Here is a 144,179-nt window from a genome sequence, read left to right as displayed (position 1 = left end):
GTGTAAAACCTGTCTAGATTTTTAACGAAATATTGGAAGGAGGAAATACTTTTGTCCTGGCAAGACCTCAAGGGTGCTTTTCTTAATTTCTCAGTTCATTTTGTTCTCTTATCTAAAGTATGTAAAAGGGATTTTGTATCTCAGTTATGAAAATGTGCATATTTTATGCCACAAAAGAGAACCTTTTTTTCCTTTCCTTTTTTTTTTTACCCCCCTTTTGGTAAATATTCTTTCAGAAGAAACACAATCGATGTAGTCAGAGCTAACAAGCAGATGGATGTATTTGAATGCCATTATCTTATGTACAATGATATTATCTCTTTCATGAAAAATTCAGCAGTTTGGGCTGCTTTAGTCAAGGAGAAGGAGGAAGTAGGGAAGAAAAAATAGTGAGAAAAACATGATCAGACTTGGAATCCCTGAGGGGGTCACATTGCATCATTTAGCAGGAGAATAACCAATGCAGAAGGAGCAAAGTTGGTGGAGTTGCTGTCTGCTCTCCTTATGGCGTTCTTGGCTCCGAGCTCTCTTCAAGCCCTGCAGCTGTAGGTGGGCAGCTCTTGGGCCTGCTAAAGCATCACACCATGACATTTTTATCATCAGTCTAGGAGAAGAAAATAAATTTGCTAACAGAATATAGTTGGCAGGCTAATACTGCCTTGTCACATTCCAGACATCTCCAGGTCTGGCCTGAGCCAGGGGAAACAAGAACGAGGGCCAAGAAGTTCATGATGGACATGTTATATGAAGAACAGAAATGCTTTAAAGGGGGGGAGGGTTTTCTGCAGTAGAAATTGGGTAGACCTGGTGATTTCAGAAATGGGAGTACTACTTGTGCCTATGAAATACTTACCACCTGGAAGGTGCAAGGCTCTATTTCTATAAAATCTAATCTTAATCCTCTCTGAGGCCTTTAACAGTTTATTTTCTTTTATTGGAAAAACCCCCAGGATTAAAACTGGTGCTGTTGAGGTAGAGAGCTGTGCCCTGTTCTCAGGTATCTGCTCCATCCAGTAACATCCAGCAGCTGATCAAAACCACTTGTATGCAAAGATTTAGGTTTTGCTTTCTCTGGGAAAGGCACGTGGAAATTATTCCCACTGGTCTTTGGTTCTTGTGGCATTTTCTGGTGCCCAAACCCTTCCCTGAGTGCCTGCCCCCATGGTGGTTGCACTTCCAGGGAGGGCAGAGAAGGTGTCACTGTCACTGTGTGGTTTGCAGGGGGGAGCTGGCTGCAGAAATTTTTAGGAATTTCACACCAACACATCGATGTGAGATGGAAGAGCCGCTGTTCTTCACAGTCATGCTCCCCTAATCCTACAGGATGAGGTGATGTGGTAAATTAAATCAATTTTTACTTGCCGTCCCAGTACAGTGATGGCCCTGAGTCACAGGATGCATTGTGTCCCACAGGGTCACCCCTCCTCAGGGCATTCATCCCATTCCTCTCAGCCACATGTGTGCCAGTGTGGAATTCAGCTTTGTTTACACTAAAGGAAAGAAAAATTCAGGGAAATGAATAATTGAGAAAATACATTATGCAAACAGTGCAACTTCTTTGGGGTTCTGGATGTGTCACAAAATGTCTTCATGATAAATGTTTATGGAAATTATTTTCATGAGTGACCAGGTAGATTGCCTGAGCTTTCTGCAGCCTAGGTTGTGGGAAGAGATGTGCAAACCCAAACTGGACCTTCAAAAGTCCTTGCCCAATAGATGATGTTTACAGCCAGTCATGCTGCCTTTTTCATGGTGATTTGCCCAGGTTCAGGACATGTAAAATTAAGATTTACTTTACTGTAAGGTCTTGAATGTCATTGAAATGTGCTGATTACTAAATGGCTTCTCTTTGTTTGAATTTTATTTAAAACAGTATGTCAGACTTAAGTATAAAGGTTTTCTTAGGCAACCTTAAAATTATTGTGTCTAATCAGGATTTTTTCTCACCAAAATGCTGAGTTACTCAATTCCTATGTCATGTCCCTTTAGAAAAATAAAAGTGTTAGTTAGGAAAATATTCAGGTCATTCCTATAAAAATAACCTCCATTTTTTTCTTTTTGATGAAATGGGGTTTGTTGAAAGTGCTGGCATTTGGTGGGCTGAAAGAAAAAGTAGGACTGAAAAAATATTTAATCTAAGTTGTAAAGGAGCTTGGAACCACACCACAAGCATCATAATTAACTTTAATAATTATAAATGTAAATGCAGACAAGCCACAAGGTTTTAATGGTGTGCCACATGCTTCTGCTAATTATTTTAGAGTTTGGACACATTCAGTGCCAGCTAATTATAAACCCTGCTATGGAAATCATCTGTTTATATTAGACTTATTGATCTCTAGTGCTTAAGCAATATGAAAAGGGAAATCTACAATGCCGTACCATCTGCTTTGTATTCCTAATTGCTTTTAAAGAATCAAATATATAAATAGTCAGCTTTTTATATTTTGGGCTTCAAAATCATTCAAGGAACATGTTCTGCAAATCTAAGAGAGCAAGGAAAAGATGCAGCCTTAATAATTCCTCTCTTCGCCTCCAACTTTTGCCATCCTTGGCTCTGTGCAGTTCATTGACCTCAACCCGGGAGAACAAAAGCTGCATCTCCCACAAGTCCCACATATTGGTCAAGCCAGCTGAGAAGTTGTGCAGTTTATCATTTACATCTTTTAATTGCACATTTTCTTTTACTCCTTGCCATCAAACACACCTTATGGCCATGAACATTTCTTGTTATTCCACTTAATGGATACACAAGAAGAGGGAAAGGGAAATTAATGTTCAAACTAACGATCACCTCCTCTGGGAAGTATTTGGCTTTATGGCAGATTAAGCCTATTGGGCTGCATGATGGGCATTTGCTTGGGGGGGAGGATGCAGACTTTGATATAGTTTTTTCTCTCTCTTATTTTTTTTAGAAGTAGGACTATTATACATTTCACAGTAATTTCTTTGTAAAATTGCTGATTTTCATGCCATATAAAATAACTGTTTTCAGTGCTTTAGCTGTTTGCAGTGTCACTTTTACTGGGATAGGTTCTTTTGTTAGATATTTACTGTTCTGCAGCCCTTTGTTCTGGTTTAACCCTGCAGGCAGCAAAACATCACAGCCACTCCCTCCTTTCAGCGGGATGGGGGAGAGAATCAGGAAAAAAAAAAGAGTAAAATTTGCAGGTTGAGATAAAGATGGTTTAATAGGACAGAAAAGGAAGGGGGGAAAATATACAAATCAAGTGATACCAAGACTGTTTTGGAGCAGGGGACCCTGACCAGCTTTCCCTCCAGTTGCCCCTGCTATCCCAGGGGATGGAACATCTCCTGGCCAGCTCAGCTGTCCTGGCCATGCTCCCTCACCTGTGCAGCTCCTCACTGCCAGAGCATGGGAACTCATCAGTCCTTGATTTAGGGTGAGCTCTGAACAACTTCTTTAGCAGCAACAAAAACATCCCTGTGTTATCAATGTCACTCTCATCCTAAATCCAAACCACAGCACTGCACCAGCTACTGGGAAGAAAATTCACTCTGTCCCAGACAAACCCTTCCTTTTTCTAAAGCTGGGATTTTTTCAAACTCTTTTCTTTCCCAAAGTTAGAAATTCTGGTGTAACCAAATAGTTTTGTTCATTGTCTCATAGTTCAGCTCTCAGTACTGGGGTGTTGATCCTGGAGGGATCCTGCAGTGGAGGTAAGAAGGAGTGTGAGGATGCAGAAGGGTGGCTGCCGTGGATTGTCACAGCTCTGCAGCTCGTGAAGCCCACGATGACAATTTGCATAGGACAGAAGAGTGCCCTAAGAATGGCCAGCTCTGACAAATTGAGAAACTGGGCCAGATCCCCAGCTCGTGTCAGTTGTAGTCGCTCTGCTGAAATCCGTGGAGCTGTGCCAGGCTGCACCAGCTGGGAGTCTGGCAATCTCCGGGTAAAATTAAACAAGTTAATGCACTTGACTGCTGCAGTTAAGGGGTCCTGAACCTCTGCTGCTTTGCCTCTCGAGGAGCTGCTCAGACAACTCCCTGCCCTCACACCCCACTCACACAGGGTGTAAATGTGTCTGGGGGGCACAGTGGGACAAAGCCTGTCCTTAAAGACACACCTTAAAGAACCATGTTCGTGAGTGAGGATCACTCTTGTTTGAAATTCCATTCTTCTGGTTCCTGTGTTTGTCAAATGGCTCTGCTTAGCCTGGCACTTGGAAAGAAAAGTCTGCCACTTATGGCTTTGTGCTTATCCTTTCCCAGTGCACATGCACACCCTCATTTGAATCTCTCTAAGTGCACATTAGTAATGTGGGATTCTATTATTATCAGAGTTTATTATAATTAGGGCTCCTAGTTTTCTGCAATTCAGCAGGGAAAGAAGCACAGCTTAAATTTTAGTTTTAAAATTCAGGCTTCTTCCCAAAAGTGATACACCAAGCAAAGAAACAACACTGGAATAGGCTTTCTAATGACCTTTCTGGTAAATCTCACATTTATAGTGAGCAACATAATTTGGAAGCTTTTAGAGTGCTCACCATGTTCCTGGTCTAGTTTTCAGATAATGATCACCTTTCCTTTTAATCCACCAGCATAAACAGTGATAGTGAGAACCACTGAGCATGTAACATCATCCATGTGTTCTCCTGGTGCTGGGGGACAAGTACAGAGTGTGGAAGGATGGGTTTTCCTTGGTGACACCCAGTGCAGGACACACTGTGACAATAAGGGACTTGGTTTGGCAGCTTGCAGTGGCCAGAGGCTCTGATGCTGTGTGGAGGGGAAAGTATTGCTGTCATCTCAGAGGCTTTCATCTTGTGATGCTGTTCTGAGTGCATCCAGCATCGCTGCAAGCACAAGTGTCTTCTTTCCTGACATGGACAGAAGAAGGTTTTTTCTGCTCACAGACACCAAATATAATTACAATGACCTACTCTTGTTCAAGATCCCTCTTGGAAATCATCACCTGAGCCAGTGATGGTCTGTCTACACGTAGTGTTTAACTTCTCCAGAATGTAAATGTTATACCTCTTCTGCAGTACTTCCAGAGGGCTTTCCTGGTGCCATTAGCATTTTAACATTTTTATTAACAACTGGATTACTCACTCTGTACCTTTGGATGGCTAGGAAAATGAAAGTGAAATGTCAGATGCAATTAGGAGAGATGGCACCTCCTGTATTCCCTGGACTCCTTTGTTTGTGGCCTTCCCATATGACCCCCCACTGGGAGTAAAACCTGCAGTAGTCCTCAATGAAGTTGTCGTGGATGAAGCTTATGATGTAAGCACATCTCTGTTGTGGTCTAGATGACTTTAAAGATCTTGGAAAACACCTAGTATTTCATCCAAAATGTGAGCAGAAAATAATTAACTCCGTAGTTTTATTGGATAAGGAAAAAACAGTATTATGCTTTCAGTAGCTCCAGGTACTGTGATGATAAATAATTTAGTCAGAACTTGCCAGCAGTGGGGATTATTGCTATTGCAGAGGCAATATTTGATGGACAATGTTGGAGATGGAAGTGGTTGTTTTTTGTAGCTGCTCTTGCCCCGACAAAAGGAGTTTGCTCTCTGGATTGAGGTGGCAGCTTCACACTTGGATGACATGAGTCCTCACCCCTCAGCCAAACTACAGGCATCCAATGTATAGCCTGGAATGTCAGATTAGTGCCTGAAAGCTCTGCCAGAACCCCACAAGTCGGGATGGCTTCAACCACGTTGTAACTACATGGCTTTGCAACCTCCCGGGGTGAGGATACGGAGTTTGGTACAGAGATGGATCCGTCTCCTTGCACCTGAATGTCATATTCTCCTCAGAGCAAATGGATAGGCTTTTGTGTGGAGACTGTCATAAACACAGTAAAAACTCGGGGTTTTGGCAAGCAGAAGCTGTTTAAGAACCAAACGAAACTGCTGTAAAACAATAATTAGAAGGAGTAAACCAGCGCTAACCTGCACGGCGAGGTTCGGCCGGTGCGCTGGGAAATGGCACAGACTTAAAACTCCCCGAAGATAAGGGTTATAATGGGAACTTCAGTGACCCTCCAGTACAGTGGGGCTTCCGTGCTACTATAATTAGGGTTATTGCAATGAAATCAGGCATATAAATGTTAACATTTTGCTCATTAAAACAGTTCTTTTCAGAGAATTAAAGATTCTGCATTTTACATTCATAAAGTGAATAATATAAACTTAACTTGCGGTTGCTTTGATTATGTGTTGGAAAGAGTTAAAATTCTCTATGTAGATCACTGTAGTTTTATTATGTAAGATGACCTTAGGAACTGTCATCCCCCTTGAATTTATACAAAGAATTCAAAGTAAAGGTTTTCTAGGTTACACTTCTTTTTTCAACCCTTTGTCCTGTCAGCTCAGTCCTAGATATCTTCATCTGCCGACATGCCCAGATGTGCAATGAATGTTGATTTGAGCTGGCCCCTCAACCCCTCCCTGCTGGTGTCATTAAAACCAGGGAGGTAGCTGCTCCCCTGGCATCTTTGGCAAGGCTTGGCTTTACACTGCGGACTAAATTATTGATGAAGAGCACTTCTGTCGCAGTGTGTTTTACCCACCTTTAAATGAAACAGTGCGGATAGAGCTGTCATTGCCTCCTCACTCCCTGCAACTTCTACATGACATTTATGATGTGGTTCAGATTGCACTGAAGCAATTAATTTCCAGTAGAGCCTGCACTCAGAATGAAGTTCCCTGACAATTACCAAGGGCTGGATTTTCAGGGAGCACACTACACAGTCATTGATACGGTATACAAAAGAAAACATCACAATACACTGCAAAGGTTTGTTGGTCTTTTTTTTTCCCCCTGAATCTGATGCTTAGTGACTGAACACCCCTTTCACACCACTAACTTTTCTTAACAATGTGGATGAAACCTGGTGTTCAGCCCCATGTTTGGGCCTGATCCTGCTGTGTGTTGAGTGCCTCCAGATCCTGCAGCAATCAGTAGGACCCAAGTTTTGCCATCTGTTAAGAAAAGCCTTACCAAAATGCCTGTCATTTTTGGTGAGAGACAGCCAATATCTTCACATCAGACATCTGTCTGCACCTGGAAGCAAAGCCTGTTTTTAATTCTGCATTCAGCCATTCAAGTGGTGCTGGTGCTAGAGGAGCTGCTCTTTTATATATCTTCTGCTGTCTGAGCACAAGTGGCTTTTTCTGGGAAGATGGTGTGCTCCTTGCCCAAGGGTTTGTGTGGGATAAAGAACAGAATGGGTTTTGTTTATATAGGTTGTTCTCCTCATACCTGAAAGTCTTCCAAAGACATTGACAGTGAGTTTTCCATGTGAACCATCTCCCAGTTTCACCAATGATGAGGATTTTGTTCACCTTTGGGATTTAAAACCTGTTTTATTGAGAAGGGAACGGTGACCTGAGCATGGGACTAGACCTGCTCCTTCTCTTGTCAGGGAGCCACCAACTTCCAGAGTAGCTCGCAGAGCTGGACAGCAGTAGCCATGGGTTTGTATTTTAGTTGAAGCACAGCCAGCTCTGATGACAGCGCTGTCAAACTAACAGGGGGTGAGAATTTGCACTGGCACTTCCGCATCAGGGTGATGGGCACTTTAGGAATGCACAGACAAAAATACAGACAGGATATTGATGGGTAAACTAATGTGTGGACTTGTACTTACAAGCTCAGGCTCAGAGGTGAATATTCTGACAACTGAAACGTTTTGACACAAGTTCTTATTAAGAAAACGTGTGAACCAGTTTGGATGGAATCTGAAGTGTCTTTACCCAGACCAAGAAACAATCTGCTGGAGATTTGGAAAGAGCTGTAGCTGGCCTTTCCTACAGTCCTGGTTTTCCTACAGCACCTCATGGGGTTGCAATAGCAGAAGGAAATTCTATGAAATGTGGCCGAATGTGTTTTGGCCCAGAGGATACTGTGCTGTGAGTACTGAGTTCAGAAGTGCATGGATTTAGGAGCCTCTCTTTAACACAGTGTTTAAAATTCTAACTGTGCTGCAGTTGCCTGGGATTTTTTTCCTAATGCATGATATTTGAATTTCCTTTGAGGAGGAGACACTGTAAATAAATCAAGAGAAGGGTTTTTTTTTCCATGACATAATTCAAAAAACCATCTCGGAAAACACCCAATGCCTCTGCCGCCCCAACCTGATTTAGGGTTCAGAGTGACAGAGCATCTGGAATATTCTGAGGGAAAGGCTACTTCCTTCTCCCAACAGGGAAGCTCTTCCCCTGTAGTTTGGTCTCAGTTTTGTGGTGAGCTAAATGTGTCAGTAAATAGCACTCAAGAGTTTTTGGTGTGGCTGCATTACTGCAAGCTGCCTTCAAAAGTCTCTTTAGTGTCTACCAGGGGCTGAGGAACTACTGTTGAAATTGTTGGATCCAGAATAAGATCCTATAAAAACTGAGTAAGGAATCTGGTGTGCTCTTCATACTTGAGTGAAACCTCACTTTTAATAATTTCACCATCATTTTGTAGGTGAGGTTAAGCACAAAGTCTTGTGGGATGCACTGCAGGATTATGTCAGAGAGTAAGGGATACTTATATAGGAATTTTAGGACAGCAAGCACCCTTTAAGGAGCATTTCAAAACTCCTGTAGATATTTATGATCTCTTTGAGAGAGCCCTGGTCCTGCTACTTGTCCTTTAAAACACTCTGGGGATGAAATGTTTCAAAGAAGCCTTAATTGGTTTAGTCCCTCTGCTTTCCCCCTTGCCCTCCTTGTTTTTTTAATTTACTTTTTTAAAATAAACCAGGAATTTATCATCCTGCCTACTTCTGCAAAGTAGTATTGTAGTGCTGTAAGCCTGATATACATTTTCCATGTAAAAACTCAACCTGTCAGTCAACATTTTAAAAACTCCAGTGCCTCTACTTAGCAATGTAAATAAAACTGCTTTATTTACAGAGGTTTAGGAACTCTGAGGTATAAGGTATAGAAGGAAGGAATCACCAAGTGTGTGAAGAAATACCATAATGGCTCCAGATTTTTTAATGGAACTGGTTAAATTTCCTTTTGAGTGAAAGTTAATATATTTAAATACACATGGGCAAATTCCCTTGTCTCCTGGAGAGGTAGGACATGACTCTGTGCTCTTAGCAGCACTTTTCTGCTGGTGCTGCAAATGTGCTTTGTACCCATGTTAAAGGATGCTGCTCCAAAGCAGAGAATTAGACCTCGGCATGTAAAATAGAAAGATGATGCAAAGCAATTTGAGTAGGAAATCCTGGGACATTAGTGATGCTCCAAGTGCAAATTTTAATATGGATTTAACTGCAGAGCTGCTGCTGAGGCCTCGGTAATGTTATTTTAAGGTTAATTTGGAAGCCTCATTCGAGGTTTTGGCTGCCTAACAGCCACTGTCATTAGTGAGAGTCGCATGGTTGAGTTCCTGCCCTGGAAATCTCCCTCTCTCCAGTTGTTTATGTACATAGAAATAAATGAGCAAACAGACCATTCTTTGAGGAGACAATTTGGTGTATAATAACACATTAATGTTTTAATCCAGTCATCTGTACTCCCACAAGGCAGGCAAAGGAGCCTCAGATCTGAGTTCTGAACCTTTTCTTAATGACAGATTTCTTTGGTCAGAAGCAAGTCAAGCTCTCCCTTTGTCGTCCTGGCTTATTTTTCAGTCTTGCTGTCTTTCCACAAGACAGCAGTGAGAGATTGCTATGAAACTAATTAATGTCTGACAGACAGATCGAACCAAATATCCAAAGGATTCCGACTCTAGTTCGTTCCCCTTTACAAAGCAGAATACCACGAGGCAAGAAACATATAGATGACATTATTATACTAACAAATAGCTCAGGGAATTTTCTTGCTCATTTTATCCAAATTAGACAATTTAAGACAATTATGGTTAAACTCCCCTCCCAGACTGCAGCTCAGTTACCTTGATGTGTTGGTGGCTGTAAAGAGATACATATGAAATATTACCTGAGAGGGAAGCTGTGTGCTTTAGTGGACCTCTATTGTCTCTCAGACTGTGACCACAAGGGAGAAATAAGGGTCATGTGTCATATATGCATAGCCAAAGTACAGAAGATTTATGACTTAGTGAATATGTAGATACGCTGGTGTTCTTGACCAAGCTGTGGAGGCTGTCCTTGAGTGTGTCTGAGGTTTTGCTGTTACAAAAAAAAAATACTTCAAAGCAAGAAAGAGACAAACAATTACACACACGGAGTCTTGGAACACTTGGGCAGTGTTCTCTGCAATCACAAAAATAATGACTGCTCATCCTGGTCTCTTGGGAGGGAAATTTCCATATTTTTGCTTTCGAGGCACTTTCAAAGCCATTTACTGCCATAATTCATACACCGCTGGATTAAGAACCATATGCCTCTTAAAATCAGCAAGAGGCTATGTAGAGGATTTGCTGATTTAAGGAAAAGGCAAAAATAAAAATAAAATAGGCAGATTGAGACCTACTTTTACTTCAAAGGATATAATCACACCAGTTTGGCAGTCCACTCATTAAGAAATAATTCCTGATTAATTGGGTAGAGTGACAACAAAAATACCAAACCGCAGTGTGTTGACCACTGCGTGTGATTTTATCCTAACCCTGGTGTCTGCTGGTCACCAGTCACCTGCCATTGGTGGCATTCCTTCAACCCAAGCTGTATCCAGGGGATTCAGCAGTGCTGGTGGCTCAGGAGGGGAACATTTCATCTGCAAAACAGGAATCAGGGAAGGTCCTGTAGCATTAGTTCTGAGGGATCACAGTTTGCTACATTAGATCACAGCACAATACAAACTCACTGTGCTTCTCAGAACATGAACGGATTTCCCTGCCCTGAAGCAAAATACCTCCAAATTCTACAACCCCTAATCTTTTCTGCAATGGGAGATGGAAAGAAAATCTATTTTCTCTTCATCATCTTGATGGCTTTTTCTATTTACAGCCAACTTGTCCAATGATGACACCATTCCCTGTGGACAGTATGACATTAAAATAAAATCTGCATCAATTCTGAGAGCACAGGTACAGATACAGTGTTTGTGTCTTCTTGGCTAAATTGTAGTTAATAACTTTTCATAAACTTGTTGCTGATTTTTCCACAGCAAGTTTTTTTTTGGGTAGTTTGTTTGCTACACCCCAGCACTCTTAAAGACAGGTTTGCTTCTGCTCAAGGGAAAGGCCTCTTGCATAAAAATAAAATGTAATATTCGACACATTTTTTCCTGGTGAAGATCAGGAGGGCTGCATACAGAGAAATTTAAAGGCACCTTCCTCTTCCTTTTGTGGTGGTATTCCTGTCTCTGCTAGGAAAAAGGGAATTATGAGAACATGATGGGATTCATGCTAATACTGGTTGTGTCACTGCAGTAAGGACCCTCTTCAGTCCACTGTTGGCTCCTGAGACAACACAGTAACTTGTTTAACTGAGTATTTTGTAGAGAGAACCTTGTTTATGTTCCTCTTTAGCTTTAATGCCTGGATAGCAGCTCTTGGGGAACGTCTGCGAGCAGCTGCATTGATTTCCCATTTCTCAGAAGGCCCCACCAGGAGCCTTTTGTCCAGTTTGGGCCAACACAATTTGGGAAAGATTGGAATCAGTAGGACACAGTTTAGAGGAGAGCAGGGAGGATAAATCAGAAGCCCAGAAAATGTCGCCCACAAAGATTAAAGGAAATGGGTTACTGAGCCTGAGGCACTGATGTCTGGGAGCAAGACTGTTCTTTTCAGATAGATAAATCTCCCTGTCTCTGCTGGACAAAGCCATGGACTAAAAGTAGCAAAAGCCAGGCTGGATTTTAAAAAAGCCTTCCTGGTCAGGGAGGTTATAGCAGCACTGGAGGAGGTGGCTGGAGTCTCTTTTACTGTGTCCTGCCTGGAAGCAGGTAGAGGAAGATCTGGTAGCAAGAATGTAATTTGTTTTCAAAGGAAAAAATGGCCTTTAAATCTCAGGGTCTTTTCCCACAATGTGATTCTGGATCTCTCCATGCAGGTCCTGAAACTGCTGTTGTTACAGGATATGATGGCATTCCTGCTAGGAGATCATATAAATGAAGAATTTCCTACTTCCCTTTCATTTCCTGGAAAGATGCTATCCATAGGTGGAAAACCTCACAACAAAATTGGTTTGAGTAAAGACTCTTTGCTTTCTGAGATTTTTGTAGGGGCCAACAGGTTCAAAAGCATCTAGAAAAGAGATTCTTGCTAGTTTTTTCATCATTCATTTCTTTTTTGAGGTCTTAAAAGCTTAAAAGAAACCTGGCCTAAAACTCCTTGCTTCCCATCCCCTTGGCAGAAGTATCATCTGAGGATATTGACTGAACAAACACAAGCCTTGGAATTCACTTTTTGCTCCTTTTTGAAAGAGCAAACAATCACATAAATTTTGCTTTCATTATGACTGTACTCCCACAAGCTAATTACATTTCAGACACAAAGCCTGTCAACTTTCCTGCTCTGTGGTGATAAAGGAACCTGCTGGGTAAAATAGCCACCACTCATGTGTTATTTCAGGAAATATCTAGCCAACTGTGGGAGAGGGGCCTTGTTTTTGTGTTGAAGTAAAGAAACAAAACAGAAAAACTCCAGTAGTTATAGTCGATGTAAGTGGCCATAATGATCAATATGATTGGACAACATAGTTTAAAATTAATCACAGTCTTTGTTTAAGGAACCTGTCTGGTTTTGCCTTGCATGTTCTTTTTCATATTTATTGAGCATACCAACTGAAATTGAGACCCTTTCCTCTGGGATTTAAGGCTGCATGTTTTCCTCTGCAGCCAGGGTGGGCTGGAGCTGTTCCAGAGCTGTGCAAGAGTGCCTGAATTTCCTCCCAGCTGATGTCCTAGGGGTTATCACCCTAACCAGCTTAAACAGCTGTCCAAGGAGAAAAAGAACATTCCATCAGTCCTTCTGCAATTCAGTGCTTATGCAGCCACTCAGTTTTGAGATCTCTTTTAACTAAACCATCTGATTTTTAATTATTTTTTTTTTCCCAGCTAAGCAAATATGAGCACTCCCAGATTTGGATTTGCCAGCTGAAATGTGAAGGTGACATGGAGCAGAGAGGTGATGAACAGCCCAACAAACCAGGGGTGAAGGCAGCATCTTTCCCTGCACAGCCCTTCCCATAACAGGCTTCTGGGAGGAACATAAAGGCACTTCCAGGGGTAGCTTTAGAGGCCCAGCTGACAGGTGCTGGCTTGTTTAGCTGCTGTGCCTTGATTGCTTTTGATTGTGTGCCCATAACCTGAGCAGATTCCAGAAAGGAGGCACATTCTGCTTATGGATACATCAGGGCTTTGGGGTGGAGCTTGGCCTGGCTGCAACACTTGGGGCGAGGAGGGAGCTCCAGGGAGTGTGAGGGAGGTTTTAAGGGGAGCTGGCACTTTCCTGGGCTGTGTGACAGGACAGGACACTCTGTTCTTTTGGTTGCTGTTGGTGTTGAGCTGTAATTTGGAGGAGGTGCCCAGCCCCAAGGCATTGTAGCTGCTGTCTGACTCCACACCTGGCCAGGGGCTGGGGAGCTACAGGGGTTCTCTGAAATGGAGGGACAGGCTGGGAGCTGGGAGCAGATGGGAGGAGAGGGGGATGGATTCTTATTTAGCTGCCCCAGTAGGTGAACAGCAGATGCTTAGGAAGATAACTTTTCCATCACGAAGCTGATGTGTCACTCTTTCTGAACAGCTGTGACCCTACAAGTTACTAAACATCCCATCATTCCTGTTCAGTTTAGCAGCACTAAGGGTGATACAAGATCAGGGAGGTCCCACTCTTCTCTGATCATTTAACTTAAACCCTTGTTGGTAGTTTCAAACCTTCTCCAGATTTTATCATGCTGTTCACAACCTCATGTCCATTAACTTCAGCTTTATGAAGTCCTCAAAGCCTGTGCACAACCAGTGTCCCCATAAGATCTCAGAGTCCCATGGAAATATTGGTTTCCTGCAAGGCTTTTTCCATGGGGAATGGTCATCCTCAAAGGTCTCCATTGCATTGACAGGAGTATCCTCATGAGTACTTGTCAGAAACATCTCCTGGAAGGTCATAGTTCATGGTTTTTAGAACATCTCTGCTTTGCTGATGAACATTCCAGGGCCTTCTTCAGTGGAACAACACTCCTTTATCCTGGGGAGAATCTGTCCCAAAGGACTGAGGAGGTAGGACTGTAAAATCAAGTTTCATTCTGCTTCTAAATAGCACAAATGCTCCCTTTATTCATGAAATTAGTCTAAAAGCTTAGGTCAGTATTCAAGTAGCCTATTAAGAAGAGCTTGGTTTAACAGTTTTTTCATAAAATAGTTGTTCTGATCATACTTGGTATTTTGAGAGACAATGGGGAGGACGCAGTGGCCTAAAAATGCCCTAATAGTGCAAAGTAATTTTTTCCATACATTTTCATGAGTATTTTTGATTATGCATTGCACACATTCTAAATACATAATTACATGCTGTCTTGACCGATTGAGTAAATAATACATTTTAAAAAAAAGTATGAATATTTAACAAATGGAGTGCAATGGCTTCGATATGGGGAACATAACATAGGTTTAAAAAACCTGCCTAATTATGCACTTAACCAAGACATGAGGACAGTTCCTCTAGAGCCACTCTGGCCTGTCAAGTAAATAATATGCGTTTTACAAAACCAACTAATTATGGATTTACCCACGGGACTGTAAAAGATCTGAAGATGCAGGTAAGTAATATGCACTTTATAGCTAACCAGGCATGGGGAATTTAATTTAATTAAAAATCTGGGAGGTAAAAGAAGAAGGTAAATAATGCCAATAATCTCTCCAAGGCCAGGACATTCAACTTAAGTTACCTCCTGTAGCATCTCAATAAAGTCAATGCACCAGTGCAAAATAGCCAAGAGTGGCAATCCTGTGGGTGTAACTCTTTTTGTTGAAGGAGGTCTTATTGCTTTCCTAAAGTTCTCCATAATTCAATGTCTCTTGTGGCATCAGGAATGCCAGCTCAGGGCAGTTCTTTGGCATTACATTGTGGGGTCAGGGGTACAGCAACATCTGCCATTGCTCCCACTTTTCCATTTTTCCCAGAGATTTTTGCATGAGATTGACTGCAGGCCTCACTAGGGAAAAAAAAAATAAAAAGAATGGAAAAGTGGGTTCATATTTGTTTTTATTAATATGCATTTCTCAGGGTGCTGGAGGAAATTTTTTGATCTGTTTAGGGGGATACAAAGATAACTTGTTTTAAGCTGAACCACTAGAAAAGAAACACTAAGTCTTGAACACTGTGTTCTGTGTCTCTTTTGGAAATAGGTTGTAGAGAAAAGAGGGCAAAAGGTGCCATCAGGATTTTTAAAGAGTTTTGAAGGAGAAAAACTTTCTGAGCTTAGTCCTGCCAAGCCCCAAGAACGCTGTGTGCACCTGAGAGTGTCACTAATCCTCTGTACACGACCGCACAAAAACTGGTGCCCAAGGAACACTGACATTTGAGCAGGCTCCCTTACAAGTTATCAAACCAGGTGAAATTGCAGTTAGGAGTGTTAATTAGGCTAAATGAGCAGTGCAAGTGTTTGTATGTGCATACACACACACTTAGAGGTACTAAGCCAGGGATTTCTTCAGTGAAGGCTTTACCGGGCAAGGCTGAAAGGCTGCAGCAGCACATTTCCTTAGGAAACAGTTCCTCAGCAAAAAAAGCACTAAACAGTTAATGGTGGCCCATCCTTACTATTTCTCAAAGAGTACACAAAGCAATTTTTTGCTTGTTTGTTTAGTATTTCTCTTTTTTCCCCTAACATCTGAAAAACAATGTTGGGACAGCTAAAATACCCCGGTCCCCCCTCAGATTGCTGGGTGATACACAAAGACATTGTCTGAGATTCCTCCCCAGTTTTATACACCAAAGTTGTGTTCTGAATATAAATTCCCGCCAGCTATTGAGATCACAAGTATGAAATCTGAAACTGCTGGTTCTATGATGATAAAGGGACATGCTCTTTAAAGGAACCCAGTTTTGCTGCGAGCAATGAACATGGGATGTGGAAAGAGACCTAGATTTGAAGTACAGTTTGAAATGCTGCAGGGATTCCATTACATCCTTCTAACACTCTTCTCCCTTGGTCAGATAGAGGCTTTTTTTCGTTGTTTATGTGTTTATTTTGAGAATGTTAGATTGGAAAACTTCTATTAACCCTTTTCTCCTTGGCTCCCTTTCTTTTCCCACCTTTCCCCACCACACACTCCCCAGCACTTCTGGAATACAGCAGTTCTTTTTGGGATCTGAAGAACTCTATTGTTTAGCCACAAACCCATCTTCTCCAGCTTTTTCTCTTTCCTATAACATACACCATTCTTTTTAAAATGCAAAGTGTATTTGTGGTATTTGATTACCTGCTGAAACCAGATAGAAATTTATTATTAGGAAATCAAGTTTTGTGCTAGAAGAGACTGGAGCACAGTCAAATTAACAACCTGGTTTGTATTTTAACTATGTTATGGTCTCACCATTCTGCTTATGTTTCTTACAAAAAACCCTCAAAAACAAAAAGCCCAAACCCACAATTGCTGTTTCTTTCTTAGAAATAGCTGCTTTTGCTTCAGATACTTGAGAAAGCTGAGGAATGACATCAGCTCATGGCAAGCTGTGAGGGTTTCAGGACCAAACATGGCAAATAAAACTCACCTGGAGCTTTTAAAGAGGGAAAGATCAAGACTGCAGCGAACAATTTCTTGCCACCAATTGCCTTGACCGTTGGGTCAGGATTGGAAAAATAATATGATAATCTTTACATTAACTTCAGTAGTTTCTTTTGTGCCAATTGCTGCTATTGTGGCTGTGCTCAGCTAAGCTGGCATGACGGGAGCTCTGCTACTGGACTGCTTCAGAGAAGACTTGCTTGAGTTCTCAAGCAAGGTGAATAGGACTTGGGGAATCTGACAAAAATGTTTTATCTGAGCTGTTCTCTTAATTAAATTAGTCCCATTCCAATAGCCAGCTGAATAGTGATGTCAAGGAGGAGACAGCCACCTTACGAAACCTCTCCTGTAAAACTTACTGTATTTTTAGATTTCTTGGATTCTTTCAGTGCCATCTGTAGCTCACACATCACATTCTTCACCATGCCATTACCTTCCAGAAGTAGATGAAAAATCAGGAATTATTTTATCTAGGACAGAAAGGGAATGTGCTGAGAAAACTCCTTTGTGAAGGGAGAAATCAAGCCGTGGCACAACACTAGGGAACACAGGACTCATTAATTTAGATATTCTTTTCATATTCACGGTTTAGTAACAGCATGTCAGGATCACAGAGCAACCAGTGCTGATGTTATTACTGCCTTAAAAAAATTCTTGCCTCAGGTCCAGGCAGTTTAAGAAATATTTTTCATTCTTTGCTTCTCTGATGGCCAAATCCTGCTCCCTTTGCCTGTTGAGAAGCTCTTCAAGGACTGGCATCTTTTAAGACCCACAGGATTGTCCCTGAGACCTTAGGATGTGTGTGAGGAGTTTTCATAGGTATGAGCAAAGAAATCGTGGTGTGTTTTTTTCCCCTTAACTTCCTTGCAATAATTCCGAGGCAGCTGGAATAAAACGTGTGTGGAATTGTGCGGCAGAGGCAGAGCAGCGCGGAGCGGGGCTGGCCAGCGGTGCGAGCTCTGTTCCATAGAGTGTGAGTGCCCTCTGCTGCACAGCCCGGCGAGCTCCTGGCTCCTGCAGCTAAACCCGCGTCCCTTCTCATTCATTCAGTGATGGATGCACCAGGGATCTTTGGGGAATGGGCCACGCTCCAAACTCAGAGTCAGCGGTGCCGTCAGTCAGTGGAATTTCCTGCATCGACACCCACTGTAAATATCAGAATACTTAATGAACGTTTACAGTGGTAATTTCCAGAGCTGTTGGAACAAGCTGGGTGAATAAATCCAGGATCTATATGTGAATAAAGTGAAATGCTTTGAAGTACTTAAAAGTAAATTTTAATATATTCCCTTAGTGCTCAGGTCATTTACGGTCATAGTTCCTAACTCATTTATTCAGAACAGAATTTAAAGGAAAAAAAATAAATCTAAGTTCTTCAGGTGAAGTTTCTATAAAATCTAGCAAATCAATTTTAAATAAAGTATTTTAGCTATTAAGTATTCATATTATTTTGTGCTTCTCTATATAACTTATACTGACAGCAGCTTTTATGGAATACTAATATTCTCTCACACACATTGCATATCTAAAGCTACTAATTACAAATCACATTTTACACAGGCTTTGAAAAGGAAGCTCCAGTACTTTGTAGAATATTCTTTTAAATAGCCTAGTACAATATTAAATAATCATTAGACAAAGATTATTATAAAATCAGGCTGCCAAATTACTGACTTTGTGTTTTCTGCAGCTCTAATCTTTTATTTCTTCCTCAAGCAAACCTCCCACTGATTTGAAAAATGCAAGATTTAGGTCTATGGCAGAAAAGTGGAACATCCCTAAGATGTAGCTGGGGATGGTATTTCAGTATTATTTAATAATTGGGTGCAGACTGTATTTTGGGAACCTGCAACTGGGAGATTTTGCCAAGTGGTCCAAGGGCATCAATAGGATGTAAAGTGCCTACACTTGGAATGTCAGCTGGAAACAGCTTTGAAGTGCATTCCAGCTTTACAATAAGCAGCATTTTGGAGTCTACTGGAAAGGACAGTTCTTCACCTCTGGGGCTGTTGCTTCTGTGGGATCCATGGAAAAGTGCAGCCTGTGATCCCCTGCACTGAACAGAGGGTGCTCACACGGTGTCTCACAGTGACATCTTCTGAGTCATTCAAAATGCCTCCACTTTTTTATTGTCCCAAGTTCAGCATTATTCTGGACAGAGCCTTAAGCAATTTGAAACTTCACTATGAAATTAATGCTGTGGGAAATCAGTTTAATTGTAATGTTACCCCACAGAAGTTAGCTTGAACGTGCTGTAGAATGAGTAGTGCAGGTGGCACAATCCATCTGTGCCTCCTGACACCTCAGTCCAAACACGTGTTTGTTTTGCTGCCTCAGATCCGTATTTTCTCGTGCTGCCCACAGTGATGTAAATCTGAACTAATTTAGGAGTGGCCACACAAGAAATGTGTATTGCAAAGCTCTGCAAATCAGCACTGCAGGGCCTTGACAAAGCTGTGGGTGGTAAATTCCCACGCAGATATATCTTCCCTGGATCTTCTCCTGCTCCGTGCCATTGTTCTATTGCTTCCACAAGGATTGAAACTCACCTCAAATCCTGCAGATAAATCAAATTCATAACCTTAAGTGGGTATGCAATTCCATGGAGAACAAGCCTGACAAAGGCAGCGAGGCTATTGTAAATACAGTTGTGAGGCAGCCGCTAGCCCAGGGCTCTCCTTTAATGTTCCTGCCACTGCAGTCTGACTTTGGCACAAATTCAGCCCTGGTACAGGCAGAACTCGAGAGCCACAGGAGATCCTGGGCTGATGAGACTCTCTTAGCAATGTTTGCTGACTTCCTGGGGAACGTCAGCAATTCCTGCCCTCAGAGCCTGCAGACAAAGGTGCCAATTTGTGGCCAAGCTGAAGGCTGGGAAGAGACTTTAATGAATGATGCTCAGTGCAGGTCTGTGCTGAGAACTGGCTGAAAAGAGGAAATGCTGGGATCTTGGGTGTTGGCATTCCCATGAGCTGGTAGGTAATAAAGGCATGGCAGAGAAAGTGTCAACTTTCAATTCTATCCCTGGTGATTTCATAGTGCAAGTGAATCCTGTGTTTGGATAGCAGATCCTTAGAACTGACCTCCTAATCTCATGCCTTACACAGGGAGAATTTTAAGAGCAAAACTTAAAACCAAAAGAGTTTTTTGAGTGTTGGGGTTTAGTCCTTTGCCTGAAATAGATGTCTGGATCCAGGCTGTATTTAATAACACTGGCCTTCTCATAAACACTCTTTGTCTTTTCTGTTTAAAAGCATCTCTACGGGTGGTCATGGGTGATCAGGGCTCCCAGGAGCCACCATTATCCTGTGCCATGAGTCACAGAGTGACCTGGCTGTTGTTTAAATCCTTTCCCCTGCACATCTGCCATCCCTCATCACACCTCATTTTTGCCTGGGAAGGCTGGGTGGGGAGTGGCTCTCAGGAGAGCTCCTGGCAATATGAAATACCAGAGGTATTTTCTGTGCATCTCACGGGGTATCACACAGTTCTATAAACACTTCATGGAGGATCTCTCATGTGATGTGTCTGACATTGATTTACAAGCTGCTCTGGAACTGAGAGAGTAAAGCAAAAAACAGCTTAAGTTGAGCCTCAAAAGGAGAAATAGTTACCAACTTCATTTCCTTTTTGATGCTCACTTATAAAACTAAGGAGGTGGCAGACTGCTGCTGGTGTTTCCCTTAAAGCCAGAGTTTTCTTTTTATTTCCCTTTAGAAAAACAGAGTTTGAGCAGTCAGAATATATGGTCTTGTCACTCTACAAAATTGTAGCTTTATTAACTTTGTGCAAGTTGTTACAAGAAAAACTGAGGCAACTCAGAATTCTGTGCAGATATTTGAATGAAATCTGTAGTTCTGCAGGAGCAGCTACACTGCTCTGAAGAAGTTCATGTGGAACAGGACAAGTGTTTGCTAGAATGCTTTCAAAAAGTAAACATCAAGCCAGAAATGAGGTACAGATTCTGGTTCATGGACTCTGTATCTTTCCTATCTTCCACACAAGCTGTAGTTTCACTTAGTCCATCTGCATTACTCCTTTCTGCATTTCTTCCTGGCCCAGCCCCTGGCAAAGGGCAAATCCAGAAAATTCATTTCCCAGGCTCTTTAGCAGCTGTTTCACTCCAAAATAATTCCAGGTTATATCCAAGTGAGATGGCCCCATCCCAATCCAGTCATTATACCTGCTGCCTTTTCCTGGATGGAATATTTTCTACTCTTTTTGACTCTTTTCCAGGACTAGGAGATTGTTTGATGTGTTTTTCTCCATCCTGAGGTTTCTTCTGAAAACCTCAGCCTGGGTTGCTCAGCAGCTCTTGCCCTTTCCTGTGGATATTGTTGATGGAGAGGATACTTCTGCAGAATTAGAAGCAATCTTGGCCACTGTGGAACCCCAGAAGTCAATAAGGTTTATTTGCTCCAGTAGTCACACAGAATATTTTCAGCTGTTTTAAGCCCCCCCAGTTCTAGGCTAACAATGTAAATTTGTGAGAATAACTGTATATTAATTTCATATGCAGGTCTCTTTATTGAGAGGAAATATCAGAAATTAAACCTTACAAGTATCCAGAAGCAATTATAAAAAGAGTAGATTATAGTGGTAATACTGTAAATGGAAATTCAGTGAAATGTCAAAGTACTTGCCATAAAATGTAGCAATAATATGATACTAAACACAATACAGAGAGCTTTCAAATATTAATACCTTTATTATTTTCTCTATTAATACTCATAAAGTTCAAACAATCATCTCCAAGCTGATCAGGGGAATAATAATATCATTACCATCACCTGCTGGAGGGAGCTATAATGGTGCTGTCATTCTGTCCCACTGGAAGATCACTTAGGAACCAAGTTGGATCCTGACATAAATCCCTGGAGGTGAATGACAGGGCATTACCAGGCTCAGAGGATAATTGTAAACTTGCATGCAAATGGCTCAGATTTGTGAAGATACCAATTGTAACAAAACTGGGAACAAATAGTAAATTAATTTTTCAGCTTGCTTGGCACTGTCTGCTCAGGAAAAAAAGTTCTTTGTATTCCAAGGCTTAGTGAGCTTCACTTGCTATTTATTCCATTATTTCTTTTATAGTGATCTGTACATAATTCAGCTCTCATGGCTGATTTATTTAATGACCTAATCATCAGGCAACTCCTGGAGTTTGAGCAGGATGAATATCCCTTTTCCTGCAGAGATTCCTGCTTTGCAGAGGAGACTTCTGAACTGCTCAGAACAAGAGACCTCTGGCAGAGGCAAATTTGTGATACCTTGAATATCTCCTAACTTCTGTTGCCTCTACTCCATCCTAGTGGGGGAGAAATCAAAATCTGGGTATGTGCACACAGATTTTAGCTCTCATTTTTTACAAGTGATGGAGTACATTTCATTGCATGGTGTTGCTGGTCATGGACTTCACAGGTACATTTTAAAAGTTATTTTTGTGTTAGAAATAACAACAACAAGGGGGGAAAAAGAAATTGCAGAAGAGCAGCCTGAGCATTTAATTATAATGCTGAATATTAATTAATAAAAAACATCAAAAATAAGTTGCTGGCTGCTGTATAATTAGGTATCTACACCCATCAGATCAAAGTATGTAAATGAACTACATTCTAATAAGCCCCACTGTTTAGCTGAAGAATGATAATGAATCTTATTTGCCTGCCTTAACTTAGCCAAAGCCACTAACTATGTGATTTTCTTCTCTTTGTACATTTTTTGGGGTTGGTACAAAAAACGAGCTAATCAATAATGGTGGATAGTCTCCTGAGTGATTCCCACTGATACTAATGGGAGTTAATTGCTTATATTTAGAGGAGCCTGTGCAGTTCTGGCACCCCAGTGAATATAAATTACACAGTGGTGGAGACTGCACAATGGGCTAAATCATTCCCACCCACAGGAGGAGGAAAGTTCCGTGGGGAAAACTGCTTTATTCCTTCCACAGCATCTTGGCTTGCTGCTCACAGGAGGGCTCTGCTGCCCAGGTGACAGTGACCTCCCAGGACATGTCATGAGGCTCCTCACTGGACCTGGGGCCTGTGGGACGTGTCCTTGGTGCCACAGCCCCTGGAGGAGGAGCTACCACAGGAAAGGGAACAGCATCTCTGCTCCCACACTTTCCCTATCCCCGTGTTTCTCTTGCATTTCATCCTCCTCTTCCCAGAGAAAATTCTGCCACACCCTTGGCAGCAGGAAGTCCCCAAATCCCTGGCACAGTGGCATTTGGGGGCTTTCATTCACCCTGTTGTGCTGGCACGGCACTGAGGGGCTTGGAAGGTACAGCTGCAAGAAAATCACCAGCTCAGGGTACCCACAGCTCCTGAGGCTTCATGAGGTGGGGACTGGAGGCCACATGGTCAAGAAAGGCCCAGGAGAACGTTCCAGAGATCAGTCTGGAGCCTCAGAGGTGTCCCAGGTGAAATCAGCCTCTGCCTGTGATGTCCAAGGAGCTGAGTGCCAGTTCCCTCCTGCAGGCACAAGCCTGGCACTAATGAGGGGAAATGGGGTTTTTGATGTGGTTAGGAGTTTGTCAGAGCCTGTTTGGAAGGGCTGTGCAGAGATGCTGGGTTGTTAATTCTCCTTATTAACATTATGTAGAACCAAAATTCTGCCACTTCACTTCTCAGCCACCGAACATCTCATTTAAATTAAATTGGCCTGACATGCCTTTATCCATTTTTAAACAAGAAACAAGAGAAAACAAACAAAAGCTATCACAGTTTAGCTGAGTCCGTGAAAAATACTTTGTTATCTGAGCTACAAAAAAAAAAAAAAAAGCCAGATACTTACTTGAAGATGAAATTTTGCATATTGTTAGTCTATAATTTAGGCACTTCAGGATTTAAAAAATGATCTGGCTGAGTTATTTACAGCAGAAGAGAGGGAGTTGTGTGTGCAGATGAGCTTCTTGTCATCATGTTTTTAAATCTGTAATGGGCATAATGGATTCAGCTCTACAATGGTAATTTGTAAAGCCCCATTGATTTCAATGAAAGTGCAATGAGGGTGGTTAAAGGTATTGGGAGGGCTGGTGCTTCCAAATGAAGGGAGATTAAAAAGGCCAATATTAGCAAAAGGGACAAATAGGAATGAATGGGATTAGACAGAAGGTTTAGGATCCAGAAGTCCAGGCACAAGTTAGCTGGTTACTGCAGTGAAATCTCCCAGTATTTAAAGAGAAGACAAAAGATTTTGTGCTTCCATTTCAGGTATTTGAGCCATAAATAATGTTTTAATTTCTTATACACTTTTAACTGCTGTTCACATCTACCCCCTTTGGAAGTCATTCATTGCTCCTGTTTTTAGTGAGGAGGGAAGGATGAGTGCTGTGAGCCCCAGGCATGTGTGGGTGACACCTGCAGAGACTGGGGACAGCAGCAGTGCCAGAGCAGAGAGGGTGGCACTGACCCATCCTCAGTCGCTCACAGCTTTGCAAACCTCAGCTGCCTGAGCACAAGTTGTCTGCTCCAGCTGCCTCCTGAGGCTCCTGCCTTGGAAAGCTTTGGCAGGAGTGATCCAGCTGATCCTGAGGTGTGGTTAGGAAGAAAGGCAGGGTCGACTCTTGGATAGCTCAGGAACGGAGTGGTGCAGAGCAGTTTGTGCATTGGGGATGCTACCACGGAGTTCTAGATCTGTCTGCCTTGAGAACCAGCCCTGGCTAAAGGAAATCCTTCAAGCTTGGTGTGAGTCAAGAAGAGTAGGTGAAATTAAACGTGTTTTGAAGGACCAGCTTGGTTACTGGGCATAGGGGGTGGTGGCACAGCAGCACATGAGGTGAATTCATGTCCTGCAGTTTGCTCACTCGCTCAAGGCCCGATGCTCCCCTGCTCTGCTGTTCCCCCTCTGGCACACAGAAATAAATCTGCTTTTGAGTGCCCACTGCTTGTGTTTAATATCAAATGTGGCTGACATCTCCCTCCTTCCCTGATCCCATCAGCTGTGAAAGCTTTTCCTGGGCTTTCTCTGCCTTCCTAACAGGTGTGTTTGGATTCTACTGTGAGCATTTCCTTTTGCTCAGCATGAGCTGGACCAAGAGACTCACCAGGTCCTTTTTCTTTTCAGCTTTTCTTTCTAAACACATGAAGCTGCTTCACAAAGCCCTCTCACTGTTGCTTTCTAAATCCTCCCCCGGGGGAATGTCCTGTTCCTGGGAAGGGAGGAGGGTTGCTTTCCTCTGCCATCTTTGTGTCAGTATCTCAAGACTCTTCCAATCAGACTTTTTGACTCTTTTGACTCTCAGGGCTGAGACCCTGAGAGCTGTTACTACTCTGTGTGACTGATTAATAAAGGTGTATGTAAATGTGTATGCAGGAAGGTTTTAAAACCAGTAGTGAGAAATACCACAGGATATCCCATTTTAAAACTTCCTTTCACCACTTCAGTGTTGTATTGATGAGACATTTCATTCTTTAATGATAATAATGATTAAAACATCTTATTTATCTCTACACATCAAAGCAAAGGCCTCATTTTCCAGCACTGGAAAATGAACTTAGTGGGTATAATAGACCTTTGCATGTTAGTGAGAGGATAGAAAGGTATAAGAGGACATTCATTCATTTTTTCTCTCTTTTTCTCTCTTTAAACACATAAACACAGTGAAGCCTCTGGGGTGACACTTCTCTTTCATTGTGGTAAATCTCTTGACTTAAATGGGCACAACGTGTGTGAAGAACGGACATTCAGATCAGAGATAGAGTGTTAGGAAACTGATTTCTCTGTGCTTAAGCCTGGACATAAATGCAGTTTTTCAATCCAAAGTGTATTTTATTGTGAATCATGTTCTTATTCTTGAAAGTAATGTGAGCTCTTTATCTGCCATTGACAGTCCCAGTGTAGGATTTCAGTGGAGAAACATCTCAATTGCATCACTTAGATTGACACAGGTGCCAAATCCATGATCTATTCTCCCACTCACACACCCCTTTCCTTTTTCCTTTGGTTTATCCAGGAAAAACGTGCCAGATCTTTAAGAGGTGATGTGTGAATTGCAGCAGATGGCCTTAATGCCAGAGTACAGGAACTGGTTCTTATTTTTGTATGTCCACTCACTGTCTGTATTTCCAGCTATAGGCTGAGACATAACACTTCCTGGCTGAAAGGAAAAGAAAGAAAAGTTGCATAAGAAATTTAAAGTCAAGGTATTCCCCACAGCTTCCTCTGATTATTACTATAATAATGCCAAAGCCCCAGATATTTTCCTGATCTCTGAAGTGATGCTGAGTACAGCTCAACTGTGTCTCAGGTATAGTTGGGTTTGGGTTTTTTTATTTAGCAAACAGGGTGTTTCCTTTTATTTTAGTTATTTACGTTACAACCCTACAGTTTAGTGTAGAGTTGTAATCAGTATTACAGTGTGTTATGTGGCACTCAGGTATCTCTGTTGTCCTTCAACTTTTCCAAAATCACACCTTTGGGGCCTGATCCAAAGCCTGACAGTTGATTTCAAGCTCTTCACCAGTATCAAATGGCTTTGGATCACAATTTGTGCCTCATTCAAAGCTTCAGCAGCATCAGAGATCTACTCAGTGAAACCAGGAGTGCAAATTATATTGCAGATGGGGTCTGTCCATTTTCATTGAGTGAAAAATTAAACAGTGCAGTTAAAAATCTTAAACCTCCCATGCATCAACTCCACAGCAAGCTGCAGCTGGAGGCTGGGCTCTGATAGCCCCAAAGGGGAGTGCAGTGTGTCCACAGCCAGGCTGGGGCTGTCTGGGTGGTTTATTCCTGTTCAGTTTGTCACAGCATGTGACAAAATGGCCTGGGAAATGTTTCCTTAGTGATTCAAATCTTAGGGTGCTTTAGGCAGCTTGCAGGATGAATTGAAGAAGTGCCACGGCACACGGAAACCTTCAGGGAGCTGGTTAAATCTACTTCACTTGAGTGGCCAGCGTAAGAGTACAAAGAGGTCAATATATCCATAATTATTACTATAATTTTCTGTTTAAAATATGCCAAGTTCTTCAGGAAGAAAAAATTAAAAGAAAGAATTTCTTTTTAAAAAACCTTTTAAATTACAGCTTCAAAGCATTAACTTGTCTAGTAGCTTCCTAATTTCCCCAAGGATTTAAGAAATAGGCATTAGGATTCCTGGAGCAAGACAAAGACTTTTAAAATTCTAGGTTTTTAATATACAAGCATTTTATAGATGTTACTGCAATGGAGCAGCTAATTTTGTGTGACTGTAGCTGGTTACTGGAGCCTGTACAGAAGAGTTGTAGTTATAGGCAGAGTGTGCTGTATTTTTATCTGCAGACAAGCCTTCAGCATTTGGGAGAAACAAACATATTTCCATTTTATGTGTCTCTTTGGCAAAATGTTTTGCTTGTGGAGAAGAATGACTTCTCTTTCTGAATTTGGAAAGTTGTAAATAATGCCCATCTTACGTGTTCAACAAGTTTATTTTCTACTGCAAATGAATGAAGTGTTCTCTGTGGTGATGAAAATGAGGAGAACATTACCAATCCATTATGTAGCACTCCAGAGAATTAACTTTGGCACAGCAAGTAAATAACCCTCCCAACAGCCTTAGGAACTTTCTAGATAAGTATTATCGGTATTAAAAGAATGGGATGCTGAGTTCTAATTTTCTTCCTTATTTAAGCTGGGCAAGTTGGGATATGTATGTGATAACTGTTCATAATGTCACTCCAAGAAATGTATTGTGCCAAATGACACCTGATGAGCCAATTACATCCTGCTGGCCCCTAATTCAAATTAACAGGAAATGTTAAATCACGAGTGGTGCTGTACCTTACCATTGGGGAATATTCAGGAGCGTGCAAGGATCGTGTGCCTGTAGGTAAAGGAAAAGTGTTTGTTGGAAGAACTGTTGTACATTGAAGGGCTGAACTAAAAACCTCTCAGCTTGGAACAGTCAGGGATGAGACAGCAAAGGGGAATATTTAGGAATAATCATCGAAGTATAGAATAAAGATGCTGCCATTGCCAGTAAGTATTCTTGTTCTGTGTTTAGGCAGGAGAATGATAATTAAATACTTCCCATTCCAGCCATTATTCAGGAATTTCTTGGTGGGGAATGGCAGGATATAATGTGTATCCCTTTGTTGTGGATGACCAGGAAGATGTGAGCTCTGAGAAGCCACCACAGCCCAAAGTGCTACTGAAATTCCTGAATGAATATAAAAGAGAATTTCAAGAGAACAAGAGAAGTTCTTTTACCTGTTTTTGGTGCTTGTGTGACTGCTGCTGGCAAACTCTCTGCGTGCAGCTCTCCTCCCATCTCCATAATTCAAGAGGATAATGACAACTGGAGAGTGTTGAGAGGATAATGACAAGAGTGATTAAAGCACTGGAAAGGAGAGAGATGGGGTGGCGAGGAGAAAGAAAGGCGCTCAAGGAGCTTGTCCTTGTGCTTACAGTCTTCCCAGCTCCTCAGAGCACCTTCTCATCCTGGGGTCTGCATTGGAATTACAGGAGCTGTTCCATGGGCTTGGCACAGAGGGGGAGCTCTTCCTGTTCCTGTGCTCTGAAGGTCAGAGACACCCCTGCCTTTGGAGCTCCTCTCCGTGCTGTTGTGAGGAAGTGGAAAATGAGCCCAGTAGGGCTGGAGTTCATGGGGATTTAATCACTCCTGTGTTTTCTCCTCAGGCAGTTCATCTGGGGAGTTGCCTCCACTGAAATAGATACAGAGCTACTGTCCTGACACTCTGGGGCACAGGGGCAGCACCTCAGCCTGGCTGAGGTGTGTTGGACTTGTGTTAATTTGGTTTGGTTCCCAGTGGAAGATTGTCTTGTTTTGAAAGACAGGTGTCTGCTAAGGAAGGCAGGATCCTCCCCTGAAATGGAAAATGTAACCCCCCTACCTCTGAATTATTATGATTTTGAAATTAAGGGGCTCTCAGGTAAAGATTTGGGAGGAGGAATAACAGTTCTTTATTAGGAAAAAAAATTAAATAAACAATGCAGTAATACAAAACAGCACTGACAGAGTCAGAATAGGACCTGACACCCTGTGGGTCAGGGTGGTGGCAGCAGTCCCATTCAATGGTGGCTGCAGCCCTCCTGCAGTGCCAGGTGTGCTTCTGTTGGAGCAGGAGTCCTGGAGAAATCTTCGTCTGAAGATCCAGGGTTGGTGTAGATGGTCCTGATCTTCCTCTGGGAATGCAGTGGACAAGAAAGCTGCTCCTCTGGGAATGCAGTGGTAAAAGGCTGCTGTGGTTTTCCAAACATCAGATTATATCCAGGTAGGAATGTTTGGCTCCTCCTCCTGGGTGGAGCATCTCCCAATGAAATTATATCATTTTATCAGCCATGCAGGGACACTCAGTGGCCCATTAACAGCAGATGTCTCCCTGGAGGGAGGATTGGTTGTGGAAGAGATAAAGAAAACTGCCCAATTAACAGAAGAGAACTGCCCCACCTCTAAAAGATGGGAAATAGAATAAACACCCCCATTTCCAACCTAAGACAAAGATGTTTATTGGGCACTTCCTTTCAAAAGGTTTCCTTCACAGGACATTTTTTCCCAAGGCCAATATATCAGGCCTTTATGTAACTGCTGAATAACTTCCATCCAAATTAGAAAAAAGAAGAAAATAATTATATCCATACTGTTATATAATTTAACTGTTGGCCTTAGTGAAGTATATTGTAATAGAACTTTTCAAGGTAAAATGTGTCCTCTTGAAAAGGTTAAAGGCAAATAATGCTGTGAAATCTCTACAGTTATGTAGAAAATATTTACTTCCTTTTTCAGGTGCAAATTAGAAGTTTATATCTATTATTTTTCTTTGAAAATATGGAAACATTTCAGGAATATTGATATAAGAGTCATTAATAGTCTGAAGTACTTTTTGATACAGTTTATCTTTCCATGATAATGGATTTGAGGTCATTTTATTATCTCCTATTTCAAGAAGTATCCTTGTAACCCATAGATTCCAAAACTGTGTGTAAAGAAATGTAACATTAATTATGTTATGAAAAAGATATTGTATCTTTTTGAGCATTTTAAAGGACTTTTTTATTAAATAAGTTACAAGCTACAAAATACCCCGAAAAAGAAAAGATATTATTGTTGGTTCAGTGGCTGATGACAGCAATTAAGAATCTGGGGAAATAGATTTGCACAAAACTGTGATTTCTTAACTGCTGTTCCAGTAATATGGAATGCTGGATTCTGAGAAAACATGGGAAAAGAATAAGAAATTATCACAAAAATGTAACAAAATATTCTGTTGAAGTCCTGTCTGCCAGGGTGAACAGTCATTACTGTAGGAATGGAGCAGCAATCCCATGGTTAAGTGTTTTCACTTGTCTCTTCTCCTTGGATTCTCCATCCTCAGCTCTAACTGGGCTGATGAACTCCTGCCACAGGAGAAGACACAAACAATTTAAAAAATTCCCTGAAGGATACAGAGTGTAGGAAAAAAAAGTGTCAGAAAAGACTGCAGAAAATTTGCAAGTTCACTTCTTACTCTAAGGAAAACCATCTTATTTGGCTCTCTTAATAAAAACTAGAGCCATATGTCAATTTTGAAACAATTGTTTCCTTTAAAATATGTTAGACAAGCAATTTGCCATTTTAAAATTTATGTAGAAAAAGGGGAGAGTTTCGTTTCCTGGATGAAAGCGCAGCTCAATATTTAATTTCTGGTTTTATTTTGATGCATATTTTAATACTCTGACCATAGATCTGAGAGAAGAAATCCCATTATGTATGCACATAACACAATAAGCCTCGTGCACCCTATGGTATCCATGTGAGCCTGCAAGCCCTGGGATGTTCCATGGTCTCCTACATTCCATTGCAAGCTCCTGAACACTCCTTCCAAGTGCCTTGGAAGTTTCAATGCACAGGTTCAGGCTCACCCTGACAGACATGAGGGTGTCTGGGGTCTGTCACCTCCCTGATGCCAACCTGTTGCACAGCCTAGCCCCTTCCCAGGATTAACCCTTTCCCAGGGTGTCTTCGGTTGGAAATGGGGGTGTGTATTCTCTTCCTATCTAATGGGGCAGTTCTCTTCTGTTCACTGGGCACTTTTCTTTATCTCTTCCACAACCAATCATCCCTCCAGGAGATTTCTTCTGTCATCACCTCCCTGATGCACAGCCTAGCCCCTTCCCAGGATTAACCCTTTCACAGGGTCTTTGGTTGGAAATGGGGGTGTGTATTCTATTCCTATCTAATGGGACAGTTCTCTTCTGTTCATTGGGCACTTTTCTTTATCTCTTCCACAACCTATCATCCTTCCAGGAGATTTCTTCTGTCAGTGTGCCATTAATTATGAATTATCTTCTGTTAATGGGCCATTGACTGTCCCTGCATGGCTGATAAAATTCCATCATTTCACTGGGAGAGGCTTTGCCCAGGGGGAGGAGCCAAGCATTCCTACCTGGATATAATCTGACATTTGGAAAACCACAGCAGCCTTTTCCACTGCATTCCCAGGGGAGAAGCCCTTCTCCACTGGATTCCCAGGGCGGGAGATGCTCCACCCATGGGGAGGAGCCAAGCATTCCTACCTGGGTAGAATCTGACATTGGGAACTTCATAGGCAGCCTTTTCCACTGCATTCCCAGCGGAAGATCAGGCCCACCTACACCACCCCTGGACCATGAGGAAAACTCCACCCTTCTCCAGCATCCCTGCTCCAACAGAACCACCCCTGGCACTGCAGGAGGGCTGCAGCCACCATGGAATGGGTCTGTTGCCACCACCCTGACCCACAGGGTGTCAGGTCCTATTCTGACTCTGTCAGTGGTGTTTTGTATTACTGCATTGGGGTTTTTTTGGTTTTTATTTCCCTAATAAAGAACTGTTATTCCTGCTCCCCTATCTTTACCTGAGAGCCCCTTAATTTCAAAATTATAACAATTCAGAGGTAGGGGGTTTACATTTTCCATTTCAGGGGAGGCTCCTGCCTTCCTTAGCAGACACCTGTCCAAACCAAGACACAGAGCTAGCCCTTTCCCAGGATTAACCCTTTCCCAGGATTAGCCCTTTCCCAGGACCAGCCTAAGTCCTGCAGCATCCGTGTTGTTCCTGTCCCAGTGCCCAGGTGAAATACCACAGCTTGGGCTGTCTGTGGCAGGAAATCTGCAGTGCAGCTCTCTGCTCCTCCTCAGAGGACCACAGGGAAAATCCAAACTGTGGGATTTGCACTCTGCATGAGCTGGGTCTGTGAGACAGCAGCACGAAGGGGTTTTATGGGAGTCCCTCTGTTTCTTCAGGTGGTTTGCAGGGACTGCCCTTGTCTGGAGCAATGTGAAGGAACCAAGGAATAAATTGCTGTCCCGTGAGCAGGAATTCAGGCTGGGGGAAGGTCTCAGGAGTTTGCTGGGAGCCGGGCTGAGCCTTTCCCTTCCCACAGCACAGCCACAAGGCTGGAGGTGCTCGCACCCTTCTGCTGGCCAAGCACCTGAGAGTGGCAGCAGGGGCTGGAAGAGAAATGAGACAGATAAATATGAGTTCGAGGGCTCTGAAGGAATGTGCAGGCATCCCGGCTAGTGCGGTAATCCCGGGCAAGCGTTGCTCTTGGCAAACATTTATTCAATGGCTGTTTAATAGCTCCTGAGTGACAGCGGGTCCGGCTGTAATCCCAGTCACTCCCTCCCCCGCCCGCCCGTCACTCTGCAGAGTTCCCTCTCCTGTGAACTGCGAGGGAGAAAGGATATAACTGTTCTTGCTGGAAATTCCACTTGAACCAGGGTTCAAGGATAAATATTACCTCCCCTCGGATATGTTAACTATTTTTTAATGATGTGATCTGATATTTTAACAGTGTGCACAGTGCAGCAGAGCTTTGGGTTTGTTGTTTAAATATCTTTGATGGTATGTCATAACAAATTAGTTTCTAAATGTTGCCAATTTGGCAGACAAAGCTGATTATTTCCTGCAATCACACTGCATATGTGCACAAGATTATAATTAATGACCAGGGATGCCAAGCACACTTTAATAATGATCCTTCAGCATTTAAGGGACTGTTAGAGTTATTGGCATTTGTGCCTCGTGTTGCAGAGGATGGGGGCAATGAATACTGATAGATCTATCAGTGTCATGGAATCCAATAGTTTCCTGATTTTTCTTATAAATTGGGGGATTCACTGGGAGTTATTGACAAAGCAGCTGCAGTGAATATTAACAGTGTTTGTGCTGCTTTCACTGAAGCACTACGAACTCCTAATTAGATTGGAATTGCTCTTTTGGCAACTTTGCAAGGCGGTTTTCCTTAGCATATTGTCCATTTTGCGTAAGGATTACAAGGAAATCAGGGACAGATCCTTGAAGAACACCTGAATGTCAAGACAGCAGAGGGCTGGATCAGAATAAAAACTAAAGTGGAAAGGCACAGTGGATGCTTAAAATAAAGAAAAGGTAAAGCTTGTATTACAACTCAACAGAAATAGGACATGGAATCAACGTCGGAGCTTTTCTCAGGATGCTGCAGCAAATTACTCCTGTTGAAATTGTTGACAGTAAAATGAAAATCTATGCATTTTTTTCAAATTAAAATTTAAGGACAATCTCTTGGCTATACATATTTTCACCAATATTTATGGAGAAGTTTATGAAACTGACAGTTTTTTATTAAAATGGTATCATTCAAACTTGGTGTGGGGGGAATTAATTTATCATAAATTATTTTACTTCTTGTCAACTTTGCGGGGGTCAGCTTTGGGGGGGGGTCAACTTTCAGCCAGGTCTAATTCTTCACCCTTTCAGTTTTCAATATGATTTGTGGATAGGATTCTGGAATTTTTGATTTTATTTTAAAGGTGAGCTTACTTGAGCAGAGAAACTTTTGAAGAGGACAGACTTCAGCTCATTATTCTTTAGCAAGTTGTCTTATGTGTCAGATTTTACGGAGACAGGCTGGAGGATTGACACGGACACCTTGAATTAAAACCCACTTACGGTAGACATCAATGAGGGAGGCATTTCCCAAGAAAGGGAAAGCTGTGTCGGTGCAGATACATCTCATTAAGTCCAAACCACGAAGTTCCAACCGGCAGAAACTTAAATTTTACTCAGACTCATGTAATTGAACAAAATCTGAGCGCGTGAGAGTTTTTACAGACCAGGCAAGAGCGGGTGAGGGGAGGGAATGTCCTGGCTCAGAGAGAATTACACACCTCAGCTGTTTGCACAAGGCAGTGCTGGCACTGACAGGAGGGGCTGGAATCTCTTTCAATCCCAAGGTCAGGCAGGTGGCTCTGTTGGGGGGACACTTCTGCTGAGCTGATGTTTATTTGGTGTTTCATTGTCTTGACTTACAGGCGATGATTTTTGGTTGAAAAAGTCTCCTCTTGCTGTGGAGGTCCCCAGGGGCTGTTATTGCCAGAAGAGCAAGTCCCCAGAGCTCAGATCTGCCCCGTTCTGCCCCTGTCCTTTCTGCAACCCAGCTTTGCAGGCTGTGGGAGAGGTTCCAGCTCCACAGGGACAGTGGGGACTGGCTGATATGGAAATGTGCTGAGAGCCACCAGTGCCTGGGAACATATGGTTATTATTCACTAATAAAAGGGAATTAAAATTTCTCTGGTGATAAAAGTTGTAGAATGCAGTTATATTATTATGAACAAGTAAGAATATAATTGAGGTTTGGTATAAACAGAGGTGCTGCTATATGAGCTGCTCCTGATATTGATCAATAACCATCTCTCACTGTAATTGTTCCAGTTTGTTTATTGCTCTGCATGGGAGTTATTGATCTTCTCTTTCAAGCTTCTTTGTGTTCTTCCAGTTTCTAATTCATTCTTGCTTTTTTCTCTTAGAGAGTTTAAATAAAAGCTTGAAAAGGATTATCAAACTGAGCCTTGAGAAGAGATTGCTTGAAGCCAGCATTCACACACCCCCCTTCAGAAAGTAAATCAATAATCCTGATGACCACTGCAGCTTATCAGTGAGCTGTGCAGTGAGGAGAGCAAACTGCAGCAATGCCTTGGCTCCTGCTGCCTCTGACCCCTCCTCTCATTGCTCTGTGGGGATGGGGAAGCCATCTCCTTCCACGTACCCATTTTCACTTTGGGTTTTCTCAAATAACACCAACAGCTGAAATTCCTCCCAAAATTTGCCCCAGTGGCTGCTGAAGCATCACAATCACTTTGTGTGCTGCTTGATGGGTGGGAAGACACTCTTCTCCATGGCTTCAGTTTGCAAATGGTCTGGAGGGGGGCTCCAGGGAGGCTGCAGTGTCACAGCTCTGGTGGCATGGCTAGTGCAGCAGATTCACATTGAAAAGCAGCAGACATGGTTGGAGTAATCAGCTGCAGTGCTGCCAGCAGAATATCCAGAAATAACTTGAAATCAGGTGATTTATTCCATTTGTGAAACTCCCTGGGTGTATTTCCTGTTTGTGACAAACCCAGACTGCAGGGGAACCATTACACTCTGTGGTTTCACATCACGAAGCAGTTTAATGTCTGTGCATGAAATGAGTTTTTTCCTGTCCCAGGAGCTGGTTGGCACAATCAGATCTCATTTCAGAGGAGCACATTCCTCCTGCTGAGTCCCCCACTCACAGCCTTTACATGGCTTGACATTTTTTACTTGTTGCATTCTACAAACGATGATGAACTTTCTCATAGCTGGCCTGAAGAAATATCTGCTATGATAAGTCTTTCTGACTTGGTCTCTGGGTGTCCTTTTTCATTCCTTTGTGAGGAGGGAGGGGAAGCACAGTGTCCATGGGACTGGTGAGGCTGTGTGAGAGCAGATGTGAGTTCTGAGGTCCCGTGTGTTCCTGGGTGTTTGTGTGTGCCAGCTCAGGATGGAGCAGGGAAAGGAGAGGGATGAGGCTGCCTGATGCCAACTTCATGTTTTCAGGTCACCTGCTGGACCTAATTTGGAAATCTTTTCTTTGGTGTGAGTGAGTGACAACACCCTGAGCAGTAGAACACACATTTAAACACCTAAAGGGGAATTTAGGGGTTTTAAGTTTTCACCAAGCTTGCTGATGAAATGATGAATACCCCCACCATGAGCTTTTTTGCGTTGTTCTTCATAATTTTTTCAAGGCCTGATAGCAATAACTTCAAGAGTGCTCCCTTCTCCTTTCCCAACTTTTATCCCTATCACCAGGTATTAAAATGGCTTGTTTCCAGCTAAGAAAAATATATGTCATATAAAATATCTGTGCTTTTCTAAATGGCTTGCACATCTCATTAACTTAATATTTTTTCCATTGGTCACTTTGGATTTATTACTTTCCAACCATAATTTTTTTTAAATTTAATTTTGACCTGGCATTAGCCTAAAATTAAATTCTGATCTAGCCTCCACCTAAAATGGTCTGGGGAGGAAGCCATTTTGCATTACATTATCATCCTATCAAATTTAACTAATTTAAAGGTGACATGAATAAAATATTCATTAAAAGTACAGTGCCCATTTGTCTGTGATCTTTAGTGATGTCCCCATTAACTTTCAGTTGACTCTCAGTTGGAAATAGCAACCTCTCTTTCAGCTTTTCTGGAACAACTTTGATTTACATGAAGAATGTATCCTGCTCTCTTACTTGTTATTTGTTCACATTCCTTTTTATTGCCTGTCTCTGGGCTAAAATACTTCCCCTCACAATAGTCTGAAGTACTGATGCACTGATTGCTGTAGCAAAAAAATATCAGGACATGATCAAGCTTCCTTTAGCAACATAAAGAAAAATATTCCAGGTGGAATTCAGCAGCTGTGGGGGGGAATAAATGTTTTCTGTTTAGTTCAGCAACTTCTTCTGGATTGCCTTGCATCATTCTTGCACAATTTGTGCCTCTGGACATCCACTGAGCCTCCGTGGGAGAATGGTTCTGAAAGCCATGAATCCATCCACCAGAGAAGTTTTGTTTGGTCCTTAGAAAGGGAGAGGTGCAAAAATGGGTTTGCATAAAAAAATCTCTTTCACTTAAAATCAAGGATATTTTGTTGTGCTTGAACAGGAGTCACTGCTCTTGTAAAATAATCTGCAGTCTTTGAAATACAATTACTTTATGCTGCAAGGAGAGAAAAGTCCAATTCTGGCCAAGTCTTATATAGAAACGTAGCTCCGTGTCCAGTTCTTATATTTGGTTTTGCAGTGAGGAATTCAGCAAAGCTGGGATATTTTACCACATTAATCAGAAGTTGGTGCATTCCAGGCTGGATTCTGAACAGCTGTAAATTGCAACAGCTCAGCCTTTGATGGATCTGTGCTGATTTGTGCTGGGTCAAAAGCCAGCACCAACTTTATAGTAGAACACAGAAAGAGAATATTCTTTTTCAGGTTTTTGTTTGTTGTTGTTGTTTGGGTTTTTTTTAATTGTAGTTGGCAATATCTCACCCATAAGTTTATATTCAATATAAGCAGAAATAAAAATTCTGTTGGGCATTTTAAACTTGGTTTTGGCTGCTATGAAACCCTGGACACTGAGCACTGCCCTATTCCCAAGTTGCAGGTGCAGTGTTATGACAGAGGGATGGAATCATAATTCTTTGCACACTCCATTTTTACCTTATTGATTGGGAAATGATGGGGTAATTCTAGGGGCTTTTTCCCTTAGAGGTTTTCAGATAAAGGATTTTCCTCCTTCCAAAGTTAATAACCAACCTCAGTTGATGCCACTGGAGTGGGGATGCGGTCCTTATTACAAACCCTTGTCATTCTTCTTCCCCTTTGAAGTGGTAGCACTCTGGATTACTTTAACTGAACTTCAACATTTATTTCTTTTTCAGACCTTTGCACCTGCAGCTGTTATGATTTATAAACCCTTGAATGATTTTTAAAAGTAATTTTAAAAAAACTGTTTATGTGTATATGTAATTCAGACAAAAATAGCCATAAGTTAATAACAGCCAAAATGAATCTTCACAGTCCAGTGTCCAAGCCTGAATTCTTCCAACTTCCTTGCTGAAATCAGTGAAACAGTTCCTTACCTCTGCTCCCTTAGGAGAAGTTGGGGTAGTCCCAAAGAAGTCATTATGTTTTCCCTCAGCAAGGCTGGGGTTTGAATGAGGCCCAGCCACCTCCTTAACAGGCCTGAACAGCAGGGATTGGGGGATATGGAATGGGAAAAGAAACAGCATCCTGGGCAATCTCTCTTATTGGGTGATGGATTTTAATTGCATTCTGTAGGAATACAATGATCACTCTTCTCACATTACTAAGGAGCTGGGGTCCCATTAGATTTTTCTCATATATTCCTAGATAAATTGCAGGTTTCTTTGCCACTTCTCCAGTTTTTGAAATAATCAATACTAAAACAGTCATGCAAAAGTGAAAGCTGAGTTACACCAGCTCATCCACACTCAGAGATCTCACACATTGAAAAACAAGCAACAAAAAACACATCCTAAAAAACTCCCAACATCCTGACAGGAATTTAATACCTTTGCAGGTTTGGGTCAATTTTTAAGGAGTCCAGCGAGTAGACAAAAAACAAAATTAAGGTAAAATCAGATTCACTCAAGTCAATACAATGTTAATGGATTTAGAAGATTCATACCTTGAAAATTTCCTCAGGGCCAGCCAGGCAAACCCTGCCAATAAATGCCAAAGGGTGAACACAAGGTACAGCAGCAATTAGAGCAGGGCTCTGAGTGGAGTGAAATGGTCTTGGATGAAATTTTGCCTTCTGTATCTTTTCTGCAGAAAAATATAAACCCCAGGAAATGAATATTTTTCATGCTGCAACAGCGAGAATTTATGAATCCAATAATTTCTCAGATGCTACTTGAAAAATGTTTCTTTATCCAAAGGTTAACTCCTTTAGGAGTACAAACCTCTAAATTTTCTCACTGGCTCTATTAGTTGGTACAACTGGATTCGCAGCATTATAAATCTATCGGTTTTCCAGTCTATAACAGAATAATCCCTGAAATCTCATAGATATAAATGGAATTGCTAATTTTCAATAAATCTGCAGTAACAGGTAATAGTGTCATGGTCCCCAGCTCCAATCATTTCTGCAATAATAAATGAGACTATAGAAGACTCACTCTTGGCCATAAAATTTACAGTGCAGGGCACAGATTTTAACCCCCAAAGTACTTAACCAATTCCCCTCTCTTTGTTGTTGTCACTGCTGCAGCACAGCAGCCATTCCTGAGGTGGGATCAGGGCCACTTTGGGCTGCACAGGTTATTTATAGGCTGATTTGGGCAGGAAATGGAGAGTGTTTTTCCAACGTTTATTTTCAGCCTGACAGCATTCAGTCCAGAGGGGCAAATCCAGGCTATTTGTAAGAGCCCAGGGACAGATGCAATTCACCTGAAACTTCCTCCCTGCTCAACCCCAAGCCTGAAATCTGACTTTGAGGCCAGACAAGAGCATCAGAAATGGCTTTTTTGGGGGGTGCTACAGGTAGATTGTGTTTGAAAGCTTCACATTTTATTATCCCAATTCAGCACAAACTGAGAGTGCACAACTCAAAGCCGTGTCTTCCAGAGGTTCAGGTGCTGGATTTAACAGTAACTTTAAGTCACTGGACTGCTCCCAGTCACTAAATACCTTCCCAGTTTATACAATCAAATATATGCACACATCTTTACAGGAATGAGGCCCAAAAGGGAATGCCTGGGAATGGATATAAGGGCCTGGAGAGCTGTATTTACTTGTCCAAGATGTTAAAAACGGCTCCAGGAGTGGAATACACATCCCTGGAGTCCCCATTCAGGGATCTGGTGACACAGGTTGGGCTTTCAGTGCCAGCAAAATAACACTGAAAAATATTAAACATGTTAGGAACATGCTGAAAGGAAAAGTTATATTAACAGGAGATGTCTCTCTGAGCTGTATCGATTTTCAGCTCTGGCTGGAAGAAACTCTCCAGACAGACATTTAAACATATTATTGTCTCCTATTTACTCAGCAGATACACCTAACACGCTTTATGAGATGAGTTCAGGAGGGAAGAAGGCAATTAAAATCTGAATCTCACGCAGTTATAGAAGATTAAAATAACCCCCTATTTGTTATATGGAGCTGCAATGCTCACCCCCAAAGCACAGGAGCACCTGAACCTCACTTTAGCTCCAGCACGTGCTTTCCCTGGATGTGTTCTGCAAGCTCAACAAAGTGCACACGCAGAATTCTTTTAGCTTGGAGTTGTTCAGCTGGAGATAAATGATCAGAGCAGCTGGTGAGCTGGTGCCAGCCAGAACAGCTCCACTAGACTGGACAGGCAGGAGCTTCCACTGTTTCTCTCAAGGATTTTTCCCTCTATCAAGGCTGAGATAGGATGAAGGAATTCAATATTAAGTTCTGCATCAAAGTTAAAGCATTTACATGACAAATTTGTGGGACTTTTGTGAGCTGTGTGACTTTGTGTGAATCACTTCGTGCCCCCATTTCCTTGTTTATCAAGTGTAAACATTGCTATTCTCTCTCACTGAAGTCTCTCTGAAGTACTTTGGGGTCTACAGGCAAATACTCCATGAAAGGTGACAGAAATAATGGCAGTGGCTGTCCTAAAGAGACCCACAGGCATCTCTTTTCACACTGGCACATAGGGGAAACAGGGTAGAGCACATGCAAGTGTGGGAACTGGAGGGAAATGTTCAAGAAATGCCTTTAGACCAAAATCTGCTCCCTTTGATGTCAGTGGAGCCCCTCAGAGGAGCCCCTGTCTGGATGTGATCTCTGTAGGAAGAGGGAAATACGATGTGAGGAGGTGGAGGTGGATTTCTCCACTGAAATCCTTATAGATGATAGAGGGCTTTTACACAAGAATTGGAAGAGGAGTTCAAGGGGAAAGAAACTCTGTTTCCTTCTCACCTAAAAATGCAGGAAATTATCCATGCCAAAACCTATCCAGAACATGAAAAGCCAATGAAATGAAAGCCCAAATGATGCTGACAGTAAGGGGGCTGTACACACAGGCAGGTTCAGGGGGAATTTGAAGATAAAATGGTCAGAGGTAAGCAAAAAGTACAATACATATTCTGCTAAGGGTATTATGAAGTAAATAAGAAAATGGGTGAGTTAAAAAGATAAATGATCAATAGAAAATTACACTGAGCACAGCACATTTCTTCATCCCAGCCTTGGCTGCAGAGCCTGGTGCAAAGCACCTCGGGGCTGCTGTGCTGTTAGAAGGGATGTGCTGCCCCTGGAGCTGTAGGGAAGGGTGAGAGCAAGCAGCAGGACACTGCTGAGAGGAGACTGAGTTGAGAATCTGGAAGGAATTTGGGAATGCAGTAGCTGAGTCAACGCTGAGTTTTACAGACTCATTACAAGTAGTAAATATTTCAGAAAGCAGAGAAAAACATCTGTCTCCTATTGCAGCCACTTTCCAGTCCTCCCTGCTTTGTTTGAAATGGAAATCCAGGCTGGAATGTGGATGCATTGTGGGTAATGCTTTCCAGGAGGAAGGAGCCAGCCACTCCTGGAAACACAGGCTGGTGTCAGTGCTTCCACTGAGGGTCTTTTAACAAACTGCATCTGAACTGGCTCCTGTACAACTCTTTTTGCAGTGCTGAGTTAAGCACAAGAGCTGATCTCCTCCATCGTGCTCCATGGCAAATCTGTGGTCTCTGCATATGAAATATAATGAGATTTAGGTTATTATGTTCTTGAAGTAATAGACTGTGGCTTATAAAATTCTGGAAGTTGTGCACTTTGTTGTCTGTTTCTGGTTGATTCTGAAAGAAGGGGCAAGTAGGTAGGATTCCCATTACTTTTCTCATAGAAACATTGCTTTGATTAATAGGCTGAAAATTTTAATACAAAAATTTTCTGTCTAGCATGCTCCCAAATCCATCAGAACATCTTCTAGAAGCTGCTCCTCAAGATAATTTCATCATTTTAAAAAAAAGGGGAAAAAATCAGATACAGATGTCTTTTCACCTTCTATCCACCTGTTAAATAAATTTGTCATTTCTACAGCCAATTCAGGAAAGGAGTTATCAGATCCTTTCCTTGGAGACCCAAGTGTAACCCTGCAGGTCTCTGGGGTCAAGCCCACACCTTCTCAGGAAGGCTCTGTGCACAATTTGATAGTCAGGGCAGTCATTATCAACCAGGCTGGCACAGGCCTCCAGGGCTTTCCCATGGCACAGGGGCTGAACTGTGCTGCCCATGCCTCCTCTCACCAATTATAAGTTCTGTACAGTTTTTTAAAAGACTGCAAAAACATATCAACATCATTCCCTTCTTTGTAATGAGGAAGCAATTTTACCTTATTATAACTGACTAAATATGCATGGGCTGACCCAGTAGGACCCTCATTCACCCTTATTCTTTCCCTCTGGAAATCATATTCCATTTTCATCGTTTCCATTTCAAATTTTTCTTCCTCCCCATCCTTTCTGTGCGCTCTCTCTTGATCCCATTCTTGTTCCATCTTTATCTTTCCCATGCTGAATTGTCACTCTTCACACTCCTGCTCTCATTACAACTTCCTTTGTGTTTGATGCTCGCTCACTCCCGTTTGCAATCCCCTCCTTTTTACCCCGTGCCTTTCTAACATCTGCAGTGGTTTAGCACTTCTGCAGCGTGTTTGCTGCGCAGACTTCTCTGCATGGCTTCAATTCATTGATAGAAGTCCTTAATGCTGTTTGCTGCCTGCTCCCTGATGCTTCAAGATGGTGAAGACCAAGGCAGGAAGCAGAGGGAGATGGGTGTAGCACGTGTCTGGCTGTGCCACCCAGAAGAGCCCTTGTACCCAGCTCAGCATCCACCCAGCTCTTCCACCACACCCAACCACGTTCCTGGGGTGTCTGCTCTGGGTAATTCCCCCTCATGAGTTCCTCTGAGATCTCCCAGCATGGACACAAATCCTTTCCAAGGGTTTGTGCACAGCCCTGGCTGTGTCTGGAGGCCACAGGCTGAACTGTGAGGAAATGTACAGCCTTGTGAAAATCACCTTTCAGCTGTCACAGCAGCATCTGTGGGATTGTTTAGCAGAGTGTGTTAAATTCCTTCCTCAGTGACAAAATGCTGCCCATTCCTCATGCCCCAGGCACTGGCAGCAGAGTGAGGCAGGTGGTGCAGAGTCACACAAGGAGATTGTTAAATGCCTCAGGAAATCCAGGCCCTGGAAAACTCCCTGGGCCTTAATGGCAAGGCTCAGGGAATGCCATGGGCACATCAAAGCTGGGAATCCCAGTGCCCACTGGAGATAACTCCCTCTGCCTGGGCTTGGATACATTTACAGAAATGAAAACAGCATTGAGAGCTTTATCTGGGATAAACCAAATCACACGTGTACCTGACCCAGAGAGCATTGAAAGGCAAAGCACAGACACCTCCCAAAGCTGGCAAAGGCTTTAGACCACCAGTGGCACTCAGGATGTGGTGAAAACTCAGCACAGACAGGTGGTGATGGGGAAAAAAGAACTGACAGATGTGAGGTGTGAGCAGACAGGTTATGAAGCCTTAAACTGAGGCACTCCTGCAGTCCTAGGGCAGGCTGATTGCATTGGAACCATTCCTGCCAGTCTGGATTGTTTTATTATGGACAGGAGATGCTTTGTTTTGGTTGACCAAACTGTATTTTTACAGCCTGTATGTGTTTCCAAGGGTACACAGGTATTGCTCTCTTCTTGACATCTGAAATATATTGCTCTCCTTTTGATGTTTAAAAAACATGTCAAGCAGTCATATTTTTAAGCAAGTAAGATCTCTTATGATCTCTGACAAGGTGAGTAGCCAGACCTTGGCTGTAGGTGTGGGAGACAGGAAAATGAGAGTTAAAGCTTCGAGATAGCTTTGTGACATCAGCCAAGGGTGGAATGAGTGCTCCCAGCTGGTGCTGGAGATGCTCTGTGCAGGGAGAACAGCACCACGATTTCTGTGCTTTCCCCATGCACAACCCCTGTCTCCAGCCTTCCACAAGGCACTGGACTGTGTGTGCATCCTGTTTGGAGGAGTTCAGGCTGAGAAAGGATCAGCCTGGATATTTCCCTTTATTGATCTCTGCTCATGTTCACACGTGCAGGGAAATTCTTTCTGTGCAAGCAAGCTGAACTAATAGAGCCAGCGGAGTGAGCAGCTCTTAACAGCTTCTTATTATCATCTGTCTCTTCTTCAGATGCATTCTGGTGTGCCACACATTTAGCTCTGTCTGCTGGAGAAGTAAAAAGGTCAAATGAAGGTGAGAACACTTCATTCATAATTTTTATGAGTTATTCAGACCCACTGTATCATTACCCCTTGGAAACATATGTTTTCTGATAGCAGTTTAGAAAATATTCAGCACATCTCGACAATCTCTCCTGAGCAATACACATCAGTTGTCACACTTTGTCATGTGCCATCAGGTTGTGTGGCGCATTGAATTTGCTGGGGTGTGATAAACTGCAGCCATTTGAGATCCCATCCTGATAATTCCTGCGTCTCTAAATGTAATGCTGCAGGATGTGTCTTCTGAGGAGTCAGAAGTGTTTTAGTGCATCCCCATTTCAGTTACAATTTAGAGGTTTTCTGGGGGAAATGCTTGGTCACCCCCCTCCTATTCACAGAAGGATATGAGCATGTTAAATATAACTTTTGGTTAAAGATTTCCTCAGGAGGTGTAGGATTTTACTGGCCCTTGACTTGGCCTGATCAAGGTGAATATTCTCAAAACCACTTTTTGGCCAGGGTAGCTGCACCACCTCATTCAGGTGTTTGAACCTGGGAACCCCAGGGACCCTGGTACTGTAAAAGACTTCTGTGTGTTCCTCTCCACTGCTTCTTTGGGAGCCAGGTGAGGGGAGGCAAGATCTCACCTGCAGGAGCATAAACAAGAGCCTGTGTTTCCCAGTTTTTAAAGGAGAGTGGGGTTTTTTCTTCTGTGTTTCCCACTCATCCTCAGAGTGGGGTGGTGCCTGGCCCTCAGCAGCCTTTGGGCTGATTTGGGAGTGTTTCTGCTTCACCTGGAGCCTTTCCCTCAGAGGAGACAGGGACCTTCCTTAGGGAGCACAGCCTTGCCTGCCCCACTGAAGTGCTTAATGCCACCGCCATCCCCATAAGAGTGGGGACAGGGGTCAGGGTGTGTGGGGACAAAAGTGACTTCAAATTCACAGCCAGCCCTAAAGCTGCTCTCTTGAACTGTGCATTCATTTCAGACATCAGTCAGGGTAATTATGTTAATTATAACCTTTTAAAGTAATCCTAAGGCTAGAAGGCAGCAGAAAACCAGACTGGTTCAGGATGCCTCCACCTTTGGAGAGAGGTTGCCACCCATGTTTGTGGTGCTGCAATGAGAGCAATGAGGATGATGATTTTGTTAAACAATCCTTTCTGTTCACTCTTCTTTTACCCCCGAAACAATGCCCATAACTATATTTAAATTTATTCACTTCCCAGAGAAGTACTTTGCAGCAGCTGGACAGGGACCTTAACTAACATTCTTTGAATTCCAGCAGGTAATTAGTGGGGTGTCTGATTCAAGCAGAGCTCATTGAAATTGTGTTAATTTGTGATAGTTGTCCCTTTGGATCAGAGCTGAGCCCTGGAAAGAGAAATATCTTTAAAATTATGTGTAACCCAGACTGCTGTGCAAGGTGATCAGCATCTCAGCTGCCAGGAAAGTTAGGCTGGGAAGTTTCTGGATGGAAAGTTTGACATTCACAGCCCCTGTCTCCATGGGTACATTGTCACTCACTTTACTGGGAGTAAAACCAAGCCTTGGTAATTCCAGGTGCTGAATGTAAGGCTCTCAGGTTGTAAGGCTGGCTTTGAAAACAAATCTGCAGGTTGAATAGGGCCCCAATACCTCGTGAGGGGTGTCTGAGAGGTCACAGAGAGCCCCTGAGTCCTCCTCCACCGCAGCCCTCCCTGGAGCATGGCGGGAGCTGAAGGAACCATTTGTTAGGGGTTTGCTCCCACTGGGTGAGTGTCACCATCATATTTTCTGGAAAAAATCCCCTTGTCCAGGATTTCTCTCCTGGGAAACTGAGAAGCCTCAGAAAAAAAAAAAGAAAACAATATTCTCATTTGCTTCTCCTGTTTTTTGCTGCTTTAGAATGTGGTTTAGACATTGTTTGCCAACCAGTAGTTGTTTCATTGGTTACATGTGAATTGTTTTTATTTATTAGCCAATTACAGCCAAGCTGTGTCAAAGCTCTGGTGAGCTCACGAGTTTTTCATTATTATCTTCTTCTAACTTTCTGTCAGTAACCTTTCTGTATTCTTCAGTGTAATTTAGTACAGTATTCTTTTATTTAATATAATATCATAAAATAATAAATTAACCTTCTAAGGACATGGAGTCAAATTCATCATTTTCTTCCCTTCAACAGAGGTCTCAAAAAACACCACAGGTGAGCACTGGAGAACTGTGGCTACAGGTGGAGATTTTCAGACTTCAAAACAAATCCACCTTTATTCCAGCACTCACCTTGGTTTAGGGGAAAATTGGAGTTGTGAGGGTTTACAGCCTCATTTACAAACATCTGTTTGGCTAGAAGGGTTTTGTGATGGTTGTGGGAGCTGACAAAGGCTTGGAGGACAGGGCTGTGCAGCTTCCTCGTGCTGAGCTCCACGGGGAGCCCATCAGTCACCTGCTCCCCTTGTGGACTGAACAGGCAGGAGAGCGACAAGACTACATTTTTTTGGAATGGCCCAATGGCTTTTCTTACATTTCTTGCTAATTACACCCTCTCAAATGCTGAAAATCTAGAGGCTCTTTCCTCTGTTGCCCCATAATGCTGGCCTTAAACATCATTCTTTTGGCATCTCCGTGCCATGCTCTGCCAACTCTGTGGGGCCCCACACATGCAAAGGTGCTTTGCTTTATGATCAACAGATTTCTGAACCTCAGCAGCTTCTTGGTTTCTCGGTCTCCTAATGAATGGTTTGAGATTTGCAGAGCACTGAGCCAACTTCTAAGGTGCCGTTGTGGATCCTGAAGTGAGAAGAAAACCTTTCTATGCCATCCATTGAAGTGCTTAACTGCATCTGCTTTTCTACCACCACCTCATCAGTGGCAATTTGGAAACTGTAACCACAAAACAGCTAGCAGGCCAAGTGTGTAACCAGCATATCCAAATGATCTCAAAGCCCAGATTTCTATAGCTTCTAATAGCCTAATAAATGGCTTTTTGGTACTGAGCTAAGTACAGTCATATATAATTGCTGTTATTCTCACATTAAGCTGCAGGGAAGTGGCAAACCCAATTAGATTAAATCCTACCACGTCTCCTTGGGATTTGTGGTAGACATTTAAGCAGAGAGACATGTCACTTCCACAGACCAATTTGCTTGTACCTGTCTGCTTAGATTTATTGTGATTTGTCCTTGGTTTTGTGTATGTTTATTTGCAGAAGCCAGCTCCAGATGCAAAACACATCAGTGGAGCTTTGGAACATTATTTTTAATTAGCTGGGTTCGGTTTCTAGTAACATGCTTGAATTGCTTCTGGGCTACTAATGGAGTGTGGAAAATAAATATTGTTGCTCTTGGATAATTTTTTTTTTTCTGGTTATAGCAAACTTCCCATGCTGTGGCAGGGAGGTTTTATTTGCCATGGGCCTCACAATGCAGGGCAGCCAGTCCAGACAGAAAGTTACAAGTGAGTTTCCTCAGTCTTGTTCTGCTGTCTAAAACCCTGATAGAGATCATAATTACACTGGAAAATATCACAGAAACTGCAGGGAAAAGTTGAATTTTTTTTGGTTCTTTCTGAATTTGAACTGAGTTGGACAAAGTTTGCCTCAGTCAGCTCCTGGCAGAAGCAGGGCACAAAGCAGATTATGAAATGTGGGTCCTAATCTGAGGAAGTAGATTTGCTTCTCTCTGCCAGGTGTAGTTTCTGAATTCTCCTGTACATTTGTATGAAGAGCCAGCAAATCCTTTTACTCCCCCTTTTATTCTGGGCTTGGGTAAGCGACTGCACAAGGAGAAGCACATGAAGAGCTGGGGATGGGGTATGCAGACAATTGCTTGTTTTCTTTGCAGGAAAACATCACTCAAAAATTATTACCAGGCTAAGACATTTCATACAGGACACATTTCTTCTTTCAAAGGAAGAAAACAACACAGACTGACACCAAAGAGCAGAGTTCAAAGTTCTTACCAAGCAAGGGCTGGCAAATCATACAGTTAAATTCCAAGTGAGTGAGCCTGAAGCCCTGCAGCACTGAAATCACTGGGCTTGGGATAATTCTTGTTGCAAACAGCCTTTTTTCCAGGGCTGTGAAGCTCTTCCTCTGCCCACTCTTTGTTCAGCCCGGGAAGCAGCAGTGCCACAAACGCCTGTCCATCCACAGGGATTTTCCAGCCAGACTTTCACCGTGGGCAGGGATTTTACCAAACTCAAGGTGTCACTGGGGAAGAGGGTGAAAATCCACAGCAGAGTCCTTGGCAGGCTGAGCTTCCCTGGCAGCTCCCTGCAGGGATGGGCAGCTCCAAAAAGCCAGGACAGGTGGGAAGGGGCAGGATTTGGGCAGGATTTGGGGCTGGACATGAGCAGGAGCTGCTGAGCAAGGGGAGCCTTGTCCCAGGACACGGGAATGGCAGGAGGGATGCCATCTGCTGCCCGCAGGCTGAATAGCTGGGAAGGAGCTCCAGACGATTTCCTCCAGCGTTTTTGGCTTTATGTGGCTGCTGTGTGTGTTATGGATATGCACAGATGTCACACGTGTGTGGGGTGCGTTTGGGGTGGCCCTGCTCACAGGGAGGCTGAGGCACAACGGGGGTAAAGGCACCAAGGAGGTTGTGGAAATTCCATATCTTGTACCCTGTTTCCTCATCCCAAATGTACTCAAAATGTTCCAGGCCAAGGAAAAGGATCATCTGGCTCCTTGTCACCTGCACATTTCTGAAGGGCTCAGAATTAAGTCCAGCCATAGGAAGGAAGTTCTGGTTCTACTGCAGGTGAATGTGGAGGGTTTTACCTCAGGGGAGGAATAACCAAAGTAATCTGCCCGAGGCCTGTGAAAGATTTGAAATGCCCTGTCTGTAATATGTGTTGTGGATTCCTAGCCATCAAACTCTTACAAGAGTTTGTAAATGCATGATGGAATTTTTCCATATCTTTTATCCCTCTTCTTTTCCACACCTTGGGTTCAAGAAGAATTTGGACAACCCCCCTCAGGAAGAGGGTGGGATTCCTGGGGCTGTTCTGAATGGGACCAAAACAGGACTTTGATGATCCTTCGATGATCCTTGTGGGTTCCTCCCAACTCAGGTTATTCTTTGATTCCATATTTTAGGTATTTTCCCTCCTTGGCCCTGTGCAGCAGTGCAGTCTCTGTGAGACACATCCGTCTGCTCCATGTCCATGTATTTCTCTGAGCCTCAGACCAAAAGGCTGTGCTGTGAACACAAGTGACAAGGACAGGAGCCCTGGCAGCCCCAGCCCTGCCCGAGGTTACAGTGCCAATGACCTGAGAGGTTTGACAGACTACCTGCCTCCTCTTTTTGTCTACTCATGTCAGGGGTTATTTAGATTCCAATATCAGCAAGACTGGAAACACAATTACATCATTATTTATGTCTGTCGAGCAAACTGCTGTGACCAATGGGGTGGTTTGGAAAACAAGTCAGAAGGTGTTTATTCAATGGTCTCTTCTATTGGTTGTTATCAAACAGCAACTCATAATTTTGCACAGTGAGAATTTCATGACTGTAGTGATCTGAAGTATGTCTCTGCTCACAAACCAAGCTGTTTATTTAATTAAGTACTTCTGGCTCTTTGGATTTAATAATTCTAATTAAATTGTTATGGTTATGACTTGCATTTGGATTATGCCCACAGCCTCAATTAAGACTACAGGAAGACCTCATAAGAACATGGAAGAACGCATTGCTTTCCTCAGAATGATTAAGATATGGGATGGGAAGAACCCATGGGGTCATCAGTGGCCTTTTAGGGACCATGCTGATGGGGCAGCTTCTGCTGGGACTAAGAGAGTTGTCACCCCTGCTGCCTGCACTGAGAGCAGCCAGAGCTGTGGGGGACAGGGACTGATGTGCAAAGATAACCCGGGCAGACAAAGGTTATTCTTTGAACTGCAGCAAGAACAAAAAGGCTTCTCTGCACTTGCAGTATTGGGCAGGTGATTTCACAAGCAGAAGCTGAAGTTGTAGAAACTTTGGCTGGAAAAGAACCATGTTTGGGTAATGCAAATAGCAGTTGGATTTCATGGAGCACTGAGTGTATGTTTATAGCCATCAGTGAGTAAAACGCACTTGACATTTCCAGTCCTGCCACTTCAATGTCCCAACTAGAAATCCATTCTTTTTCTTACTCCAAGAGGGCCATATGCTGTAAGATCCTATTGTCCTTCCTGATTCCCCTCAGAAGATGGGAATGTGTGCTAATGGTTGGAAGGGGTGCTGTGACTTGTCTGTAGGAAAGCAGCAGAACCAAACATAAAATCTGTCCCCATTGTTGGCAATGTGGGTGGAAATGTGGCTGGCACCTGGCTCATATTTCCTGAGTGGCTGTAGCACAGGGGCCCTGCAGGGTTGTAGGGCATGCCCCATCTTTACCTTCTTGCTCACCTTTGTTTGTGAAGCTGAGGTCCAGCACAGCTGTTGCTATTACTAAAAATCAGGGCTGTTACTGGTGGAGATTCCTTTCCAGTGTGAGCAGTGCTGGCTGCAATGACAGTGATGATTGTTCCACCCATGAGTGAGCTTCACTCATCACTGGGGTAACCTGCTCCAGGTGGCCCTGTTTGGGCAGGGGGTTGGACAAGGCAACCTCCAGAGATCCCTGACACCTGAATTCTGTGATCTCCATCATTTTGCTGGACTCAGAGGCCATAAAAGGCATCTCCTGCTCTTTCATTGTAGCCCTGGCAGACCAGTAAATAAAGAGTTTCTCCTCTGCCCCCTGCTCTGACACCCTGCCTCACCAGCAGGAGTTCACCTCTGCAAGGCTGCACCAAGCACTGTCATTGCAGATAATAATTCTCTTACTGAGTCTGAGGGAATAATCGCAATATTTTTAAATCACAATTTACTGTGTCCCTCGGGCAGCTTGTGGGGGTGATGGTGCTGGCAGCACACCAACATTCAGAATTTTGTACTTCCAAACACAAGCTCCTTTCCTATTTAGAAGGAAAAGGAGCCTATATTTGGCACTGAGGTGGTCACACCTACTGCTAAAACAGCCCTGATGGAATTAATTTGCATTCCTGCATTTGTTAGCTGGTGGGTTGGTCTTTTTCCTGATATTTTTTGTCCCAGGTTATTGCACATCTTTGCCTGTTTGACATTGAAATTGCCTCCCAAGTTGTATCTCCACAGGCTTGTTGGGTTTGCAGCTCTGCATTGGTTCAAGCACAGCAACTTTTGGTGTTTTGGAAGCACATGTAAAAATACAAAACAAAATGCTGGTTTGAGCACTCTGCACCAATCCCTTGCCCGAGGCTGACAGCCTGTTCAAAGGGAATCATTTCCCCTGCTGGATGAAAGATGGGATCTTTTCAAACTTTATTTTATGTCTGTGTGTAAGTTAAGCAACACTTTTGTGATAGGAATGTGAACTACAAGTAGTAAAGCTGATAAAAGCCAGGCCAGCACTGAGAGGGAAAATCAGGTGTAGGAGTAGAGGTTTGAAGATACATCTGCAAACAGAGCCAGGCAAGCTTTGACCCTGGAATTTTTGCATGTGGAACTCACCTTTTCATGCTCTAACTCTGCAGAGGTGGAGCTGGAGATGCTGGAGTGGGGGATGCTGATGGTCCTGACAGATGACCCCACAGCTCTGAGTGATGAGGTTCTTCTTTAAAGGGAGAGCAGATTTTTGCAAGTGCTTCCCTGAGATAAGGTTTTAAAGGCAGTGCTGGGAGCTGTCTGGTACGAGGACCACACAGACCTTCCTCAGAAACTGCTGCTGGCCAGGTTTTTAGGGCTGGTTGTGTGCCTTGGCCAAGGGATTGCTTAAGGTCTGGCAGTGCACGGAGCAGATGTCAGGAAATTCATTGTGTAATTTAGAAATGCTGTCTTGCCATTTGCTTGTTATTGATACCACTGGTTTAATATCTTCAGAGAGATCTGATTGTTTTACAAAACTTCATTCTAATAATTTATTGCAGTCATGAGCTATTATTCAGGATTCCTACAAAATTAATGCATAAACATGCAGTTGAATTTTGTTTTTTTTTTTACACAAAGGTGAATTCTTGGTTTGAATAAAAACAGCTAAAAAACTGGCACCAACGCATACAGACCTATTTCAGTAACACGTGCATGGCTATTTCACCTGCCTACTGTGCCAAATTATTTACATTATTTTTGATGTGAATAGGTGTAATCTTGTGAATTTGGTGTGGGCAGCAAGCAGGCCTCCCTGCCAGCACCCCTGTGCCCTGTGTAGTGCTTACCTTCCCCAGTATCCCATTTCTCCCTCACTCTCTTGCCGTGTTTTCATTAGCTCCTTTAATAGGTGCTTTGGCAAAGCTTCCTCACCCTCCCCTTGGTTTTTTGGGAAGTTTACATAAATTGTTTTTCCACTTATTTCCACATCTGTGATCCTCTGATCTTTTCCAAAGTCTGATCTATTTCATGGATGTTCATTGGGAAAATGTTCTCTGATTATTATTAGTTTAGGACTAAGATTTATTTCTTGTGAGGTCACGTTTCAGACCAAGCACTTTCTCCCCTAAATTACAGCTTTTGCTGTTAGGGCAAGCGGAGGCCACTAGAGGACTCTGTTTTCCTTCTTTTCAGCAGCGCTCTGGAATCAGGTTTTGCAGTTCTGTATTTTAAGCCTATATTTTTACAGAGCACACAAATCCACTCGTTTGCACAAATATATCATTTGCAGAGTAACCGAGGAGCACTGGCCACCCATTTATCAGAAGTGCATCCAAATGATGAGGAATTCCCTACAGAAAATGTTGTTGGTGCTCTGCAGCCTTCAAACCAAAACCAGTGTCTGTGCAGCTCTGAGTGAATATTTGAGGCAATATTAGGATTCTGTCTACACTTCTGGCCAGCACAACTCCTTCTTTGGTGCTGGGCTTTCAAGATACCAGCTGATATAAACAAAGTTTCAGAAGCTTTCAGGGTTTAATGGTTTTTAAAACCTTTCCCCCAATTTTTCCTGCTGACTTTCGGAGAGAACTTTCCCCATCCTGAAAGGTGCACTGGATTTGGACTCTTTCCAGAGATTTTCAAATCACTTTTCAACAAAAGGGGTTCCCTTGCAGCAATTTTGAAGGAAAGGAACAAAAATAAAGCAGATCAAGGCAGACAATAGAAATGACTGTGATTCAGAGCCATTATTTGGGGTTTTTTCCAATATGTGTTTTCCAAGCAGAGGTTCTGCTGTCAGTCCCCAAGGATGTTTACCCAGCAGCTCTTGCCCACTGCCCACCCAGCACTGAAAATTGTCTAATTGCAGTCAAGTGAAAACTGCCAGGGAAGCTGTGGCCTCTCTTGGCTTTTCAGTGGCAGCACAGCCCAGCAGAGCAGCTGAAGGGACTCAGGCTTTCGTGCAGGGTTTGGGTTCAGCAGTGCAAAAGGATGGAGGCAGCTCCATGGAAAAGGACCAAATTGCCCCTGGGTTTGTGGCTCTACAGGGAGTGCTCAGTTTGCTCAAGTGAGCACAAGCAGAAAGCCCCCAGAAAACCTCCTGCTCATGGCTGGGTTTGTTTTATAACCAAGTGACACACTGGAATGCTCTACTCTCATCAACTTACTCTTTTTTCATTTTTTTTTTTAAACCAAAGAGATACTTGGCATTTTGAGATCATTTCAGTATTTTCTACTTTGTGCAAGGCTTGAGAAGACAAGAATAGAGGGTGGAAACAGCCCCTGCTCTTGAGAGGGGCAGATGAGGCAAGGGGAGAAAGGGTTCTTGAGGGGCTGGCACTGTAGGGGATGCTCTGCTGGTTTCCTGCTCGTTTGCTTGGGCTCTGCTTAGTCTTCACCTATGATTTTGGAAGGCAATTTAGAAATTATTTCAGTAGGAATGGTTTGATAGCTATTGATGCAGTGTTTTAATGCTTTTCAGAAAATCCATCTGTCCTGCAGTCTCTGGAAAAAAAAAAAAAGAAATATGAACTTGTGAAACATTTGTCTTAGATTTTTGTGATCAGTGATTTGTACAAGGTTTTCCTGGACATTCTGCAAATTTCTGGTTATCTGTGAGGTTTTACAGAAGAATGGCAGAGGAAACACAAACAGCCTCCTCCCTGAGAATTGATTTTGAGTATTGAAAGCACTGAATGTGATGCTTTCTTTAAAGAACAGGTATTAGTGCCCAGGCTACAGCAGTTTCCATCGACATTTCTTGATGACAACTTCTGTTTATCCAATTTCTTCCATTTGAGAGTGCATTTGTACATTTTTTTCTAGACACAACACATCCACTGCCTTTGAAGTCTGTAGTGAAATAAAAAACCAATGTTTTCTTTTGTTCCATTTCTTATCCCTGCCCTATTTAGCACAATGCAAAGAATGCATAAAGGAACCCAGCAAAAATATTTAAATCCTGCTTGTATCTTGAGTTGGGATATATTTAGAAAGCTTAAACGATTTAGCTGCAAGTTGGCCTGAATGGTGGGAATTGTACACCAAAACTGTCAATGTTCCTGACATAGTTCATGGCAAGAATTTTAGCAGCTGCTGACAGTGAGCATCAAACCTCCCCCATCTCCAAATGTCTGTATCTCTGTTTGATTTCTCCCCCTCCACAGAGCAGTGCCATCTCCTGCTGTTCTGCTGTGGTGGCAACCCTTTCACTGGGAGCCAGGGGATGGGAACTTCTTCCAAGAAAGAAATGACTGCACTTAGCATGCCCAGAAGCTTCCAAGGAACAAAAATATGAATAGTTGAATTTCAGGGATTTAATGATGAACTTTAGAAATAAAAATACCTTGACACGGGCAGTGCAACTTTATATCAAAACAACCAGAATCATTTTGTGAAGATCTGCTGATCCAAAAACCCAAACATCCTTCTCTACAAAGTGTAGAATTTAAATGGGAACAGTGTCTATCCTAATTATTCCAGTTAAAAATTCTTTTTTCTCCATTCTCCATTTGAAGCTCAGGAGTGGAATTCGGCATGGTCTGTCTGTGGAAGAGTATTTGTGGCTCACACTTGGCAGCGCCAGGGCACACCAAGGCAGCTCTGAGGTCAGAATCAGCCCTGAGGGATGTGCACAGACACGAGAAGTTCACATTGCAATGTATGGTGTGAAGCAAAAGCCCTCAAACCAGGAAAATAATCAACCATTTGCTCAGATGTCAGAACTTTATAAAGCAGCTGAGAGCAGGAACCCTGAGCCAAATGCTTTGAAACCATTGAAACCTCAGTCCTGTGCAGGAAAAGAAGGGCAGTGAGTGCTGTTAAATCTGGGGATTCCTGACCTGCCCTTTCTGCATAATCCTCTGGGAGGGGAAATGAGCTCATGGAGCTGCCAAAGCGCCGGTGCCTGCCCTTCACACCTCCCCAGCCCGCTGCCCTGCCTCTCCAGAGGAGTTCAGCTCTGTGATGCTGACTTCAAAAGAACATATTTAAGTGCATTCCTGAATCAGAGTCAATATTTGTGAGAAGATCAGTGTAATAAGGATTTATGGGAGAAGTGAAAACTGCTCAGTGATCCATGATCCATGGCTGCCTGTCTTTGATATCATAGTTGGCAGAAGAAAGAACAATTCTGCTTTGCAGCAGCTTTCACGATTTCCAGATTTATTTGTGTTTCAGACTAAAATAAAACCAAGGATACTCTTTTTCAAAATAGTGACATGAAATGATCTGGGTTTCTTCAGATCAAAAATACAAGGTTTGTTTCACCTAGAAGAGAGTTTGACCTGCACATATTAAAATTTTAATATTTCACAAGGAATTGTGTCAGCACATGGACACCCTGACTGCTCAGGGAGCCATGGAATGGTGGCATGCCTGGATTGCAAAAGCCATTCCTTGCTGGAACCCACCTGAGCCACAGTGCTTGCCCAGATGGAGTAGTTGACTTTACTGGGATTGGATTTTTGCACAGCAGGAAAGTTGCCCAGCCCTTGCTGGTCCCTAATGATACAGTGTGGAGCACAGGGAATAATTTCTGAGACACGTTCATAAAAAGATGGGGGAAATGCACCACAGAGCTGCTGTTGGGTTGTACTGGGGGACTCTCAGGTACTAAATCACTTCCCATCAGTTACAGACTGAGCCCTAAATGAAGCAGTGCCTGGGAGCAGCTGCCTTGTGAAATCAACTGCAGCGCTGGTTGCAGAGAAAACTGCATCATGGTGTAGTCCTCATCTTGTAGTGTTTTGCAAACAGCCAGGAAAAATGACTTCAGGAGTGCATTGTCCAAGTGAGAACGAGCAGGAACTTGGCCAAGAACCAGCACAAATTTTAATGGCAGTCACCCAGTCAGTCCAAGCAGACCACCTGCACTAATTTGCCCTGGGTGTCTAAACACCAAATGCTTTCTCAGCATTACAGACAGCTTGGTTTTTGGTTTTTGGACTTTTTAACAGGGTTGTAGAGAGTTTTGCGCTGCTGAATGTTTTGTTCTCTGAGTGTTGGAGTGAGCTCAGTGGGTTCCCCAGCGTGGACACAGCTCCCTGTGTCAGTGGGCCTGTGAGTGGCCATGTGTGCCCCTTTGCTGTGCTCTGTGGTTTTGTAAGGGGAGAAAAGGACTCTCTGTGCCTCTTCATCAGCTGACAGCAGCATTATCAATGCCCCCAGCACCTTGTGTAGGGATGGAAAGAGCTCTCATCAACTTCCATTGCCTGGCATTGCAGGCACTGTGTGGTGGGAGCCATCCATGCCTCGTGAACACTCCCCTCCTGTCCCAGTTTTACCTTTCTGACCATTATTTCTCTCATATTTTGCTTTTTTACCCAGTCCCAGTGCAGCACTCAGCCCTCTGATCCCTTCCCCAGTGCTGCTGCTGTGAGGTGCACACACTTGGTTGGCAGCATTTCCAGAATCCGACTACAGTTGTTTTTGTAAAAATTACAGTATCCCTGGCCTTGCCAGCAGTAATGACTGAAACAGAGCTACCCCACTGAATCAAGCTGACACTAAGATAATTATATTTCTGTTATACTTTCAGTGCCTCTCCGTGTCACTGTTGTGGACTGAAATGAAATAAAAAATCATAGGGCAGTTCAAAGCAATTAAAGTGTGAGGGCCCTGGCTCAGCTTTCAAAACAGATCTAAATGTTTATCTTCCCTGCAGCATAAATCAGCTCTGGCTCACAGGGCTGGATGAGCAATGGCTCTTAACAGGGACTCTTGCAGTCCTGGTGTGTTTATTTAATGTGGCAAAAGAAATCTATAACTCCTTGTATTTTTGTTTATAAGAACCTCATAATTCAGATGGTTTCGCTGTCTTGGCTTAGCAATTCGTAAACATCAATAGGGATTTCTCCTCACTGCACTGCAGCACTATAAAGAATGCTCTGCCTGGAGAGGGCAAGACAGCAGAATTAGAAACTTGCCCTGTTCTGCAGGATATCTGCATCTGGGTACAATTCAACAGGGTGCTGGCCTGCACCTTTTCCCACAGGGCTAATCATGAGAAGAGGAGCTCTTTCCCCTTTCTAATCAGCTGTGGGCACATGAAGTTTTCTTTCTCTTGCCTTTTCATATTCAACCTATTCTATGAATAATTTAGTTTTACATGTCCTTTCCAGCAGCATAGGAGAGAAGGTGAGCTTTCCATTGTAAGGAAAAAGTTGTGTAAAATCTTTTCAAACCTACCAGCAGATCAGATTTCTCCCCAAGAAATAATCAGCCTTGGCACTGCAGGAGCATCCACAATCCCGAGTTTCAGCCTACACAGTTAAAGGTTGCTGCTTGCTTTCAATAAATAAAATATTTTTAGATTTCAAGTCTATTTGAATGAGGGAATGTTCAGTTTGGTGAGCTCAATTTTGGTTTTTTGGCTTTCAGGACATGAGAGCCTTGAGAGTGTGCTGGTTGTAGCTGAAAAAATACATAAAAGAAGAGGCTTAAAGCAGGAGTGGGTGCCCAGAGGTGTTTCTGTATGGAGAAGGTCATAGGAAAGGTTCTGGGAAATAGGAAAGTGTGGGTGCAGGACTTGGTAATGTGGGCAGAGTGAGGGAATTGCTGGTTTACACCGTGGCTGAGCAAGAGCGGACTGAATATGCACTGGAATTCTGAGCATTGCAGAGAGGGAGGCTAAATCACAGGCTGGCAAGGGTAACGGTTGCCGTCGGTGTGGGTGAGCATCTCCGGGTTCCTTCTGGAAATGTTATCCAGGCACTGAGTTCCCACCTTCCCTGGAGCACAGGGCAATTTAACATCAACTTTATACATAATTCCTTGTAAAACTGTAGGGAAAATGTAGTTCATTTTAGACAAGAGGCCCAGATGACAGTTCAATGAATGCTGGAAATTTCTGACAGCTTTTTAATACATTCAGAAGTGGACATGATTCTGTCTCATACACAAACTGTTGAATCAATAAATTCCAGTGGATTTATTCAATACTTCTTCTCTTTGGAGCTAGATATTTACCAGGCTCTTGAAGACTGATACAGACATAGAAGTAATTACTGAAAAATTAACTAATATTTTTTTATTTAATATTTTGGGCAAGTTCACTATGTCAGTGTCAGCTGGCATGTGCTTCACTCACATTTTTGGTAGGATAGAGCTGGCTTGGATTACAGAAGGGGGCAGTGATGTTTCATTTTTTGGAACCAGAATCCCCAGCTAACAAAAGCTTCAGCTCTACATAACACAGGGATAGAAATGCCCAAGGTTTGCTCCTGCTGTTTTGCTTCCTCACGTTACAATCATTCCTCCTACTTGTTATTACTTGATTTTCTTCAAGGAAAAAAAGTTCCATCTTGGAGGGGGTGTGAAGGCAGTGGATGGCACAGAGTGCTCCTGCCACCTGCCTGAGACCTCCCTGGCTCAAAGGGCAAATTCTTGGTAATATTTCAAACTGCATAACAATGTCCATGAGCATTACCTTCTTGTTTCACCCCACGCTTTGTTTGGCCTCAGCTTTCTGACATTGCAGCTCATCAGTGATGTTTTGTGACCCCATTCATAATGCTCTGCTTCCTGCTGGGGAGAGGGAATAAAAATGAGGGATCATTATAAAAATGAACATATGCACAGAGCAGACAGACTGCTATTCTAGGCACATCCTGCATCCTGGAGCTGCCAGACACCAGGCTGGAGGGGCTGGGTGTTTGTAGCTCACACGTGCCAGTGAGTGACAGGACAGTTCCATTATGAAATCACTGTGCTGTTGTCACCTGGCTCCTGCTGCCCACAGCACTTGGGATGGGCAGTGCCACAGAGAGCTGTCCCCACAGGAAATGGCTCTGCCTGACTCGAACTAACAGCAAACAAGGGTTGGGTGAGGGGGGATAATCCCAAAAGCCGTCCCAGTATCTCATGGCTCCTCTCCTCTGGCTTTTCCCCCACCACAGAGCTGCATCCAGAGCTGGTGCTGGCTCACCAGCCCAAGCACGTTCTCCTTTCTGCATCACCTCCCAGTTCCCTTTTTCCTGCCCCACAGGAGCCTTTCTCACTCATGCTGGTTCAAGAGGTGCTCCAGCTCCTCCCTGCATTTCTTCCCACAAGGAGACCCCAAGAGAAACAAAATCTGTGGGAGCTGGGCAGTTCCCTTTGATCATTATTTCATAGCAGGGCTGTCTCCTGCTCTCCCAGTGCTGGTGGTGTGTTCTTTATCCCTCACTTCCAGGTTTTCTCAGTGCTTTTCCATATGTAAGGAACTATTGGAAGCCCCCAGTCTAGAGTGAATACATCAGACTTCTGTTTTTCTCTGACTGCCAGTGAAAGATTGGTGACAGATAAACACCTTGATGTACAAATACTCACTTTCCCCTGGTGCTGATACACATTTTCTTTGACTGCCAGTGAAAGATTGGTGACAGATAAACACCTTGATATACAAACTCACTTTCCCCTGGTGCTGATACACGTCCACCTCTATCTGTGTTTTTTGTTTTATCATGTCTGTTGTTCTTTGTACATACTCCAAGGGGTACATGGTCCCTTGGGAACGTTCTGAAATATTTCTATTATTGTTAAAATTCAGTGAAATAGCCCCTAGAAACTGAACATTCATGCTTGCTTGATACCTTGCTGAATAGCTCAGCCTTTTTTGGCAGACTTCTATCCTGCCATATTCAGTCTCTGCCCTGCTCTTGGAGAAGTAGAAATACTCATTAAAAGCCCCATAATTAATTAACCAAGTCAATTTTCAGAGAGTGAAAGCAAAATAGTTCCTGTGGAAAGTTTCTTTCTAAACAATTATTCCAGATTTAATTAGATTATGTACATCCAGTCCTGAACATAGTTCTGAGGTGATAATGTTTATCAATAACAATTACTGTGCATAATTTCCAAAAGAATGTTCCAGACAAAAGATAATTTTAGAGCATTTCCCAAGTAATGAAAGGACATATAATCTTCAATTTGTTACTAGAACACACTGGCAGGAAAATCAATACAATCTTTAAATTTTTTAGCTTCAATGCCCAAATCACTAATATTTTAATAAAACCACTCCTCCCAAATGGCCTGCCATAGGAGCAGGGCTTCTACTGCAAGTACAATTGCTCACAAATCTTATTTCTTGATGTAGCCCTTTGGGGTTTGGGAATGTCTTTTTGGGAATAATTTGAGTGTGCTCTGACTTGTGATGAATAGACCCAGCAAAGTTTCCAGCTTTTCCCATTGAATTTGAGAATAAATAACTTGCTTTAGAACAAACAATCCTGTTGCTGACACAATAGCCACAGGTTTCTCTTTGCAAATATTGTGACATTGTTCTGGTTTGCTGTGATCTCCTGGAGATCTCACAGGGTCCAGCTGAAGCCATTTAAGTCTTTGCACTGGAGCCTTCTGAGCTCTCCCACCTGTCAGCCCTGTGCCCATCAGTGAAGTTCCTGGAGGGAAGAAAACAGCCAAGAAACAGTGAGAGTGGTGAGTGAGCAGCAGTTTCAATATTTACTGTAAAAATACAAACAGCTACTCAAATACCCTTAAAATCAGAAAGGCTTCTCTGAACTCCACAAGTTTTTAAGGAGTGGCATCAAAGCCCTTGAGATTAAAGTGGGTTTTATGGGTTTAAATTGAGCAGTATTAAGTCTGTAAACCCAAGCTGGGAAATAATAATAATAAATTTTAATCTTACAAGTCATAGTAGTTAAGAAATGGCACTAGAAGCTGCTACACAATTTCAGGTGCAATTGTTGGAAGTTGATGTTAATGAAGTTGGTATCTGCTTTTGATAGATCAGTCACTCCACTTAGGGATCAGTGGGGTAGCAGTAAGTATTTGTGGCTGGTCTGCTTTCCCAAGGTCATTTTAATTAACCAAAATAACAGCAGGGGATAGGATGTTTGATCTAAAATACAGATAGCAGTGGGGATAAATGAGGAATAATTCTAAATGCATGTGCCAGAGGTGTTGGTAATGGATAAGCAGTATCACAGTCTATTTTATACAGAGTGGGAAGTAGAAGAGGGAAGCTGGCTGCCTTTAAAATAAATGAATCTATTTAGGCAATCAGCCTCTGCTGCACAGTCAGTGGCCTGCAGGAGGCTGAATTGTAATGTGGCAATGGTAGCTCTTAAAATGTCTTTACAAATGTTGTGTTTTCTGTTTTCTGCTTGGTTCCCTCAGTCAAATTGGTGCTCTCTGCTCGGAGAAAACAGGCACTACAGTGTCAGGGAAAAAATACTGCTGATTGAGGGCCAGTAAAGGCTTTTGTGGGAATGACAACACATCTTTTCTGCCCCCAAAGATGGTCTGCATTTTCAGATGTGCAATGATGCATTCCTTCACTGAAAAAAATGAAATTGTTGATGGCTGTAACACTATGAAGCACACAGGATTCCCTGAGAACCCTGGGGGTTTTCACTAATTGCACATACAAGGTTGAAATATCTTGATGTGAGAGCATTTAGGTTTTGAGTGTGTCAAAAAGGGTCACATTTGATAGTGATTTTTGCATGATATTTTATGAAGAGAGTTAAATTCTCTGTAACTCCAAATCAAGAATGATTTCAGAGTTATTTGTAGACAGAGTAATAGGGATGGTATCTGAAAATGCTGCAGTTGAAGCAAAGCAGGCACAAACTGGATACATCCAAGATATTCTCAATTCCACTAAATGTCTGTTCTAGCCCTAAATGCATCAGGATGGTGCTCCCTGGACCAGACACTGCCTGATTGAACAGAAGAAGAAATGAGAATGACTGTTTCAGTCCATTTCCCAGAATATGTGCTTAAATACTCCAGGTTGTGCATGCCCATCTCCAGGTTTCCTGTAGCACAGTAGGATTTTTTGTTTGGTACTCATGGAGCTTGTGTTACAATCTCTCACTCCCACTGCCAGACTATTCCTGGCTTCCTGGAAAAGCTGGGTTCAAAGCCCACCTCTCCTGGAAAGACCCACACCCACCCTTGCCTTATTTAGGACTAAATGTGGCACTAGGGGAACAGTTCCTCTTGCCTCCCTCTTCACATGTTTTCTGAATACATCTAAGTGGAAGTGATACATTTATAAATAAAGGTCACATAACACTGGTTGAGGCAGCAGGCTTCTGTCAGTTATTTTGGTTTGGATGCATTGTTAATTAATGAGTTGAGCATGCTCAAAAAAGTAACAGTAAATGTTTTTATCAGCCGTCAGTGTGACGTGTCTTTATATAACCTGACAATGTTAAAAAAAAAAGTTGGAAATTATATAAAGCATTTTGGTCCATCATAGTTGTAGCATTTATGTTTCTCTAAGATCTGAAGTGGTAAGTGACCTGAGGGGCTCCACAGGCACATCCCCACTGTTCCAGCAGTGCAGGGCTACAAGACAGGAATGCAAAGGTCAGTTGAATTTTGATGACCTCATGCAAAGGTCACTTGGATTTTGTCCATTCCCATTCTAAAGGTCCCTCCCTCTGGGCTGGAGGAGCTGGAACATAGTTGGTCACACACAGTCCCTTGGGGGGTCACTTGGTGCAGAACTCTGCAGCTCTGCCTGCTCCCCGATGTCACCTGCTACAGTCCTTGTGTTGTACTTGAAAACCAGGAGCAGGCAAAGCGGGTCCTTACCTGCAGAGCAAAAGGGACAGCTCTCCCCTTGGTCACAGCAGCAAGTGTGTCTTACATTCAGTCAGAAGCTTTGCTTACAGTCAGAAATCTGAATCAGTGATGCTGTTGTGGCCAAAAATACCACCTGAAAGGCAGTTAGCTGCTCAGCAGTTGGGTTTTAGGTGTGCAAAGGTTACAGGTAAGATACAAACAGATAGTGCTGGCTTTTAACATGTAGAGGTCTCTGGAGTTGATTTCTTTGGATGATTTTTTGGATCTGTGGGGGACCACGCTCCTCTTTCTTCATCATTTACACACAGAATAAACCACTTTCTCAGTGAACCCAAGTGCCAAACGAGTCCTTGGAGCTTGACCCCAGAACACAGCATTGCAGTGGCCTTAAAGAGCAGGAGGATTTGGGAGTATTACCTTAAGAGCCCCAGCTTGTTCCTATACAGTTCCCTGAGTTTCCCTGGAGGGTTGTCAGAGGAAAGGGTCCAGCTGCTGCTGCCAAGGATGAAGTGCTTCAGCAGGATGAAGTACTGGTGCCAAGCTCTTTGCCAGAGCAGAAGTGAGACACTGCTGCTTTGGGCTGCCATGTGCCTTGATGAGATCCTTACCAAGAGCAGTAGTGCTGATTAAAATGCCAATACTTGCTCCAACAAGTTCCCTTTCTCTCTTTCCTTTTAGCTTTCCCAGAAAATGGCAATTTCCTTGCATTAAAACCTTGCCTTTAAACCATGGTTACACTGTGCTCTTGCCCTGTTTTTGCACACTGTGCTTATAAACTAGCAGATAATTTAGAGTTGCTTTTCATGCAGGAATGATATTTGCCCCTGGTATGTTTGGAGCAGTTTCCAGCCATGCCTCACGGGTGTTTGTGCTCATCCCTTATCGCTGGGCCATCAGTGCTAAAATCCTTCAAAATTCTGAGCTTCAGCAGTGAGTCAGGCTCTTCATGCTGTTCATCTATTTTCTGCTGCTTTAGCCATAGCTCTTAAGCACATTGTTCAAGTGCTGTGCTGCCTTGTGGAGGCATTTGATTCCTTATTTTATTGTTTAGCACATTAGTGCTTCAGAGGCTCACTTAGGTCCATCTGCCAGACCCCATAAAAGCACAGGACATTAAGGTGTGGGGTTTGCACCTTGTCTCTCCCCAGTGCACACCAGGAGTTTGATTTCTGGATGAAATGTTGCATTTGCTTTGAACCTGCTTGGTAGGTCTTTTTCTGTTAGTGTCACTGTCACCAGCCAAGGATTTGCTGTACTGTGAACTGTGTGTGAAAGGCTGCAGAAAGGCACTACCATTGCATCATTGTTAAAGGAAAAAGTAAATTTTGACATTAAGTTATTGTAGCTTTCAGATTTTTTTATGCCTCCTCCATATTCAGAGGTTTGCCAGTATTTCAGAAGTTGATTTAGTAATAAAGTTGGATTAGGAGATTATCTTTCTCATTCCTGCTTATAGTTGTGGTTTGTAAGAAAAAAGTGGGTTTTGTGGCCAAGGAGAGTTTTAAATCTGTTTTAAGTAGAACTGTAAGTTTGCCCATGCTGTTCCACCTGTTAATTCCAATACAGGAGCTTGTAAAGGAGGTGTTGCCCAGTTCATCCCTTTACTCTCTTGCAGCAGAGGGAGAAATTAGGCTTTTGCATCAATGTACAAGTTAGGTAAGAGTTCAAATAGGTGTTAAGAGAAACACTAATCAGCTTCACATGCAGAACTATATTTTATATGTTTGTGATTTATACCTGTGTGAGTATTTAAATTAAGTCCGTGGATAAATTGATGACTTTAAAATTCAGCAAGAGTTATAGAACTGCAGACAAGGCACAAACTTGGTTTAAATCTGTTAGAGAGACTAAGGTAAAAGTCCTAAGCAGACTTGCATCACTGCATGATTTTAGTCTTCAAAGCTGCTGAAGGATTCATTAGACTACTGCAGAAGGTAGGAAATGTCACTGAACAGAGCAACACAGGAAAAATCCAGGAATTTCAGATTGGAAAACTAAAAAAAAAAGTGAGGTTTTCAAATTGGTATAAACAAATATTTTTCCAAAGCAATAATTTGAGTTTCATTACCTCTATCAAGCTGTATGCAAGTACATTCTTCCTAGTTTGTTGTTTATTGGGTTTTGTGGGGGTTTTAGTAAGTAATAATAAATTTCAGAAAATGGAAACTTCTGGCAAATTAGGAGAGGAGTTGCAGACAATGAGAAAATATTCCTACATCAGTTCTATGATTCTTTTCATTTACTCTTGAAAAAAAGCTGTCAACTTTTCTGTGAGGGAAGGAGACTTACGTGAAACGGAGGTAATTGTGTCTTTGACCTATGAACCAGATTTCTTAATCTGGGCTTGTGAATTGCAGAAGTTGAATTCCTTTTGAAACCTAGTTAGCAAATATCTCTGGAGAATAAAGCAGTGTGAAATGGAGTCCTGGTTTTATTACAGAGGCTGCTGCAAGGGTGACTTTTTTTCATGTAATTGCTTGGGGACCTCCGTCTGATCTCTTCACTTGAAGCTGATACTGCAGGCTTTAATTGTGTGAGGCTGCTCTTGAAGTGGAAATAGTTTACATTGGGAGATTCATTTCTACAGCTGAATATCTTGGCCTTTGTCTCAGATAAAAATTAATTTTGTAGCTCTGCATTCAGCACTGCTGATAATGGCACTTGCTGCTGCCTCTCCAGCCTGGAATTTTCAGCACCTTCAGGATAAACTCCCCTTTCCTTGTGGTTCAAGTGCAGTGCTGAGCTCTTTGTCCCTTTCTAAAATACTCCACATTAAGGGTGTGGACAGCCCAGAACTCAAATCCAAGGAAATAGAATTAGCAACCTTTAAAAAAAAAGTAGGGTAAAACACAACTTCACTTGTTTTCCTGCTTTCCAGTTTGGATTGATTTATGAGTGTATTACTAATTCTTTTAAAACTCAGGATTGTCGTGGAATGCTTGGGAACCCAAGTGAAAATGAATGATAATTCCTTGCTTGAAGTCATATTTCAACTTGCAGATGGCAATTCAAGGTTTGGCTCCAGACTTAGAAACAAGAGAGGAATCTGAAGTGTTTGGGGGTGATTTTTAAAAATAAATTTATTTGGAAAGGAGCAGGCAGAATAAAGGGTAGATAAAGAAAAATAATGCCTACAAATACCAACTTATCTTGTACATGTCCTAAAGCCTACTGTGTGAGATCAGGGTGGTGTAGGAGAGTGCAGGTTGCTCTTATCAGTAAATGTTATCAGGACAGAAATCTTTGAGTGATCCTGGGCTGAAAGCCAGTCTTGGCATGAATGAAGTAATCTGTGTAGGTTTAGTGACTGAGAGCCTTTTTGGTCTCTGGTGTCAATCTTCTTTAAGAAGGGGCTGTACAATCCTGCTGCTGCCAGTTTCCATCTCTGCTGCTGCTAAGTGTAGCAGTCTCAGGGATTGGCTGCTGCTGGTAAAAATGCTTTTTGCTGAAAGAAAAACCTTTATATTGATGAGACAAAAAGAGGGTTATTTTTAAATTCCTTGACCCCTTATGTAGAAGAGAAAACACAGAACAGTTTGGTTGCAGATGGCAGTGATCCTCTGCATCCGTGGACTCTGAAGCAGGTTCAGTCATGGTTCTGTTCCATACTCAAAAGCCAGGAAAGACAAAATGAGTTCCTGCAGAAGGCAGAACCCAGTGAGAAAACCTATTTATTATTTGTCCATCTGCCTCCTGTTGCAGGAGGGAAACTGGTGCTGGTCATAAAGTTTTTCTTGGAGGCTGGTGCATTTTCTGAAGCAGTCTTGTTCTGGAGAGTCACCTCTATCTTGGATCTCCTTTCCAACCCTATTTGTGTTTTGCACTGTGGCTGTTAATGCAAACACACAGCCTGGTTTAAAGCAGAACTGATGCAGAGCAAACTAAATATGAAGCATCATTTGATGCTTCAGGGTTGAATTTTCTGTGGGTTTTTTGGAGGGTTTTTCCCCATTTTACTTGTCTTTGTGCACTCATGTCCACCTTCCAGAAATTTGTACAGGTAAGCAGTTATTAGACCTGCCTTGGAAAGTCTGTACATTTATCAGAGTGTTGTGCTGCCTTTCATCACATGGCTGCTACAAGTTTGGGTGATGCCATGAGCTTGAGTCTTCAGCCAGATTCCTTTCGTGACCTACCTTGGGTTTAATCTAAAAGGATTTTGTGAGGCATTTACATTCCCTCGGGATTTGTCAGGATGATGACAAAGTATTAGTGCATTTCTTTTAATGATATCTGCAGTTTGAATTAGCTGGATAAATATAAATGCTCTCTGCAAATTGAGATGAAATCCTGTCTGAGAGCTGCACAGACTAAAAGGTATTTAAGTGGAAAGATCATGCAATGAGTGTTTTAACTGATCCCTTTGATCACACTGACATTCAACATATCCAGTGTTTCTCATTTTCTTTGGGATCATGGGGTGCCATTTCCTACATTCCAGTATGAAGCACTGGAAGAGAAGAGGCTGCTCTGAGTGCCTGGTGCATGCTGAAGCATTTTTGTCAAGGCAGAACTGATTAAAAACCATTAATGATTAATGTATGATTTGCACATTCAGCATTCATTGTTGGAGCTGAAATCTCTCCTATTTGACTTCAACCTAATGGAATATTTTCAGGACTGTTAGGCAAAATTACTTCAGTCCTTTTTTTGCAGTGAAAGAATTTAAAGGAAGAAAGGTTTCCCAGCTGCTGAAAAATGGAGACCACCTATCTTTGATCAGATTTCTTTAGACTAACAGTGTTTTAGAAGGGAAGACTGGGCGTGTAAAAGGCAAAATAATCAAACCTTAAGTTAAAGAAAACTAACTTTTAAAATAACAAATTTTCTCCTAATTGTCCTTTATAATAATTTGCACCAAACAGATTAATCATTTGAAACTTATTCAATGAACACAGCATTACTTTTTAAACCTGAAAAAAGAATCATGGTCAGAGGACAGAGCCCTTGATTGCATTCAGACAGCTGAATGGAATTCTCCATGCAGTCTCTAAGGCACTTTCAGATTTCATATAGACATCTTACAGCTTTGCTGAATGCTTTGATCTGATTCTGAAATTGCCCAAAATCACAGTCCTGAGCTGGATGCAGCCACCGAGGTGCAAAAGGGGAAAGAAGCAGCCTTGATTCTGTTCAGAAAATGGGGAAAATCAAACCAGTCTGCTGGCATGGCTTGATCAGAACTGTTACAGCTCATGTCATGTCTTTTGGCCCTAAGTTGGTCTCAAGTCTTGGTTTACATGGCATTAAAATAAAAAAAAAAGAATCAATATCAGTCAGTATAACATCTCTATCTTAGTACATTGTTTGTATGTTTTATGTCACCCACACAACGGGGAAAAGGAAAAATGTGACAGGCTAATTGTGTAAAACTTCCTAAAATTTTGATTCCGTTTAGAAATTTTATTTCAGTAGGCATTTGAAATATTTAATTTCTCTTATTATGTTTCTTTCCCCAGTGCACATTTTTTTCTTCCCCCCCCCCCACCTTAAACTTTTGATGAATACTATTCCAAAAATAATTCTCCAGCAGTTGTTTTTTTCAGGAGCACTTCTGTTTTCAGCCTATAGAAATAACTTTATCTTCTTGCTGTTACGTCAGTGACAGATGATATTTTCTTTTTCTCTGCATTTAGACACCTTATATTACCCAGCTCACTAAGGTAAAAAAGACCCTTCATATATTGAAGCTCCAAAAGCCTTGATGTGGTCAGAAAAGACACTACATTATTTACTGTCATTTTCCCCTCATTCTTTGACATTACAACTGTAATCACTTTTATTTTGCATAAGGTTATTTCTGAAATCCAAAAGGAAGGAAAAATGGCCTGTTTTGGTTGAGGCCAGGAGTGTTTTCTAATGAATTTTTGTATTGAAAGTGCTGTTCTTGGATTGCTCCTGCATTAGAGCCAGCTGAGCTCTATGTATAATGCATCAGAAGGGATAAACAATGCACATTTTAAACAAAATCCTGCCATTGCTCAGGATGGGACTTCCTCAGCAGCAGGATTTGGGGAATGGGAGCCAGAGATAGCTCATCAATATGGCAGGTCAAGGGATCTTTCTCTCAGGTTTTTCTTGGTGCGTGCACACACAGGTCATTTGTTTAAAATTCCTTGTAGATCTGTATTTGTTGTGTACTGATTTTTGGATTTTTGACTTTTCTGGTGTTATTTTATTTTACAAGGATGGGCCTTGAGGTGAGGGGGCTCCAGTCCTCACTTCCCTGAGGGTGACAAGGGCACACAAACTATCTCATTATCCCACCCACATCAGCCAGTTAGCTTTTGCTGCCAAATCCCAGGGAAACATGTTTTCCCTACAAAATACTGCGTATAAGACACTTAAATGTTTATTTTTTTGAAGGTTTCCCTCAGGGCAGGCCGCCATTTTACCCCTGTGGTGAGGCTGAGGGGTCACCAAGGCCAAGGCCAGCGCTGGGTCCCCTCATGGTGCCCACGGCCCCTGCTGCTTGCCAGAACACTTTTGGCTTTTTGTACTGCAAATATTTTGGGAATTGAGCTTGATCCTTGGACCACCATAGACCCTGGAAGCAGGGCTGCATTTTTTCCTCACAGTGTTGCAGGGAAAGCAGGGTGAGAATGTTCCCGTGAGGGGGAATCAATGTCTGCCAGGCTGGGTCAGGTGAGCTGGGGCTGCTCATACCCTTCCCCTGTCATGGTGTTTGAGAATATGTCCCTTTCTGTTGTCATAAGACTTAAAATGTCAATCTTTATTTTAACCCCCTGAGCCCACTTAGTCCTCTGAGGAGGTTTGCATAAAAATAAAACCCCAAAACAATATAGGTGTGACTTGTATACTCAGAAGAGCACTGGTAGATATGGAAGGATTTTTGACAAAATTGTCTTCAACAAATCTAGAAGTACTGTATAGAAAAGGCCATGTGTTTCTGTGTGTCCTGAAGTTATTGTTTATTATCCTCCAGATCACAATGTTTGTGGAGTCCTTTGGCACAGCTGTGTGGGTTGTGCTGGTGAGCACTTTTAGTATTAACTTTTTTGGTAAGATTGTCCAGGGAAAAAGCAGAATTTTGGTGAAGCATTCGGATCTCAGCAGCCCCAGCAGAGTTGTCCTTGGAGGTTTTGTGTCCCTTCCTGGCACACTCCAGTTTGCTCCTGATAATTTGTGCATTCTTCAGGTATCTGTCTGGTTTTGGTCTCCTGGGTCCTACAAATCAGGGATGCTTTATTGGCTTTAGTGTGTGAGATCCTGTGACTCTGTTTAAGCTTCTCCTCCTTTGTGGCCAGTGTTAGTGCTGCTTCTAACCAACTGTGCAGCTTTCAACTTGCATGACCCTTCTTTTGTTTAAAAACAAAATTTTAAAAAATCAGAGGGGTGTTTTATCTTCCCCTCTGTGACTGGCAGAGAAAAAATAATCACTGTGGCCCTGATCATGACAGATCTGAAAGTATTGCCAATACTGCTTTCAACTCTGATGCTCTGAAATTCTTTCTTTCATATTCTGGATAAATTCTATATGTTTATGGCATAGAGATATTGATAAAACCTTGATTTATTCCTGTACAGTGCTCTTGACTCGAGGTAGCCTTGACATTCACTTCTGGGACTTGATTGATTTCTAAAGTTAAATGGCTTTGTTAATTAACCAACAATTTCAGCTTCTTTACTAAAATCAGGGAAATCTGCCTTTTTGCTGTTGGGAAATCTAAAATGAGAGCGACCCAATTGCTGTTTCCCTGAACTAATTTAGAAAGGGAACTAGAAATGCTGTGGGGCAAACTTGGTTTTATTGCAGTATTTTATGTATTCCATTAACTTCTTTAGTTGTCGTAGCAATGCAGAGGCAGAAGGATAGCAAGCCTTGAATTACTGTTCCTGTTTCAAATATGACAAATAACATCTTTTAGAAGATAAGTACAGTTGATACTTAGCACAAGCCCAACTCTGATATGCTTCAGGGATTCCTTTGAGTTCCTGTTCCTGAAAATGAAAGAATCACTCTGTGTGGCAGATGCAGAGGGAATTTCCTGTGTGCAAAGAAAAGAAAAACAACCCACCTTAATTAATCTTTCTGCTGAAAAGAAATCTGCAAAGAGTCAGAGGAGCTTCTCTGCAGTTGCCAGCTGTGGAATTTGCATTTTGGGCGTTTATTCACAGAAATCATCAGGGGTTTTGTGGTGTTTTTGTGTGGTGTCTCCCCCGCTCCCCACCCATTTAATTAGCATCATATTTATGATCCTCAGTGATTCTAAACTGGGGTGATTCCACCCTGAATGAAGTGTCACAGTGGCTTCCCACCTGTGTGGATGGAACAGAACGTGAGCAGCTGGAGGTTTAGGGTCAGTCAGAAAAATAGTAAGTCAAGGATGATCAAGGATGGCTCATTATACTCTCTGAATATGGTTAGAGGCTGGGTTTTTTTCTAATTTATTTCATTTTGGGAAGTGGGCATGGGAACAGAAAGTATCATAAAATCAGTTGAGGAAGACGTATGAGGTACTGTCAGTAACATTTTTACCTTCTTTCGTAAGAACAATTTTAAGTTATTCACCTGCTCTGGGTAGTAGTTATTGGCACAGCCTGGCATTTAATGACAAACTGGCAAATTAAACTGTCTTTCCACATCCAAGGATTCTGTTAAAACCAAAAATGATGTGGAAACTGGGCATGATTCAGCTGTAGACCTCTTGTTTCCCTCCTTCCATTTCTGTCTTCCCTTTGCCTCCAGCCATACAACTGTAGCTCCTTATTTTGTGTCTGCTCCACATGTGAATTATCAGAGCTTGTCTGAACGTGTCACTTCACCTCCTTTCCCTCAAATCCCTTGGTAAATAAGGAACATATGGGCAACATTTTGGGTAGAGCTCACATTCAGAATTTAGATCCAAGTGTGATACTGAGCTTGGTTTGAGCATAGCTGCCTGATTTCCTCTCAGAATTCCCATTCAGAAATCCCTGTCTGGATAGTGCACATGAGGACATCACAAACCTATTTTTTCACTCCTGATAAAGTTCTGGGTGTTGTCCATCTTTATCCATGAACAGCATTAGCAGCACTTAGTTCATGGGGAAGGGACCCAGTGGTGTCATGACATTTGTGACACTCAGTGAATTCCTCCTGTCCCCTCCTTTTCCTTTGGTCCCTTTCTGATTTTATTTTCCTGCTACAAATAATTTTTCTGAATTATGTAAATAAAGCTAAATGGACATCTTTCCAGTTCATAGTTACTGTTGACTAATGGTAGTAAAAAGAGGCAGAATTAGCTGGTGTATGCAGATGAGGATTGTTTTAAATTTGCTAACCTGGTAGGGATACAAAATAGAATTCTGGCTGCCTGAGGTCAACAGCAAATCACTTATTAATCTTAAAACAGCATTTGACCCAAATTTATTAAATAAATTTTTTCAGGCCCATGGAAGTAAACAAGATTTTGGGATCAGCGCGTTCTGGTGATTATTTGATTTCATGGGAAATAAAAGACCTGAGAATTATGAAATGTTTGTTGGTTTTTTCTTTCTAGTGAAACAATGAATGTTAACTCAAAAAATGTGAATTGTTTGTAATTTCCTGTTTAGCTGAAAAGCTTCAGACATCTAACCTCAAGACAGAAAAAAATGCATCGTGTGTTAATCAGGCAGAACAAGGAATAAGAAAATAGGAGCCTGGATGCAAACATTTCACAATTCTCAGTGATGTGGTAAGTGAACTTTGCATATATTTGTAGCTAATTAACTTGCTTCTGCATTACTGTAAATTGTGTTATTGCAGCCACTGTGACACCAGGGTTTCAAGGTGCTCCCAGGGAACACACAAGAAGAGGAGGCTGGTAAATCAACAAGAACAAAAGCCCCAGGCTTTCTCCAGCAGGGCCAGAGATGAGTCAGTGGGCAGTGCTGGCCCCTCTCCAGCCGTTCCATCAGCCCTGGGGTGCTGGAGGCATTTGCACGCAGCAGCTCTGGCTGCTGGAGCTTTGGAAGGTGTTTTCATGCACTGCTGAGGTGGGCTTGGGAGGGAAACCCAATGCACTGCTTATTGCGGCCACGAACCTTTCTATCTCCCCAGGAAAATAAAACTATATTGAGAAGGGAGAGCATTCCCAAAGGTCTTTGTGGATCAAATGTTGAGCTAAAGGAAATTAGAGGTTAGTTGATGTTCCCAGAGGTGCAAATGCTGTAAACTGATGTGTAAAGAAAGGATTTGCTCTGCAAGGAACACTTTAAGCACTAGCACACATTCACAGCTGTATTTGCAGTTAAGTTACAGATCAGGTCAAGTGTCTTTTGCTCCATGGTTTTCCAAAGGTCTGGGAGACAAAGATGACATCAGGACAGGTTTATATTTTTCCCCCCTTTAGTGTTTTGGATGCTGTTGCATTTTTATCACTGAGGGGAAGTTTACAGAAGTGTTACTTGAAGTGTTGCACAGACATTTAGGGACCATCACCAGTGACACAGGAGCATTAAGAGAGATGATAAAATGAGGGTTTTCAGCCTGTGCCCTTTGTAAATGTGGTCAGGTAAGTAGAAGGTAATACAGTTAAAATGTTTGTGTCATGCCTAAACTTCGCCTTATTACAAGTGCCTGATGTAAAGATCAAGCAAAGACAGCAGGGATCCTGCAGGTCAGTCTGTACCTCACTGGGGGGAAGCTCTGTTCATCCTGAAACATGGCAGGAAACAGTGATGGGCACACTCCCTGCATAAAGGAAAACGTTGGCTCAAAGTGACCCATGGCCTTCTGTAAAATAAAGAACAGGAAAAGTAAGTCTAAACCACCCAAAACACAAGTGATGATGATTAAGAAAGCACCTCTGGATGAAAAAGATGTTACTGAAAAATATAACCTAACAGCAAAGTCTACAGTTAATATTACTTTACACTGTGCAACTGTAATAAAGTTCCAAGTGTCAAATTAGCATTTCTGTTTTATTTCCAATTTCAGTTCTTGTATTTTACATTATAGCTGCATGAAGGTGCTATTACGAAAAGCAGAGCCCAGATGTTGCTGCTGATTGTATTGTGTATTGTTGTGCAGAAGGAAAATAATACCTGATTTATGATAGAAAACACTGTGGAGATAAATGCAAGCACCAGAACTGGATTTAAATGATGTTGCTGCAAGTGAGATGCATTTTCCCTTTCCCTAACCCCTGTATTCCCTGAACCCCCTGTAAGTATTGTAGTGCAATATTCTGCAGTCCCTGTACAGCCCAGCTTTCCTCAAGTCTGAGAGAGATTTACAGTTATGTGACTTCTGTCACTCAGAGCATCATAAAAACTGTCTCCCAGCAAGAAAACAAAGACTGTTGTGTCTCAGAGAAAAGCAAATACTCTGAGCACAGTTCCAGGTAGCTACTCAGATGCTGTGGATTTCCAGATCTGCCTCTCTATTTTGGGCCATGTTGCCTCTTAGAATCACAGAATACTTTAACTTTTAAAGCTTTCTAGTGGCCTCTAGTCCAAGTCTGTGCCTAAATCAGTGCCTGCTGAACTCAGTTCAGTTTGCTCAGGGCCTTGTGCAGCAGAATTTAAGGAGATCCCATGGATTATCTGGGTCCCTGTCTGTGTGTCACCTCCCTTGTCTCTCTCATCAGAATTTCCTGTACCCAACCTTGCCTTTAACTTGCTGATAAACACTATCTTGCCTGTACAGACAAGAGAAAAGATTATCCTTCCCCCTCTCTGGTGACTCACTGGTGTAGTTCAGCACCAGACCCCGTACACTCATCTCTATTTATACATTAACTGACGTGCATGATGCAAATGGGATAAATATAGGTAATTTCTGCCTCTTGAACGAGACCCGATATGATGGCAATCAACCTGGAGTGTCTGCTTTCCATTTTGTTTGTCCTAGGCACAGCCTAACAGCCTCTTCTGAGTGCCTCACAATGCTTTTAATCATAATGCACTTTCAGATAGTTTAAAAAGTGGCCCTGCTGGGAGAATCACTATTTGCTGTTAATATAAAACATCTCTAAAGGCAGCTTGCCATTACTGTGTGCTTATCACAGGTAACCTCCTGTTTCGTGCCAGGGAGAGCCTCCAGCACAACTGAGCTTTCCCATGTGTATAAATACCTGCCTCATACTGCTGCCCCCAGCAGTGCTAATTAGAGTCATTAATTCTGCTTGGCTGAAGGGATGCTCTGTAGGCTCTGAAGCTCGTGCTACACCCACTTCTCTGATGGCCCCTTAGGACAAAAAATCTTTAAAAAGGCTCAAATCCTTTTTGTTCGTTTTTTGCATGTTAGAAGTGGCATTCCAAACACAGATTAGTGTGTGGTGTGTGGAGGCTGTGAGGACACGTGTGCCCTGCTCTGTGGGGCCATGGGAGCAGAGTCCCTTGGGGCTGTGAGTCACTGCCTGTAATTGATGTCCACGTGCATATTCAGAACATAACAGAGTATGGCAGAGGGAAAGATGGCACTGGTGTGGCTCCAGCAGCAATTGCCATTCAGTTGGTGCTGCTGACACATTTCTGTGAGTGACTTTGGCTGTTGGATTGCAGATCACCCCAAGAGGGGAACCAGGATTGTTTAACTTTGTTAAACACAGCCAAGTGTTGTGATTAGGTTTAATATAAAATGACACCTTCTGCTTAGTTCATAGGTTCATGTGTGGGTCAGTTCCTTCTCTTCTCCCATTATTCCAGTTATCTGAGGATAATCCAGAGTTTTACCCAGCCCAGGCTTTTGCACAGCGCAGGTGCATGGGCTGTAGGGTGAAATACGGGACTGTGGAGGCACGTGGAGATTTATTGGAGTTTGCAGCTTGTCCCAATAGACTTGGCTTAAAATGTATCTAAAAGATAAAAGAGAGAAGGTTTTTCCCTTTCCACGAACCACAAGAGACGTGGGTTCATTCCTGTTTTGCTTTAGGTAAAAAATTGCATTTACTTTGGATTTTTTCCTAGAAAAAACTAAGGAAAGAGGCTGCACTAAGCAATAGTGTTGTGGTGAAAGAGAGGAAAGATTTAGCTTCAAGTCTCTAATGTAATAATTTAAATCTGGGTTTGAGGTGATTTTCACTTTAATGATTAATGGTCACTTGGCTACTTTGGGGTGTAAATATTTTTCCTTTCATCTTCAAATTTCATTTGATACCTAAGGGCCTAATTAAAAAAAGCAGCAATATGCTGGTAAGAAAAGCTCTGGATTTAAGTAACTCCTGCTTTTATTTTTTTTCTTTTGACAAAAAATCACACATGAATTGGTGGGGAAAAAAAAACCTTAATGCATATGATATCTCATTGGGCAAAATCAGGCCTATGAGTCCCCAAGCTGACTTCCAGGAGAAGATATATCCAAGAAAGCAAAAATAGCACTTAAATTGCTCTGAAAAGTCAATTTTCTCTATGGCAAAATTGTTAAGTGCATTTTGTTTTACAGAATTTATGAATATTTCGATTTTTTGTGTTGATTTGGAATGCAAATAGATACTGAGTTATCAGAATTTGCCAGTGGGCAAAAAAATCTGAATTTCAATCAATTTTGCTAAGTACCCAGCAATGAAAGGTTTCTTAGAAGCTGTACTCGATATTTTTCATTGTACATGTGCAAGGAAACGTGATCCTGAGGCTTGGAGATCATCATGTAGTTAGTTGGGATTTTATCCCAGTGAAAACTTCAGAAGAAGTCCAAAATGTTACAGAGCATAGATTTGGGTTTTAATGGGAAAAAATAAATAGAAATTTTAAAAACATCAAACTTTTTATTATGTTATCCATGAGGGTCTTGATTCCTCTTGGTGAAAATTAACCTTTCTTTTCCTTTCAAAAAGAGAAAATCTCCCCAAGAATCAGCTTTGCAAATTCCTGTTTGGGTGGTGCAGGTGGTGCTGCTCCTCCTGGGGCACAGCAGAACAAATGTAAAAGCCCTGATGATTTTCTTGGACAGCTTCCTTAGAATATTAGGAATAACAGCAGGGAGATTTCCTGTGCTGTCTGCTGTTCTCTGGCAGTGGGTTTGCTTTGTGCCCACCCTGCCAGCTGCTCCATGTTTGGGGTTATCTGGCTGTGGAAATGGGCAGGATTCCCTGTGCTGGGGCTGTCACACAACAGCTGCACCCTCAAACCCAGAGCTGCTCTTGCAGATCTTCACCAGCTGAGCAATACTTGTGTATTTAAAGTGGAACCTTTTGCTCCCCCGTGGGCTCTGTTTCTGCTCACAGCCTGGGTTTTATAGGAGTAATTCCTGGCTTTTTGTGCCTAAAACTCAGTGCTTTATTTCTATGGATTTTTGTGAAGAACTGTGACATTTTGGACAGAAAATAGAGATGGAGTTTGGGTGTCTCCAGTTACCAAGCACTACAGTAGACCATGGCTTTTCTCCCTTGTTGAGCTGCCAGGATCCAGTTCTGGAGAAAAATCCGTGCCAGGTGTGCAGTGAAGTGGGACAGTGAACAGCTTCCACCAAAAAATGCAGCAAGTCCTAAAGAAACAAATGCACTTTTTCACCCAACAAGAGGTGGCATTGTAAATGCTTCTCTCAGAGAAATGTTCATATGAAGTCCTTGTTTTTCCCATTACTGGAACTTTCTCCATCCTTTCTGTAGAACAGTGGCAGCAGTGATGCAAGCACCTTCTTCTCCTACTATTATGTGAGAGTTCTGAGTTGTTACTCTTGGAAGATGAGAGAAGAGCACTAAAGGCAGCACCACTTACCCATTTCTTCTAAACTGAGGATTTTCTGTGTCAATAAGTGCCTGGTTTCAAACTCTGGTTTTTATCAGTCTAGAAAAATGCCCTTCTCTCCTTTATTCTCTGTTCTTCTGTGAAAAACATGTTTGTAGTTTATGTAGGTTGTGCAAGTAGGGCCCATTATTTTTTCGTAGTGGTCAAACATGAGTGCAAAAATGGATCTTCTGCATCTTCTTTTTCTTGTCCCTGTCATGTTCATTCTCTGCTGGGTGATGTTTTGGTGCCTCCAGAATGCCTTCAAACCAACCCCTTGGCTGCTTTTAGTTCTACTTCTCTGTCTCACAGCATCTGATTTTTTTTCCTTTTCTTCCTTGAATTGTATTAGGATCTTTAAGCATTTATGTTGCCACTTTCTTTAATATGCAGCTTTTAGCTGCATTAGAAATAGTTGTGAAATCATTGCTTTTCACACTCAGTCCTATACACAATTACTGTCTAGGACTTAAGTGCAACTATGTGAGTGCATTAGAAATACCCAGAATAAGCAAAGGGAACAAGAGAGATGACACAATTGCTACTTTGATAAAGTGGATTCACGATTTAAAATGTCTTAGCACCTCGGGAGATTTATAGTGTGGTTCCCTCCAGCTCCCTCCTGGTGTTCTGCCAAGAGATTATCTTGAACCCTGACACCTCAAATCCTGTTGTTACTGCCCTTATCATTAGAACAGAACATCTTACACGTGGTCGCTGAAATGGCTGTTTTAGAGGGCTGGTGCTAGTATAGGACACATTTGCCTAAAATAAAAAGTATTTAGAAACATGAACTGCTTCCCATATGGAATGAAAGATAAAGAAACATTTGTGGCTCTCCCTCTCCCATGATGGGCAGGTGTAAAGCAGGGAGGATGTAAATGCAGATGAATTTGTTTACACACACATATTCTGTTTTATTCTTCAGAAGGTGAAATGTTGTGTGTGCTTTTCTAAATCCTTTTCCATATGCATGTCTTTGTACGTGTCCAAGTTGATGGGTGCTTGGCTCACACAAATCAGAAGATGCTACAAGTGAGGGAAGGAGGTTGTTTTGTCTTGTTTGGGATGTTCCAAATCAGCGTGGTCAGGAGCTAATCCCAGTGATGGGCTGCCTCCTCCCTCACAGGAGAATTTGTCAACAGAGTCATCCTTTTGGGGGTACTTGCTGAGCCCTTTCCTTGCCCTTTTCTGACTTACCAGGAATGTGCCAAATGCCTGTCAGCTTTGTCCATTACAGTTCACTTCAGAAATCACTTGTGGGGGTTGCCAAGGACAGCAATGAAAACTCAGCACTCTGATTTTGCAGTTACAGTATTCTGCAAGAACAGGATATTCTCATCATTACAGGGAGCTACTGATTTTGGGGTAGCACCAGTTGGAATAAGCATTGTACTCAATGAGGGACTTGCAGATAGGAGCACTTTTATGGAAGAGATGATGTGCATGGGAGTAAAACTGAGCTGGTAAATCCCATTGGTCCATACAGAATGGAAAAGAAGAACAAATCAGGGATTAATTTCAGCTTTTTGCCATTCAGATGAAAACCCAGATAATGACAGAGACACAATAAGACACTGAGTTTTCTCAGTTTAATTTGAACATTCAATAGAACTTGGTAGAAATTCCTCATTGTTGGCTTTTTAAAAATTTAATTAGAATAGACATAAATTGTATATGAGCACTTTCTTCAATACACATATCCCAGTCAGAGAAGGATTAAAAATGAAGGTTGTTACTGAGAGGTGAAATTAGAGTATTTGTGTCATTGTTATCCTTTCATGTTTTGCCTTTTTTCATCATTTATTATTCTTCTATCTTTAATCCTCCCCTCCTTAATTCACTCTTCAAGGCAGTGGGAATGCCTTATAAAAGGATGATGAAAGCATGAATGGAATAATTGTGTCTTTTGGTTTCCAAGTCTCACCTCAGTGTTGCAGAAGGGCTGTGAACCATTTTGTTTAAGACCTGAGTGCCTCAGTGATTTGTTGGGTTGGCAGTGGTGTGTGAGATTGTGCAGGTCAGCCCTGCTCTCCTGTGACCCCTTTTGTGCTCTGTTCTGCTTCCCTGACATCCACTCACAGACCTGAAATTGTGTTTAAACAGATAGAATTTACTGAAAGAATAGCAGTTCCCCTTCATATCTTTCCTTATAGCTCCTCATGAGCTGAACTTGCACTCTTTCTTGCACCACCACATTTAGCTCAGTGATGAAAACACCATAAGAAAATTTCAAACACATGACAAATAATTGTTTTCACCAAAAAATTATCCCATTAATCTGCCATTGTCTGTACCCAGCAGTCCCAGGACAAAGAAATGCAGAAGCTGTTTGCTGTAACTTTGGGGCAAGGGAGGACTAAGCAGAAGTTGTGTTTGTATGTGCCAAAGGAACAGGGAGGTAAATGATAAATTCTGTGTGTTGGCTGCAGGGGCAGGGAGACTGGAACTTGTCTATTTCCAGAATTTGTGACCAGCATCTGAAGCTTGAGAGTGTCATTGGCAGTGGCTATCTGACAGTAAGTGGCTGAAAGTAGCCAGGAGAAGATTAGGATTCCAGAGATTTTCTTTCACAGCATCAATAAAAGGCTTTTAAGGGATAAGGATCATAAAGAGATGTGAACTGAGATATGAAAGAGTACTAGTTGTAAAAACCCACCAAATGATACTTATCAGCTGTATTTGGATTGGCCTGAGACCATCAAGAGATACTTTTCTAAGGCAGAATCTCAGAAGAAAAACCCTCAGGTTTTTTAGTCCTGTGTTCAAACACAATTTCTGTCATCATCTCAGAGACTGGTAGGAGCAGTCCACTTGCTTGTGCTAATGACAAGCTGCTGATGGATGTGTCTCTGTAATTTGTGGTGCTGTGTTGGCATGAAGGAGGGCTTAAAGCCAACTGAGTAATTTATGAGTGTAAAATCCACGGCACTACAATGCTGGTACTGTCAATAGCTACTCACAGCAATAGTTTGTTGGGGTTTTTTTATATTACATCCAAACAGCAGCTGCTGTTTGGGTGTGACACTAACTGAATAAACCTGTCAGATGCTGTCCTGCTCATCCCCAAGGTGATGTTGTATCCCACATTTCCTGGGGGCACCAAGGAAGGGGAGCCCCAGACATTCCCAGGTGTGTGTGAGTTGTGTAGCTTTAACACAGAAGATGAAGTTTTCCTTTCAGGACTGTGTTTTCCAAGCGCACAGCTTGTCCTGTGGATTTTTGCTGAGAGCCAGAGTCAGGTCTCAGCACTTTGTGCTGCTGTTGGAAGTTGAGCTGCTCTGTTCTGTTCATGCCTAAAGTCAAAGCTTTATGGGGCAGTTTAATGTTCAAGTACCTGTGACTAGTTTGCAATCTCACTTCATATCATCCTGCATCCAAGACAAGAATAAGTGCTTGACTCACAGAAGGATTTTGCCTCCTCCTTGGAATCCCAGAGGATCTATTTTTGTTGCTGCATTATCAAATATCATCAATAATATTTATCTCTCAGCTGTCACCCCAGTGATCACTGCTCTGTTTGGTGAATGAAACCTCTATCCCATTAGAGGGATATCTTTCTACTGCAATCTCTGGAATTCTCATTCCTGGGATCATGTCACTGGTGCCAAACACCCAAAGTCCAAAATGATGTCTCTTCTCTTAGAGCAGCAGCTACATGCAGCACAGGTCTGAGCATCAGATCTGGGAGCAGGATAAGTTCCTTCTCCTTCCACTTCTGGAAAAAAAAACAGATTTTGCATGCTTGCATTTAAACTTGTTGCTGTTCTCAGACTGCAGTTTGAATTTCTAAGTGGAAATGACAATTGTCATGCTTCTCATTCACAGGTCTCTGACCATTTTAAATAAGATGATTATAATACTATTTCCACTTTGCAGTAGCAAAAACAGATGCAAAGCAAGATGATGAGGCTTTGCTTCCTCTTAAAAATGTACCCCATGGAATCATGCTTCAGTGAGCTTGGGAAAACAGGGAACAGGGGCCCAGAGCAGCTGTGAAAACTCCATCCTTGGATGTAGTCACAGCTCAGCTGGACCAGCCCCAGCAACCTGCTCCTCCTTTGGCTCATGGTTAGAGCAGGCTAACTACAACCAGCATCGTGCTATGCTTGCAATTCCAGAGGCAGGAATGACTCAGGTTTCCAGAACTCCAGAGCTTTGTTTGGCCTCTACCACTTCATGCAAAGTAAAAGGTGTATTTTCCATGAGAGAGCGAAAAACTAAGCTCCTTTTGGCACATTTTTATTTTGCTTGGGACGACGTGGCAGAGTCACAATTTCAGCCAGCTCAGTGCCAATCCTTTTTTGGGAGTCAGGGCAGGGCTTTGTGGTCAAAGAAGTCAGAGTGGAAGCAGTGTCACCACTGAGCAGAGCAAAAGAGTCCATTGAGGCGTCTCCACGCAGGCAGAGCAAACACCAACCACCTCCTGTGTCTGTGAAATCCAATTGCATCACATTTTATAGACACACAGCTGACATAAGTGAGTAATTCTGTGTATACAGAAATCATTCCTGCAGCAGTTTGCTCAGCCAGGGATCTAATGTCACTGGTAACCATGGCACCATGCTCTGTGCATTTATCGGCCTCCTCACACTTCATTTTGTGCTGGCCTCTAAAAGTAAAATCAGAATCAGATCCGTATCTTGGTCTCTTTGAAGGTTGATGGGTACATGTAGCAGTTGGTTTTGCATCAAGAAGTGTTTGTGATGGAGGCAGAGGCTCTTTGGTGAGGAGCCCAGGTGCTGCCCAACGCAGAAGCCCCTGCTGTGCTCTCATGCCCTTCCCTGGCATCCCTTCCCTGGCATCCGGGGTGTCCTGGGGCATGGAGCTCTGCTGGGAGCTGGGGGAGCTCCCACAGGCCCTGTGTGTGTGCTGCACCATCTGGCAGGAAACACTGACTTTTCAGTGCCATCTCCAGGGGCTAGTTTATTTTATCCAGCCATGGCTTTCTATAAAAGACACATAAATCCTCCTCCTAGGAGAATGCCCTGATCACTGGGTTAGCAAGTTTTAGACACATGTTCTCTGCTCTTCATAGATTCTGAGGGTGGTGTGTTTGGTTTTTACAGGGTGGAGTGGAATTCTCAGCTCTGAGACTCCCCTTTCCCCTTTTCTCATGCAGACGCCATTCAGGCATTTTCCTCAGAGGTGAAAAAAATGGAGCTGAAACCTCTTAGATGGGTTAGGGAGTTGCAAAAGCTTTCATGTCTTCATGTCAGCATCATGGCAGATTTATCACAGAGCTGTCACATAACAGGGGCTGTGTTTGAAAGAAATGCTTAGCTCCAAAAAAGGGGAAAAACAAAGTGAGGGAGGCTCTGACAGACCCCTCTACAACAGTGTGCAAGGGGAGACAGCTCTGCCCAGCCCCAAGGAATGTGCAAACTGTGAACGGCAACAGAGGTTCCTGCACTTCCTTGAGTTGTCCTGTGTGGATGAGTTCTGCTCTTCTGGGCTTCAAGTGACACCCTGTGCATCCCAGGGATCAGCTCTGAGCCATCCTGGCACTGTGCAAAATTCTCCTTGGGCTTTTTTTGGTTGGTGCCTAGGTGAGAGCTGTGGGCTTTGCTGTGCTGCACACCCACCTGAAAATAGGAGATGGCATAAAAATGAGGCCAGCTTTACCATTAATGGAATGAGAAGGGTTTTTTGGGGAAAAAATAATTGGCAGTGGCCAATTACAGGGTCAGATGCAAGTTTTCCATTGTGTTTCTCAGTGAAGAGCTTTAATGAGGATTAGTTGTTAATGTTGCTCTTAGATAGATAGAGACATTCTCTTTTGTTGGTGAAGTGAGACCAAAATTATGTTTGTCAGGAATATGAATTTTTCATAGGTGACTGGTGAAGGCCTTGTTTAAGGCTGAAGCTCAATAGGTTTTTAGGTGAAAAATTCAGCAGCTTTCAAGTGAGCAGAGGCCAGGGGTTTTAGCAGAAAGAAAACAAATTGCACATGGAAGGAGCCCTTTGAGGACTTGCAGTGAAAGAAGATGTTCATTTCTCTTTCTGTTTTGGTTTTTTTCTCTGGTTTGGCCCATGTTTGTTTTGCACCTCAATACACCTCCACTTGCATTTTTTAATGAAACTGGATTGCTAGAGCAAAATAAAGCATAAAGTCACAGTCTAATGCTTGCAAAATACCTTGATTTTTGTTAAAGAGCAGCTGTTTTCTCTGAGCCTGTGTGCCTGCCACTGGCTGACAGAAATCAGATTTTCCCTGAGAATTTCCTTAATTAAATTGAACATTTGACTTAACAAGAAAGAAATAACTATATTGGTGGATGGTGTTATGCTGAAAAATAGACCTTTTAGTCATTTAGTAATAAAAATGTTTCTTCAAGCTTTGCCTTAAATTAAATAAGTATAGATGAGTAAGAAAGCTCTGGAAGACAGACAGCGGTGTGGAATGGGACAGATTTTTGGAAGCCTTTAGCTATGCTATCCTGACTCCTGGAGTGCAGTGCACTTCTGATGGAATTACAGACCCTGCTCCTCTGTGAGTACCAGGAATATTTCTGATGACTATGGCCTTTCAGTGAATAAGAAGTGAATTAATACAGATTAAATTGCATTACAGAAATAGAACATCTTCACGGCACTGGAAGCTGCTTTGGCAACTGTGCCGTGCTGGGTACTGGGAACTGTTTCAAGCTACTTAGCATTAATGAATGGGAATTACTAAGTATAAATATTTTAATTTTTTGTTATTTAAGAGGATGGTTCTGCCAGTCTTGCTGATGTTGAGCTATAACAAGATATGTATGAGCAATTTTGATGTAAATTATATAACATCACATTTCTCACTTGTTCTCTGTTCCCCCTCCCCTCACTTGTTGGGTTTTTTTTTTAAAGCATTTTGCTCACCTTTAAGCTAATGAGTTGTGGAATTCCACAGTGATTGATTTAGTTTTAGGCTCATAATTCAGCATGGCTACCATGTGAGATCACTTGGTATGAGGCAAAGGAAAATTGTGCTTGGTCTTAGGTGGTACGAAGAATGCAGAAAGGTTCATGTAACATTGACCAGTGACAGTAATAAATAATTTTCGTATCTCTGTTTATATAGGACATTTTCTTGGCTTGCACTGTAAAACCTGGCTATCAAAAGTATTTATGTTATAACTCTACCTGAAGTCATATAACTGAGGCAACTTTATTTTTTTAGCATAACTAAGTCCTACAATAAGGAGTTACCACTAAAATATTTATTACTGTTATATTAAAAAAAGTATTCTACATTTCACCCACTCACATTGCCATGAGAGACTGAAAATGAGAGGTTTTCTACAAAAGTCCTGAAGTAGAAGAATATAAACATCAAACTGTGTTTCTTTTCTTTTCTTTTCAATACCCTGTGTTTCAAGGACTAAGAATATTAGGAAGAACAATATACTTTCAGGATTAGTATGTAATACTGACAATTATCTCCACTGGAAACGGTCTCAGAGAAGCTGGAAATAATCGGAAGGGAAGGATGAGATGGAGTGAGTGAGATGTGCTGGCATGGGGACATTGTTGTGCCTCGAGGGTTTAAGTCAGAGAAGGACAAGTGGAGTCAGCACGGATCAGGCAGTGCGGCTGGGCAGTTCCCTGCTTGTGCCAGCCCTGGGGATGCCTTTGGGACAAGAGTGTGGCGCTGGAGCCATTAGCTCCCAATGTCCTCCGAGCCTGAGAAGCCTGAGGGAAGCTCCCTCTGTTTGCAGCTGAGTCGTGGATCAATAACCTCAGCTGCATTTCATGACAGCAGCAGATGCTTCCCTAGCAGAGGTGGAAGTCTTGAATCAGATGAAAACACCAATATCATTAATATCTGGTGTTGCACTGGCAGCTATTCTAGTATCCAAAACAGCAGGTAACTTCTGACCTTTGTTTTCCCCAAACTGTCAGAAGTGAGAGGGATCACATTTACTGCAGGGCTTTGTAACCTGCTGGAAGCTGACACCCAAAACCATCATTCAATCTTGTTTCCTCCCAGTCTTGTTCCCACATCACCGAGCTTTCATCTCACAATGGCCATGTCCATCAATTTCTGTGCCTGCTCTACCCATCTTTGTATTTTCCATCAGTTTGTTTGGAGCAAGAAAAATGAAACTTCACACAAAACCTCACAGTTCATTCAGGTGACCTGAAGTCATCCAGGGGTTTGAAAAACAGCCTTAGGGTAAAACAAATGTGTTTTCTGTAGACTGTGCATTGGCAGCAAGAGCATTATACTGCAGGGAAAGGACTGGCAGGATGGAAAATTTCCCAAGCTCTCATGGTTCCCAGGACGATTTCAGACCAAGATCACAAAACAGAAATTTCCAGGTGCTGTGGTTTGATGTGTTTGCTTGAGGGTGTGTGGGCACCCTGAGGGTGACCCGTGGCATTGCCTGCCAGGGTACCCTGGGGATGTCCTTGCTCTCCCAGGAACTCCAGGGCTCTGGGGTTTTTTGTGCTGGCAGCACAGCGGCACTGATGAGCACATTTGCATCTTGATTTGTGCGCAGGATTTCTGGTCTTTATTGCTCCAAAGAATCCATATCAAATTTTCCTTTAACTCTCCGGAAGGAAAAAGCAGAACAGGGCAAAGAACAGATGGATTTCTCCTTCCTTTTGCTCTGCTCAGTCTCTTGTCTGTAATTACTGTGTATCACCTCTTGCTACTTTGTAGCAACATACAGAAAGAAATCTTTTCCTTGTGATGAAATGCCAACAAATCCACAGGATGGCAGAGCACAAAAAGAGCAGCTGACAGTCCTTTTATATTCCTATACAGACACACAAGCAGGGCCATGAATCTTCATGAGAATGGCTGCAAGGTTTTCACAAGATAAATTATTTTAGAACAGAACCAAACCCATGCTACTGATGCTTCACTAATTATATTAAAAATAATCATTTAATTATCAACAAAAATTATTGAGTGGAACAACCCAGTGCCACCTGCCATGCTAAATTAGTTTCAGGAGGGCTCAGGCATTCTGAAAAATGCTGCTCAGGAGATTGAGAGTGATATTTTCTGTGTGTCCTGAGCCCCACTGCTGACCTGTAGCTGAATTGGAGGAAAGGACAGAAAGCTGCAGGGTTTGCAGTTTGGTACTGAACACTTTGAATTAATTACTTTGTGCTGGTGAAAGTTAAAGTGCAGATTTCTGATAAAAGTAGCATCAGATTTAAAAATGAAACTATTCCACTTTGGATGTTTTTGAATGACTTCACCAACTCCTAAACCCACCACTGTCTTTAGGGAAAGTTGTATTTGCTATTTTTGTATGGATGTTATTGAGTGAAAAAGAAATCCCACAGGAGGTAATGAAGCAAGTAGGAAAGGAAAGAAACTAAAAGATGCAAAAAGAAAGCAAAAACGTTGCATAAAGAGCAAATGCCTGCGTTTGGGTAACCCTGAATGTACAGGAATCAGCCTTCCTGGATCCTTTCCTCCTGGATTGCCCGTGTCCCATGGAAAAGATCCAGCTCTGCCACCGCTAGAGGACACCCTCGCATTTAACATATGGATCTTGCCTTACACCTTACATCATCCCAGCCGGAGTGAAACAGGTGCTCTTTGGGGAGGGCTGAGAGAGGCGTGTCCAAAAGGGACTCGGAACACTCGAGGAGTAACAAAATTCACTTTTAAAAAGTGAATTCGTATTTAAAGCTGAAGCCATTTATTAAGGACAACTTCACAACATATCGGGGCCTCACATAAATGAAATCTTCCCTATCCTAATCCAAGTAGTTGGTAGGGGTTTTCTGTTGATTTTTTAGAGGGTTGGGATTTTTTTCCCCCTCGAAATATTAATCTCTGTCTGAAATATTTCTTATTTACTTAAAGTTTACACAATGAAATTGTTTGGAAATCATTCTGTATCCAGTTATACTTGTTGTAAGGATAATGAAGAAAATTCAGGGAGGTTTTCCAAATGTTGAGCATTGAGCTGCTGCAGCAGCAGCTGGTCAGCTCCTGAGGAGGAGCAGAGCTGGGCATCACTAATTGCAAAATCTCCCTCTCTCCCTCCTCCCTCTCCTCTGGTGCTGAGGCAAGAGCAATTCGAGCCAGTGCTAGCATTCCTGCGAAATAAAAATAGACTGAATGTTAACACATGGTTACAGGGAATGTGTTACTGTAGCCCAGCATTTGTAGGAAGGAAAATGTAAAGGTTTGCAGAGGGTACCAGGCACCAATAAACACGACTGAATGAGATCTTATGTGAGGGGCAGAATAATAGCTGGAGAGCAAGAAAAATTCTTAAGGAAGGTGGGGGGTGCAGCAGAAGCCAGGTGAGGAAGACAAGTGCCCAGCTGGGCAGGAAGGCCCTGGTGCCACAGGGAATGTGGTGGGAATTGTCAGTGGGTCTGCAGCTCTTAAAGGCCAGAGCTATTAACAGATCACAGAGAGCTCGGGCACAAAGGTTCACTGAAATACAGTAGGAATTGCCAAAATGAGAAATTAAGTGCTCTGTGAAGGAGTTCAGAGGATAATTGGATGCTGTCAAGTGAACAAAAGGACTGGCAAATTATGTCTGTGTAAATATACAGCTTGATAAAACAGCAGTTTATAAAGACACACTCTCCAAATGTTTATTGCTGAGAAATAAAAATATGCAGGATGAATTTGTGTAAGAGGCACCATATCAAAGATGACAGTGCTTATGGTCCACTTTTGAGTAAGAAAAATATCATTTCCTGGAGGGACTGTACAGCAGATTTCCAGTGGACTTCACTGGGATAGGGATCTTTCTGTACCTTTTTAAGGAAAAAACAATGTAATACATGTTTAGAACAATGTAATGTATGTTTATGTTTTGTGAGAAGACATGTCTGAAACAAGCAACAGGTCATGGGTCAAGGGTTGTCTTTGGAGAAGAAATTCAGTTCTCTTCTTGATAGTTCATCACCCTCCACAGCCAAAAATGTGTCAGATATCTACTGTTTGGGGTACTGGGATTAACTATCAACACCTAAAACTCTGGCTCTTGGAACAGTCCTGCTGGTATTCCCCTTACAGAAATACAGGACAAAGCTGCCCAGATATAGACAAAAAAACCCCAAACATTTTTCTAGAATCTGAGCATCTTTAGCTCTTTTCCAGGCCATGTTGCATTGTCAGTGTCCAAAGTGCAGCACAGTTGTATTTCTTGTATGGATTGTCACGTTCCCAGATCCCTGAGTGGCTGAGCTTTCTTCGGGTGAAAAATTGTGAAATGCACATTTTTGCAGACCAACTATCTGTCACTGAGAAAAGCCATGAATAATTCTGAGTGAGAAACAGACCTGAGGACTTTGCAGTCTGCTCACAAGCAGGAGAAGTTTCTCTGAATAAATAATTGGCTGGGAATCAGCCAGTCCATTCCACTTGTTACCAAATCCTTCTCAAAAGAGGAGTTGGCCTACAGGGAAACTACTCGCAGGTATGCATCTTGGATAGAATATTTGAATTTAAGTCCTTGAAGAAAAATATTATTATTTATTGAGCAGTGAACAAGAAAAAGATCCAAATACAGCCCTTTGGTGAGAGACCATGAAGATGCACAGTCGTGCTATCAAAGCAGGGTGTTAAAAGGGGAAGCTAAATGCAGATATAACTCTGGTGGCACTATTATTTCTTTGCACTGTTCCAGAGGTATAAACACACTGCTGCTGGCAGGAATGCCTGGCATTGCCCTTTTGGCTGCTGTCTCACCACTGTGCCCAGGCTATGGCATGCCCAGGAAGGAAAAGAGGGGGCTTGAAGTACCTTTGCACTGCAGAGATTCATGGCTGGTGCCTCAGCTTTCTTCCAGCTTTTGAAGAGAATGGAGACATTCCCTGGGGCTGCTCTACAGAAGTGGAACAGAGAAGGAGAGAAGTGGCAGGATGTAATTTTTGCCTTGTATCTGAGTTTCGCCAACTCTTTTAGTGTCAGGCAAAGAAGAATCTCACAAGCTACAGAAGGGCTCAGATGTGTTTTGTCCCTGATGTAGAGAGGTTGGTCCTTTGCTGCTGTTCAGAGCCTTTGTAAACAGATGGGAATTCCTATTCTGGCTTCCACCAGGAATGTGCTCAAATGGAAAATCCTACAGGCACAGGGAAATGGGGCCATGCTGTGGTCCTGCACCACGAGACAGCTCAGGGGCAAAACTGAACCAGGATTCTTTAAAATATGATAAAGTGAAGGAGGCAATGTTTTGTGTATTAAAGCCCTCAGTGAGTCCTGAACATGAGGAAAACAGCAGTGAATTCCCCAGGAACACCCATGAGGAGCTGCCTGTGGGACAGGGCTCAAACAGAGCACAGGAGATAGAGCCAAAAATAAGGGATGGAGAATCCCAGAGTGTGAAAGAGTTGGAATGTCCCTTAAAGATCATCCAGTCCTGACTGCCCCTGCCGTGGGCAGGGACATCTCCCACCAAACCAGGTTGCTCAAGGCCTTATCCAACTGGTTTCACTGACTTTGAATTCCTCCTTGGAAAAGCCTTGCTCCCTCTGCAGATGGCAGGCACCCTCTCCTGGCAGAGGATGTCCAAGGGCACCAGTCTCCTGAGGCCAAAGTTCCCTGTGGCTCTCCTCTTAAACTCTGTGACAGAGTTTGGGAAGCTGTGTTTTAGTTGCTATCAGAAATACAAGAGCCAGAAATATCCCAAGTTTTCTTTTGGGTGTCAGAGTGAGTTTGCAGAGCTGATGGTGGGAGAAGTCATCTTTTCTTTTCCAGGCCAGACACAAAAATACTTTTGTCAGTTGTGTAACTTTTCAGAGGAAAAAAAAAATTGTGCTACAAAAGCCCTCTGTCTGTCTGTGGTGGAAACTGGGCTAAGTTCTGTGCCTGCTGTGAAATGTCACAATGTGACACCAGTTTGGGTGTGGCAGTGTCACTCTCAAGCACCTCTGGTGAGATCACCCTGTTTGCAAGTTTGGGCACTTCGTCTCTCCATGGCGTATGGGAGAACTGAGGACAAATAGAGGAAGCAATATCAGGTCCAAATAGAAATTTCTTCTGCTCATGGCTACCTTATTTCAAATAACAAAGGAGTTTGGGTAGACATTTAACAAATACAATATGTGGACTTCAACACGACATACTCTGAGTTGCAGTGCTTTGGCAGAGATATGGTGCCACAAATATTTGAGTTTTAACTACATCTCTGATTTTTTAATTTTTTTTTTCTAGGAGAAAACAAAGAAACCTGCTGAGTTCTGTAAGTAACTTTGTGGATGAGGATGAGCCCTGCCCAACTTTGCTCCTCACAACAATAGTTCACTCAAGCAGTTGGAGCCCTGACCACCCAGTGCTCCCAGCAAGGTGTGTTTAAGTCATTTTTTCTACTTTAGTCCTGCATTCTGAGCAAATGACTACAGGCTGATGGCTCTGGCTTTGCCTACCAAATTACATTCTGTTAATCTTCATTTCTAAAAGAAAGGTGCTGCTGCAGCAGAGGAAGATGGGGCACCCCAGAGCAAATCCTGATAGGTGCTCCATGCAGATTTCTCTAACTGAAAAAAAAAAAAAAAAGGTTTTGTTTTACTGAGAAAGCAAGGAGTAAAATGATTTATTCTTCCTGTTAAGTGCTCAGTGATAGGATCAGTTAAATAGGGTGCAGTGTCTAATCATTACAGAGAGCCCATTCCTTTGGATCACATGTATCAAAAGCCATCCAGGAGATAAGAAAACAACATAGCACAGTCTTGAGGTCCTTTCATCTGCTGTTGGACACAGCTCCTCCAGAGCTGCTGCCAGAGTCTGAGGCAGCAACCCAATTTTCTGTCCCTGCTGGTGCCACTGGGCCAGGCTCTGCTTCCTGCAGGTGCCACCACCTGCCAGCACCCAGATGGCCAAGGAGAGAATTCCTGGAGCTGGAAGCAGGAGCTGTTCTGTTCCATTTCCCATGTAAGAGAGCTTGTCAGGCAGCACTGGCTGGAGCAACAGGCAGCAACTGCATCTCCTGTGCTGGACTGATGGATGCAGACTGCCAAAGATTTCCAAAACATAAATAATTCAGCTCAATCCTTTCTAGGTGACGGGATGAATTGCTGAAGGCCCAGCTCCCTGGAGAAGAGGTTAACCCAGGGTGTTAACCAGGTCCATTTGGTCTCTCACTGTGAAATTATGGCAAAGTTGCTCCTCAGATGGCTTTATATTTGCATTTCTATTAAATATTTATTGTTCCTCTTCTTGCAAGGAACTATTATGTGGCAGACATCCTATATATTTTTATATTCCCATTTTCTTCTGGCCTACATGTACTATTGCCTGAAATAAACATGCCCAATTATGAACGAAAATCTAATTTCCAAGCTTATTTGAGCATTTTCCTTCTGAAGGTTTCATACAATTAGCATTTGTTTTTTTCCAGAATATGATAATTTAAGCTAAAATGAAGGAAAAGTGGAGAGAAGTAGGACAGATATTTACAAGCCAGTGCAGAAACATGCTAGTAATAGTCATACTGTGCCCCTAGGATGTCTTTCCTCTGAGTACCTTAAAATGCAGGACATAAATTAATTATAAATGCACCTTCCATGGTCTCTCTGAAATAGGTACTGCTAATTGAACTTCATAGGCAAAGTAACCACATGGCAAAGGTATACATTTCAAAATCCATCTTCCCTAATAAGGCCCTTAATGCATTTATTAGCTGTGTCAGCAAGCACAGTTTAAAACAAGAATTTTCAGGTGCAGTCTTGAGAGAGAGCCCATTGCTGCCTCACTTGGGAGAAGGCAGGGCTTGTCTGACCCTGCTCCCATCTTTCTGTGCTGCTCCATCCATTCTCTTTCCTGGAGGGATTGAGGCTGTGGGCACTTGTAGAATATTTTTTCTCACTGCCCTTGTTTGCTCGGCTCTGTTGCAAAGGAGAGAGAAGGTTTGCACCCAAGCAGGATGGGGCCCAGAAGCAGCCCCCAGGATCAAAAAATGGGGATGGAAGACACCTTCAAGGAGAATAAAAGCCAGGAGTTGATCCAGAGCTGTGATTACTGCAGATGGGTTAAAAAGGAAGAATACTTTAAAAAACAAAAGGAAGAGGGAGGTGGAGAGGGAGGCAGAGCCAGGGTAGGTTTTGCATGGTTGGATTGCTGATTAAAGCTCATCCTCAGTGGGGCAACTCCTGGAAATGACTCTGGCGAGCGCGAGCGTTCCGGCTGTGCCAAGTGCAGGAGCTCCAGGGGCTGATTTTCACTAAATGTCCACAATGACTACAAGCTGATGAAGTGCTCCTGGGTTTTCTGCATTTCCACTTTCTAATTCACATCGAAAAACAGGGGTTGGAGATTCAGTTGGGTTGCAACTTTTATTGCAAATGTAATTACAAATGTAAAGTAAGCAAGTATATCTCTCAGGTAATGTACTCCAAACCTGGCACTGTGTTGTCTTGATGGAATATTTCTTGCCCAGATTTATCCCATGTACTCATTAAATGGATCTAAGTGTTCTTTTAGAACCCATAGATTTTTTTACTGCCATATTAAATCTAAATTAAACGCTTTTTGAGGCATTTATAGTGCTATCATTTGCTGCAGCAGGGAATATGCAAAAGAAATGCTGTAAATGTATCAGGATATATTCTCAGGAACTCTGAAACAAAGGCAGGGAGAAGCCAGTGCCATGCTGGGCATCACTGCAGGTGTCCCTGAGCTTTGCTATCTGATTTTGGGGTTCCTGGCTAAAAAGCCATGATGAATTTGGGTGACAGCCATGAGCAGTTCCATCTCTATGGGGTATTGACAAATTTGGTTTAGATGTGGCTCTTCAGGCATGGATGATCTCCCAAAGCCACTCTTGTGGGGTCCCTGGTGCCACTGGAGAAGCTGCAAAGGGCCCTGTGCCTCTGCCCCTCCCCAGCTTGTGCTTCCCTTCCCTTTGGGAATGCCCAGACACTGCTGCTGCTCCTGCTGCCAAATCAGAGCTTTCCACAGGAAGTACCTGAGTTCAGGAGTGTTGTGGGAAATTGTGTGGAAAATAGAATTCCTGATATATGGGGCCTCTCTTCTGCATCTCCTCTGTAGGGCACAATGGTGTGGAAAGGAGGACTTATCCATTAAATGCCTAATGCTGCTGTCACTCTGTAATTGGGGTTTAGTGCTGTTAAGATCTCAGTGACGAGGTGAGAAAACACAGTCAGTTCACTGAAAAGCCAAATGCACAGACTTTGCTTTCCAAAGGGATCCCTTGCAGGGAGAGAAGTATTGACTGTGGTCTTCACCCACGCTATTATTACCAGGTGATTTTGAAAGGTTCTCCTACAACAAATTTAGGATGGTAGGATTTAGGATCATGTCTTGCTTTGAAAAGACAGGTGTCTGCTAAGGAAGGCAGGAGCCTCCTCTGAAATGGAAAATGTAAACCGCCTCCCTCCGAAGTGTTATAAATTTGAAATTAAGGGGGCTTTCAAAGATAGGGGAGGAGGAATAACAGTTCTTTATTAGGGAAGAAAGTAAAAATAAAATAAAAATGCAGTAATACAAAACAACACTGACAGAGTCAGACTAGGACCTGACACCGTGTGGGTCAGGGTGTTGGGAGCAGTCCCATTCGATGGTGGCTGCAGCCCTCCTGCAGTGCCAGCTGTGCTTCTGTTGGAGAAGTGATCCTGTAGATCCAGTGGTGGTGGAGATGGGCCTGGTCCTCCTCTGGGAATGCAGTGGAAATGGCTGGCTGGGTGTCCCAAAAGCTCAGATTATACCCAGGTAGGAATGCTTGGCTCCTCCCTCTGGGTGGAGCATCTCCCAATGAAATGATATCATTTTATCAGCCATGCAGGGACACCCAGTGGCCCATTAACAGCAGATGTCTCCCTGGAGGGAGGATTGGTTGTGGAAGAGATAAAGAAAACTTCCCAATGAACAGAACTGCCCCACCTCTAACAGGTGGCAACAGAATACACACATTATCTTGCAGTCTAGGGCAGATCATAGCTGTGGCATGGCTGTGTCTCCTACATCCAGGATTCACTCAGGATGGAGGTACAGGAAGTTAGCACTGCTGTAGATGCTTTTTGAGAGTCCTGCCAACGTGATCCTGCTCAGAAACTCTCCCCAGAGGTAAACTGTGGACAAATCCTGTCCCTAGGAATTCACCCTGAGACAGACCACTGACGTCAGCAAGGGTAGGATATCATCACAGGTGATGTTCTTGGCCTTTTGGCCTCTTTGCCATAACTGCCTGAGTTGCTAAAAACCAGAAAAAATAAAAAGGCAGCAGCACAGAATGTCACAACCTGCTTGTTTATTGGCACTGATGCTGAATTGGTCCTTGGATGCATTTGCTTTTACAACACAGCAAAAATACCTTTCCCCCGCCCTTGCCATTTCAGTGCTGATGTTTCATTTTAAACCCACTTTTTTTTTTTTTTTTAGTGGATGTACAGTTCTCCCTAATAACACCATCAGGGTTACTATGGCTACAGTTTTTCATTGTTGAGTTCTAGCATGTGGAAAAGAGAAAAATTACTCCCAAAGACACTGATAAATTTAGGAATTAATGTTAATATTAGGAAAAGGAGGCAGCAATGGATTAGCTCCCTCACATGTCTGAAATGAGTCTGTATCCCCTTAGTCACATGCCTTCCATTCCTCCATCCATATCTAGCTTGCTTCTCACAGTCAGGAGTCAAAAATGTGAGATTTCTCTTGACTTGGAGCAGAGCTCAGGCTGGTGCTGCCATTGTGATTAATGTCTGGAGTTCTTCCACACTTTTTTGCCCTTTCCCTGTCTCTCTTCTGGACTAAAAAGAAGATTAAGGTACAGGAAATTCAGCATCTTTGAGCTGTTATTTTCTAAGAAGTTAAAAAGATATTCTCAATTCCTGAAACCAGAGTATGAGGATTAGGGTTTGTGGGATGTTTTTAAGTATTTAATATTTTTCTGTAAATTGAGGTATTTTTAGGGGGAGAGAGCAAGCACAAAACCTTTGAGTGAGCATCTATATCTCACTAATTTTCAGTGATAAAATTATTCTTGTGCCTTCAAGATATTTGAAATATTAGCTATAACTCCTTTTGAAAGTCCAGAGCATGGGGTGACATTTATAGATTTTAGCTTGTGTTATATATTCTTATTTTGCTGGGTCAGTGTGGAGGCAGGTTCTCGTGCAAATTTTGGTGATTTAGGGTTTGAGAAGAACATGCCAGCCAATAAACCAGAAATGCTGGGAAGTGAAGGCAACCACAGCAGAGGGGCCTAAAGTTCAAACAGTGTGTTGTTCACAGCTGATTTTGTGCAGGGTTGGCCAAGGTCTCACAGTCCTCATGAATTATTCACTCTGTAATAAATTGTACCATCTGAACAAGGAAAATAGGATAATTTGGAAGAGAGGGTATTACTTCTACCATCCTAATTCACAATCTCTGTAATTTTGTACTTTGGAAGGAATTTTCAATATTTAATAGAGGAATCTTTCAAGTTATTCAAGAGCTTAAATTGCTTGTGAAGTCCTGGCCTTGGACACTGAGATATTAACAGGTTGATTTTTTAAAAAAAGGAAAAATATATTTGTATGGATCTCAGAAACAATTTAAATTATATTAAAATGATTTAATATTCAGAAAATGTTTCAGCATTTAAAGATGTTCCTTGTGATTTTTAATGTGATGCCCTGAGGAGAAATATGCTGTGGTGAGATCATTATGATAGCAGCACACTGAACCCAGGACATTCCTTCCAATTCTGCATTGCAGTGTTTGAGCACAGAAGAAATTGTTAATACTCTCAAAAAGAAAAATCAGCAGTGAGCAATCTGTGGCATGCCTGGCAGGTTGTGCTCCATGTTGGATGGGATGTGGGATCCTTCACAGATGATCCATAGGTTTGCCCCCTAAAACAGGGGGGCTGGAACCCCCTCACCCAGCTGGATGGACAGCAGAGTCATTGAAATTCTGTTCATGTTCAGGTGCTGAGAACAAATAGGATTATTCTCAAACATGACTTGAGAATAGCCCTAGGTGGCTTCTAACTGTATCTTCAGTCAAGTCTCTGGAGGAATAATAGTATTTTGTAAAATATTTTCTAGGGCACAGGAGGAAAACAAGGACTGTCATCTGGTTAATGTTTGATAGTTTTATCCAGTGTTCTGGTTCTTCCTCATGGGTTCACTGGCTGTGCTTGGTAAATTTAATGCTGTTCAGGTTTTGTGGCTTTTCTTGGAAGATATTTTTTCCTAGAGACCAGAGTTGAATCATCACTCTGGAGGTTGCCCTAATTCTTTGAGCAAACCCTGGTCTGGTCTTACATGCACAGTTGCTTGAGTTTTAAGGCAATTTTGGGGAAGAAATCGTGTGTGTTGTGGAGGTAATTACTGCTCTACTTCTACTCTCTGCTTCTCTGGCTCCTGCAGGGGCTGTACTATGAGTCTGTGCTGATACCATGCTACTGGTGACCTGGCAGAAGAGGCAGGTTCAAAAAAATCTCTGTTTTCATGCATTCTAATCACCTTTGCTTGTACAATTTATTATAAATAGGATTTCAGTGATCATTAATTAGATGTGGCAGCTTTGCAAAAGCTTGTTCCCCAACCCCATCAATTTAGAATAAGTAACAAAAGGCAAGAAGAATTTAGTTGTCTTAGAATTCAGATTGGTTTTGTAGGGAAGTTTTAGGATATACCTGATGTGGAAGTGGTAGGAATTTCCACTGAAGAGTGAATGTGTAGAATTGTACAATACTGCAGTACATATTGGGAGCTGTATTTGGTGCTGAGCTCTTGTACTTGGATTCCTGAGATGCCTTTAAAACCTGCCCTATTATAAATACAATACATAGAATACACCTCATTTTGTGAAAGAAACTGGAGTATTTCCCCATTAGGAAAGCTTCTGGCTTGCAGCCTGGATAACAGCTTTGAATGTTGGGGGTTTTTCAGTCAATTGAGAAGAGGATGCAGGTGACCACTTTGTGTCTCTGTGTTGAGTGGAGTTTTAAGTCTGTTCTGTATCATGCTGGGCATGTTTACCTGAGTGATAAAAGTATATCTGAGATTTGAGAAATTCTAGGGTGCACAGCTCTGTGGATGTAAAAATGTCTTGATTAAATATGTCCATCAAAGCAAGATCACTCATAGGCAAAAAACTTTATATGTATACAGCTATGTGTCTGTATTCCTTCAAAAACGAATGCATAACATTCTTGGGGAAATAGCACAGGCAAATGCCTAATGAATTGTCAAATATAAGGAAAATGAAAAACACAAAAGATAGTGTTAGGTGATCAGCAGCTGCAAACATGAAATTTTAATGACTGAGAAAGGCAGCCACCTCAGCTTTGATTAATAAAGCATTGCATTCAACATTATCATTTATCTGGCAGATGTAAGCATATCAGAAGGGAAAAGCACAATTGTTTTGCTTCCAGTAGGTTTATCATGTTTGTGCATTAGTTGAGTCATGCCCGAGTGTGTTTGCTTGCTGATAGAAAAGGGAGGACATCTGTTCACATAGAAACACTTTGACGTGTGCACAGGTGACACTTTTACACTTTGTTTTCATTCCTTGAGTTTCTGGTGAAGGAATGTGTTGTAAATGGAGAAATAAAACTCATATTCCTTCTTCCATGGTGGCCAAGCTTCCTGAAGAGGTTTGGGGCTTGTGTCAATCCAAGGTCTAACTCTCCATAGGATCAAAGAGCATCAAAGTGCACTGGTTTTCTAAGCCTTGCTCTGACACTTCCATTTCAAAAGGAAATGCTGGGGTTTGTGGGGGTCCTGACCCGTGTGAGGAGCCTGTCTCTCACACTGGGCTGGCTGGGAGGCCAAGGTGAAGGAAGGCCCAATTTCTGAATGCTGGCATACCCTTCCTGGAAGCAGCTGTGACTGCTGAGGCACCTCTGGAACAGCTCAAACCCAGAGGGGGAAGGGCTTGACCAGAGCCCTTGACCCTGTGCCAGCAGCAGGCGCTGGTTCCTGACTCTGACTGGTTCTCCTCCTGAGGCAGGGCTGCCTGTGGTCTCATCTCATCTCATCTTGAACACTTCCCTGGCTGTGCTTGACTGACTGCACTGAAGAGAATTGCATTGCATTTGATGTTGTTGTAATAAATGCTGTGACTATTTCAATATTATGATGTACGATTTGCATATCCAGAGTGATACAGCTATCAACAAAGAGAACTAGTTACTAAATTCACTGTTGCTCAAGTGTCAGGGTTACACGAGAAATGTATAAAGCAGGCTGACACAGGAAGAAACAAGAGCATTTAATCTCTTAGGTTTACTTACAGAAGTAAACATTTGCTTTAGTTGCTTTGCTACTAGAAGCTGTTCATTGTGATTATTGCAGTTCCCAGGTTTTATTTGCTTTTTCTTCCAGCTTTCTGCTCCTCCCCAGATTCAGTTCTGTAGCAGGTCAGTCAGTGGGATGTGGTGAGAGCACGTGCAAACTGACAGGGTCAGGTGCCCTCTGAAAGGAGCAGTCTCCAGCTTGGTTTTAACTTGTTATTTGTCTTCATTGCCAAAACCCAACCATTACTCATTTCTTCAAAGCCTTCTCTCTTGAGAGTGCTTTGCTGACTTGGGCACTTGTCTTCTTTCTTCTGTTCCTCTCTCCTGACACTTTCAGTTGCCAACTTCTGCTTTGAAATCTGTTCTTCTCTGTCAGTCAGGAGCTTTGGGCAAACCCAGGACAACGGGGGACAGAAATTCAGCTTTACTGCATGTTCCAAGCTTGGTGTCTTAAGGAAGGAGGTTCTGCACAGCTGATTTTTCTGTGCCGTGGTGTTTTTCCCCTTGACCTTCTCTGTGGGTGTCTTGGTCTGATGGACATTTTAAACTGGATGTCACAATGGGGTTAAGTAATCAGGATGAAAAAGAACCCTAATTTGGGGGTTTACCTTTTCCTCAGAACTGACATCTCAGTCTAGATTTGAAGATGTATGAATCTAAACCACGGCAGCTCCTGGTGTCTCTCTCTCTCAATCTTTTCTTTTCCCCCGTGGCACTCCTGGACTCTCTCATCTCTTCATCTCCTGTTCATTTAACTGTACTCCACGCTCCATAACTGCTCAATTAACCACTCCAACAATGCAGTGCAGCTGCAATGGGATTAGAGCAGCCCAGGGATGAAGGGATACCGCAGGTACCTTCTCTGGGCATTTCTAATCTTTGGAAGCAGCAGAAGCTGTTCATGTGGGGTGTTAAACTGCACAACTGTGTGCGTCAGGGGTTCATTTGTAATGTTTTGGGGACAGATCCTTGGGTGGTAAAAGTGTCACAGCTCCATCCACATACATCGAACTCCTTTGTGATAGGGAAACTCCAAAGAGGGATGGGGTCTGCTCTCTGTAGTTGCCTGGAAAGTGCTTCCTTTGTGCTTAGATTCTGTGCCTAATAAATCTAATTAAGTAGGATAAATGCACATGATTTTATAAGTTCGGTTTTTTAAAAGGAGTTGAATACTGTGAAGGGTTGTTTTGCCTAAAGCCTCTCAGCCATTGATAGAAAATTCTTGTGCACACAATTTTTTAAGGCATTTCGCAAAGGAACTCCCAAACAGTTTTGCTGTGATAGGATTATAACCGTGGATTGTACTGTCTTTTGGATCCTTTACAGGAGCTTATGCATGTAGCTAATGGGCATTACTTAGTAAAGAAAATTATTACTAACTGCAGAGCTAAAGAAAAGGCAAAAGGAAGCCACTGAACAATTCCATTGTATCTTAGAAATAACTCTTGGGATTTAAAAATGTCAAAAAAATTTCACAACTCCAATGGAGCACAAAGAATTCAGAGTATTCTTTGTGATGATAAAACAACCATTGTAATTCCTGTAATTTAACCCTGGCTTATATGAATACTAAAATGCTGAAGTGTATGAATTTGTTAGCAAAAGTCAAATAACAACAAATGTGTCTGGAATATCAGTTTATCATTTATACTGGAGAGAAACCAGGTAATCTGGCAGCTAGAACCAAAATCAAGCAGAGGACAAAGTAGGAGAAACAACTGATTAAAGGGCCATGAATAATTTATATTTGCTCAAAAAGCTCAACACAGCATCAGATAGGGAAGTAAAACCCCCTTGGCAGAGCCCTCCTGGGCACTTCATGCAAGAGGCCTCAGCAATCAGCTCCATGCAGGGCCATTTCTCCATCCCAGGGAGGCTGTGGCCACTTAAACAATTTGCATTCCATCACTGCAGTTGAATTAGGTGCTTTTCTTACTGGCACGTGGCAAATGTGCTTCATGCCTTGCTTCCAAAAGGGAAGGGTGTCAAACATTTGGTATTTCCCTAATCTTCAAACCTCACCTGTAATCTCCAGGGAGAGCACAAACTCCTTATGGTCATTCTCTCTGCATCTCCATCCTCTACCTCTTCCTATTTTTCATTCTTCTAAATGAAAACAGGGCATTACCTGCAGCACAGGTACAGCTCTCCTGACTGCAGTGAGAATGGAAATAGGACTCAGGTAGATAAGGTGTGATGGAGTGTATTAGGCTCGCCTGTAGACAGATGAAAGGTAGGGTTTGGATTAGTGGATGATATCAAGGATAATGAATGATGGCATCTTCTGAGGTCTAAAATCCCAGATTCCCAGCAGTGAACTCAGTACAGGGCCTAATGATAAGCAAATTGCTCAAATGAGAAGCAGGGCTGTGCACAGAAGAGAGATGGTGTAGTTTAGCCCCAGGGAGTAAGAGTTGAGTAAATGAATCAACAAAGAAACTCTGTTTACCTTGCCTTAGTTATTAAAGAAACTTCTCACTCAGCTAACCAAGCTGGGCTTGCACCATGCAGATACATTTTTGCATTTGGAAATAGAAAATACACATCTAAAGTTTTGAGATTTTCAAACTTTTTTCAAAGAAGAGGAAAATCATATTTCTTTTATTTATGTTTGGCTTTTCATTTTTTCTCTCAGGCTGTAGTCAGAAATGGTACTTTTACCTGCATATTCTTGTGAAGTTCAGTTTGCAAAGGTGAGAATACCTTCAGTGAGGTCTTTGGGTCAGTACTTGCCTGAGCACTGCCCTGGGCTTCTGGCTGAACCCAGCACAGGAGAACCAGGGGGACCCTTGCTCACCTTTCCTGACTTCTCAGAACTTGAGAGGGGCACTGGGCTGACAAGGACACCTTCTGCTGGTTTTAAAAGCATCTCCTGGAGTGCCAGAGGTGAATCTCTTTCATGTAATTCCTGTGATTCTCCTGCTCAGACAGCAGCAGAACAGAGAGCATATGGCTGCAAAGCACCAGAGGTCTGGGAGCTCCTGCAGCGTTGTGCTCATCACTCTTTTCCAGGTTTTCTGGCTTAAAGTCTCAGTGTTACTGAGAGCACACAGCCCAATATGCATTAATCCCAGGATCCCATTTAGGCAGGGAAAATATGTCAATGTAATTAAGCTTGGCTGGAGATATCTTCCCTAACTGAAGCTGTAAGAAAAACATCAAACACATCCTTATTCCATTGTGCTCAACTTTCAGGATAACTTCCCTGGACAAATGAATTGTGGAAATGCTCTTGCTTTGTTCCAGAGAGGACTTGCTAGGCAGCAGACCTGGGTAAATGACATTTAATGGAAAGGATTGTGCCCCAGCCCTTCTCCTGGTGGATTTATCCAAATCTATATTTGCTTCACCCATGCTATGAGACCTGGGAGAATCTGGACTGAATTTTCATTATTTCTTAGTGTGATACAATCAGGTTTTACCAGAATTAACAAAAACCTAACAAAAGCCAACACTAATTGCTTTTTCAGGTTTTTTGGACCTTTATAGTAACATCTCAGCGATTAAAGGTGAAACAAGAGAGAAATATTTATCTTACACAAGGCAATTATTAGATACAACTGAAACAGGCATTTGAAATGAAGCTCTATCAGTTGCCAGGTAAGCAGAACATACCCTTTTAAGGTGCTGGTTGATTTGTTTATGTTGGCTTTAGTTTTGCAGCCAGACTGACTATTCCCACTCTCTCCTGGTTCTGCACCAGCTGCTGCTCTGCCCTGATTCATTATTCAGAAGATCATTAATGCTGTTTGGGGGAATTTACCTCGGAAGGGCTCACCCTTCTCAAACCCATCTTGTTTTGGGTATGTCTTTGGAGTGGAATCTCAATTATCCTTTGGCCTGAAACACCCAGGTGGAGGCTTCCCTGGGAATGTGGATTGGTGGTGTTGCCCAATTAACAGATGGCTGTAAAATTGTCTGGGTAAAGATATTTGTCACCAGGAAAAAGAGCAGCAGCCAGGACATGGCCTGACACATGCATTAGCACTGTGCTGGCAGGTGCTGCCTTGGTGGCAAGGGCTGAGGTGCCAAGTCCAGGATTCCTGCTTCTTGTGATCCTTCCCATTCCACTTCTTTTCCTGCTCCTTCAGTCACTGAAAGCCCTGGAAGTGAATCAGAATGGCTTTCCTTAGTGACAACAGAAAAAGGGGAATTTTCGCTGAGGGACATTAAAAGAACAAAAGGATTTAATCTTTCCTCCTTAATGGCTTACAAGTTAATTTTGATTCCTTTAAAAATCTTAGTTCATTTGACCACACTTGATGAAGCAACTCTTTGATGTCTCCTTATCTTGGTGGTATTGAAACAGCTCTAACACCCTTTTCATGCTTTTCTCTGAAGAGAAGCAGCACCATACAGGATTTTCATCTGAGGGTTGCCTTCATTTTCTCATCTGTTTGGCAAAGGGATTACTTCACCTTTAACAGCAGCAGTTGCAGATGTTGGTAGATTGAGATTGTTCTTGTTCTTTGGGTCTGACTGGCCTGAACCTTGCTCAGACCGTCAGATATTCTGCTGAGCCTTCATCCTTTTATTTCTCTGGAGACACTCAATTTCATGATATCATTCAGATTTGTAGTCACCAGGTCAACAGATGACTTGGGTGCTTGTAGATGTTTTGGAAAATGGGACAGTGAATTCTGTAGGGTTTTGTTTTCTTGTTTCCCCATCTCTGATACTGCCTATTGACCAAATCCCAATTAGGAAGTTACTATGGAGGAAACAGCAACTACCTTAATTCTTTCTTTTCCCAAGAAATATGAATATGTGATATATCCAGTTTCTTCTTAGCAGGCTGTTGTTTCTCAAGGCATTTTATATTCAGTCTAAAGCCCAGCTAGGCAAAATCCACTCCCGTGATGGTCTTTGGTGTAAAATTCACCCCAGAAGTCCCAGACCTTTTCTTTTCCTTTCCCCATCTGTTGCTTTCTGGAATGCCTTGCTGAAACTCAGTGGCCCAGTGTGAAGAATTCACACTTCATAAGAAATGGGAAGCAGGAACTCTGCTGTGCTTCCTCTGGGTGCAATAAAAGCAGTGTTTTTAAAAGAAAATTCTTTCTGTGGAACTCTTCCAAGGCCAATTCTCTCTGCTTGCATATTTTCCCCATTTTACGTGTAATTGTATAGATGACATTTTGTATGCTACATTAAATCACTTCAGGTTTTGGAAGGGCAATTCTGGCATCACGCTCTGCGTAGCATGAGATGGGAAAGGGTCTGATCAGGGAGGGAGAGGCAGCATTCCATCGTGTGGATTCCCCCAGTGAGAGGAACTGGCCCAGGCACTGCTGTTAACAGGCAGTCAGGCAAAAACCAGGAGTGGGAATCAAAGATCAAAAATCTGAGCCAAAGTGCAACATCATAAGCCTGCAAGTACAGCCGAGCTGTGCCCAGCCATCATCCTGTGTCTGTTCTCATCTAACCAGGGGACAAAAAGTCAATCTCAAAATATTTATTCCATCAGTGACTATCAAACTGAAGAGTTTGGCAGCAGAGTGTTTCTAAATGCAAAACAATGGACAAAAGTATCTTTCAAATAGCATTGCCAGAATTCCCATTAAATATCAATTAGATCTATTTTTTATTAATAAGAAATTCCTGCAAGGTAAATTATCATAAAAAGCAGGATCCAGAGATGATTCTGCTCTGCTTAAAGGTATTTTTAAAATAATTATTCCAGTTAAATTATTTTTTCTTGCCAATGAATATTAATGCCTCTCATTGCTCCTGTGTCAAAAGTCAGGCAGAGAGCTGTGTTTGGGTTTGGGCTTCAGGTATTTAAAGATGTTTGGGGAAGCCTGACTGCTGTGTGGGCACCAGCCTCAGTGCAGCCAGGCAAAAGGCCATTCTGGAATGATAAATGAAGCAGCAAAGCAAAAGCTGGTGTTGTGCATTATTCTGGGGATTGATATGGGCTGTGAAAACCTTTCCACAATCCCTTGTAGAGGAGACAGTAGCCATTCTGTGCTGGTTTCTATGGGCAAGACATTTTCCTCTGCAGAGCTGTTGTAATCCAGTCTAGGAGAGGAACTGGTTTTCTGTGCTGTTACATTTCCAAGGCATGGTGAGTAAAGGGTAGTGCAGTCTGGGGAGAAACCTCTGTCCTCCATTGTTGGCAGATGTACACAACCTGCAGCAGTCACTACCAAAGGATGTTTCTTGCCTGTATTTGTTGCACTGCTGCCAAAGCTTATGGAACAGTAAGTAGCAGAGTCAGAGAATCCCAGAACAGTTTGGGTGGGAAGGGATCTTGAAGATAATCCAGTTCCAACCTGGCCTTGGACACTTCCAGGGATCCAGGGGCAGCCACAGCTTCTCTGGGCAACCTGTGCCAGGGCCTCCCCACTCTCACAGGAAAAAATTTTTCTTAAAATCTGGTCTAAACCTACTCTTTTCAATTTGAACCTATTCTTCCTTTTTCTGTCACTCAAGCTTGTTGGAGTCCTGGGTGCTGAGAATTCTAGACTTTCTGTGCTGACAGACTCTGACTCTCAGGAGATCACCACATTTGACCTGAGGCCGTGGAAAAGGCTCCCAGAATTGATTGATAGCACTGGGAGTATGGGTGTGTAGTTTGATTAGAAGTGTGTAATATCACAGGGTGGAAAACTTAGAGTTTAAGGTTTTAGAATATAGCGATATATATGGGGCAAGATGGATGTTTTGGGGCAATGGCTGCTTGTTCTTCTTCACCTTCTTCTTCCTGGGTTTGGGTGGGATTGTGTAAGTCTGCATTGTGGACTTCCAGTGATCAGTTATTGGGTTAAAAGTGAAAATATTTTAGGTGTCGTTTCTTAATTGGATGATTTACCCCTAAAAGACCTAGCATAGAAAGATAGTTGGCCATTTTGTAGTTTGTTAGTAGAATGCTGTAGAACTCGTGACTTGTAATATAGATAAGAAATAATAAACATCTAAGGCTGAATGTGAAATTCCATCTCAAGTGCCATCAATCCCGACCTTGACAGAGGCAGAAAAAGAAGCCAAGAACCAGCACAAGCTGCTGTAAATATCTTTCCCCATCTTTCCTGTAAGTTCCTTTCAGCTACTTGAGGGGGCAATCAGATCCCACCAAAGCTTCTCTTCTCCAGGCTGAACTATCCCAATTCTCTCAGCCTTTCCTCACAGCAGAAGTGCTCCATCCCTCTGATCAGCTTGGTGGTCTCTCCTGGGCCCAGTCTAACAGCTCTGTGTCCCTGTCGTACGCAGGGCTCAGAGGTCAGTTTTGGGAACATCTCTGCTTTCCTAATTTGCAGAAGATGTGCTTGGCTCTGTGGGATAATTGTGGCAGTCAGCTGTAGAAAGGGACAGGAACCACCCCAAAGCACAGCGTGACCATTTAGCATTCATTCCTCGTTAGCGCCAGAAGGATTGTACCTGGAGCACAGCATATTAGAGCCCATTTGCATGGAAACTGAAACCACTGAATTTTTATCAGTGCCTCATTAGTCTAAATGTTCTGTAAAACTCCCTCTTATTGATTGAGTTTAAGGCATTATGGTTGGGAATTTCACTGAGGCAGGTGAGGTTTTCACTCAGCAATGGAGGGATGATTTTCATCAAAGAAAGACAAAATTAGGAAAGCAAAGAAATGAAGTTAGAGTGGAAATGGAAAATGTATTTAAATCTGTTAAAGAAATGTATAAAGATGTGTCTAAGATTAAATTCATACGTTTCTCTCTTCTGTGGTTTTTGATTGGTCATAACAGGCAGCCACTAAATGGCTACAGAGCCTTCACTGATTCTGCTTGTGCTTATAGATAGGATTTGAGCCTGTCGTGGTTTTCCAAGATACAGTTGTGAGGTTTCAGTTGACAGATTTACAATTTTCATGTAAATTTAGTTTGCATATTTAAAAAAAAAAAAAGCTGGTTAGTGTGATCTGGACAGTGCCAAGCTACAAAACAGCTTTGAACCCTCTCTGTCCCCATGAAACCAGACAGTGTTCAGGTCTGTCCTGTCCCAAATTGCTCAGAAATACAGATTTTGTCCCATTTGCCTGCCTCCCACAGCCACATTCCCCTTAGAGCTGGGATTGTACCAACCCTCCTATGAGCTCCCAAGCAAATTGTTTCAGTATCCACAGGGAACCAGAACCAGAATTTTTATGGCAAGGGAGTGTAACCTGGCTGAGTTAGAGGATTAATGGAAATGTTACCTGTCCTTTAACATGTCCATTTTGGGCTCTGGCCTTAGAACAGGGAAAAAACTGAGTGGGTCTTTGCCTCCCAGAACTCATGAAGGGATAATCCATGGCCTTAAGGGTGGCATGAAAGCAAGAAATGGAATTCCATTCAGCATCTGAATGGCTTTCCCTGACTGCTTTGCATAGATATTGAAAAAATTCATGTTATCCCAGCCCCGGATTTGTGGTTATGGGTTCTTTTTCCAAGTTGTATTGGAACTCTTTTCAACTCTTGGTTAAAGCTTAGGCTTAGACCGTAACAATACAAAGTTGTTTCAATTCCAAGCACATTTCAGTGGAAAGAGAAAAAAAATGTAGCTAATTGGTGTAATGTTATCTCATCAAATAATTAGGGTAAATGTGCAATCCAATTTCTGCTGTACCACAGCTTACTCCTCATGTACAGCAATGCATTTATGTGTAATGATGTTATTAAGTTGTTGTGCACACCGAGTGGAAATTGAAGAGTGTTCACATCTTAAATGCATCTACATTTAAAAGTTTAATAGACTGACTGCTTTTAGTTAAAATGCCTAAACATGAGTCATTAAAATACTATAGATTAGCAACTGGCAGTGTAGGTGACAACACTCAGTTCCCACACCACATTCACAGTGATCCATCATCACTTGGATACAATTCCCTTGACTGCAATTAATCAGAAATCAACTCCCACCACTCTGGTTAAGTGAACCAAGGTATTTTAGCTGATATTTTCAGGGTCTCTTATCTTCATGTAGCAAATATTGCCACTTTTCCCATCTGCCCACTTGGGCAGCCAGGGAGGATAAGGGTGAAACAACTGCCAGGAGCTGTTACTGATATCAGATTATCTGGAAATAAAAATAAAAGATAAATGGGACATGACACAAAATATCTAAAATATCTGTAAAACCGCCAAAAATGTTAGAAATTAGTCTTTTTTTCTGAAATAATATCTGTTTACCTATTTGTATAAAGCATGTATTTCCATGTTAGTGGAGCCCTTTAAATTATGCTGGGGTTTTTTTCTCATTTACTTTTCTCTTTCAGTGTGATAAACATTTGTTTCATGAACCCAATTTTCTCTGAAGTTAGTGGCAAATCCTTCTGCACAGAAACATATGAAGAAGCCATTAGTCTAAAGACCTAAAGAGCCATTAGTTAAAGTACATAGAACTGCACTAATAAATAGATACCAGATCAATCTTTAGTGTAAACCACAAGAACATTCATAGTATAGGCTCCATTTCAAAATTAATGAGGTTTTCATTGCTTTGTGAAAAAGCAATTAATGAGCTGACTTTGATCAGTTTTCTATAGACATAAAATGAACAGGCACTGAATGGAGAGGTGTAAAATCAGAACTTTTGCTGGTGAGCTCCAGATTCTCTAAGGATGAAAAATGGGCCAAATATGAAGTCAACATCACTCTGAATTTAATGGCAAAATGGCAAAAAGTGCAAATTCACTTTGCATTCAGGGGAGCAGAGTTTAACAGCATGACAATGTTGGTAAACATGTCATTCCATAGAGCCCTGTTGTAAAGATTATATGACAACCTTTTTCACTTAAATCCAACACAGAAAAACTAGATTTGTGTGTATGCAGGGAGAATTACTGGTTTGCAATAACCATCCTATTCAAGTCTACTTGCACAGAGCCATTCAAGTATTAACCCTTACTTTTGTGCACTGTAATGTGCTGGTGGTTTGCTAAACTGATCTAAACCTCTGGTGTCTACAAATCCAGACTAGGAATGATCAGCAGCCAATCCATGGAATTCCCATGCTTTGTACTTCCATAGAGTGTGCAGGCAGCTGGGCTGGTGGGTTTCTGGGATGGAAACTGCAAAGTGCTGAGCACAGCAGCTCTGCTTGCCTTGGTTTTATTTTGGGAGGCCTTATTTTCTCAAAGCTTGTGCCATGGGTGCTGTAATTAATCCTTATTCTCCCTGATTCTCCATAAAACCAGGACTTGCACACAGGCAATAAAAGGTATTTATTCGAGCACCACAAGCAGGCAGTTATTTCTTGGGAAAAGGTACTTGTAGACAGATTTAGTGGTTCCATCAATAAACACTCAGAGGGAGCAAGCCAGAGGAGCCCTTGACTGACAGTGCTCTCCTTTCTCTCATCCTGATGAGGCTGGGCCAGTGGGGGGTCTGACAGCAGGTCAAATATGTATCAGAGGCAGAAATTGACAAAGAATATGCTAGAAAAAGTGATTTTCCAGCTGTGTGCAGCCATTTTCAGCACCCTGGGTGGATTGTTGTTTGTGTGCAATGGATTAGCAGGGCTGGGAAAACAGGGTCAGGTTTGCTGTGGTGGTAAAACACTGACACTGTACTGAAGAGGGGGAGTTGCCTTCTTGGTTATTTATATTGCTTTGGTTTGCTTCGTTTTGTTTCATTTTTGGCCAGACAAATACCTGGTGCAGTCTGAGCATTTCTGAGTCTGACTGAGCTCTTTGTCTTCTTGCCCCATTAATAATTTGTGGAATCCCCCTGGAGACTCCATCCACAGCCTGAACACAGCATCTCCCTACCTGCAGAGGTGATGAACCCATGGCTAAAAATCAGTTTCTAGAGACAGGATTTCTTTTCATTCACTGCTGATTGCTGCTCCTTTCTGATTGATTTTGGTGCAGGAAAAAGATGTGATACATGAGTAACTTCACCTCAGGATGTGTTTCTTGGGCCATTGCAACCCTTCTCCTGAGGCACAGCTGAGGGATTCTGACTTTATGTCCAGAAAGCATCCAACATATGCCTCTGTAGCTGAACATGTGGCCCCACTGTGCTATGCCCTGGGAATCCTGAAGCAGCCTTCTGCAGAAATGGTTTGCCAAGCCTAAGTTTGCCTTTTCCTGTGCAGCTTCACAGAGGGAGCCTGCCCTGACACCAGTTTCACTCTGAACGTGGGTGCTGAGAGCATCTGAAGCACAACTGCACGGCTTCACCTCAACCCCAGTCCTTCCTGCTGTCAGAGACTCCACAAGTGGCCTGCAGAAACCACCCTGCCTCTGATGGGCTCACGGAGCCACGTGAGGAGGGAGGGGATCACAGAGCTCTTGGAACACAGAATGCTCCACTCCTTAGACAAACAGTGTGGTTTCAGAGACAGCAGCACAATCTGTCACTTTCATTCATCTCAGATAATATTGCTACATCTTGAGATATCCCAGAAATCTCTTTCACTAGATTGTAAACCTTAAAAAGTTGTTTTGGTTTTTTTACACATTCCACCTGCCAGCCTTTTTTATTTTTTTCCTGACAATTTGTAAATTCCTGTTTTCCTTTTATCTTCATTTTGGTTCTTTAATGTTCCTAACTCCCTGTATATCAGGGAAGAAGTGGGACCTTTTATATAGCTATTGTTTAAGAAGTAATCTCTCTAGTGATACAATTGAATATCATTTGAGATTAGTTACAAATAAAGACTAACAGTAATGTTATTGACAACAGTCAATGGGCTGAAACAGCCCAAGGAGCTCCTCATTGTTAGATGTGTGGGAGGGGGGCAGTACCCTCCTTCCTGCAGGAGAGGAGTTGGAATCTATTAATAAATGGGAGCACATGGATTATACTCAGGTAAGATGCACCCTGAGTAACTGTTACCCTGTTTAAAATAGGTTTTCAAATAACCTGTGAAGAGTAAAGGATAGAGGTAGAGATAACTGGGGGAAAAGAAAGATTTTGAGGGAAATACAGTAAAAAAAGCCATGTGTGAGAATGGAGTATGAGGGGCAGTAGGTGTTCAGGTGAGAAAACAAAAACAACATCTGCACGTCACTTCCTTTGACATTCTTGCTTGGCTGCAGGGAGCTGCTCTGAGCTGGTTTCTCAGGTAATTCACCTGCTGCACAAGTGCAAAGTACAGTAATGTGCTCAGCAGCTGTGAGCAAATGTCTGCCTTACCCAGAGCACAAGTATTCCATCTAGCTCGCTGCTAAAGACCCAAAAGTCAAATATTTCTGCTTCTCATGGTGCACAGTGCACAGACCTAGCAGGGAAGTAGCAGAGCTTAAAATGCATAGAAAGAGAAGTATCAGGTTGCTTTCCTACAGCTCCCTCAGGCTTCCCAACATTGCTTGTCCTGGACTGGAATGTATTTAATGCCACAGGCTTAACTTTGAGCTTTGGCCATGTCAACAGGCTGCTAGAATGAGGCTCTCAATGCTCTGCCTGATGGCAGCCCCTGTAATTGTCATTTTACCTGCTTAAGTGCTCTTTGCTGTGACCCAGAGACACATTTGGACACCCTGGGAATGATCCCAGAGCAGCTGTTCTTCAATTAAATCACTCTACAGAAGAAAATGGATGAGATTTAGGTACCAAATAATTGGAGGCATGCAATTCAACTTGCATACTCGGTAATAATTTTTTCCTGTGAGAAAGGAAAGAGTGTTGTTCTGTACCCATTTTCCCTACCTCTTCTCATCTTGTTTCCTGTTGAACAAGCAACACCAGAAAAAAAAGCAAAGTTTGTATTCTTTCATTTAACTGGTGAAAAACTGGAATCTGGCCACAGCCACCAAGCTTTAAATTTTGTCTTGTATGTGCTGCTATAAATTCCAGATTAAAAAAGTTAGAAGCTGTATAGGACATTCTGCCATGGCTCTGAAAAAAGTGGTCTACTTCTGTAGTAAGACCATGTATTTCCTCACATTTTGGCACACACACATGGAAAAAAAAAACACAAAAAACCCCCAATATTGACCTATATACATTTTAAAGCATATTTATACTTTAATATATCCCTCTGGAATGTGATTGATGGTTTTCCATGTGACCCATAAAAATACAAACGATCTGTGTCATGAGCTTAGAACCCCAGTTTTAGATCAATGTGGCCTTCCATGTGACCCATAATAATACAAACGATCTTTGTCATGAGCTTAGAACCCCAGTTTTAGATCAATGACTAAATTCAGCAGGAGATGCAGTGCAGGCAGCTCAGACTAAAAGCTGGAGGTGTGTCACATCCCTGTTGCACTCTCAGCTTTCCTCTGGCTTTCAAAAAAGTTTAAGAAACTGAAAAACTGAAAAATTCTATTTTTTGAGTTGGGCTTCCATTACATGATTTTATTTCCCTTCAGACTTGTTGTTTTGACACAGTTATGGCTTTTTCTGTAGCCCTGGGCTACTTTTTGGGTCTTTTCCTTCTAGATAATACTTTTAATTTTGCCTGTGTGTCATTCACTCCTTGTAAGTGATAGCAGGCTCTGCCAGAGATTATGTTGGCTCCATTCTGAGCTCCAGCCAGTTACTGACTTGCTCAGCATTGCTTTTTGCTTATAGCAGTGCAAAAGAGGAAATCTTGCAAATATATTTTGAAAGCTTTGAAGGTGTTCTTGGTAACAGCAGAGTCATCGTTAAACGAAAACGTTCCTATTTATTGTATGCAAGTGCAGTCGTGTTGTTTGTGGCCTTCGTACCCAATGAGCAAGAAATCCATTGTACTTGTGCCTTTAATTTTGCATCTCTGTGAGCAATGTTCTCTCTGGGGGCTTGCAGAGGAAACCTGAAGCATAATCTTGGTTTCAGCTGCAATGCAGAAGTACAGCTGCTCCTGGTGACCATGTGTGTGACCTTCACGTACACGTGGGCTTTTATTTGACTTCTGAAGACTCCTTTTGGAGCTTTTTTTGGCTGCTGGCTACAAAACACAACCTAGAAGGTTTAAGAATATGAAAGAAAAATCACTTTCATTAGAGGAGGGGATATTCCATCCCCTTCTCAGGAGGTGAGAGAAATGCCTTACTCCCAGAGATACTTGATGTTTGTGTACCAACCCTTATTGTCACAGCAAGCAAACAGTGGTCATGCAGGATGTACTGCAGGCACACTTTCTCATCCTTGTTTTCAGAATGGCACAGACAGTTTAGGGGACAGGAAAATCTTTCCTAAATGTGAAACTGATAATGCACAAGTCTCACCACAGACCTCTGCAACACAAGTCAGCCTGCAGCAGCTTCAGGCAGGTATTGGTGAACAACAACCCAGAGAGGTGTTTCTGCACTCCAGCACAGGGCTGTGACCCCTGGCTTCTCTGGGAGTCAGGGACTTGAGAATCAGCACATTTTACAGGTCTGGCTCTCTGGTACCTGCTGAGTCAGTTTACCTGGCAGGACCCTTGGAGTGGTGATTTTGTGTGAGCCACATCTGCAGCTAGACTGGGAAGCAGTGCCTGGACTGTGCAAGCAGAAAATCCCAAAGGAACAAAACCCCCATGTTTCTTCTTGCCTCAATTCGTCCCTGAGACTCTTGGAGCTGTTGCTCACACCCTCTCCAGCACGAGATGAAGTGCTGAGGGACTTCCTTCCATCACTGGGATGTGCCTCACGAGGAGGCCTCTCAGGGTGTTTGTGCAGCTCCACAATCCCATGGCTGTGCTGTCACACTGCCCAGTGACACCCTGGACATGCTCTCCTGCCCTGTGCTCCACTGCTGAGTGGCCATCACCTTCCCTTACCCATGGAGAGTCAAACAGGGCAATGCTCCTGAGCTTGAGGGGAGGTAATTTAATAACTATTTAATTTAATAACTATTTTGTTTCAATTGCTAAATTAATATTAATATATTTAATGACTAATGTTAATATATTTAATAACTAATTTAATAACTATTTTATTTCAATTGCATGAAAGAGAGCTCTTTCTTTCATGCTTTTACATTTCCAATCCTTATTTTTTCTTTTCTTTTTACCAATCTTTCTTTTTTTCTCGTTTTAATTACTGATGTCCTCACTACTAATTTGTATCTATCAAACCCTGCCAATACTCAACACCTAATTCCTTTTCTTATTATTGAACTCTTTAAAACCCAGAGGATGAGATCAGGCAATTCTTTAGGGGACAGCCAGAATCTGTAGTGAATGAAAAACTCATGTATTTCATCTGTCAATGAAGTTAATCAGAGGGTGATCCAAAGACTTCAGTGGGAGTGTGACAAACTGGGCTACATGAGTACAAAGGCATTGGGGTGGGGTTGGTGAGGGTGACTTTGCATGGATAAAAATGGATTTGATATTTGGTGCTCCCTTAAGTTGAGATTGTGCTGCTGCTGTGCACTTCAGCCTGAACAGAGGCGTGTGACCAGTCCCATGGATTTCAGTGAATTCATTTCTGTGACAGAAGTCAAGTACATACATTTGGAAGGATCCAGAGCTTTATTTAGGATTCTCTTGGAAGAACAAGCAAGCAAGCAAAGTGTTAGTAGTCATCTGCTGCAATATTTCCAGCAAAATTTATTTGGGTGCAGAGAGAGTAAATATTTTGCTCACAATACTCCAGGCTCAGATGTGCAAACACAGCCATCCTGTTGACTTATGCTTTCAGGGCTGTACACATAAATAATAACAATTCAGCCAAGGTTTCAAAGCTCTTCACAAAGACAGGGAAGTATTATCTTTGTTTAGAGATGGAAAGGGCTTTAGATGAGGTGCCTGGGGTCACAAAACAACTGTATTATAAAACCTGAGCTTACTGTCAACCAGAATTGAAATGTAATTGTCTCTATTCAATTGTAACTTGATTTTCATCTGTAGATTAATGCTCAGATTTAATGGGTAAGAAGGTCAAATCTTTCTAATGGAAACATTTTTAGTCAAATTCACCGTCTTTATCTGAGCCTCATTTTTAATCACTTACAATTTATAGCTCCACTAATTGTGACTAATTACACCATTGTGTTGTTAAGGTAACTTAATTTCTTTACAGTTTTTGATGTTCATGGTTTCCAGCTTTATTGCTGCCAATTGAAGCCCTGCTTGGACAAAAGCAGCAGAGTAGTGGGGATCAAATATTCCCCATCCACAGGAAGCCTCTGGGATCTCAGAAATTTTGTCCTAGGACAGAGTAATTCTGTACCTTATAATGCCATGATGTATTTAAAAATGCGTCATCAAGTGTCATTTTTTAATTGTCACCTTTTGATCTCGGCATCTCTTGCTTATTTGGAGCCCCATGAACCCACTTGGAGCAGCAGCAAACACAACACTGACTCCAAAGCCCACGTGGGGCTGGAAGGAGGATAATTTCACCTGATTACATTAATATTTTATTGGAAACAGGGTGACAAAGTGGAGACTGATTGCAAACAGCAGACAATCACTGACTGGAGAGAATCCTGGCACTCCACTGGCACTTCAGATGCTTTAAGGAGCCATTCCAAATCTGCAGGAAAATGGTTGAAATATTTTAATTCTGTAATTTAAGCTGCATCACTCACTTAACCAGCTATTTTGATTGCGATTATGAAAACACTGTGATATGCTTAGAAAAACCTTAGAAGAGCTATAGCAGTGTGTATCACTAATAGACTTGTATGTTTTCCTTATCATTTTCTCTACCAGTAATTTATTTTAAACCAATGAAAATATAACTATTTTGTTTCAATTGCAGAGCATTTTTAGCCTGACTCAATCAGATTCTTTTCCCAGAGGCACACGAGGTAAGATATTATTAATGACTTTTTCCTTATTATCCGTCCCTCTGAAATAGTTACTTTAATTATGGCATCTTGATTTAATATATGTAAAAGCATTTTGTAACAGAATCCTTCACTATTTATAGAATGACTTTCACTGTTTCCTGAGATGCTGCAGTCAGGTCTTATTAGCAAAGTACAGCCTAATCCTCCAAGCATCTATCCACAGCTGTTCCCAGATTTAGCAGCTCAAAAATGCTGAATAATAAGGATGCTGCAAATGCTCACAGAATTTTGGAGGGATTGCTTTGGGTCAGGGTTATGCCTGTGGAAGTCCCAAGTGAATTGCTGCTTTCACTGACTCGGAATGATGCAGAGCTGTGAAGCACAGCTTGGAGCAGAGGGACAAACCTCTGCCACTCTGCTCCAGGGATTTGGTTCAGTATGGAACTAAAACCAACAGCTGAACCCAAAACCCCCAATCCAAGGGGACAGTGGAGAGTCAGCAGTGCCATGTGGAGTTTGTAGGGCAGAGTTTGAGCTCCAGCTCTCCCAGACCCCACAGAGGTGACAGGGGCTCTGCCAGGAGTGCAGCGTGTGGGTGACAGCCCCGAGCTCCAGCACTGCTGCACCCCCAGCTCATGCAGATCCCTGGTTTCTCTGTCTTGCCCTGCAGATCAAAGAATGCCTCAAGGTTCAGCCAGAAGTCTGAGAAGACACTTACAGTCCTCCAAATAAATCACTTTGACTTCCATAAGTAAATCCTTCAGAAATTTCCTGCTCTTGCCTGAATCTGCCATAGTTTAAAAATTCTTCTTCTGGTGAAATTGCAATTTCTATGGTTTACAGGCTCTGTGAGAGGGAAATGTCTCCTGTCCACCAGAGTGGGAGGAAGAACTCCAAACACAGATAGAATAGGTATTTTCACTTTTTAATTCTTGCAGAGGATATACTCCTAACTTTGTGCTTCCCTCAGTAGGGTTGCTGATAACTTTTACCACACCATGTTGGTGAAATTCTCCATCAGTGTCTCTATCCTCTGTTGCCTAAATCAGCAAGTTTTTACTTTGTTATTTATACCCCTTTAAAGGATTTTCAAGTTTGTTGGAGAGTTTTTTATGTTCTCTGTATCAGATCCTGAAAGAATTTCCTAGCAGGTCAGATCTCTAATTGATTGAATTCTTGGACATTTTAAAAGAAATCCTGGCTACACATGCATAAAGATGGTTGAAAATAGAAAATAAGTAATAACTTTGCTCAAAAGATGAAAAATATATTAAAATGCAAAAGTTAGAGATTTTCCTTGCAATATAGGGATAGATGATCAAAACTCTACCAGGAGTGGACAACTTCCATGCTTATTAAAAGATAGAAAGGGATAAGGAAGAGTAAAAATGCTTTATATCAGGTTTGAAATTTGATTTATTCACTGGTGGGTCAAAAATCTAATCAGCTGCAGTATAAATGCTTTACTGTCATACTGATATGAATATGTCCACCTCCAAAATCTGAAATTTGTTACTTACTATGTGTTTTCCTTGTGTAGAAACTAGTTCTGTCTGTTGCAAAGTTGAGCAGTACTGAACCTAAATCCATGTATTCCCCCCAGGAAATATCCAATCATCTTAATCATGTGCTTGAATTATGCATATGAGACTGTGGAGTCTGGAGATTATTGCTCAGGGACTGGCATCAATGTAAGGGTATTATTAGGATGGATAAATTACACCCAGCAGTGCAATTATGGCATCCCAGTTTGCCAGGTTCTGCCTTATCTCCAAAGGCTGGGCCAGGGCTTAGGGAGGCTGCAGTTACAAAGTCCCCCCTCATCCCTGAAATCTGTTTTATAACAGATCTGAATAATGTGTCAGTGTAAAGCCCGAGATTGTTCCTTGTTCTTTCACAAGCTGCCCTCATCTCTTTTGTACATGAGTGTTTATTTCTATACAGCTGGAGACAAAAGCATTGCAGCCCCACACAGAGACAGGCATGGAATATTCCCATGGGTGATGTATTTCACAAGTATTCCTTGCAATTGCAAAAGCTCTGGGAGACAAATCATGAAGAATTATGAAGATCAGCTTTTAAATTATTCTATCTACTAATATATGGTTTATCACCTACACAGGATCAGCTTGTTGACTGTTCCATTCCTTTTTGGGTTGGACTTAACCTTTGGAGTTTGGTTTTGTGGTGTTTTACTGGTTTAAGTTTTCCTGCTTCTGTCTCATAGATTAAAAACCTTCTGGCAGTTCTGTGTCAGTCATGTGAGTTTTGCAGTGTTGGAAAAAAACAACACAAATAACCAAAGAGCAAACAAAAATCATTTGGGGTGAAATTGGATGGGACTCCTTGTTCTCCTCCCTGGGTGAGCTCTTAGCTCTTGGTTGCTCTCAATAGCAGTGTCTAATCAAGCTCTGAGCTGAGGAACCTGCACAGGAGACCACAGGGAATTGTTTTCATGGAAACTCAGTTTCATATCCTGTCAGTTTTGTATATTATTTTAATAGAGCAATAGTCACAAACTTCACATTATATTTGCAATGGTAATATTATTTGAAAGTGGTGCTCTGAAAACTCCTCATCTGGGAAGTTAATGGGAATCATTCCAGCCAGTTGTACTGATACAAAAGTGTGTTTACACCAGGAATCTGGGAATGCATGAGCACAAATGCACTGAGATGAGAATTCTCACTGAGCCCCATGGTCAGCAGTTTGGTCATGAGAGATGTGACACTTCTTGTGAGCTTCATCTTTGTTTCCAACCAGTCCCTGATCAGGAAATAGAGTTCATAATACATAATTTATGTGATTGTTTACACTGTGAGGCAGCAGTAGCAGTGCATCATTTGCAAGTAGTCTATAGATAGAAACATCTTTGCATGAATTTTAGTGGTCAAATAAGTAGTATTTGTTCAAATCAGCTCATGAAGAATTAATAAAGAAAAACCAAGAGGCCAAATGAATCCATTTAACACCCTACTGCAAGCAGTTCCCCCATCTCTGTATTTATGATTTCATCACTGTGTTGTTGGTATCCTATCACATGAAAAGCCATAATACTGGTCTTATTTCTAGGAAAATAATCTCCACTGCAAGGCTCACAGATGTCTGGAGCTATTTGATTTCATTTCTCTTGGCAGAAGGCATTCCTGGTTTTTTTGTGCAGAGGAGGAAGGAACAGGCAGTGCTGGGAATGCAACTTACTTTCAATCCTGCCTCTTTTCCTATAGGATTGACAAAAATTGTGAGTTATAGCATGATTGCATTATAATAGCCTGTACTGCTCTAACTTGTTTATTAATTAGATAGCATGGAAGCATTTCATCCTGGTGGAGATGTTCCCATGTTGCCTAATGCTGTGCGAGGTACCAGAACCCTTGTTCTGCCATGCACAGGGGTGTTGGTGCATGGAGATGACTGATGTGAGCCCTCTGCAGCCACCCCTCTCGCCCTTTCCTCCTGCCAGGCAGCTTTGTGGCCCCAGGAGGTGCCCAAGTGTCCCTCCCTGTGCCCAGGCAGCGCTGGGTGCCCTCACCTGCAGCCCCACGGGAGCAGGGTGGTGCCTGGGGAAGGTGTGCGAGGATCCCCAGGCTCTGTGGGCACAAGCAGAGACAAGAGAAGGGACTGGATTGTCACCCCAAGTGGCATGTGGAAAGGCAGGAGTTCCTGCAGAAGTCACCAGCAGCAAAGCCCTGGGGGAGGACGTGGGGGAGGCAGTGCTGCTGGTGAGGCTCTGATGGGCTGCTGAGTTAATCAGCCCCTTGGCTGCTGCAAAGGTCATGTCACAGAGCTGACACAAACGTACTCGTCCTCCAAAGTTCTCTTACAAGAACGCTATCAAACCCCAATTCAACTCTGTATTTCTTTACCACTTGTACAAGCAGCAGATATTCTCCCAGTACATGCCACAGAACGTTCCCCTCACTCCTGTACAGGATGCAGGGTCTTCCTTGTGTGTTAGGGTTGACACCACTCATGAGGACACGACCCCATGTGCTGTAGGAGGGTTCCCACAGGTCAAGCACCCAAAAGGGCTCAGTTCTGGTGTCTCTCTCAGCCCCTGGAGCTGGACAGGCCCACTGGAACAGCTGTGGGCCCTGGACTCTCCTCAGAGCACCCTGCAGCCCAGCGCTGGCACCCTCTGCAGTCCCGTGGGGGATCCTCAGGCAGCACTGACCCCTCTCTCCACCCTGACCCCCCAGCAGGGTGATGCTCTCCCCACTCCAGCCTGTCCAGCCAGGCGTGGCTGTCAGGATCAGTCCTTCTCCTCATGCTCCCCTGGGACCTGATCCTGCTCCGCAGAGAGCCCAGGGGCTGAGGGCAGCAGCTCCCTGAGGACCTGAGTGGTGTTTTTCCTTCTCCTCTGCTCCCTCTCTGTGAGTACAGACACTGCAGCTGTGCTTAACCTCTCCCAGCCACAGGCTATGTGTCTCTGGGATTTTCCAGGGCTAATACTGCTTCAAAAATCATATTATATGAGATAATAATCTCTGAGATAAGAGATGTTAATAACATATTCTGTGAAACCGATGTTCCATTGCCACTCTGTTTTCAGCAGAAACCAAATACATTCCATTAAACCCAATGAGAACTGTAGCCAGCTGCCTTGACAGGGCACGTTAGAAACACAGCTTATTTTTCCCCTCCTCAAATACACAGAAGGTTTATTGATAATATTTTCTGTTAGCCTAAAGCATCTTTTTTAGATACAAGTGTCTCTCTTGTGGCTCTTTATCGGTGTCACTTCAAGCTGAAATGTTTGCAGAGCAGACCAGGAGTGCTTTCTAACCCACTTTGTGTAGATTTAAATGTATATATTAGGCAGGGCAATAGGGGATCAGACTCAGTGGAGTATCTTCAGGAATAATTGAAAGCATGACTTGTTCCTGGTACTTTGTAAATAGTAGCAATGACTCTTCACGTTTCACACACTATTTGAGCTTTTAAAATTCTGCTGTGCCATTCTGTGGCCAGGAGTGAAGACTGAAATCCTTTCAGATCTCTTGTGATTTAGCAGACAGCTTGAAGAGGTAAATCTGAGATAAAGAGGAATAATTAACTTTTTCAGAAGTCACTGTCAGCCAGGAGAATTTAAATCTTACCTTTAATCTTTCAAATTGACCATGAACCTTGCATTCATTCTGTGTTGTATAAAATTATGTGTTGCAATATTTAAGTAGGTAGAACTGCACTGTGGACAAAATGAAGTGTGGAAAGTGTTTTGGAGGAGATAGAAGCAAGTAAATGTGAAGTATATGAAAAATCTAATCAATAAGATAACAATTTCAAAATAAAAACATTAGCTGCTAGAGAGTCCAATAAATCACATCAGTTGTGTGGAGCAGCACCATTGGATTAAATTACAGAGTGGTGAGAAGCAGAACACATCGAACACAAATAATGTCTCCCTCTCGTTTATTTTGGTTGATAGTTGAAGGTGTAGGAATTGCTTTCCCCAGCAAGACAGGGAAAAGGAGGAAAGCAGCACATGTAGCAATCACTGCACACCACAGCCTGAGCCATGTCGCAGGTTTACAAAAAATGTCACACTCTGCCATGGCAAATGAGCCACTGTCACACCCTTAAACAGCTCTTTTCAGCTATCCTAATGCACAAATTATGGTTGTTGTCACATCTTATTACTGTCATCTTGTGGAAGATTGAAGTGTTTTACTCTTTGATAGCAAATTCCTAATAATTTACCTGCCTGAGACACAAAGAAATTAGGTGGAATGCCAGTTTCTTCCGGAGTTGTTTAATATTCCCTCAGCGGTATTTAATGCAGGAATGCATTTTGAAAATTCAATGTGTATAATTTCAGGACAAACTATATGGCTTTGGTCTGATCTAAAGCCCCCATGGCACCAGAGGAACCTGATGGAGGGGACAGAGAGTGCAGCTTTTTGCCATTTAGCCAACACAGATCAACAGGATGGCTGGGATTCTTTCAGTGAGGTGAGGAGGGGCTGTGCTGAGAGGAAGATGTGATATTGGATATTGTCCTGCTCAGCCAGTGGTAAAGGTGTCATGGCAAAAATAGCACAGCGTCCCTCCCTGGAGGGGGGGTTGTGTGCCATACCAGCAAAATAAGTTTTTGCAGCATTTTAAAACAAACCAAACACTATTCCCTTGCTTGTTTCAATCCTTCAGTCTGTCAAACAAACAGAAAAGATGAAAAGTAGAAGTCTATAAGGTGGAACTCAGCAGCAGGGTGGCAGTTTCTACACGGCTTGAAGGCAGCATGTGGATGCCCACACTTGGGAGCAGTCAGTCCAGAATTATCCAAGCAGACAAGCCTTGCAGGAAGCTTCTTGGTCATGTTTTCCATCCATTTGGAGGAATGTGCTCCATCATTGGTATGTTTGCTCGGACCCCTCCAGCAGGCAGGACACAGCTGAGTAAGGGTATGCAGAGAGCTTCTCAAATCCAGGGGAAAAGTCCATTCCAGGGTAGGGAGTGGAAGGAAAACTACTGGAGTGCTGGGAACAGTGCACAAAATCAGTCAGTGAGGAGTTTTTGCTGGGCAACTTTCTAAAGAGTTTCAGAATATAAATCACACTGTCCAAAATTAATAGACTCCTCAACCACTGCAGTTTATTAACGTTCCTGGCGAGTCTGCAGAAGCTGAAGTAAATTTGGTGAATTCCATCGTGCTTCTTAAGTGGAGAGAACACTTCTTAAGCAGTTTTATTGTCCTTTTAGTATCTGACCCTGAGATTATTAAGACTGCAAAATGATTTATAATGATGTGCTAAACTGAGGTAATTTCAGTCATTTTATTAAGACCTTTGTGGATGAAATGGAGACTTGCTGGGGCTGTGTTTTCTTTGAACACTCCCTGTGCCTGTGCAGAGCATGTGTGCAGCTCCTCAAGAAGGGATGATGCAAACCATATGGTAGAGCCTGGGGTGCCAAAGTGCAATTCTGACCTCTTAGTGATAATTTAAATGTGTTACAGCAGTGTCTCCCAAAACACTGAGACACTCTTCTGTGGTTTTAATGTATGTTATTTCTCATAGTGAAATGATCTGTCAGTAACTGTAGTAAAGAACAGGGGTCTCACTTTATTCCCTATCCATGTTTTCCTTCCTGCAGCTCCCAAAGATCATTTCCTTTGAGGTGATGTTTGGTTAAGCTCATATGATTTTATTTCTGGATATTTTTCTCTCTAATTACCTGTAGAGCAGTCACTTTTGACAAGATTTACACATAAAGAAATGCTAATATCTAAATGGAGTTTCTATTTGAAGTTCATTTGAAGCTTTTCAGTTGGATTTTTCACAGTGTGCCAAGAAGACATGTTTAGGAATATGCAGTTCTATGGCTCTGCAGGATCTATTATTTGTATAATTCATTAACTGAATTGCAGTTTGTTTTGAAGAAAGACATATTTTGAGTCTTGGGTCGTATCTGTGAGGTGCTGGGTACAGAGAGTAGAGCAGATGCAGTAACAGGCACTGAACTGAGAACAGGACGTGGAGAAATGCTCAGGTCAAACATTTATTGATGCCCTTTAACATAGGAACTTGGTAATGTTCACCATTGAGGACATCTCTGGCAAACAGCTGCTCTGCATTTAGCACAGAACATTCCAGAATGCTGAATTCCCAAATGCAGTGGTAGTACTGCTTCCTTTGCTTTTTTTCCTTACAGGCATTTGAATGCTGCTTTTGGTTTTCTCCTCAGTTTTGAAATCTGCCTTTCTTTCCAGGCCAGATTAATACAGGCTGTCACCAAGATAATTAACAAAGCATGAGGGAAAATGTACAGATTTTTTTCAGTTACCTTTGCAACTGTGAAAAGCCAATTCTCTTCCACTGCTTTTCCAAGTATCATAAATGCTCCTCAATGTTCAATCAGTTATAATTGTACATAAAATCAAAGGATCCTCAGGATCAACACCTTAGACACCAAAGAAATCTAAAAATCACTCAACCTGGGATGGAAGGCCCTAAAAAGAAGTGAAAGACAGTGCTACATATTCATGAGGTTTTACAAAATGAATATCAGAGTGATGAAAAGTGTATCTGAGTGCAAAATGCCCATGTTCATTAATCTCTTTTCAAAAATTCACAGGGCAGCACAGCAGCTTATCAGCTTTTTGGGAGCACGATTCAAGGGAGATGTTCTGTCTCTGAGCTGTCCATGGTGCTTTTCATTGGCTGTAGACTGATGCTGCACAGGTAAGACTCATCAGACAAACAAGTATTTAGAGCTCTGTCAAGTCCATGCTAAGAAAAATTTGTAAGGTTTGGGGTTTTTTCCTTCTCTCGCTTTCTCTCTGAGGGATGCATGTTCTATTTTATTTCCTGTTTTAAAACTATCATCACTATAAAGAGTGTGACTTCACCATAGTTTTGGACAATATAGGAGATGGTTCCAGGAAAGGAGGGTTGTCTGGGTTTAGGGGAAAAAAAACAATTCCCAGCAATCTGTTGAAATTTATTAGAGTTTTTGTTATAACAAGGCCATCAGCTGCTGCTCTGGGTGCCATGGAAACAGACATTGCTGCAAACACAGGAGGCTGCTTTCAATCCATTCTTATTTCAGAAAAATAAAAGAAAGAAAATGGGGTTTGTGGGCTGAGCCATTTATGGGACTCTACCTGTGTCTTTAGCAGTGCACATGACCACTGCCCTGGCAGAGGGACCAGGGGACAGACAGACACCTCTGACTGCCTTCAGCCTCATGGAACAGAGCTGGAGCAGCCATCCACTGATCTCTCATCACAAATAAATGGCCAAATGGGCATATGGCTGCTGAGCAGCCCAGCCACAGTGGAAGGGGAGGGGATTTCTTTTCTAATTCTAATTTGGACCATGATGCAGCTTGAACTGCAGGTTGGGCTTCCTGGAGCTAATCTGGGCCCAAACCAGTCAATTCCTAATGATCTTCCATAGGAGAGAAGGAAGGGGCAGGAGAGCACTGACATCATCATGAACTCGTGCGTTTGTGTACTCAGATATCTCAAATTTTAGATCATTTTATGTGCTTCAGTGCAGTATATTCCCTCTCCATATTCTTAGTAAAATATTCTAACAAGTAATGTCTCACTCCAAAAATAATCTGTGGGAGTCAGCATAATGGTTTTTCCATTAGAAGCACAGAAAATGCCTTGTGCAGCAGCAGGATTCAGAGAGCATCTGTTGGGATTGTTGTCATAGAGATCCCAGGATTGCTGCACTAAATGTATAAGAGTCCATGCAACAATTTATGTGCTGAGTTTTATAGCTCTAATATATCAGCTGGAGATTTCCATCTGAAGTTTCCTCAGCTTTCCTGCTGGGTGGGAGGTGGGGTTTCCCTCAAAACTCAGAGAATGAAATCAGAGAGAATCAGAATGTAAGATTTTTGTAAGACCTTACATATTAACAATCATCTTAAAATATTGTGGAGTTGATAATGGTGACATATTTTTATAAGATTCATGAAAAATCCAGATGTCTCTCTGAACTGCACGTGTATTGTTTGTTCTTCTTGTTATTCAGTAATACAGTAATTTATTGTGCTTAAGCTGATGCTTTTACAATTTCTTTATATTTGACTCACTGTTTCTGTGCTTCTGTGAAGATGAAGCCAACACATCCTTGCACTCCCTGTTTTATCAATTTATTTCTATTTTCCTCGATTTTCAAGGTATACTGGAAAATAATATAAATAAATCAGTGCATAGAGCTGTATTACAAACCTTGAAGAAAACCTAAATAACTTTGGCAGGTCATAGAAAAAATATTTTTAAAGGTATTAACTGTCTGTCAAGTTGCCCACCACAGAGCCTTCAGCTGATTAGCTGCTTTCTGACCCAGTGGAAATCAATTGCACAGAAAACCCTGAGAGCAAATCACTGGATGTAACATGGAAAATCTGATCTTTTTTAGGATATGGAGGAAAATTCTGGAGAACAATAGCATTTATTTACTGATAACTGCCAAGGTTGGCTGTTTAATTACGTGTTGGCCCTGCCAAGCCTCGATGTTTGTAAGGATAAAGGTGTGGGTGAGCTGTGCTCTAAGTGAGAGCCTGGCTCTGCTCAGGGTTTCTATCAAATAGATGCTGCCTCATCCAAACCATCACAGCAGCAACATGCTAGGCTTGGCATAAAGATGTGCTCAGTGAAATACCCCTGGGGTGAAGGAAAAGCTGTGATCACTTTTGTCTGTCTGTCTGCAAACATTAAAGAGGGATAAAAGAACCTCCTGGGGTGAGGATCTGCTGACTGTCATCTCCAGCTGGGCTTTTATTCTGAGTTCCATCAACTATCACGTGGCACAGCAGGACAGACAGACAGGGACAGGCTCTCATCAGCCTTAGCTGAGAGGTAACACAATACACCACGAGATTTTTTTCTGTGCCAGGACAGGAACCCTGGAACTGCTGTCACACCAAAGCCTGTCCCTGCCCCTTGGTGGGTGCAGGGCTGTAGTGGGAGCTGAGGCTGGGGCCCTGTATCCCTGGGCTATCCCTGGGCTTTCACCACCCAGTGGATCACTGGACAAAACCAATAAATCACGAGCTCTTGCAGCTGGCAGAGCTCTCTGCTGCCTGACACAACCTGTTTGTGTCTATTTTAATTGCAGGATGGCACGTGGCAGTTCAGGCATTAGATGAGGGGAGGCTCAGAAAGCCAAGGACTCTAGTTTCTTGTAAACACCATTACCAAAGCCAGTGGGCTTGATGCTGCATATTTGGGGTTGGAAAGAGCATGGACGGGGGACAGGGCACCTGTGGAAAGAAACTGGAGATCAGTTTGTTCTGATCTCTTGGACAGCACCTGGATATCATTACTACACATCCCTTCCTGTTAGAAAGGGGCAACCCCTTCACTTGAATTTCATCTACCAGATTGTGTGAATATGACATTTGAAAACTCTGGGTTTAAGAGGTGCATTTTCCTGCAAAAGATTCAAAGGAAATATTTCCTTTGCTCTTTCTTGTCTCTCGCTTTTCACTGGCAGGGACTGGGGTCATGGTAATGAGGTTGCCAGGAGGAGGAGCACAGAGTCCATCTTTGGATCCTGCAGCAGCTGGGATGGAAGAGCTTGGGCTGTGCTCCCCATTCCTACAGCTCTTCTGAGCTAACACAACATGCATAACTAAGCTCTGTCGATTATTTGAAAAGTAAAATAGCAATTAGAGGGGAGAAAAAAGAAGGATGAGAAGCCTTTGGCATGCTATCACTCTTCCTGCCAGGAGATGATTAAGCAAAGTGAGCAGCAGCTGTGGGGAGCCACCAGCCATCCTTCAGCATGGGATCGTTGTCACTCACTGCAGATGCCATCCCCTTCCTCTGCTGGGATGTTCCATTTATTTCAATTAGTGGAGCTGAGGAAATATTTGCTTGTTCCTTTAGTTTTACATCTCTCCTGTACCTGAAGTTTCTGGTACTTGTCTCATCATTAATATTTCTTACCGCAGTGTGTCTTCTCCATCAGCAAAGGTCATTCCCTATCAGCTCACACACCTAGAGAGTCATCATCCATCTTTCCAGGACAGTGTGAGGTACTCAGCTATACCTGTCTGTCTGACTCCTGTTTGTCTTGCCATCTGTCTTGCTCCCATGTGTAACATCTAATTAACACCCGTGGTAATTAATTATGCTGTGGTGTCTTTTGTGTTACCTATTATTGGTGTCAGCGGGAATAAATCAGCACATTGAACACAAAGGGAATTGTGGTATTCAGTGATGGAGAACATAAAAAACATAAAAGATTTTAAATATTCATAAAATAGAAGGCAAGGACCATAATTTTTCATAGAAGATTTTGTATAGTGAATAAAACTACATTTTCCTACTTTGTAGAGTACTAACAGGGCATTGTGTAGCTGAGGTCCCTGCCCACACAGAAGACAGTTTAGTGATCAGTTTATAGCAACTGCCTTGGAGAAATAGTTGATCTATATTGGTTTTAAGTTTAATCATTTGCAGGTTTTGTCAGTGGTGTTATTGTCAATTTGAAATGTATTGGTCTGCAAAAATTTGCAGAGTAAAGGTTGTATGCAATTATTCTCTATGGATAATCTCAGAGCAAAACATTTGGCCATCGATGTCATAGAACATGGTTTGTGCCACAAACGCCTTGGATGATCACAAATGGGAGTGTTTCTGGTTTAAAAATCAGATTGATTTCTGATTTTTTTGCTAAATTATTCATTTTGGTGATGAAACAGACCTTTGCTTTTAGGTCCCCGAAGCACGTGGGGGAGCAGTGCCCCAGTGGCACCAGACCCCATGGCCTGTGTGTGTAACATGCAGGGAGTGGAGTGTTGATGCCAGCTGCCAAGAGATCTGCCTCAGAGCCAGAAAGAAACTCAGCCAGTGGCTGGAGGAGGAATTCCCGTCCCAGCTGTTTCCCTGTGCCTGGTACCACCCACAGACACATTGGTTAGTTATTCCACACACATTTGAGCCTGAAGCAATAAGCACTTTACCCTCTCAGATCTAAGAGATAACACAGGAATAGTTGCCTAAACCCTGTTATTTTGTCTAGGATGCTTTAACAGAGCTCCAGGAACACTTTGCCCTTCACTAGTGCTGTTAAGCTTTCCAGGAGAATACCAGAGAATGATTCCCAATTTTCAGTCTTCCAGAAGCTGAAAATATTTTACTGATTTAATTCCTATACTGCTTACATTTTCATGCAGGATCAGGTTTTCTGTTGTTGAGGCATATTTCTTTTCAGCTTAGGTCATTTTTTTTACAGGAAAAAAAAAAAAAACTTGCTCATGCTGGGAGCTGTTCTATGAAAGAAAAATTACCTTTTTCACCATCCAGTTTTCCAACTCCTTTGCAAAGATGAATTAAATCTGAATCTGTCTCAATTACTTGAGGATTGTATTTCATTGTAACTAATCACATTTCATTATTTTTGTAGGTAAAGTATAGGCACTGGCAGTGTGACTTCAGAGCTCACTGACAGTTCTACTTGCAGCTCTGGGTTTCTGAACTTGAGAGAAAAAGTGAAATGAATTTTTTTTTTTAATTTGCTGCCCTGTGTTGCTTTGAATGCAAAATCTTGTCAGAGCAAGAGGCAGTGGATATAAACTGTTTTTCAGAGAATTCCAATTGTTGATTGCTGGGGTTTTTTGGTTGTTGGACTTTGGTTTTTTTTGGTCCAACTGGACACAGTCCTAAGTAACCTGTTCTGACTGTGCTCTGAGTGGTTCTTGCACTGCAGGATCCAAAGATGCCTTCCTACATCAGCTTTTCCATGTGTCTGAATCATCATCAGGAAGAAGGTACAGAACTGCAAATGTCTGAGCTCTGTGTTTATCACAGGTATTCCCTGCACCCACCTGATTAGCCAAAAATTATAAAAAGCAAGAGAAGTAGTGGTGGAAATGTTCCCAAAATTGTCGTGTGCTTTCTGCCCTGATGGAGTTCAGTGTTATTTTAATATCACAAAAAATAATGGGTGGGATATGATAAATGAGGTGCCTATTTCAATGAGCTTACACACCCATAAACAGATGCTGTCCATGCATTTCTTAAATGTGATTTCAAAGAATTGTGTTGCTCTTCCTCAGAATTTACAATTAAGTGCAGGAAAAGTAGATAAATCCAAAAGGCAGTGATTGGGACATAGCAAGACATCTACTTTTTACATTTCAGGCCTGACTGTTATGTTTTTATTCCGTCCTCTTTTGTCATATTTGAATGTTTAAGGTAATTTTAATCCTGACTGCAGCTTCCTGATGATTCCCCTCTAGTTTTGTTTTTTTTATCCCCACCTTTTCCAAAGCCCATTGAAACCTCTTACTGCAGCCTTTGCCTCATGTCTTTCCAAACTTTCTTGGCTGGTGTGTTGCCTCCCAGAGAAAGGGAAAATTCATGGTTCATGGAAAATCCAATTGTTATATATACTGGTGAGTTACTTGTCCCAGAATTACTTCAATAACTAGCAGTGATTTATTTATTTTTAGAAGAAAAATTATCTCCTGTTTTGTTTCAGTCATATGAAAACAAAAGGAAAGATAAAATAGAAAGAGAAGGCAGTATTTCTTTTTGCTGATGATGCATTTGATGGATGTCTCTCTGAGGACCTGATTGAACTTGGTGTTATACCCCCCAAATGAAGATAAATCATTGGTGAAGGGTTTGTGGAGTACATGCCCAAAATCAATTATGCTCACATGGAGATCTATTAATCTATTTCCTCCTGTTCAGTCTGCCCAGTCTCTTTTAAATGGCTTTTTATCATTCCAAACACAGGTTACCTTTTTTAAGTGGTGGTACAGTTCTGGTGGTTTGCATTAAAGTCAGAGTTGAACCTCATATGTGAGGAGCCCTTTCACCCCTTCCCTGTGCTCAGCCCAATTACCTTCACTCAGTTTAAACCATTTCTCCCAACAAAATCTCTGAGTCAAAGGGACACTGACCCTTTCTGCAGAGGCTTGGTGGGTTTGTCACCTTTTTTTGTTGATAACAGAGCAGCCTGGCAAAGAGTCACGTATGAAAAAACAAAGTCATGCATATAGCAGGATGAAGAGTTGGAAACACTGCAATCAAAAACAGATATCCAGGAAATTGTCTCTCCTGCATGGCATTTCAGGGAAATCCAGTGGGGTTCAGAGCCAGAATGTGTCAGATGCTCTGTCCATTCCCAGGGAAAGGCAATCTGATCACAGTCCATGCCTCTCATCAAGGAAGATGAAGGGGGAAGAGCAGGCATTGAAGGGAAGCTAAATAACAGCTGGGAATTTAAAATTTTAAAATTTTGTCAGGTTTTAAACTGTGAGTCACCTTGTGTTTCTCTACCAGAATCACGGTAAGCAGCTAACTCCAACCTACTGCTTTCCATCTAATATTTCATCATATTAACAGTGTAAAAGGCTGTTCAGGCAGGCAGGCAAAGCATTCTGAATGAATCCCAAATCCTAGCCGAGATCATTTTCATTCTGTCAGTGAATGCCTGGCGTTAGAATGACCCACTAGTTCTGTCTCCAGACTGAAATACTGGCAGCTAACATAAAGAAATCCTGTCAGTGAATTCCAGCACGGGATGGAAGAACTGCTTGGATTTGATGATCCTAAGGGTCTTTTTCAGCCTAAATTATTCTAAATGAATCCATTAAATGAGTGGTGTCCATGCACTGTTTTCATGAGGCCAAAAGCATTGCCATCATTTGGTGTAAGGAGCAGCAGCACTCTGATGGCACAAACAGCAGTGTCATGGGTGATTTTTGTGGCTGCACTTGTAAGTTCAAGGAGCTGTGCACTAAAGCCTCTAAATCCCACATGAACATATTGCCTGGGAGAATCCTCTGAAAGACAGGAGGCACTCAGGCATCTTTACACTTAAGATTCCATGTTTTGCTCCAGGGCTGGATTTCCAACTTGTAGCTGCCAGAACAGCTCTTCAGGGACAGAATTCTCTGTCTTTAGAAACAGTGTCTATGTTAAGCAGTCCCAAGGAAGGAGAAAAATCACCTTCATTTTAAAAGGTGGTGCTTTACAGCTCTGCAGGTGGGCCTTCACTCAGACATGCTCACAGACTTCTGTCTGAGACTTTGGGGTTGTCCAATAAAGTGTTTGAAATGCTATTTTTTCTTTCAGTAGCGCTCTAGAGAATATCAAAAAGAGCTAAGAGGAAGCAGCATGGAGAGTGCATCCAGCCCTGTGGCACTCCAGAGCTGTGGCCCTTAGGAATTCTGCTGACAGGTATCGTGTAGTTGCATTTGTAAAATGAGGGACCCTCACAGATCCCTCTTCTCTGCAGAAGTGAATTAACATCCTGTCATAGACCCTTACCAATTATCTCAGCCCTGGACTTGAGTGCAAAGTTCCTGTCAATAAAGTCTGATAAACAAATGCAATACTTGGAGTGTTTAAAAACACTGCATCAGTTTCGTGGCTGTGAATTTCATTGACTTTCTAAGCAGAATTGGACTTTTGCTGGTAATTCATTCAAAGCAAGTAGCCAGTGTATAAATCCTTAGTTCTGTGGTAAAGCACATGCATGCAAAATTAAACTGGGTGAAATCTAGAAGCCTGTGGGTGTTTTGGGTGAATTTACAGCTTTTATACTCAGCCTTTCTTCTGATGGAATTAATAAATGTTTGGATTGTTGCAGCTGCAGTCAACTCCTGTAACATATTGATTAGCAGTATATTGACAAAAATTGGTCTCTGTTAACAAGATACAGCACAGTGATTGATAGGTTACAAAAGTTATACAAAGTGTGCAGACATGTTTGCAGAAGTGGCGCATCCCACACAGCCAATAATGATGAAAATTAGAGCAGAATTCTCTGGCTCAGCCTTGATTACTTCACAGAAACTGATCCTAGGCTTTTAGGTAAGGAATAACTTATTTTCATCATGTTGTTGTTGTTATTATTATTATTATTATTATTATTATTATTATTATTATTATTATTATTATTATTATTATTATTTATCTTCTAGCCCATTTTCTAACCATCAGGGCTACAAAACTGATTTTCTCAGATTGTACCATCAAGACTTTCTGATTCCAGGTATATCCAGTTTGGCAGAGCAAGAACTGAAACTGCTGCCAGCTCTCTAATCTGGTTCAAGTCAAAATCATGTTTGACATCACTTCAGCATGACATGAGAAGAAAATCTGTTTTAAATATAGGGAGATGATTTCAGAATACATTCCATGAGCTTTATTTAGTGTAAGGATTCTTTGTTTTCCAAGTGAGTTGACATAGGAAAGGGATATTAGGGAGGCAATTTTCACACCTCTTTCAATCTGTCACATAAAACCACAAAGGTGGTTGTTATTAGATTTCTAGTTTGTTTTCTCAATTTGTGGATGCAATTCTGATAAAAAAACACAAACCTGTCTTTACAAATTTAAGAATTGAGGCCAACTATCAAACTTGTCCAGCTCCGCTTCTTTTTAATTTTTTTTTTACTTAGTGTAAGAAGAAAGAGGCAGAACCAACAGAAAGGTGTAGGAGCTTATGAGAGAAGGAGAAATAAAGGAACACCTTATTTTTAGCTGAAGCCTGGCTTCAGAGAAGCATTTACTTTCTTAGCACTGCTTAGGTCTGAAAAGATCTATTCATAGTAAATTCTGGGCCAGGAAAATTATTTTTTAAACTCATTTGGCTTTTAAGGCCTATTTTTCATTTTCCTATTGTTCTGTGCAAATACATATTTCCAGACCTTTGTACAGAAGCTTCTCATGTTCCCTCTACCATCCCCCTTTATGGGTAAGTCACTGAGTGGACTTTTCCCCAAGACAGAATTCTCAATGCTGCAATACAGCCTTCAGTAATGGCACTTTGTACCACATTTCCAGAACCCTTACCATTTTTGCTTTCACTGAGCAATTTTTTCATGTGGTTTTTCCCCTAAATCACTGCAAATGCGGCAACCACAAGACTGCACATGAATGAGGGCAGAGAAAACCAGTCCAAGGTGGCTCAGCAAAGACTTTAAAGTGAAGCTTCATTCTTCTGAGCCCTACTGAAGGACTGAAAATACTGTCACCAACTTAAGGAGAGTAGATCAAGGTCTAAGGATGGTCAGTGAAGCATTTTCAAAGTAAGGATGGGAAATATTATCTTTACACTGAAAGATCCTGGTGTATTGAAGGATAAAAGGGAAACAACCATGCAGACAATGGGTTTGCAGCAAGAGAAACCACCAAAGCCTGCAGACTTAATAACATAAAATGCAGTGAGGACAGCCCTCACACAAACATACACCTGGCCAACTCATGGCACATGTGGCATTGGCTACATGTGAATTTAGTAAACCTACACTTAGTTGTCTCATCTTACATGATCACAGCTCTCAGACATGGCAGTTGCTTCCTCTTATTCATTGCAGGAGTATTTAAATGGCTGATCAGCCCTAAGTGTACAGCCAAGAGGACAGAGGGGCCTTTGGGGCATCTCCTCTTTCAGGACTCACTGATTTCACAGGTCACTCCATCAGCCTGTGGCTCACCTACAGACAAAGGGGTTTGTCCTCCATCTGCTGAACTCAGTAAATCGTTCTGGACTGATGTGAAAGACATGTAACCCTTGAAAAACCTCTGTTGTCTCAGAGGGATGCAGCACCGAGTAGATTTTTAGAGCTAATTTCAGTCAAAGTGAAAACTGGGAGTAAAGCAAGCAATTCTTCTGACATTTGGTACAAGGATAATACCACAGAAAACAGAATATTATCTCCCTCATTGTCAAAGGAAACAAATTACATACTCTGAATTAAACAGAACTTAAGGAGGTGGTGCAGACTTTACAAAACTGCAGAACAGGTGTACAAAATCAAGGGGCTGATTGCAGCAATCCAGTAACTCCCCTCAGCTGTGCTGGAGCCCCAGAGCGCTGAGGGGGCATCACCTGCAGCTGGGGCTGCTGCCCGGCCAGGTGCCATTCCCCGACTGGCAGCACAGCAGGGCAGCTCTCTTGTTCCTTTGGAGGGAGCTCCTGGTGGGGGATGTCCCATGGCTGTGGGGTGTTCCTGGTGTGGGATGCCTCACGGCTGTGGGGTAACTCCTGTTCCTGGATCCCTCATGGCTGAGGACAGCAGCTGCTTCTCTCTGAGGGCAGGAGCCAGGTAAGGCCCTGAGGGCTGAGGCAGCTTTGTGTGGGGACTTGGTTTGGGTGGGGAAAGGGAGCTGTTATTTGGACTGGAGAAATTTGTGGGTTTTGTGAATTTGAGACCTGAATGTGCTCATGCTTTGTGCGGTTTAGTTCAATATTCTGTGTATTTCAAAGTGCTGGGGTTTGGTGGGGTTTTTGGGATTGGGTTTTCTGTTTGTTTTTTGTTATCAGGCTGGATCTGTTAAAATATTTAAATTAGGAACAACATATATGAAAATCTTTCTTTTTTGTGCCATATCCTTGAAAAAGAAGGCCCTTATGTAAGGGGGAACTGTTTGTAGGTTTTATAGGTTTTTTTGGGGTTTTTTTTCCCAAATATTGGTAATGGAGGACTGAGGGGGAGAGGTATTTCCTGCATGAGGAAGAAAAGATCTCTCTTGCCTAATTGAGTGAGCATGGAAACACTGTGGCTCAAAACAAAGCTGTTCTTCCTTCTCTTGGATCTCATGTGAAGGGTTTTTTCCTGCATGGTAACCATAAACATAATTTGCACTGCCTTATCTTACTATAAAAAATAAAAATTAACCATTTCCATCTACCTATGGCTTGTATCTTCTGCTCTGCAAAAGTGCTTGGTGGTGGCAGCTGCAGTTAACGAGCTCAGCTGGGAATGATGGTGGGGATGGGTCCTTAGAGGAAGGGTTTGAATTGTGTTAATGGCATCTTTGCCATGTGTATTAAATATTCCTAAAACATTTGTCAAGTTTAAATGTAAGTAGCAAGGAAAAATATGCAAGAGCTTGTTAATGTTTTCTTCCTCTGTATGTTTTGCTTATGAAATGGACCATTACTGGCTTCTGTTTGCATTCATTTTTAATATGAAAATAATTTTGCTAGTTGGAAACTTAATAATAGCTTTTGTGAAATGGTTTAAATGAACAGAACATGTGTTTAATGGTTTGTGGGGATCTAAGCTGGAGCAGCTAAAGCTTTGGTATAGAACCAATGCTAATGTGGTTTTGTATTAAAATGCCATTTTAAGATACCCACCAAAAATAATATGCTACAAAAGGAAATTGGTCAGTGAATGGCTAGGTACCATATGAGTTTTTAAACTGATGAAATGGGTTTTTCTAATAATAGGGATTTATTTATTAAAAAAACAGTCTCTTATCACAGTACAATTCATCAGTAACACTTCAACTTCCTCCTATTCTACAGAACTTGCAAATCTGAGCTGCTTCTGTTTTAAAAAATTAATGACAAAAAAAAAACCCCCAAAAGTCAGAGGTGTTAAAATATAATCCTAGTAGCTTTTGGTAGCTTAAGATCTGTGGTTCTGGTTTTTTCCTATCCTTTTCTTTCTCTTGAAATTTATTGTAGTGCTTCCTTTTTGACATTTTTCTTCACATCTTCTGTCTTTTTGTACTCCCTGGAGGAAAAGCCAAATGCCAAGCTGATACATAATTACAAATACACCTCGCAGTATTCCATTAAGATTGTATTTCATTAAAAAAATTCTCCAAATCCCAAAGCTATCACAGCTAATGATGTTTGACGCCTGCTGATTGAAATTATGACTGACAGAATAATAGCTGTTACATGTGCTTACTTAGGTTGTCATCTCACAGAATCATGTCTAAAAGATGCATTTCACTCTGACCAGAGATTCATTTCTTTGGAGATCAGCTTTCCCTGGCAATCTCATGGTATTCTGGGAAAAAAAAAAAACATTTGGAACAACAATATTTTAAGATTAATTGTCCCGTATCTAATTATTGATCACTAGTAGGTTGAGAAAATGGTTTCATTTTTGTCTTGCTAACCTCTTACAGCACTGAAGCAGGGTGAGCTCACAAGGACCCACCACTGCACAGGCACCTCTTGCAGGGATAAAAGAACGTTTTTAATGGATGGTGGAAATGGCTGAAAGTGGGGGTTGCTGATGAGTAGTTCCAAAGTCTGGATTTATTCTGTTTGGCAGGCGACAAGAAACAGTCAAAATGGACAATGCAAAGCACTGAAGGTCAGAGGAGAGCGTTTTGCTATATCAGCATCCTTTGATGCTTTAATGAGCATTTTTTTATTATTCATCCAATTATATAATACCTTAAACTGATTTCACTTGCAAATATATTGCCTATTCCCAAGTCAAATGTGCCAGAGAACTCTGCAGTTTTTCATTTCCACAATATTTCATGACTTTTAGTGAAGTCATTACAGTAGTGGCCTTTACTTTTTACAATAAATCCCAGGCATCAGTTATATACTTAGAAATATGAGACGTTATTTGTGACTTTGGAGATGCTAATATAGACAATTTTTTTTCCCAAAAAATAACTTTTTGTGCAGTTATGAGTAGTGTCTTTCTGGGACTGAGTTAATGAAGTCCTTGAATTTGTGCTGGGTCAGAATCTGCTCTGGTGTTGCCCATTTTTTACACAAGGGATTTAAGGTGTAAATTTAAGGCTTTGCTTCCATACCCCTGACTTTGCTGGTAGTGAGGCCCAAATTTTCCCAAAAGGAAAGTGGGTTCTCAGCTCACCCTGATTTCCACTGCTGCCCCCATGCCAGGCTGGGGGATTAAATTGCTTTACCCACTGCAAAATGCTGCTCTGCAGGGCTTGGGTTTGAGCACTCACCTCAGCAATTACAGAGCCTCCGGCACTTCATCTGGGAATGTGCCTGTGTGGAGGGAGGATGAAATTGCTGCTTTCAGCTGCTGTTGATGGTGCTCTGATTTAGCTTTATCTGGCAGTTGAAGTTTGGCCATCTCCAGGCTCTTCCTCACAAATTAATTCTGGGCTATTATCCTCTTTGGTACTTTTCCCCTTCCTGTTCATTTAAAATCCAAACTAATCCAAACCTTGGCTAACATTTTTTCTCAGGTTAGAAAAACCTTAACGAGCCTGCTGCTGCAGTTGTGTTAATTGTGAGCAGCTGCTTTGTGCCCAGCCAGTGAGAGGGTTGTAGTGAAGCCCTTTCCCTGCAGCCCAAAACAAGTCAGTGATTAAAAGGCAGCGTCCTTGGGATTGGCCTTTCTGCTCCTGGAATTGCTGCTCCCATGGTAAATGCTGAGATGCAGGAGGCCAGGCCCTTCAGCATCACTCACACCAGTGACTCGAGACATGGACTTGTAAAAAAGTAATCTGCATGATCTTTCTTTGTGAAGCCATTTCTGCCGTGTTGGCTTGCTCTGATGGAAGGCCAATAGTTCTGCTTCCCCTCAGAAACTACTATCAGATGATGGAGGGAATTAATCACAAAAGGAATTCTTGCATCAAGGCTGCTAAGCCAGCTGTTATGGGAATTTCAGGGAATATCTGCTTTTGTAGCCTGGCTGCAAAGCTGCTTGATGCAAATGCAGTGACAGTTGGGAAAGACAAGTACATATCCATGAGCTCAGCTGTTCAGCTCTTTGACTGGTTTATTTTCTAGCAGGCATTGCCCTTCTCCAGTGGGCTGATGTAGCCTTTGTTTATCCATGTGTGACAATCAATTTTAGGATCCTGTCCTGGGGTGACTTTATGATTCTTGTATCCCCACTCATCTGTTTAGCCCAGAAATAAATTTTGCACCTTTAAGACTGATTCTTCTCTTCCCCCCTTCCCTCTCAGAACCAAGGATCCCCAGTGATACAATGATCTCCTTGAGCCAGGTCTTGTGGGCTCTCAGAGAAATATATCACACCTGAGATAGCTCAGCTACCTCAGATGGCATAAAATCAGCAGGATGGCTTCTTTGGTAGTGTTGGAAACGGAAAAGCTTTAATAAAAGGCAAAATAACAAAGCTCTTTACAGAGAAAACCCAAGCTGGGGTAAGAGGCTCTTGCTCCTGATAAAACACCCCACAAAAGCGATTATTCCTTTATTCTCTCCTTTTTCTGGTGAATTGTTTAAGCAGGACTTTTTGGCTTCTGTCCAATTGGCTATCCTTAAGTTTGAGGTGAAGTCCCCAAGGTCCTATAAGGTGCCTTTTTACCAAATTGAGGAGAGAAACTTCTGGGCTTTTTTCCTTTTTAATGAAACAAGGGATAATTTGGTCACTCTGTCAACGGGGGCACATTTCTACATCCCAGCTGCCAGACTGCAGTGTGCTGCTGACAGGAGCTGCAGTGTCTCAGCCCAGGAGCAGGAATTGTGCATGCAGAGCGAGTTCCTTTATAAATGAGAGAGTCCTGCCAAGCTCAGCTATCCTTGGGATTTAATAGATGTCCCAAAACACAGCAGATGTCTTGGGCCTTGCACAGAACTGTGCCATTGTTACTAAGAACAGTCTTGGGCTCTCTAAAGACCTTCCTGTAGCCATGCAGAGCAGGCCTGATACTGCCAGTCCTTGCTATGGATTGTTTTCCATCCCTGGGCTCTGAGGCTGCAGCCTACAGGTTTTGAGAGTGCACTCTACCAACATTTTCCAATTACATGTGGCACAAACACAGGCTTCCATGTATTGCATAAAAAAAAAAACAACCTGAAATCTCCAAACCAGAGGAGTTAAATATTTAATAATGAGGTCTAAGAATGGTCTTCTGTGGTGGAAATAATATTCCTGCATTTCTGTGTGTTTTGTGTTGGGTTGTTTGTTTGCCTCTGATGTTTACTTTGGTCCCATTCCCAGTCAAGTAAGAGCAGCTACAATCTTGAAACATCCTCTCTGCCATCTTTAGCTGGGAGCACACTTTGCAGTAGAGGGGATTTCTTGTTTAGGAGCTTAAAAACAATTATTTGGGTGAGTAGTATTGATCTGAGGATTGTGTTCAAAGTACAAGTGTGTGTAAACTCATGGGTTTAGAGAGAGCAGTTGGTACATGGTTTCAAGTAATTCACTTCAAAATGGTGCTTGAGTGTTATTGTGGATTCTGCTGAACGTTTTGTGTCATGTTTGGAAATCTATATTCTCAGAAGAGTTGCACTGTATGGTTTATGTAGAATCAAATTATATCCACTTTGATGGTGGAAACTGCCAGCAATGAGTGACCCCTTTCCTCCAGCTGATATTAAAAATGTTCTTTGATATGATAGGAATTAGTCAAATACTGTGATTTTTATAAAAGCTTGAAAGTAGGTGAGATGTTCTGCTGCTGTGTGGGAGAAAATATATTATTTAACATAAGAAACTATGCCTGGCACATTAAAGAGGGTTGGTTGGCTGGAATGCATTTGAATTCTTTATCATGACAGTTTGTGCTGCTAATGAGGTGCTATTGGGAGTGAAAGCCATTTTGCAGACTTGCTTCCTCAGCCATTTTGCACGGTAATGAATCCCCTCCAAGCTTGGGGCTGCAGGATTTGCCTTTCCCTCTCTCCCATGGAAGGGGACCCAGCACTCTGGCAGAACTGCAATTAGAGCTTTGCTGGAAGGGCCTGTGCTATCCTGTATGTGCACCTCGTGGGTGTGGGCTGGGGAGAAAGCCACCACACACTTGCCTTCTAAAGTTACTCAGAACAGAGTTTTTCAAGTGCTTGAAGTATTTTATCCTGTGTTTATTTCAATTATTATGAATTGTATATCACTCATTATAATCCGTACTGTGCCATATTTTCTCCCGAACCTGTCCTGCTTCCAGCTTTTACTCTCCTATGGCACATTGAGGTTCATAACCAAATAAGCCTGTTCCCTTCTGAGTAGTGCCTTCCTCTCTCAGCTGTTTCCCTGAGGGCTGCACAACACAACATGCACTTTTCTGTCATGGTCCTGAAAGGAAAGCATTTCCCCTGTGCCTCCAGTCACAACAGCAAGACATTTAATCACCTGTCAAGCCTGCCTGATAGGCTGGCACATTTAAACCTTCAATCAAAATGGGTTTGGTGTTTGTGTTTGGTTGTTTTTTTATTATTATTATTTCCTTTCCTCCCTTACACTAACAAACCTCAGGCAGGGAGATGTGACAGCTCTGCTTAGCACCAGCTCTCAGGGATGTGAAGGGACAAGATCTCTGCTGTTGGATTACAGCAGCACCATCACAGTGATCTATATTGCTCATTATCTACTTTAATATTCCCTCGGAGTGCACCAGATGTGATGGATTTTATCATCAGCTGGGATCTTTGATTCAGTTGCATTTATTTCACCAGGGCTCTACAGAGATCTGCAAACCAATACCTGGCCTTAGATGTTAAACAAACAAAAATATGATCAAAATATGATCTTCTGACCAAATATCCTGCTGAGGTATCTAATTTTTTTAACCTTCTATTTCCAGTTTTAATTACCTTTGATCCTTACAAAATCTCATTGTAAATCTCTCTCCCCTTCTGCCTTTCCACAGAGAGCAGGAACTTTAATTTTATTTTTTTTAACAGCAGCTATCACAATACCTCTGAATAAATGAATTGATTTAAAATGTTTTTAAGAGTGCCTGTTTTCCTCTAAACAGGAAGCAGATTGAGCAACATACAAGTATTCTTCATAAAAATCATTCAGCTGAAGTTAATGAATGTGAGCATGGGGGGATCAAACAGCCATGTACAGGAAATGATACAGAAATACATTATGCCAAGAGCTCACCACAACTTCAGCTTAGATGCCTGAACAAAGTCAAGCCATAATTTAACCCCCAGATCCTACCAGATGCTGGTAGAGGTAAATCTGTGCTTGAGTGGAGTGTGGTTTGCAGCCAAAAATATGGGGTTGAGGTGGATTGCAGGGAGGCTCCAAAAAACAAAACCCCTCAAACCTTCATCTCTTCTGGAGAAACTTTATCAGTGCAATACCAGAATATGTTGAAATGGAAACCTGAAGCTTTTGAGGGCTGGTTGGTTGCTTTTCTTATTAGAAATATTTTCAAATGTTCCGTAAATCACAGACAAGTTGAATGCAATTTTCCATGAAAAAAGGTTGAACGCTATTTTCCATGGAGTGAAGGACACTGTGCTCACCTAGCAGTGACCTGCTTGCCCCTTACCAAATGGCATTTAACTTTCGTTTTTGTTTTCCAAACATCTGCTCTAAAATGAAATGCCAGGTTTGAGTTGGTGTTGGTTGGGTTTGGGTTTTTCGTTTGTTTGGGGGGTTTTCTTGTGGTCGGTAGAACTTTCCTTTGATCTGCTTTGTCGCTTGTTTTTGCATTCCTGCTGTTCACATTCTGTCCACATAGCTCTGGACTGGAATGAGTATGTGTCCCTGGATAACAACAATCAGGGACATTTTTATTCCTGGCTGCAAGTCACTTCATTCAGAAGTGCTTTTTAATTGCAAGGGGCTTCCACTAAATGGAAGATAGCTGGGATTAATTTGTGTGTGGAGCAGCTAATTGTGTTTAATATTTGACCTTGGCTGCCATTGAACTGCCAGAACCATCAGGAACAAACATGAAGTCTGGCTGGAGCAGCTGAGCTCAGCCTGGCAACCATTAGGAAAAAAACCCAACGAAATCCCAAAATTTATGAGGGGTAGGCTGTGAGAGCAAGGCTGTCTCCACAGCCTCTTCCTCAAAAGCAAAGATGAAATTTTTGTCTGTGGCACAAGAACAGTGTGTATAGTAGTAATATTGTGAAACCATGGCTGATTTTATTCCTAAATGACGAACAGCAGAGCTACTGTCATTTTCCCTAGTCCTGCTTGCCTTAGGCTGGAGGGTAGAGCAGCACTTGTTTCCATGGAGATGCTTTTTTAGCAGGAGAACTTGGCCTTGTGTGTCTCTGAGACAACAAGAGCTGATTTCCATCACTGCTGTCCAATGGAAGGATATCGTGGGTGAAGGGATGTCTTTCATCCTAAACCTTGAGGGGAGGGGTGGGATGTTGGAAAAGGTCATTGGCATGTTGGGATTTTACAGTTCAACTCCTAGAAGTCATAAGCTGCCCCTTCACATCTGGAGCTGCTAAACATCTAAGCATGAATATCCATAATAATCCTGTGGCTTTATAAAATTGGAAATGCAGCAGATGAGAGAGTAATGGAAGTGTCTTCTTCTTGTGGGATTTTTGGGAATGTGTAGACTTGGAATCTAGGCCCTTTGCAGGTGAGAAGGGAGACAGCAATATAAAGAGTAGGTAGATTGGCTTGTGTTAAACACATTGTTGATCTTAAGGCTTTCTTAAAACTCCTGGTCCTCACATATTATGAAACTAATGGGGCAATCTGGGCTTGGAAAATCCATTGAAACAAAAGGGAGAAGGTTTCCCATTGCCTTCAGTGAGAAATACCTGTGGCTCTGCTCGCAGCAAATGAAAGATTTCCAGATGTGCGATGATAATAGCAATGGAAATTGAGATGCTCCTCCTGTGGGAATTAATTTCTTTCTGTTGGCATTAGTGACAGGATGATGGGGGTCACAAAGGTAAAAGAATTCCACTCTGTTTGCAAAATGAAATGAAAATCAAAGCCAAAATGTGGATAGAGCTTTCAAAGGAGTGGCATTCTAGATATCTATTGAAGGTCCATGCAAAACTTGTAGAACTGATCCAGTCTGGATTCTCCCCCAGTCTGATTTCTGGGCAAATCCAGTCTGGGTTTCCCCCATTCCAGTGCCCAGGCAGAATCCAGTCCAGGTGTTTTCCCCATTCTGGTTTCTGAGCAAAATCCAGTCTGGGTTTTCCCCCATTGTTGCTCCCTCCCCTGTTCCCCAAGATTTCCGTAAGAGTGATAAAGGGAAAATTCAAGTTGATTTTTGGAGGGAAGCTGGGGCAAGCTTTGGAAGCTTAGTGAGCTTTCCCATTGGCAGCAGCTGCTTCCCTCTTGCCTAAGTATTTCCAACTAATTTGGCTTGTGGCAGAAACTCAGTGTGAGAATTTACAGCCAAAATGGCCTCAACAAGGGGAACAGCAGCAAATGCAGACAAATTCAATAAAGTACTTTATCCTGCCTAACAGTGATAATTACCGACGCGGGTATCCAGGCAAGATTCTACCAAAATGTGGATGCTCTTTAGTGCACAGTATCCAGGCTTTCTACTTCGGGATAAAACCAAATAAAAACAGACTCCTAAGAGATCTATTCAATTTCTAAACACTTATTCACCATCCCATACTAATTTATGTGGCTACATTTGTGTTTCCCTAAACAAATTTCCATTTAAATCTTGCAGCCCCTTCGTAACTTTGGAAATTCTTAGGTGGCGTCTTTTTAAAGGAAACTGGAGCAAGGATGAGCATTTTACAGTGCTCCAGACTCTGCCCAATGTCATCTTTTCTCCAGTAATAAGGCCAGCATGCTTTCAAGGACTATGCTTCCAAATATCCCATTTTTTAGAGGAATTGCCAAGAGAGAAACCATTCTTCATCTTTAATTATTTAGGAGAGAGACTGCCAGCAGCAAGAACCCAAGCACAGACTTATCAAATGGATGGCAGCAATTTCTGGGGCCAATATCTGCTGGGGTTTGTTCACAGCAAACAAGGCCTGGACGTTCCCAATTACAGACATGTCCAGGGCACTTTTTAATGGGATGGGACCCCTCCTGCCTTTGCAACAGTCTGCTGCTCTTGGAATAAGGTCTAATTTCCATTTTCCAGTGGAAAATTTATTCTTGTTATCTGTCTCATCTTCTTCAGTTCCAGCTGAATTTCTTGGTTTCTTCTTTGCAAATTCTCCGATTCCAATGGGGTCACGAATTTGCAGGTGTGATTTATGTGGCTGTAGAGCTGCAGGAGATGCTCAGTCATGGCTTCTGTGGTGATTACAGACCCTGGGAAAAGGAGGTGGTTTTCAGAAAAATAATGGTAGTGTTTGTATTTGGAAAACAGGCCAGATATTTGTGATAAATACCTCTACATATAATTGTAAGAAAGTTCCAGACTGAAGGGGAAGAGTGTGGGTCGGAAGTCTGTGGTACAAACCAAGATCTTGTTGTTGCAGGGTTAATAGTGTCAAGATGATATTTGCATTAGCTAGCTAATTATTTAATTCATCTGCATGCTAGATGTCTGATTTTTATGTTAATTGGACATATTTCTGGCAAGGGAAAAATAACATCTGACAGTGACATTTAATGTCATTTGAATCTGGCTAATGTTGAAGCAGTAATTTCTGTTCTGGTGTTAGGATGAAAACAGAAGTGTTCAGTGCTTTGGTAGCAATTCCCACATCCCACAAATGCAGGGACAGATGGACAGAACTCACCCTGCCCTGTCTGACCATGCCACCACTGTCCTTTCATCCTCTTCTCATGATGAAAACACACAGATACAGTTTCTCCTCCTCTTCCCTCTGCCCTCCATTGTGCTCTCTTGTCAGCTGGAACAGAAGGAGTTGAAAAAAAGCTGTGTAATTTGCCAAACCCCTAACTTAATGACTGTCTCTTGTCTGGGTTACTAGGCTTGCATTTTACATCACAGTATTTTAAAGCAGTTCCTCATTGCTAAAATTTTAAACTTGGTGAAGAACTGGGGGAAAAGAGCTCATTCATATTAATAATTAAATGGCGACAAACCAACAAACCCATTTATTTTTCCACTACTTTGATGAGAAGAAAATAGCACAAGTTTGTTTGTGCAGGGGTTGGTTTGCTTGCAGGGGGAAAGATCAGGTGATCTGAGAGCCTGAGACACTGAAATGATGGATGCTTGGGTTCAGCAAGGCACTTACACATGTGACTAACCTTAAACACCTTGGACAAAATCATTGCTGCCCAGAAGTCAATACCATTGAACTCTGGTTCCTCCAGCACAGGCAGCAGATCATCCATTGCATGCATTGGTGTTCCTTGCCAAGCAGCAGTGTAAATGTACCCTGTTGGAAGGTGTTATTTGTGTTGTAGATTGATGTGTGCATGGAGAGATTTCTCCCTTGGCTGTTGGGAGGGAGA

The sequence above is a fragment of the Passer montanus genome, unplaced genomic scaffold (genome assembly GCF_014805655.1).
Source record: "Passer montanus isolate IOZ18808 unplaced genomic scaffold, ASM1480565v1 scaffold37, whole genome shotgun sequence".
NCBI lineage: Eukaryota > Metazoa > Chordata > Aves > Passeriformes > Passeridae > Passer > Passer montanus.
The sequence above is the reverse complement of the archived record's forward strand: the minus strand, read 5'-3'. Positions refer to the sequence as shown.